At 40.6% G+C, this 144,179-nt stretch overlaps 4 protein-coding genes across 10 annotated transcripts in view; 2 read left to right on the forward strand and 2 right to left on the reverse strand.

Annotated features, from left to right (window-relative positions):
- Positions 1 to 4,293, reverse strand: part of FAXDC2 (fatty acid hydroxylase domain containing 2) — a 25,690-nt gene extending 21,397 nt beyond the window's left edge. Inside the window, exon 1 of the mRNA XM_036849140.1 lies at positions 4,167 to 4,293. The gene's annotated coding sequence lies outside the window, so the exon portion shown is untranslated. The remainder of the gene's footprint in view (positions 1 to 4,166) is intronic.
- Positions 4,294 to 10,363: 6,070 nt separating this feature from the next.
- CNOT8 (CCR4-NOT transcription complex subunit 8) lies at positions 10,364 to 25,544 on the forward strand. 2 transcript variants are annotated; one of them, XM_036849144.1, is made up of 7 exons: positions 10,364 to 10,382; positions 17,144 to 17,325; positions 18,478 to 18,671; positions 20,481 to 20,642; positions 21,372 to 21,516; positions 22,217 to 22,327; positions 24,010 to 25,544. In XM_036849144.1, exons 2-7 carry the CDS (start codon positions 17,209 to 17,211, stop codon positions 24,157 to 24,159), a joined length of 879 nt encoding a protein of 292 aa, XP_036705039.1. In that variant the 5' UTR covers positions 10,364 to 10,382; positions 17,144 to 17,208; the 3' UTR covers positions 24,160 to 25,544. The 2 variants fall into 2 exon arrangements, with proteins under 2 accessions (XP_036705039.1, XP_036705038.1); XM_036849143.1 differs by lacking the exon at positions 10,364 to 10,382 and adding an exon at positions 11,670 to 11,784 and having other exon boundaries at positions 24,010 to 24,503.
- Positions 25,545 to 26,099: 555 nt separating this feature from the next.
- Positions 26,100 to 67,789, reverse strand: GEMIN5 (gem nuclear organelle associated protein 5). 2 transcript variants are annotated; one of them, XM_036849136.1, is made up of 28 exons: positions 67,547 to 67,789; positions 66,574 to 66,734; positions 65,670 to 65,851; positions 62,681 to 62,832; positions 62,358 to 62,477; positions 60,813 to 60,945; positions 59,593 to 59,758; positions 58,494 to 58,706; positions 57,399 to 57,484; positions 53,502 to 53,584; positions 51,987 to 52,123; positions 50,667 to 50,740; positions 49,784 to 49,965; positions 45,928 to 46,067; positions 44,729 to 44,900; positions 42,301 to 42,528; positions 41,170 to 41,283; positions 40,260 to 40,382; positions 39,380 to 39,478; positions 38,816 to 38,953; positions 37,650 to 37,797; positions 34,480 to 34,599; positions 33,744 to 33,954; positions 32,425 to 32,679; positions 30,820 to 30,982; positions 29,680 to 30,184; positions 28,152 to 28,248; positions 26,100 to 27,588 (listed from the first exon to the last, which is right to left on the reverse strand). In XM_036849136.1, the coding sequence occupies exons 1-28, from the start codon at positions 67,710 to 67,712 to the stop codon at positions 27,421 to 27,423; spliced, it is 4,536 nt and encodes a 1,511-aa protein (XP_036705031.1). In that variant the 5' UTR covers positions 67,713 to 67,789; the 3' UTR covers positions 26,100 to 27,420. The 2 variants fall into 2 exon arrangements, with proteins under 2 accessions (XP_036705031.1, XP_036705033.1); XM_036849138.1 differs by having other exon boundaries at positions 39,380 to 39,475; positions 67,547 to 67,786.
- MRPL22 (mitochondrial ribosomal protein L22) lies at positions 67,388 to 107,064 on the forward strand. Of its 5 annotated transcripts, none has more exons than XM_036849147.1 (7): positions 69,201 to 69,517; positions 69,589 to 69,631; positions 92,842 to 92,959; positions 96,683 to 96,748; positions 97,549 to 97,626; positions 100,161 to 100,230; positions 106,687 to 107,064. In XM_036849147.1, the coding sequence occupies exons 1-7, from the start codon at positions 69,490 to 69,492 to the stop codon at positions 106,896 to 106,898; spliced, it is 615 nt and encodes a 204-aa protein (XP_036705042.1). In that variant the 5' UTR covers positions 69,201 to 69,489; the 3' UTR covers positions 106,899 to 107,064. The 5 variants fall into 5 exon arrangements, with proteins under 5 accessions (XP_036705044.1, XP_036705042.1, XP_036705040.1 ...); XM_036849145.1 differs by having other exon boundaries at positions 92,824 to 92,959; positions 106,687 to 106,983; XM_036849150.1 differs by lacking the exon at positions 69,201 to 69,517 and adding an exon at positions 85,716 to 85,752 and having other exon boundaries at positions 69,603 to 69,631; positions 92,824 to 92,959.
- Positions 107,065 to 144,179: the final 37,115 nt, after the last annotated feature.

Here is a 144,179-nt window from a genome sequence, read left to right on the forward strand (position 1 = left end):
GATGTTCATTGTGACATTGTTTTTAATGACTAAAAATTGGAAACACCTTGAATTCCATCAATAAAGGTTGGTTAAATAATTATAGTACATCTAGTATGAACTATTCTGTAGCCATTAAAGGAATAAGGCAGCCCTATGTGTACTTTCCAGAACTCTTAGGTGAAAAAGTGATGTGTGGAACATGTGTGTGTGTGTGTGTGTGTGCTGTTTATGTATACATAGAATATTAAACTATTGCTGGAAGAATATATAAGAAATTGGTTACAGTGGTAGCTTCTGGTGAGGTGAATTCGGTGGCTGGGGGACAAGGCAGAAGGAAGGCTATCTTTTTACCATGTGCCTTATTTTTTGCCTTTTGAATTTTGTACCATGAGTATATTTTACCTATTCAGAAAATTACAGAAATATTAAAAATTTTAAATGAATTCAGTGCTCATTCATAGGAAATATTTTATTGAAGATTCACAGAGTAATTCATTTTTACTTTACTCTTCGTCATATTAATTGCAGTTCCTTAAGGGCTTTGAGAAATCTTTGTCTCCCCTGAAATTTTATGCTGATTTTTCCATGTTCATTTTTCATATTCATAGCATTCATTAGATTATTAAAGGTAACTATGACAAGGACCAGTGCCCTGTTTATTCTTCTTCTTCTTTTTTTTTTTTTTTGGTAATGATTTTACATGGTCCAAAAGCAAAGCAATAGCAGTAAAGCACCTGGTTCTTTTCTCTACAGATCACTGCCCCCCACCCCCGACATCAAAACAGTATAAAAGGTATTTATTGAGTGCCTGATGGGTTCTAATCAGTTTTTATTTTTCTGCAGCTGTTCTACTGCATATATCCTTTTATTGGAAGCTATCTCAAACCCTTCTGAGATGGAGGCTGGATGTAAAGTATTAACTAGGTATTAAAATTAAACACCTAAGTGAGACTAGGATGGCTGTCAGTACAATAAGACCCTGGGAGGTGGCGGCTCTGTTGACTCCACAGGCAGGGTGCTGATGCCTCAGAGAAACTGTTTTGCTGAGACTGAGTGATTAGGGGCTGATACATAAGCTTAACCTTGGAACATCAGCCTTCTGGTCAAAGGGAAAGTGACTCTTTATCTTTTGGTGGTAAGAAGGCCCTTTGGCTGCAGGAGTCATAGCATTTATCTGTTGACATCTGACTTCATTAGAAGCAATGAAACATTTCCTGATATGCCATTTTTCTTTGGCTAAGCCAGTAGGCCCATATGCTATTTCCTGAGATATTTGTCTAGGTAGCTGACTCCTCTAAGCTACACAACCATATCATTCTTCTGAATATTTTATGACAAAGCAGCTTGTTTTCTGTGCCTCTCTACATCTGTAGACTTGCTTTCAGTTTTAAGTGAACAGAGTCAGTCAGAAAGGTTCCAGGGGGGACCTCAAACATGGTGGGCCGATGTGTCTTCACCCAAAGAATTTCCTTGACATTGTTTGCCAGTGGTATTGTTCAAGTTAGAAATTTTGGCAAACAAAATCAACAACAACAATTATTAAATATTTACTATGTTAAGGTACTATAATAATTACATTTTTATGGTACCTCCTCTCTTTTTCTCTACCTTTTGAAGTCTCCCATCTAAGAACTAGAAGTTGTCTTAAGCTCATCTATTCTGATGCCCCCATGTTCCATTTGAAGAAATGGAGGCATAGAAATCTTCATTATTCAGCTTCAAATTACAGTTATTTAGTGGCAGAACTTGAATTCAGTGCTCATTATACCGATTAAGTCTGCGAAAGGTATAGAATGTGCTGATGTCGGTGAATGCAGGGTGGGCATTTGGATTGTAAAAGGACACAAAGGAATGAGATCAGCCTCTGTTAGCCACAAATAATGGATTAGATATTGTGTGCGTGTGTGCGTGCTTTTTTTTTTAATACAAAAGGTAAAATAGAGCATGGTTTTTCTAAGATAATAATCATTCTTTCAAGAAATATTTATTGTGTGCCAGATACAATGCTAGTTACAGAGGATACAAACATGAATAAAACATGCTTCTTGGTCCTATTTAATAATGTAATAGTATATAACTTTGATTTTCCAAGTGAGAAAGTATGTAGGAGGAGGATATGAAATAACATTTATGATGAGAATGCATTCAGAGAGAGAAAGAAAGTAAATGCACTAAAAGTAAATATTCTAATACTTAATAACAATGAATTGATTCTCCCTTAAAGGGATTTCGATAGATATTATAAGATTATCCAAATTAGATACTTTTTAGTGCGGTTGTTTTGAAAGCAGATGATTCTGGCTGTTTTGAAAGCAATGATTTATTGCAGAATCCCCAATCTAGGTAAGTGGCACAGTGAGGCTATAGTACATGTTCACAACCTAAAAAAATCTGAAGACAGGGCAGGGGAATGGGATGAGGGTGGGAGAAGTAGACAGTTTAATTTTAATTTTTATTTTTCTGCAGCCTGATTCTTTCAGATTCTAGCTTCCTGGATATTCTGCATGGTTGAGGAAGGTTCCCATTTTATAGGTACAAGATATATTATCTTTATGTGAATGTGCATGGTTTATTCATAAATATCTCATGAAATTATCAGAAAAAAAAAAAAAAAAAAAAAGACCTGATGGACCATCTGGTCTACCCCTTCCATTTTTTATAGCTAAAGAGATAGGCTTAGATAGCAGAACTGACTTGTTCCAAACTCCACACAGTTTCTGGCAAAATCCAGGCTTCCTAACACTTTGCCTGGTGCCACATGTGTTTTCAGAATAGCATAAATTCTATTTCATACGGGAGAGGGCTACTCTCCTGAGGACTGAAACTCCCATTACTTCAGCCTCTGTTCTCAGGCTGTTTGTATTCTTGGGAAAAGCTGAACAGTCTGCCTCTAGCTTAAAGCCTCTGATGAAGAGGGTTTCGAGGAGCTGCTATGACCAAGGTCTGTACGTACATGAGACTTTTACGTGAGACTTGTACGTGAGAGGGGAAAGATATTCATTCAAGAAGGTAAAATGCATGAAGGAAAAGGTTGAATTTTGAGACAAAAATTACTCCCTTTGGACAGTTTTAGCAATGCTCCCTTCACTGCTTTTGCCTTGGGTACTTATACCCTTTATGATTTACTGCCCCACTTGACCGCATGCCCGTGAGGCTGAAAGCCTGCCTATTTTGTTTACTATGAGATCCACAGTACCAAACACAAACCTGGCATGTAGCAGATACTCAGGAAATATTTGTTGAATAAACGAAAGAAGGAGAAAAGAATTAAAAGCCTTATTTTTTGCCCTCAGAATGTGTCCAACATTTGCTCTTGAACGTTTCAGCACCTTTTCCTATGCTACACACTTACCTTCCTAAGGTCAGAAGCTAATGCTCAGAGCATTTGTTTTACCAAATTGAATTGAATCTTTATATCCCAACCAGAGAAAGTTAGTTGGAATTGCATATGAAACTGAAGCACCCTACAAGTCTCTTATCTTGTCTTGCTTGCCTTATGCCCCAAAAGACCCGTATAGCATCCTGAAAACCAGTGGCCCATTGTTCACACCCACCTACACACACTGTATTCCTCTCCCTCGGTAACCTCTGTGGGAATCCTTCCTGAGCTACTACCAGGACATCAGCAAGTCTGAAAGTGGAGCATCTGTTGATAAATCCCGGTATGTCGATCAAAGCAGCTTTGACATGGTTGTCCACCATCTAGTCCCCACATCGACCTGGGGCCTTTGCAATTTTAAGACTGTTGTAATTGGCCCCATCCCTTCCAGGTGAGCCTGGCAGGTTAGAGAGGAGAAGCAATTCAACCACAGTTGCTTCCTGGCAGTCTTTTTCCAGTAGGGTTTTCGAGTTCTGATTTGGGATTTTCTCTTTCATGTGGTTTTGAAGCCAAAGCCAGTCCGTTTGACAGAATTACCTGTCAATTGCTAGAAAAACAAGACTACGGAGGAGGTAGATTGTACAAACATGGGCAGAGGACGCAGACATTAGTGAGACAGGAAGGGACTCTGTGTACTAAGAAAACATCCCTGGACATTGTTCAGAGGCAGATCTCACCTGCCCTGTAAGTGGAGAGGACAGAGAGGTGGCAGAGGTGAGAAGGGTATGCTTTGCCTTTCTTTAAGTGAACTTGGACGCGTCCTGACCTTGGCGACCAGCTTCCCTGCCCTGCAGCTCCCGCTCACCTCTGCAGTGGGCTGTCTCCCAGCTCCTCCAAGGTCCTGGCACAGCTCAAGCCCGCTTTCTCCTCCTTCAGCCCCGACGTTGGCAGCTGCTGTCGCCGTGCTGCCGCCTCACCCTGTTATTACTCGGTAGGCTGGGAGGCTGGCCAAGGTGATCATGTTACAGAGCAGCCGACTGGCTCTGGCCGGGCACGTGACGGGAGAAAGAATTTGGGTCTGTTTTGACGAGAGACAAAAGCGCCCTTCTTGCCAAAGGACATCTACAGAAAGCTGAGAGGAAATGCGCAGTTCAAGCCAGAGCTGGAAAAAGCACATTTGGCTGACCTCTGGGCTTGTTTTTCTTCTTTTTAAAAACTTCCTGCATCTTCCTCAACTTAAGAAAATGTCGCTGTCCCCTAGGAGGCAGTTTCGATAAGAGGCATGGGTGTCAGATCGTGTTGAAGGCAGAAGATGGGCAGTTCAAGTGGATAAAAAGGTGACATGGACCACAGGGCCTCATTTTCTCATTTTTGATTGCTTCTGTTGCTGCTGAGGGCAGCCAAGGGAGGAGAGATGTATCAACTACTACTGTTCAGTCTAGATGCAGGAAAGGAACCCCTGGAGAGGTGAAGTTTACACTTTGAAACAGGTGAAATTAGAATACAGGATGACCCGTGATGTAAAAAGGTGAGACCTTTGAAAAAGAAGTGAGCTTTTATTTTTAAATTTCTAAAAATTATTTTTGAATAGGCAATATGTATGTCTAATATAAAAAACAAAAGGGTCAAAAGAGTGTACAGTAAAAAGCAAGTCTTTTTTTACTCCTTCCCAGTCCTCTACTTCTCCCAAGAGGCAACCCCTGGGATGAGTGTTTTGTATATCCATCCAGAGCTTGTCTCTATAAATAGAAACATATCTATATCTCCCCATCTTTAGAAACAGCTTACCATATATGCTGTTATGCTCCTTGCTTTTTCCACTTAGCACGCACATATGGAGATTGTTCCATAAAGTACCTTTAAGAGCTACAATGTTCTTTTTAAGGCTGAGTGCTGTCCCGTTGTCTAGATGTGTCATACTGTATTTGGCCAATAAAGGACCATATCTTAGTCATCTTTCCCTGACTAACTCCTTGCACAGCACAAAGCTCAGTAAACATTCAATGTTTGTTACAAATTTTATTTTGTACAACTTGTTCCTGTTTTTCATCGTCTCTCCTTTTAGAGGTACCAATATATTTTTCAATATTCCAGATATTTGTATAATGTATATATTCTTGGCCATCCAAGTCTGCCTTGTGCACTGATCAAACCTTTGCTACCTCACTTCCAAGGCCTGCCTTAATCTAGCTCCTCTCATATAACATTATTCCTCACTACTTCCTATTTTCCTATGCTCTAAGCATCACTGTCATGTGCAAATATTTCTTGATCGCTATGTACAGAAAAATTTTTTCTATTTTCAGTCATGCCTACCTCCAAGTAATTGCTTATACTAATTCTCCCACCTAGAATTTCCTGCCTGGTCTTGACCACTACTCTGCCTCTCGTTCTTTTTTTATATATATATAAATTTATTTATTTTATTTTTGGCTGTGTTGGGTCTTCATTGCTGCACGCGGGTTTTCTCTAGTTGCAGTGAGTGGGGGCTACTCTTCGCTGTGGTGCACAGGCTTCTCATCGCGGTGGCTTCTCTTGTTGCAGAGCACGGGCCCTAGGCATGCGGGCTTCAGTAGTTGTGGCACGTGGGCTCAGTAGTTGTGGCTCGTAGGCTCTAGAACGCAGGCTCAGTAGTTGTGGCGCACGGACTTAATTGCTCTGTGGCATGTGGGATCTTCCCGGATCAGGGCTCAAACCCATGTACCCTGCATTGGCAGGTGGATTCTTAACCACTGCACCACCAGGGAAATCACTTGTTCTTTTCTTTCTGAACTTTCTTAGCTTATGTGTTTAACACTCCCTAGAGTAGCAGGTAATTTTTTCTGTAATCAGGTCAAATAGGAGCTTTATGTATCTTCATGGCTCTAATAACTCTCACACATAGTGGGTTCTCAGTAGAGCTTGCACAAACGAGAATATCTCTCTGGTCCTCTGGGTTTTCTCTCCATTCTAATTTTGAGGACTTGCTTAGCTTTCCTGTTATTTCAAGGTTGTGTAAGATGGCCCCTCCCTTAGCTGATCTCCTTTAAAGGGAGGAGAGGCCCTGAGATCCTGGAAGAAGGTAGATCTGGGTTCAAACTGAGCACTGCCACTGACCAGCTTTGTGACCTCTGCCTCTCTGAGTCTCAGTTTCCTCACCTGTAAAATGAGCCAGTTGGATTAGAGGATCTCTGAGGCCCATTCTATTTCTAATGGAGTTGAGATTTATCACGGTGTTTACCAATTTTTCTGGAATATATCCCTTATCCCACAAACAAACACATCTGGTTAGAAACTTCAGAGATATTCTGAAGCCTTTGGGTCCCATTTCTCCTAGAAAATTACAGAATGTTACAGAAGTTCAAAACAAGATTCTCAACACTGGTCACATTAAAAAAAAAAAAAAAATCACAGGGGTCTTTTGAGATCTGGCTGTAACACCAGAGATGGGTTTGTTACATTCACGAACAGGGAGAGGAAGGAGGAGCTAGAGAAGAGATTTTCAGAAGTGACTAGAGAGTCCCAAAGTAAAAGTTTTACTCTTATCTATATTGATGTGCTTTCCTGCTCTCTTTCCATTGGCTTGTATTTCTGTTTGCCTCGCTCTGTACAGACAGAGATCAACTTTCTTCTTTATAAAGTACTGAATATTCAGTTAGCAGCCTTGATGAGTTTCACAGTAACAAAAATCAAAAGAAGTAGTGGCAAGTAACTCTTAATCAGACTCACCTAGTAAAATTACCTAAGTTTTCATCAAATATTTCCATAGGCAACATATTTATCATGCCTGGGGGAAGCTAGCTTTTTTTTCTTATCAAATTTACTGTAATTCAAATAAAAAAAAATTAAGATGTTTCTGCCTTTACTCCATTCTCTGACCCTGAGAGTCAAGGTAATCTTTATTTATTTACTTATTTAATTTTTGGCTGTGTTGGGTCTTTGTTGCTGTGCGCGGGCTTTCTCTAGTTGTGGCGAGCGGGGGCTACTCTTTGTTGTGGTGCGCGGGCTTCTAGTTGCGGTGGCTTCTTTTGTTGCAGAGCTCGGGCTCCAGGTGCGCGGACTTCACTAGTTGTGGCACACGGGCTCAGTAGTTGTGGTGCACAGGCTTAGCTGCTCCACGGCACGTGGGATCTTTCTGGACCAGGGATCGAGCCTGTGTCCCCTGCATTGGTAGGCAGATTCTCAACCACTGGGCCACCAGGGAAGTCCCTATTTATTTATTTTTTTAATGTAATCTTTAAAAACATAGATCGGGGGACTTCCCTGGCAGTCCAGTGGTTAAGACTCAGCGCTTCCAATGCAGGGGCCACGGATGGGTTCAATCCCTGGTCGGGGAATTAAGATCCCATGTGCCCCGTGGCCAAAAAATACCCAAAAAACAAAACAAAAAACAAACATGGATTGGATCAGGTCATTCCTGTAAGTAAAATCCTTCTGGGTTTCCTGATTCACTTTGAACAGAGTGCAGTTTAAAGCCTCCCAGCCTTTAGGCTCACTGAGCCTCTGCTTTCCTGTGGAGCCACTCTGCCTTCGCTCCACCTCTTGGTGGCTGCCCTGGCCTTTCACTACCTCTAACACAGAAAACTCATTTCTGATCCTTTTACTGCTCCCAACTGCTCATGCCTCTCCCTCTCTCTCTCTCGTTTCGTCCTTCTTGTCCTTCTCATCTCTGCCCAAATGCCACCTTCTCAGAGAGGTCTTCTTTAATTAATTGCCTATATCTTCCCCCAATCCAGTTACTCTCCATGACTTTTACCTCATTAGTTTCCTTCATGATGGCTATCAAAATTTTCATTATCCTTTTATTTACTTGAATGCTTGCTTACTTGTTTTATTGTCAGTCCCTGCCACCAAATGTTAAGCTCCACCAGGCCAGGAACCATGTCAGTTTCATTCACCAGTGCATCCTCCAGTGTCAAAATGCAGCCCTGCCCATAGCAAATGGACCATAAACACAACTGATTGGATGAACACCCAATCCCATACTGGACTGGAAATCAGAAGACTCAAATCCTGGTCCTATCTTTGGGAGCTGGGTAACCTAAAATTATTTAATTATTGTGAAATTAGGGAAATGTATTAGTTAGGACACCTTGATGGACCCTCTCAGCTGTGGAAATAAGTCTTATGATTACTACTGGTAGATTTTGAAATGTTGTTAGTTTAGTAGACTCGAAGGGAGAAGGAAAATCAAATGAGATACAAATAAAATGATACCTATTTCTGGATTTTAAAAAATGAACTCCGGGGCTTCCCTGTTGGTGCAGTGGTTGAGAGTCCGCCTGCCAATGCAGGGGACACGGGTTCGAGCCCTGGTCTGGGAAGATCCCACATGCCGCGGAGCAACTAGGCCTGTGAGCCACAATTACTGAGCCTGCGCGTCTGGAGCCTGTGCTCCGCAACAAGAGAGGCCGCGATAATGAGAGGCCCGCGCACCGTGATGAAGAGTGGCCCCCACTTGCCGCAACTAGAGAAAGCCCTCGCACAGAAACGAAGACCCAACACAGACATAAATAAATAAATTAATTAAAAATTAAAAAAAAAATGAACTCTGATCTCTGATCTAATCAGAGATCAGAAGGTTTTTCAGGTTGTAATCAAAAGATCAAAATAATACTCAAATGCTTAGTCATGAAACATGACCTTTGCTTTACATTTAGGGGAAGTTTGATGCTCTGCTGATAATTGTCAAGAGTCAAAAGGTTTTTCTATTATGTAGGAAAAGCAGGGACAACACACTTCAAAGGCAGGAAATTTATCCAACTATACCAAGGAAACCAGCCAGCTGGATGCATCTTCAGTTGAATGTAAAGATATATATATATATTATCTGATAAAAAAACAACATTATACAAAGTGACAGACCTTGTCTAAGCTTGGGGCAGTGGGTACTGTAATGGAATGGAATTAATCAGCTGACAGGCATCTAGGTGTGTCAGCACTCTATAAAGGTTTTTGAGATTTGGGCTCATATAGAAGTACTATATGCCTGGAGGCATTTACCTTTTTCTCCATTTTCAAAATATTTCAAACCCAAATATGTATTTTAGATTTTATCTTCCTATACATATTCCAGTTTAAGAAATTCATCTTGTTAGATTTATTTAGAATTGGTAATAACGGAAAGGCTTGGCTGGCTAAGGAAATCACCCTGTCTGGTTCTTAAGGAGACCCATTTTACAACCAATGTTCCTCGGTTTTTTAAAACCTATACTCTCCCAGCTGAGAAGATGTTTAAGCCTTACTTTCTATAGTTTGTAGTTCAGAAGCAATAGGGTTTTTTTCAAATGTGATATTATATTAATGAATATATTCTACTCCAACTACCCTCTTATTTGTTTGGGGCCTCCCTCCCATCCGGAATCAGTGATTTACACAATTGTTCTAATTTTGCAATAAGAGCAGCATAAAATCCATTGTTTGCAACAAACACTCCAAGGTCTCTGGAAACACAAGCCATCATTGTGTTTGTGTTACCCTTGTATTCAGTAACCTGAGAAATGAACAATCAGTTCTGGGTGAGGGGGCATTAGGGGGAAGGAGATGGGGTACGTTTCCTGCTTGATTGTTTCAGTGCACACCAGGCCCAGTGCTGCAGGAAAAAACAGGCTGCTCTTCATGTGACTAGCTGCTGATAGGCCTACGCTCTCCTGAATGTAATTACAGAGTGGATTACAGGATATTAGAAACTCACAGGATAGGGGGAAGGGAGTGGCTTACCTGCTTTCTCCATCACTGTATTGCTGAACAGAATGACAAGAGTGCTAAGTCTGCAGCAGAGCTAACAAACACTGAATATCTCGGGGATAACAAACTGAGACAGGCCAGAAACAATTATTTATTGAATACACTTATATATCTTCTACAGTGTGGGGTGGTTTTTCCATTTATTAACGCAAACATCCGCTGAGATAGTTATTCATATCCGTATGTTACAGATAAGGAGACAGACACTCATGTGAAGGAGAGAAGGGGAGGAGTGTTCAGAAAGTGCATTTGATGGGGGGGGAGGGCGGGTTCACGTCCCTGGAGACTAGCTTTTGGGAATCCAGGTTGGAATTGCCGCTGAAGACTTGCCCTGCCTCCAGTCTCGGAAACGGAGGTAGGGTTTTGGAGAGCCTCTTTAGGGGGAAATGGTTAAAAGTAGGAAGGTGCAGGGACTTGGGGGTGAATTTGCTATCCACTCAACAGCCCCCTTCGAGGGAAGACATCAAGGAGTATGACCACAGCCATGCTCTGGGGAGTCCGCACCTTCTCGTAGGGGCAGGGTGGAGGTCTTGCGCGACGGACTAGGAGGGCGGCCCGGAACTGATAGCCGTGTGCGGGAAGTCAGTGCCTTGTTTTCTCTCCCACCACTGGAGGACAAACGCTGCTAAGGACAGGCGTTGGCAAAGAGCTCTCTTTCCAAACAGGAGTCACAGAGAATAGTAGGGCGGGTGGGAGCTTTGAAGGAACCTCCTAAGCTAGGCCTGGACCCCACTGGTCTCGCAAGGAAGATCTGACGAGCTCGCTTAGCGCCCGCGAGGTCTCGGACCTTCTCGCGAAGCAGGAGGGCGCCAGCGCTCGCCCTGCGTCTCCCCAGCCTAGGCTGCATCTTCTTTGTAACTCGAGCGGACCCTAGCGGGCCGGTTGCTATGGTAACGCTGCTCGCTCAGCTCCCCGAGGCTCGGAGGGGGGAGGCGGGCCTTGGCTGACGTCACCCAGACTCGGTTTCGGGGTGCTGCCCCACCCCCAACCCACTGTTTGCCAGAAAGGAAGCCGTATGGTAGAGGTTTTGTAAGTGAAGGGTCCAGGGGGCCGCATTAGTACAGAAGGAAGCGGTCAGGATCTCCCCCAGCGAACCTCCTCCCAAGTCAGCTCCCGTCGATATTAATGGCCCTTCGAAGAAGGTAGACTAGGAGGTTGTAATTTGGAGGATTTGGTCAGACGGGCCACGCCCTTTCCTCGGCCTTTGGTCTAGCTAGGCCACGCCCACCACGGGGGGCTAGTTCTAGACCACGCCGCCTCTGAGCGCACAGAAGTAGAACCGAAATGGAGGAGCAGCGATCCTGGTGAATTGAACCAGCGAAACTAACTCAGCGAAGGCCGTAGGGGGCCGTATTTCACTTGCGTCGTCTGAGGTCGCCCCGCCCCGCCGTTTTCGCGGCGCCCTCTTGGTTTTGTGCCTGCGCGCCGCTCCCGCGAGCTCACAGGTTGGGCGAACACGCACGGAGTCGCCAGGGCGCGCAGAAGGGGCGGGGCAGGCAGCGTCAGGCGCGCGCCCGCCTGGAGTGACGCGAAGGGAGCAGGCGAGTCGGGAGGATCGGGTGGGTAGAGCGGTGCGGCCAGGTTGTTTGGAGGGCTGTGCGTAAGGTCGCTCTGGGCATGAGGGCGCTCATCTCACTGGGCCGCTCGGTTCTAGGAGCCGATCCGGGGCAGCGGGCGGAGAACACCGGGTCACGCCGCTCCCGGGTAGTCTGTTCGCCAGCCCGTCTGCCCGCGCTTCGCGGGCCCTGCCGGTCAGGGTAAGCGGGCTCCCGCTTATCAGAGAGGAGCGTGAGATGAGAGAGTGTGGGAGGCCATCGGGGGCCTGCGGGAGGAAGGGGAGTGGGAGCGTGCGAGAGGGACAGGGTGTGTGAAAAGAGAAAGAGGTCCATCGGATAGTAGTCATAATAACCACCACTACCACACGATATTAATGTCCTAGTGATATGTGCCAGCACCTTATATGCTTCATTCTGTTACCCCCTACAGCAGTCCTCCGAGGTGTGCACCACCAGTAGACGACCCATTTTACAAGAAGGGAAAACTGAGGCATGAGAGAGGTTAAGTAACTTACGCAAAGCCACACAGCTCGTCCGTGCCCTGGCTTCGAATTTAGGTCTCTCTGGCCCTAAGACATGAAATTTAAAAATCTTCGTTTTACAAAAAAAAAAAAAAAAGAGAAGAAAGGGAGTTAGGAGGAGGAGAGGGATGAGGGTGGTTTGAAGAGGGAGAATGATCCTGAACAGGAAGAGAAGGATGACGAGAGACGGTGTGAGTCAGAGGACCTGACTTTGGAACCTTGCGGGCTTCCCCCTTGTTGGTTCTTGCGTCCCCGCAACTTTTCCTTGCTATTCGGTGGCTTTATGAACCCGAGCTCTTGGCTCTGGAGGAGCCAGCTCACAGGCCTGGGCCACGTGGGTGGTTTGAAGAACTGGTTGAACTGCGGTTCGGTCGAGGGTGGTGTCTTGGGATACTGTGTTTGGCGGGGACGAAAGACTGCGACCCCCGCGGCCGTGGATGGAAAGAACCCTCTTCCAAGCGGCTGCCATTTCTTCTGAAGTGCTGCTACTTCCTTTTCCATCTTACCCATGCGCGGCAAAGCCTTTGTCCGGTCGTCTAGAATGGGGAAGTGATGTTTATTGTTTCCTTGCACTCTTAGCCTTAAACAAAACAAAATCAGAAAAACCAAAACATGCTTTTCTCCAGCAAGGTCTGGCACTCTGGATTGCTTGCAGAGAAAGCTTTCGGTTGCCTTTATCATTTACTTGCTCTTGAGAGCTTTCCTGGGTTAGTAAGGAGTTTTGTTTTGGAGAAGTTTACACTGTAGATCATTGGGGGGCGAACTGCACAGTTTGTTCTACAGATGAACGCAGGGCAGAGACCTCAGTAACTCCTGGGTGACCTTCTTATACAGTCTAGTACTGGGAAACAGCAGGTATCAGGGCTTGTATTTTGCTTTCATGTAGAGTAGCTCATGTGGCAGTCGAGTTTTAAAGTCAGCCTGCAAGGCAAGCAATGCATGCAACCAAAATTATCCTTAAAAATTCCTTAGGAAGGTGCGGGGTTGGAGGTGGCCATAGTGTTTCTCAGTAAATCCAGCACAGTCGTTTTTTCTTCAGTTTTGAAACTTGTTACTATTTCTTTGGTTGTAACCCAGGTAGAGTAGTTAGGTTTACCTTTAGGGGCCGTGTTGCACAAATAAACATAAGTGAATGGCATAGAGTCATTCTGCACTGTGCAGTGCTGGCTCTGAGAGGCTTAGAAGGGGGAAGACTAATAACTAAGGGGAATGGTATGTTTGTGATCCTCATTTTAGGCTCATACTGGAGCATGTGCTCACTGAGTGGAAAGTGGCAGGCAGAATTGCTAGTATTATTTTATTATTATTATTATTTCTTTTTTGGCTAGCATATCCAGTAACTTATGCTAAGTTAAATGTGTGCAATGTGATTCCTTTTCAGTGTTTGTGTGGCACTACATTTGGGGCTTGCAAGTTTTCCTAGGTAAGGGTTTGATGGAAGAATGTCTTAAATGTTTTGCCACTGGTCTGGTTTTGACTTCCTTGTTTGTCAGATATGTATAACAATGGTTAGCTTTTAAAAATAATCCAAAAAAATTTTAAAATTTAAGTATAGTTGATGTACAGTGTTACATAAGTTACAGATGTACAACATAGTGATTCACAATTTTTAAACGTTATACTCCATTTACAGTTACTATAAAATATTGGCTATATTCCCTGTGTTGCACAATATATCCTTGTAGCTTATTTTTTACATAATAGTTTGTACCTCTTAATCCCCAACCCCTATATTGTAAAAAGAATTTTCTTGGAAATGGAAGCCAGGGACACTACCTTTTAAAATTAATGTCTCTGCATTTCAGTTTTCTTATCTGTAAAATGTAGAGAAAGATAGTACTGTACAAAATTATTGTGAGTTTTCTTCACTGTTATTTTGAAGCAAACCCCACGTTTCATATCGTATCACTTATAACTATTTTTCATTATGTCTAAAAGGTAAGAACTCTTTTTTAAAAAAAACCATAACCACAGTATAACACCAGAAAGAAAAAAAAAGCAAAATAAACAAAACCCTGAAACAAAAAACCCAAATCAGGCATTGTTCAGACTTCTACTTGTCTCAAAAATGTTATAGTTTTTTTTTTTTGTTTTTTTTTTTCCTATCACTTGTTTAAAGCAGGGTTTAATTTAGGTCTGTATGTTTTGATTGACTGATAGGTCCCCTGAGAGTCTTTTACTTTTATTTCTTGTAATTTATTTGTTGAAGAAGCTGGGTTCTCTAGTTTCCTATAGAAGTTTCTGGATTTTGCTGATTGCATTTCTCTGGTGTCACTTAATATGTTTCTCTGTCTGTATTTTCTGTACATTGGTAGTTAAATCTAGAGGCTTGGTCAGATGCAAGTTAGATTTTTTTTTGGTCAAGACTATTTCGTAGTTGTGATGTGTTGTTTTGAGGCACATAATACCTGGTGGTCTCTTTTTGTGATGATTACAGCCCTAGTGATTATTTTAACAACTTTATTGAGATATAGGGTACATACTATAAAACTCACCCATTTTCATATAAAACTCAGTGATTTTTAGTAAATTTACTGAGCTGTGCAATAATCATTTTAATGGAGTTTGGGAACATTTCTGTCATCTCAGTAAGATACCTCATTCCCATTTATATAACTCTCAGTCCCATCCCACCACGTAGTCTTTTCTGCCTTTATAGAGTTGCCTTTTCTGGAAATTCCATATAAATGCCATTATGATTATTGCCCAGATCTCTAAATTCATTAGGGGTTACAAAACGGTGATAGTCTGTCATTCCCTATTTATTTTTATTTATACCACTTTTATAAAGAGAAACTTTCCTTCAACTATTTGGTTACTTGGGATTACAGTTTATATAGGAAAGACAAGATACGTATTTTTAAAAATAAGTCCATTCATTAGCATTCTCCAATGGTGGCCAATGAAATTTATTTTCTTAGTTCATTATGAACTCCTGGATTTAAATCTCTATCTGAAAAGTCGTGATGCATCGTAGTAATTATCCATAATGATGTTCATATCATATTTTATTTGACGAGAGGGAGCCTCTTCATATTGTTTCCTGAGTTCTTTTGATAAAACCTTAAGAGCTTCTTAGCTGGGGAGCCTTGTTCCTAAGGATTTAATGTAAATATCTAACTGCCCTCTTTTTAAGTCTGCTCTTTGCTGCTTGGAGGCCAAAGACATTTTTTGCTTGAGTCCCTTTAGTTGCTTTTGCTTTTATGGAAATGTTTCAATCAGTGATACCCACTTCCCCTAAAGTAGTTTATGGTTGTGTTTAAAGTGACACCAAAAAGGGAGTGCTTTGTTTCAGTTAGGGAAATAAGGAAGCGAAGTGGTACTGATTTAACATTAATGGGCATAGAAATGGTTTTATGCCCTTTTGCAGGGGAAAACCTTAAGCATGGTTTAGAATCTAAAGTTCTGAGCCCCAACATTTTCTTTGTCTTTTTGGCCTTGCTGCGTGGCTTGTGGGATCTTAGTTCCTCGACCAGGGATTGAACCTGTGGCCCCTCGCAGTGAGAGCGCTGAGTTCTAACCACTGGGCCGCCAGGGAATTCCCCCAACATTTTCTTGATTATGGTCAGAGAGTGGAATTTACTCCACGCTCAGTCTGAACTTCTGCCATTTTCTGATGTTCTTGATTTCTTCATCTGCATGCCTTTAATTCATGCCCATTGTGCATAGAACAAAAATGAGAAGAAATGGATTCTGCCTTTAAGAAGTATTCACCCGTATTTGTTAGGAAGCTACCACAGTCTACTTAAGTTTCAGAGTAATTACAGTAAGTCTACTATAATTTCAGAGAAGCATCTGTCAAAGTGTAGAGTAACTTGAATAAATGGAATCTTCAAGGGTTGGTGACAAACCAATAGATTGTTTTCTCAGAAGTGTCTCAGAGAAATGATGACACTTGAGAATGCCAATTTTGTTTTGATCCAGATTCTTATTGTTGTATCTGCCTATCTTGAAAGTAGAAAGCAAAGGTTCGTTTTACTCTTTCTAGGAATTGTCCCTTAAATATATGCGCTGGAGCCCACTCTTACATTGTGTTGAGGATCTGTGCGTGGGCTTGCGTTTTAAGTAAATCCCCTTATGATAAGCTCCTTTTCGTCTTTTTATAACTAAGCATATCATTGCTATAATAACAGCATTACCCTTAGGCTGAACCATGTTGAGTTTTATCGTGTAGAATACTGTTGCCTCCCCAGTTTCCTCCCAGAATATACACTATAAATCATTCTGCTTCTGGTTGAATTATTTATACCTGCTGTCTTCTCTATTTTTATTGTTGAATTGATACTTTGTTTCTTTATAATATTGTATGTTGAAAAGTAGACATTAATAAATTCTGATTTTCATTGTGGTTGTTCAACTTGGGATTGGTTTCTACAACTTAAATCTCTCACTTCATGATCTATTTGCCTCTAGTTGTATTTGACTTTTGGATTGTCGGGAAAAAGAATTTCCTTTTTTGGGGGAGTGGAGGGGCAAGTCCCACATCCATATTCATCATACGGTGTTAGGACTTCAGTGTGAGAGTTCAGGTCCACATTCTTTCAGGCTTTTGGAGATCCCAGTACATTTCAACTGGCTAAACTGATTCCTTTAGAAATGTTTCCATGATTTGGTCCCTGTGCAAAGTGATGTGAAAGTCATGGTAAGGGCATATTTGTGTTAACAGGGGACTATTTTAGTCTTTAGGTAGTCTGGAGAGGGCTCAAAAACTGGTTTAGGGCAATGGTTTCATTTCTGTGCTAAAGGGCAGCTTGGGCAAAAGTTTCTTCATGTTTCTTAAGTAAGTTTATTTTCTTCAGGTTAAAGAACTGAGGGAGGGAGAGTGAGTGTGTGTGTGTGTGTGTGTGTGTGTTTGTGGGTGTGTCTGTTTTGACAAAGGCAGGTTCCCTCATCATATAAAATGGAGAATAAATATAATAGTCCTAATGTTTTAGCTTAAGCTGATGAAGTGATGGTAAAATACTGTTTTGATGTCTTTGTTAATGTCTTAATGCCAGTATGTAAATTAATGTGATTTCAAAATATGTGTTTGAATGTAGATCAGATCCACCATTGACTTGCCCTCTAACATAGTCAGCTGAAAGCGACTTCACGTTTCTTCAGGATGCCTGCGGCTCTTGTGGAGAACAGCCAGGTCATCTGTGAAGTCTGGGCCAGCAATCTAGAAGAAGAGATGAGGAAGATCCGAGAAATCGTGCTCAGTTACAGTTATATTGCCATGGTAAAGAGCTCTACTCTGTTTGACTCACCTTCTGGTATGGACTTAGGGAATATTCAGTGTGAGATTTTTGAAAGAAATGATTACACTAAAGCCATGGTAAATTAAACATGATGGAAGGTTATGTTGCTTTTATGAAACATCAAGGTAGCCTGTGTGTCTGAAAAGGATGTAACCTCTAGTATCTAGTGTTTATGATGTTACTTTTGTTTGCAAGTCTGTAAACAGAAGTTGTCTCAGTCCATAGGGCACATCTATTCCACAGGTATGGTGAATTTGACTGGCAGTGTTAAAGCAGTTTTTAAAAAGTAGTTGCCAACATTTAAAAATCAAGAGACCTTACTTAAATTCCAGATTTCTGGTATCTCTGGAAGAAATGGACAGATCTGGCATTATAGGGTCTACATTCCTGCCTGACACTGAGTGGCTGGAGGGAGGCACGTATCATAGTGATATCAAGAGCCTCTTTTAGGGGAGGCATGTACCCTTTAGTTTGCTCCAGTGCCCATTACCCATAACCATTTTAACACCCTGCACACTTTACTCTGTTACGTTAGCTGCCTGGAGTTTGCAACTCCTGCTGTGGAGGGTGTAGAATTATGTCTGCAGCCTGGTATTCAGAACTCTCTATGATCTTGTTCCAGGCTTTTTACTTTAAGCCAAATGTGGCTATTTATTACTTTTGTTGAATGGCTGTTTCACTTTCCTATATTTGCATTTTTATTTATATAGCGTTTCGTTCTCAACCTAGACCGTTCCTAATTAACTGTATATGAACCTAGAATGTTCTTTTTTTTTTGGCGGGGTGGCGGGCGTGCTGCGTGGCTTGTGGGATCTTAGTTCCCCGACCAGGGATCGAACCACTGGACTGCCAGGGAATTCCCAAACCTAGAATGTTCTTAATAGACCTAGAGTTAGTCAACTACTTCTGTTCACATCCTGCTTAGGATCTCCAAGTTGTTGTGTAAAGCTTCTTGTTTCTAGTGCTCCTTCTGTATAGATCAATGAAATCAGTATTTTAAGGTGAATTTTTGTGCCTGAGCTTGGGGCTTGTCACATAACTTTTATAAATTGAGGTAAAACTTTTATTTATGAATGGTCAAGTCAGCATAAGTTTTGTGAAACCTTACGATGAGAGACTTTTTCCTTTTCTAGGACACAGAATTTCCAGGTGTTGTGGTGCGACCCATTGGTGAATTCCGTAGTTCCATAGATTACCAGTATCAGCTTTTACGGTGCAATGTTGACCTTTTAAAAATTATCCAGCTGGGCCTTACATTCACGAATGAGAAGGGAGAATATCCTTCTGGAATCAACACTTGGCAGTTCAACTTCAAATTCAACCTTACGTAAGTGTCTGAGACACTTCTCAATGTTATTCTTAGATGTGCTACATTTGTGCAGACTGATTTCTAACTGATTTTATTAATTTTAAGTTTTGTTTCCACCAAACCCAAGTAGGGGTTGGAGAGAGTAGTCAAGCAGAAGATGGAGTAAGGAATCTCAAAAAGTAAAGTCCCTCTTAAAGAACTCTTACAAGTCGACAATAAAAAGACAGCCTAATTAAAAATGGGCACAAGGACTTCCCTGGTGGCACAGTGGTTAAGAATCTGCCTACCAATGCAGGGGACATGGGCTTGAGCCCTGGTCTGGGAAGATTCCCCGTGCCGCGGAGCAACTAAGCCCGTGCGCCACAACTACTGAGCCTGTGCTCTAGAGCCTGCGAGCCACAGCTGCTGAGCCCGCGAGCCACAACTACTGAAGCTCACCTGCCTAGAGCCTGTGCTCCGCAAAGAGAAGCCACTGCAATGAGAAGCCCGCACACTGCTATGAAGAGTAGCCCCCGCTCGCTGCAACCAGAGAAAAGCCCGTGTGCAGCAACGAAGACCCAACACAGCCGTAAATAAATAAATAAATAAATTTAAAAAATGGGCACAAGATCTGAATAGACATTTCTCCAAAGAAGATTTAGAAATGGCTAATAAGCTTATGAAAAGATGGTCACCACCATTAGTCATTAGGGAAATGCAAACCAAAACCATGAGATACTACTTCATACCCACTAGGTGGCTGTGATCAAAAAGACATAATAACAAATGTTGGTGAGGGTGTGGAGAAATTAGAACTCTCATATATTGCTATTGGGAATATAAAATAATGCAGCCTCTTTGGAAAATAGGCAGCTTCTCAAAAGGTTAAAAATAGAGTTACCATATGACCCAGCAATTCCACCCAAGAGAAATGAAGACATACATCCATGTCAAACTTGTATGTGAGTGTTCATAGCAGCATTATTCATAAAGGCCCCAAATTGGAAACAGTCCAAATGTCTGTGATCTGAGGAATGGCTATATGTGGTATATCCGTGCCATGGAATGTTACTGCACAGTACAGAGAGATAAAGTACTGACATATGCTATACATGGATGAGTTTTGAAAACATTATGTTAAGGGAAAGAAGCCAGACACAAAAGATCACATTCTTAACCACTGCGCCACCAGGGAAGTCCTGCTTTTCATTAAATAATGAGAAAATGTGGATCTTTCATTATTAAGACACTTATTTTGTGGGGGAAAAATCCCGTTTTTCTTTCTGTCACAGGTAAGATTACTTTGTGTGTTTGCTAGAATACTGGAAGGAATGAATTGATTTATTCTTAAATTATGAAAGTATTTCAAGAATACTTACTCTAGGAACTTCCCTGGTGGCGCAGAGGTTAAGAATCCACCTGCCAACGCAGGGGACGTGGGTTTGAGCCCTGGTCCGGGAAGATCCCACATGCCGTGGAGCAACTAAGCCCGTGCGTCACAACTACTGAGCTTGTGCTCTAGAGCCCGCAAGCCACAACTACGGAGCCCGCGTGCTGCAACTACTGAAGCCCCCGCGCCTAGAACCTGTGCTCCACAATGAGAAGCCACCGCAATAAGAAGCCCACGCACTGCAACGAAGAGTATCCCCCGCTCGCCACAACTAGAGAAAGCCTGCATGCAGCAATGGAGACCCAACACGGCCAAAAATAAATAAATAAAATATAAAAAAAAAAATAAAAAAAAAAAAAGAATACTTATTCTATAATTTATAAGGTGATGGTAATATTGTTGCCCACTACTTCTGTTACCTTACCACCAGCTAAGAAGTAAACACCTTCTCTTTTCAGAGAGGACATGTACTCCCAGGATTCCATAGATCTCCTTGCTAACTCAGGACTGCAGTTTCAGAAGCATGAAGAGGAAGGGATTGACACATTGCACTTTGCAGAGCTGCTTATGACATCAGGAGTGGTTCTCTGTGACAATGTCAAATGGCTTTCATTTCACAGGTCAGTCTAAGAGAGTGTTTTTCTCTTCCTTTGGAAGCAAGGAATTGAATTCTTATGTTGTTTTCGCAGTCCTCTTGGCACTCTTTTGTTGCTCACTAGCAGTTACGAAGTTGAGATGGTAACATTTCAGTTTTTCAGAAAACACTTTGGAGCGCATGCTGGTTTATTTCACACAGTACTAGGCTGTATCATGGGGCTGCAGTGGGCATATGTCAGGTGGAAAGGTGGAGGGTGGGAAGCATGGAAGCACTTGGTCATCTTTTTCTTGTCATTTAAAAGGCTGGCCTGGAGTTTCCTGGGTACTCAAAAGCCAAATTCCCCTTAGGAGAAGTTATTTTACCTTTCAGTACCTTTTCTTTTTTTTTTTTGGTCGCCCCGCATGGCTTGTGGGATCTCAGTCCCCGACCAGGGATTCAGCCTGGGCCACAGCAGTGAAAGTGCCAAATCCTAACCACTAGCCCACCAGGGGACTCCATACCTTTCAGTACGTTTGAATTTTTGATGAATAAAACCCACGTTTATAAACCCTTGGGTTCTCTTATGTATCTCTCATATTAATCTGTTATGTGGTTATTTAATGGAAAGTTCAGAGTACAGGATAAACTACTTTGGAAAACTGAAAGTTCCTAACGTGAGGTAGCATCATAAGCTCTGAGCAATGAAGCAGTTGAATGCTGGGGCCTGTTAACTCCTGCTCTTTCACCTTACTGCCTCATTCTCTCCTCGCAGTGGCTATGACTTTGGCTACATGGTAAAGTTACTTACGGATTCTCGTTTGCCAGAAGAGGAACATGAATTCTTTCACATTCTGAACCTTTTCTTCCCATCCATTTATGATGTGAAATACCTGATGAAAAGTTGCAAAAATCTTAAGGTACACAATATTTTTCTTAATAGTAGTAACGACAACAAGAAGACGAAAATGCAGACTTGTCATTTTGCTTTATTGCAGTTTGTTCAGCATGTGTCCTTGAGTACCTGCTAGGTGCCAGCATGGTGCTAGACAGGGTATATATAGAGTTGACTGGCACAGGGATTTGTGTGGTAACTGTCTTTAACCTGGGCGTGAAGGGAGCGTTCTGCTACTCTCACCCTAAGGCAGGCATTCTTCACTTAGGGCCCACGAACCTAGTGAAACAGTTGGAGACATGAAGTGTATGTATGATTCGTTAGGAATGGGGTCTGCAGTGTACCAGACTCTCAGAGGGGTTCTTAGCTCTAGACAATTTAAGAACTCCCTCCTCTAATAAATTGTTGATAAAAGAGGTTTGCCATCTAGAATTGGATTGGCATTTACTATTTCCCCAACCTTGTTTTACAGCAGTGAGGACTTTCAGGGGCGGAGGTCTGACAGAATTAACAATACAGAAAAGAACGAACGGAGTGAAAAGTGGAATATAACACAGTGTATCATTTGGAGGGCTAAAAAGGGGATAGTGCTGGGGAAGACCTGTTAAGTAAATGGCCTGTTCCTACTTCCTGTCACCACAAGAAGTAAACTCAAGAATAGACATAGTTGACTCCAGTAGAGAAGTCGGGTCTGTAATATTATATTTGTTTCCTTACATCTCCAGGGAGGTCTTCAGGAAGTTGCTGATCAGTTGGATTTGCAGAGAATTGGAAGGCAGCACCAGGCAGGCTCAGACTCACTGCTAACGGGAATGGCATTCTTCAGGATGAAAGAGGTAAGGCAAAGGTTTTTTGGGCTGAGGTTTGTTGAAAATTTATAGTTTCTCTTGGAAGTTGGTGATCACTTTGAAAGCAGTGTTTTTTTTTTTTTTTGGTTTGTTTGTTATGCATATGTCCAGTATATTAGATGTGATTTGGGAGGCAAAGAAGCATTTTGAAATGGAGGTCACTCAGAAGTGTACTTGGTGTTCCTAGCACCTCTTATCCTTGCAATTATTTGCTTTTCTTCTGATTTCTATAATATGAACACATTTGTGAAACCACCCACTTATTTTATGCTAAGTTCTATTAATTATCAAATGTCCCACAGCTAACATCATATTCAGTGGTGAAAAGCTGAAAGCTTTTCCTCTAAGATCAGGAACAAGACAAGGATGCCCACTCTCTCCACTTTTATTCAACATGTTATTGGAAGTCCTAGCTGGAGCAGTTAGGCAAGAAAAAGAAATACAAGGCATCCAAATCAGAAAGGAGGAAAACTGTCACTATTTGCAGATGACATATATAGAAAACCCCAAAGACTCCACCAAAAAACTGTTAGAGCTAATAAACGAATCCAGTAAAATTGCAGGATAAAAAATTAATATAAAAAATCTGTTGTTTCTATACACTAATAGTGAACTATCAGAAAGAGAAATTACGAAAACAATCCCATTTACAATTGCATCAAAAAGAATAAAATAACCTTGGAATAAATTTTACCAAGGAGGTGAAAGACCAGTATACTGAAAACTCTAAGACACTGATGAAAGAAATTGAAGAAGACACAAATAAATGGAAGGATATTCCGGGCTCATGGATTGGAAGAATTAATATTGTTAAAATGTCCATACCACCCAAAGTAGTCTACAGATTGAATGTAATCCTGATCAAAATTCCAGTGGCATTTTCCACAGAAATAGAACAACTAATCCTAAAATTTGTATGGAACCACGAAAGACTCCAAGTAGCCGAAGCAACCTTGAGGAAGAACAACAAACCTGGCAGCATCATGCTCCCAGTTCTGCCCTCTGAGGTACCTCTGGCAATGTCTGGAGACGGTTTCGGCTGTCATAACCTGGGGGAGTAGGGTTGTGTGCTACTAGCCACGGATGCTGCTGAACATCCTACAGTGCTGCAGTACACTGGACAGCCTTCCTCACCCCCCAGCAGAGAGTCACCTGCCCAGTAGTGCCCAAAAGGGTGAGATACCTTGCTGTGTGTGTGCTTCCTGGCCATTTTCTCACTCGTAACAACCTATTGTTATATTACCCATTTTATGGATACAAAACCGTGGCTTAAGGAGCGTTCAAGTGATTTTTCTAAGATCACACAGTGAGTCAGTCTGAGTCTAGAGCTCAAGCTCTTAACCATTGCACTGCCTGTTAAAGAGAAGGGAGGAGATAGAGGCAGTTGTATTAATAAACAGCAACAGCAGCACAGGGATCCTGGCAGTAAAAACTCATGGAAAGTGGAAGTCTATTCAGAAAGGGGAGCCTATGTAGAGAGAAAGGAGCATGAAAAGACTGTGTAGGAAAGGTCTGGAGCCTTTCTTTATGAAGTTAGTTTCTAGTTGGCTAGGTGTTCAAGGCTTTAAGAGAGCTGGGAGGTGCTGATGTAGTAGTGTTGCGGCTTGGCCTGATTCTTGGCATGACTCTTGGCATGGTTCTCACCAGGGGCTCTCTGTCCTATTCTGCAGTTGTTTTTTGAGGACAGTATTGACGATGCCAAGTACTGTGGGCGGCTCTATGGCCTGGGCACGGGAGTGGCCCAGAAGCAGAACGAGGACGTGGACTCTGCCCAGGAGAAGATGAGCATCCTGGCGATCATCAGCAACATGCAGCAGTGATGGCGGCGAGGCTCTGCGGGTGGGCCTGGCCCCAGAGCGGTGCTTAATGTGCTGACTGTGTACACTTATATTCCTCCCCAAGAGAAGACGCGTCTTTTGAGCAAACTGTACCTACCACCTGCGCTGACAGAAAGACTTTTGTTTTACTGAAGACAAAAGATGTCTTTATTTTAGATCCAGAAGAAGGGAGTTTGCTCTGAATTTGTAAACACGTCTTCCCTATTCCTCATCCCTAAGCCTCTCTTCTCCAGTTGCCTCCTGCCACCAGCATCCATGGCTCATTTGACACCTTCTAAAATCCAGGACAAGTCAGAAACAAACTAGTAAAATGTATATAACTCTTACCTGTGTCATTCTTTTTCTTTTAAATTTGTTGCTAATCTCTGAGGATGAAGACTTCTTGCTGTGATTCTCAGCTGAGCTGAGGGCTTCAAGGGAAAGTGGAACCAAGTGGTGGTCTTGTGAAGTGGGTTATAGATGTTGAGCCTTTCCTTTCCTTCCTTTCTTTTCGTTTATTTTGACCCTTCTCGAGAACATTTGCTTTCCTCACACTTTGTTGGTCTTTATGTATTATTCCGTGGAAATGAATTACTCAGTGCTGAAATATGAAGACCCGATAATGAAAACTTTCCTTAAAAACAAAATTCTACTGAATCTGTCTACCCTTTATTCACAAGGAACTCCAGAATGGGTATTAAATTAACCACTTTCTTTAAGTCTGTGTTCCATTGTGCCACTGAGATTTGCTGTCACGTGTGCGTCATTTGAAATCATTTTAAGTTTTCATTTCATAAAATACCTTGGATTTGATCCCGAAGGAAATTACTAAGAGCAGGTTTTTGGATCATAAGTCTGTTACATTTTTAGTAATGTGATTTCAGATGGTCATCTGTATTCTGCTGCCTCTCTTCTCTGTTTTCCCTGCCTCTCCTTTGCAGCAAACTGAGGAGAAGTTAGGGAGATGGATTGTGGTGAGTACCAGAAATGTGAGTCTTTAAAAAGTTATAGTGGTAACATGTAAACAGGACAGTAAGGAATTTGGTTTATAGGGTTCTCTTGGAGTAATATCCCACAACTGGGGTAGGAAGCTCAGGACTGTGATTTTTTTTTTTTTTAAACTAGTCATTTAAAAAGTACACTGTATTTTTTCTGAATGACTACACTGTGGACAATTTCAAAAAAACCAAAAACTCCTTTGGAATAGTAGAAATGAAAACTGGTAGCTCACTGAAGTGGTTGAATAGTCTTACATATTAAAAGCTTATGGAAAACTCAATCTAAAATGATTCAAAAATGTCAAGTATTATAAGCTGGTATTTAAGATGCTTGTAAATATTATTTATGTTTTTAATTTTGTAAAATAAAGATTTCTTTTTAACCACTGGCATGAAGGTTTGGTCTTTCAAAGCTCTTAATTGCTGGCTTTAGAAGACGGTTGTTTGCTATCAGTGACATGGAAGCATCTTGTCTGTTTTCTAACTCTTGCCTCCATTTTCCACAAGTTGGCTTGCATACAAAATGTCTCACTTTGTAGGAAGCTTTTAATGAGCAGCTGTGTAAACGGAATTGTCTCTTTACTTCATATGCCTCGCTGATTATTGGGCCTTACTAGGAAATCAGTTTTAATTCTACTTCCTGGTGCTACTCCATTATATACGGTAGATCCACTTATTAATTAGTGGACTTCTTTTGGATAAATTGAACGTCTGATATCCTAGACTTGGTTCAGGACTTTGTTTCCAATCCTTTCTATTGGCCCAAAAATGTGGGATTGTAAGTCAGGTACAGGAGCAGATCTAGGATTTTGACTGGGATGTTCACATACTGGAAGAGATATATTTATCGTTAAGATTTGTGGTAAAGCAGCATAGGTCAGTGGTTCTCAACCAAGGTGCTTTCGCATGCTGGTGACTGAGCCCTACACATATATCCTTAACAAATTTGGATTAAAATAGGTGTTTATTTTTGCCACAGTTGACAGCAGGCTTACTGACATGTCAGGAGAAATGTTGAGATGAAGGGTTGAGGAACTCAGTGTTGAGTAGGGGTGTGCTCATTGCATGGGAGAGATAAGAAACAGCTTATTAAAGTGGTGCTAAAGAAGGGGCACAAGTGTAGTAGAACTGTAAAGAACTTTGCCTTGTATATATGTGAGTGTGTGTAGGGCTGTGTTAGTGGTCATCCTCAGAAAGGGATGGTACTGAGCAGTAACCAAGAGAATACTAACTATGGGTGTAATTCAGCCCCTCCATATACAGTAGTCTCCCCTTATCTGTGGGGGTTATGTTTCAAGACCCACAGTAGAGGCCTGAAACCCTGGGTAGTACTGAGCCCTATAATGTATGCTCTGTGTTTTTCCTATACTAATGGGCAGGTAGTGTATACAGCATGGGTATGCTGGACAAAGGGATGAGTCATGTGCTGGGTAGGACGGAGTGGGACCGCCGTGAGATTTCATCGTGCTACTCAGAATGGCCACAGTTTAAAACTTATGAGTTGTCTATTTCTGGAATTTCCCATTCAATATTTTTGGACTGCTGTTGACTGGGGGTAACTGAAACTGTGGAAAGTGAAATCGTGGCTGAGGGGGGTGCTGTTGTACTGCCAGATGTTCTTGAATTCCTGTGTTCTGCTAACGCAGTAAGGTCGACTACCAATCACAAGCCTTAGTTGTCAGCCAGTGCTGGTATCAATGAGCTCAGGTTAGAGTCCTTTAAGTCTAAGCTATTAATGAGCATTCTTTCATTTTCCCAACTTACTCAGTTTAAAGTTTCCATTATGTACCTATTAGATACTAGACACTCTTAAGTGAGTGCTAGGGGTAAAATAGTAAAGGGAAGACATAATCTCTACCCTCCAACAAGAGTGTACATGTTTATGGTCAGGCAAAGCATTTATAAAGGTAGCTTGTGTTTAAGAATGTAACACTTTGGGTGATTAAAAAAGAAGTTTCTCCTCTTTGGGTGAAACCTGCATAAGGCTTTAGAGATTATCAACAATCACTTTGCAGGTGTTAGTTCTGAGTAACTACTGCTGGCTTTTCATGATCTTTCCTCCAGTAGGAAACCACAATTGAGTCCAAAGTCAGATTTCATTGTGTTTAAGTGTAGAGTTGATTGAAACTTGACTCTCATTTGTATTATTTGGATCACTGCAGAAACATGTAGGGATCAAAGTGAATCTCTGGCGAGGTGTAAATGCAGAGCTGAAAGGTGTTGGATGTTTTGAATTTGGCACAGTTTCTTAGAGGTCCTTGAAAGTTCACATGCACAGGGTCTGGTAGTGTCGCTTGTAAACTTTAGTGCTGTCGTATTTCTGAAGGAGCTCTTGAGCCTGTTGCTGCATTTCCTGGGTCACGAAGCCAGAATATTGGGACCCGATGTGAAGCAGGATGAGGCAGCACTCCAGCACATCTGGGAAGGGCCAGGTCTGAAAGATGACACAGGGATAAACAAGGAAGCATTTGCAAAAAAAAAAGCCACAAACACCTGCACAGAAGGCATGAGTGTCTCAAATCTTATCTAATGACACTTCTCTGGCACGGTTGAGCCATTTCTCTCCTAAGACTTCATCAGTTACTCTAAGGAGAGATGAAACTCAAAACTGAGATGTCCCTCTCAAATGATACAATCTTTTCCTAGAGCCCTACTCAAATGAATTTAAAACATGATGCTTCTGTTACTACTAGGGCCACATCCAAATATACCTATCCATTTGTAAGCGATCAAATACATGGTACCAACTGTAATTTTACTTTACCTCGTAATTAGAAAATTTGTTAGATTTCTCTGAAGGCTAAGGTATAAAATTGCTTGTGGTGTCAATAATTCTACTCTCACAAAACATTTTAGCTCACCAAAGGCAACTGGATCTTCAATTTTTAAGCACATACAAATGCGTACAGATTTCAGATGACGTTAAAGAATTTGGTGTAGTCAATTGATAACATAAAAAGTAATGTTTTACCAAATGAACTGCTATATAAATCTTACCTTAATACTCTCAGGGAACTTAGCTATTCTCTCATTGGCCTCTGTAATCCTTTTGGTTAATTCAGGCAAAGAAACTGGTTCATTTTTTTCTTCTTTACTAGTGATAATAATAATAATAAAAGCACAAGTTATATGTCTTGCCCCACGTAACTTTTAAATCTATTATCCTGTAAATAAAATTACTTTGTCACCTGGGTCTTTATCTCTTATCTTTAAATACAAAGGCTAAGAGAAGGGAATTTAATGTGATGTGATATAAAATTTTCAAAATGCATTATTGTTCCTCACCACTTTCCAAATCCCCACTTCTTAGACATAGAGCTCCAATGAAAATTAAGGACCTTTAGGGGATTCAATCTGCAGCCAAATGCAAAGGGCCTGGATTTCTCTGGGGAATGGGTTAGACAGAGCCGGGGTTCCTACCCTCAGGGTGTATGGATGCACATTTTTCTGGGAAGGGTGTCTTAAGCTTCTCAAAGGGGCCCTCTGATCCAAAGGTTAAGAGCCGCTGGGTTAGAGAACTTTTTTGTGTTTTTCTTGTTACTAAAACCAAACATAAAGTGCTGCCTAGAGTGTGGTAGCTCACTAGAGAAGTAACTCAAAACTCTGACTCAAGATTTCACTCGTAGTATTTTTAGAGCAACAAATGTAATTTTAATTTTTAAAAGTTTAGTAATAATAGCTGTAAGTTTATTGACTGTGCTGGTTACTGTATTTTAGGCCCTGTGCTGGGGGGGACATAATCAAGGTAAAGGCACTCGGCATAACAACTAATCAGCAACTGTTAATCACTGCAAATGCCCATAGCGAAGTGCCCTGTGATAATGCAGAAGGGCTCTAAAGTGATTAATAATCATCTATATCTACCTGGCCCTTATTTTCAATGGAAATGATTAGGATGCTGCAGCAATCTGATCATTTGGGGTTTTGTACAGTTTAGTGTGTAATTCTGTACACTACCCTTTTTGTGTATTTTTTGGGATAGTACTGAACAATTGAAAAACAATGGTTTTGGGAATTCCCTGGCGGTCCAGTGGTTAGGACTAGGACTCTCTGCTTTCACTGCCGAGGGTGCGGGTTCAATCCCTGGTTGGGGAACTGAGATCCCATAAGCCGCGTAGCACGGCCAAAAAAAAAAAAAAAAAGAAAATCAATGGTTTTCATTAATGATGCAATAACGCAACTCCCTATTTTACATGATGGATTATTTAGGAATCTATTGCACAAAAGTAGGGTTTTATTGTACTGTTGTTATTAACAATATTTGTGATTCTGTTTAATTCTCAAAACAAGCAAGGGTGGAGTTGGTACTCCATTTATGGATGAGGGAACTAAAACTCAGAGACATTAAGACTCCTGCCTGAGGTCACTGAACAGGGCCAGGATTGGAACCCCACATGTGACTTCAAAGCCTGTGCCTTAATGACTGCATTGTGGTGCTTCCAAGTGACCTGATCAGTCTCATCAAGTACTATGTGAGAATCCAGCAGGGTATTTTAGTTCCATGTTGTATTGAATCAGTACTTACCACTGGTTCTGAGGACTAGAGAGGGACTGCTCTGCTTCCTGTTCAGGTTCATTCTTATCAGGGCCATTTGCTGTGGATTTACAAAGTTGACTCTTCTGGTGTTGGCGGATCATTTCTGCCAAGGTCTCTTGGACTTCAGCAATGGTTCTCTGTGCATTTTGGAGACCAGCGTGCTTTTCTGAAAAGAGCTCCTTACAGGCGTTCAGCATTTGCTCACCTTCTTCTGTGAGTCTCAGGTCTAGTTCTAGAGTCCTGCTTGGCTCTGGCTGGGAAGCTTTGGGGTCAGTTTCTTCAGGGCTGACATTGTCAAGCTGTTGGCTCTGCTCAACAGAGGTTGTCCTTCTGTGAGCAGCCCTTACCCAGACGCTGGATTCGGGGCAAGGCCCGGAGAGAGACCACCAGAATTCATACAGACGTCCGTAAATAAAAAAGGCCTCCAAACTTTTGAAAGCTGGTGTGGTGGGGGACTGATGGTCACCCAGTTTGTCTCTTAGGTGGTCACAGCCTAGGAGAGAAGAAGAGGATTTAGGGTTGTTCATTTCTTTATCTGTCAGAAATCTGGCTTCCTGCCCGCATGTTGTTTCCTATCACCCAAGAGGCAGATCAGATCCCAAGAAACAGAACAGCAGTGATCCCTGGGACCACATGCTTTCCACCAGAAGCCAACCAGAGCTAAACATGTCTTGGCCTAAGGCAGTGTCCTCATTGCTACAGGCCATTTAAAGCATGATAGAAAAAGAAGTATTTCATCTGTCCCACTGAAGGCTCTGGGGGTAAGATCCCACTGTGTCTCTGAAAAACCACAGTGTTTTAGGTTAGTGACTAATTGTGCAGCTCAAGGAATGTCTTCTCCATTCTTAATAACTTGTGAGCACATTGCTATTTCTCTAGAGCTGTGTGTAGGAAAGTATATAGGAGGCAGTGAGGTAGGTAGGTAGGTAGGACCAGGTAAAGGAAAACAGCTTAGTCATTCTGGCTACCTCTTAAGGAGGTTGGGTAAGAGAATTCAAACTTTCTACTAAATGACACAATGGCCCATGTCTGTCTTTCAATAACCTATGTACTCCTGGTGCCACAACACTGGCGGTGGTTATATCATCCTTTAGTGGGTGTGCTCCAGCAGAGCTGGGGGTCTTTTACCCTCCGGAAGAAAGGCTGAGTGCACTTCCTGCATGATGGTGAAGTTTCCTGAGTTGTAGCTCCGGATCACAGCCCGAAGCAGTCCTTCCACAGCTTCGTCCCAGGAGGCCACCTGCTGGCTTAGCACTGCCAAGGTCAGGTCATGGCAAATGTGAAGCAGGAGCTGCAGAGAGGAGCCAGAGTCTCAGTTAAACATCCTCTCACATCAGGCACTGGGAATGACACCAGAAATGTTCCTATTAACTGCATTTGGGAAGTACACACAGTCCACATTTAAGAAAGGTCCTCCTATCTCCACCACCCATTTTTGCTTCCTCATTGGAAACTTTCATATTTAGTTGTACAGCAACATACACTGTCTGGTGTTAAAGTCTGTTCATGCTAAGAAAATGCCTTGACATTTGCTAAATGCAAATTAAAACAAAAAATTAAAATTAAAACAAAATTTAAAAAATTAAACAAAAAGTGAGTTTCTTGAATTAAAAGCTGTAATTAAAAAAAAATCTGGAGTGTAATTAAGATTTATCAATTTTAAGTGTGCAATCTGATGAGTTTTGACAAATAAATATATATGTGTGTGTATATATATATGTATACATATATATATATACACACACACATACATATGGTGTAACTACCACCAAACTCAAGACATAGAACATTTTCATTGTAAGATACTCCTTTGTGCCCCTTTGCATTCAACTCCCCTCTCCCCATCCCCTGGCAACCACTGATCTAGTTTTTGCCAGTATAATTTTGTCTTTTCTATAATTCATATGAATGGAACAGTAGAGTATGTAGTCTTTTGTGACTTGATTCTTTGACTTACCATAATGCTTTCAAGATTCACTGATACTCTTTTTGCATTAGTAATTTGTTCCTTTTTATTGTTGCATAGTATAGTTTTCCACTATATGGATATACTGCAGTTTGTATATCCATTCACCAGCTCATGGACATTTGTGTTGTTTCTATTTGGCTATTATGAACTAAGCTGCCATGAACATTTCTGTACAAGACTGTGTAGACACCTGGGTTCACTTCTTTTAGTGAAATATCTAAGCAATGGGGTTGCTGGGTGTCATCGTGCACAGGTATGTTTAAGATTTTATAAACAACGATCACATAAGGAAGCCACAAAATAACACATGTGGTCTGATGCAGGGGCTGAAATTTTTGTGAGCTAGGGCAGGGAAATGGCACTGGGGAAGGGAACATGAGGGACTTCAACTTGATTCTTTCACCAAAAGCAAAAGAATACACAAAACAAAACCAAAAGACTCCATGAAGCAAAAATGACAAAATGTGAACATCTGTTCTAATTCTAATTGATGGGTACTTATTATTATATTAGTTTCTGTACTTTTCTTTGTTTTTAGACTTTTTTCTTTTTCTTTTAGAAGGGAATACTGATTGAAGACTAACTTTAAAGATAAAGGGCTCTAATTAATCTGAAGGGATCTTTCCAGGTTTCCTGGGCCTGGCTTAATCTTTTCTGAAATACAAACTGGCATTCTACATGTTTCCTTATTATTACTAGACATGGATTAGAGAAGTCTTAGCCTACTGAGTGATTAATATCAAAAGCTCATGCAGAAGGGGTACCTGTTTGGAGGGAGTGTTACTTGTAGCAGATGGGTACTTGATATCTTGCAGCTGCTGAAATGCTGCCTGGTACTGCTCTGGGGAGTCGAGGCTGAAGGCGCTTTTCCATACTGCAGTCACCCTCTCCACAAAGGGCCTTTCGCTGCCTGCGGGCCAAGCATTGTAAGAAGAGGAGGAGCTTTTGCCCTCTGAAAGCTGCTTTTCCTCCAGGTGCTTGGACAGTAGCTCAAGAAGGCAAAACACCAGTCTCTGGCCCTGGAACCCAATAGCAAAGGAGAGGAGGTGTTATGCAGGGAAGTGCTCCATTGTCTAGAGCTCTCCCCAGTCTCTCAGATTCCCCCCCCTTTGCATCTGCAGCAGCCTTCCCCTCCGTGTGCTGCCAGCCCAGTGAGTCTTGTGGGAGGGGGAAAAGAGGTGATCTAACAGACAGTTTTTCCAAATGCCTTTTGGGGGATTCCTACCCACAGCTCTTGGAGCTCAAGCAACCATATTTATTACTTTTTTTTTTTTTTAGCAACCATATTTGTAATATGACACCCCAGCTATAGCCCTACTCACTGAAATTTCAGCCACATGCAGGCCAGCCACTTAAGACTTGTGGCCCAGTTTGAGAAAAGATGGGCTGGACTCATCTAGTTCTTTTCTCTGCCCAAACTTCAGATTAAGGCATACAGAAGTTAAAGCATCGTGGGCAGAAGGTGCTGGAGCAGACAAGCTGTGTAGATCTGAGAGCTGGGGGAGTGGTTAGGGGCTATATCCAAGTAGGTTTAACAGAGGGAATCAGCTGGAAGAGAAGAGAGCACAGAGAAGAGGCCTAAAAAAAATCCCTACTTTTGCTGGGTTTTCAGTTGCCGTGAGATTCCTTGTGTATCCCTATAATATTTTCTCACTTAAGCTTGGGAAGGTCTCTGTTTCATACAGGCAGGATTACAGCTTATAGCTGAAGACGGCTGCTACAGGCAGAGCACCATGATTTCTGTTAAAGCCAATCCATCTTCTTCAAAGCAGACCCTCTTCCTCTTCACTTCTGTGCTGATGACATCAATGAAGCAACACAGGGGCTGAACTGACTAAAGGCTATTCGACTGCTAAGCAGTGGGAATTACTGTCAATAACCACATTATCTTTTACTCTGAATGTGGCAACTGACAAGCCACAGTACTTAAATGGGATAGTATGGCCAGGGCTTGCTGGACACTTCTAAGGATACTTAACAAATTGGTACAGCTTGTGCAACTGGGTAATTCACTTGGAATCTGACTAGAAAAGGGTTTGGGGCTCATCCCTCTTAAAAGCCGGAGAGGCAGTAACAGACTAACCTTCAGACTTTCGTGGAGCTGCAGGGCTTCCTGGGCTCCCACCCAGTTCCTGGCCAGAAGCAGTTCTTGGGCACATCTGAGAGCCAGGGTAGCAGACAACTCATTCTCTCCTACGATGGAAGCCAACTCTGCAGCCGTTCTAAGTGATGCCACATCCCCCTTTTTGGCCAAAACTTTGGCTGCATCATAAGCTGAAGTGGCTCCTAAATAGCTAAGATACAAAAGAAAACTCAAGCAAAGTGTCATAAACAGATCGCCTACTCCTGCTCCCCAGAGGGTCGAATCATTTCTTTCTGTCCACTTTGCCTTGCGTGCCTTCCTGTGGTCCCAGGTGTGTCATTACCTGTGGCTGTCCCTGTGAAGGCTGAGGCCAGTGCAGCAGAAGCTGAAGAGGCAGCATTATACAGGTTAAGGAGATAAAGGAACTTCAGCAGTTGCTGAGTTGAACCCAAGCAAAGGAATCATTCCCTCCCATTTCCCATATTTAATGATACAAGACATCCCTAAAGAAAGGAGTGATTTCCAAGTTGACGACTTGGATTTCTTGAAGTTATGGTGACTTACATAAATACCAAGTAGGTAGATCCTGATGAATCTTATGAAGCTGGCTTTAATACGTATACGCTTTTTAATTTGCTAGTTACTTCACCCCCACCTCTAAACTTCTTTCTTCCATCCTTGTCCAGCTCTTTCAGAAGCTCTTCTTTGGGTGCACTCCTGTTTCCCTCAGACTTACCATTTGGCTGCTAAGGCATAATGGCCGTCTTTTTCTAGGATGGCTCCCCAGCTGAGGTACAGGTCTTTCAGGATCGGGTCCTCTGGGCGCAGTCGGGCCTTGGCAATTGCAATAGCCTCCCTAGAGGCAAGAATAGGTAATTAGGCAATCTGAAAGAGGCCCTAGGAGGGACTGCAAGGTAGGATAAGCCATTCCCTTTGTGTTGTCTGTCTTGTTCCAACTTCCCATAAAAAAACTGTATTCCTGCATCACAGGGCAAGTTAGAACTGCATGCTGTGCTCAATTCTTCACCTATGTCAGCAGTTCTTAAAGTGTGGTTTGTGGATTCCCGGAGTTCCAAAGGCTCTTTCGGGGGTTCATGAGGTCAAGACTATTTTCACAATAATGCCAAGAGGTTATTTGCCTTTTCTCAGTGTGTTGACATTTGTACTGATTATGCGAAAGCAATGGTGGGTAAACTGCTGGCATCTGGAGCAAGAATCCAGTTAGTGGCCCTTATCGTTAAAAAAAAAAAAGGTAAATTTCCTTGAAAAGGAAAAATGATGAATTTCACAAAATCCTGCACATCCTGTTAATATTCTGTGTGACAAAATGGGAAGAACATTTTGTGTTCTTTGCTGAATTCCAAAGTACAATGGTTCTATGAAAAACTTATATGAACGAATTGCAAGCTGAACTAGTTGCTTTTATTTTGAAGGAATCTCATTGCTTCTTGAAAGAATGACTAACAAACTATAGTTATTTAGTGTTGAGTATTTGGCAGATGTTTTCTCAAAAATGAACAAAGTAAGCCTGTCATTTCACGGAAAACAACCAACAGTACTGTTGCCAATGATAAAATTTGAGCTTTCAGGTGAAAATTAGAGTTTTAGGAAACTTGTGCCTGCCACTGTGAGCTTGACGGCTTCCCCAAAGTTAAAGACTTTTCTGATGAAGTAAGGAATGTGATTTTTTTTTGATATTTTATAGTGAGATGTGTTAACATTTGGAGGATCTGTGTTAACTGACTGAACTACTATTTTCCAAATGACATACAACTTCTGAGTTGCAGCTAACATAAAGTCGTAGCTGGAATAAAAGTGTTTTAGACTAAGGTGATTTAGACACAGCAATATTTAAGAAGTACATAATTTGAGACCTCTACTTCCAGCCATGATGGAGTGACAAATAGGACCAGACGTATCCTCCTGTTGCAAAATTAAAACATTGGGGAAAATAGGTATGAAGCAACTGTTTTCAGCCATTGGGCACCAGGCAGCACAGGACTGTCATCCCGGGGAGAAGGAAACAAATGTTGTGAGCCCAATCATGGCCCTGGCTTTCTGCCTAAAACCATTTTCCCAGAAGGAATCCCAGCAGAGCTTCAGCAGTCAGGGCTGAGGGGAGACGAAGCGATTGGAATTTGTGGGGCAGGAGAGTAGGAAGGAAGAAGCTGTCCAGAGAAAGAGCTCCACAACGGTGCTTAGGGATCCTGTTGAGTCTCTGGTTTGAACACAAAGCTGTGCATATGTAGGAAAGTCCTTAAGGCTGTACAAAGAATAATCAGGGAACGATAAGCTGAATAATTCCCAGGGCTCACTCAGGGTGTGGAGACCTACGAGTTTTGACCACCCAGACATTTGAGTTCTGATTTGTTGACTTACACAAGGCATTCAGTAAAGACACCAGAAGGCAGGAGGGCAAACTAATTCTAGAGTATGGATTTCTCTGAACTTGCCCTAAGAAAGCTTAAAACAGCCAGGAAAAGATCAAGTTGATCTGCAGGTAACTTTACGGCTTGCCAAAACAGAGTCCGGCATTCTCTAAAGGAAGACAACACACCAAAATAGGATAAAAAGAAAGTCTCACCAAAGCCATCATATGAAATGGCTGAAAATCAGTGGTGGAGAAAGTCCTAAAAACAGTCAGAGAAAAAAGACATAGTTCCTGTATAACAAAGATAAGAATAAATGCAGTAGTCAAGTCAACAATGCAAGCCAAGAAAAAATGGAATGGTATCTATGAAGCACAGAATGACAGAACCTTCCAATCTAGAAGTCTACACCCACTGAAAGATCCTTTAAAATAGAGGCAAAATTAAAGACTTTTATAGACAAACAAAAGTTGATGGAATATGTCACCAGCGGGACCACACTACAAAAAAAAAGTTGAAGTTCTTCACGGGAAAGAAGGAATTAACAGCAATTGGAAACTTGGATCTACGTAAGAGAATGGAAAGTGCTGGAAATAAATATATGGGCAAATATAAGAAAATGTTTAAAAACTTAAAGGTAATTGTTTAAAGCAAGAATTCTAATACTGTAATGTGGGGTTATAACATGTATATAGTATGTGAAATATATGACAGCAATAGTGGAAGAGACAGGAAGAAAGAAAGAAGTATGATGTATGCAAGAAGTGGTACAGTATTATCTGAAGGTAAACTGATAAGTTAAAAATGCTCATCATAAACCCTAAAGTAACCATTAAAAAAAATAAATACAGCTGACATGCCAGTAGTGGAGATAAAAAAATATTTAACTAATCTGAAAGAAAGCAGGAAAAGAAGAAATGAAATAGCAAGATGGTAGATTTAAATCAGTTGCACTAATATTTACATTAAAACACTCCAATTAAAAGGCAGAGACTATCAGACTGGATAAAAAACAAGACCCAACTGTATGCTGTCTACAAGAAATATTTTGTTGCTTTTGTTTTCTGTACTTAAATATGTACTGTAGTGGAAGAATAATAACTTGAACAGAAAGGATTCACACCAGTCTCAGAAGAGTGGTTACTGCTAGAGAAGGAATGAGGACAGAATTGGGGAAAGGCAATTCAACTAAGTCTGGAATGTTATACTTCTCACTTCACAGGTGGGGCTTAAAAAAGTTCCTCTCTTAGTAATTTATTAAGCTGTTCATTTGTATCATGCTCTTTTCTTTGTTTGTATTACTTTAACAGTAAAGAAATTAAAAAAAAAATCAGTAGCAAATATTGCTGAAAGTTAACATTTGTTAAGTATAGGTGGTGGGTGCACTGATGTTTAAGCTAGTGAACATACATTTGTGTGCATTTGAGATGTTTAATTACAATAAATTTTTTATGGTGGTTATCATGAAACAGAACTGTTATGTAGATTGATTTCACATTACATCCAGCTGCTGGTTCACCTGCTGGGTCATACAGACCTGTAGAAGTGGTTTGACTTGAGCAGCTCCACAGCGTCATACACTTTGTGGATAGAAAGTAGGTGAGAGGCAGCCTTGACATACTGGTCCTGAAAACACAGCTGTTTGGCAAAAGCTTCCACGGCCCATACCCACACATGGTAACCGGCTTAAAACAAACAAACAAACAAACAAAAAAACAGCAGATTTAAGGGAAAAAAGCATGTACATTTGGGTTGAAAATGCTTGTTGTTAGTCACTGCATTAAGCAGAACATTTAGATAGTAATTCAGTTGTTGTTTCCTCTGATCATCTGTTTCATCTACCTCTCCCCATCCCTACATTTTGAGACGTAAATTGTTTCTCTGATTATGTAATACATAAAAAATAGTACAAAATTCAAATGTACATGAGTATGGGAGTCAGACAGTGCTCACCCTTGTTGGGGCGCAGGTAGACTGACGGAAAGGGAGCATGAGAGAAGCTTCTAGGGTACTGGTAATGTTATGTTTCTTGATATGGGTGCTAGTTACAAGGGTGTATTCAGTTAGTGAAATTCAGGTACACTCATGACCTGTGTACTTCCATCTCTCTCTCTCTGGCATACTTCAATAAAAAGCTAAAAAATGAGGCATGGCATAAAAAATTTCCTTGTTATCCTGGCACCCTACTACCCAAACTTGTCCAAATTCCTTTCCCTGGAGACAACCGTTATTATTAGTTTCTTTTGAAACCTTTGGCAATAATCTATGAATATATTACCACACATGTATAAGTATCAATGACAGTATTAAATACTCTATTGTGCATCTATACCTTGATTCTTTTCACTTACTAAATTTTGGAGCTCCGTTCTGTATCAGAATGTACAGAGCTGCCTCATTTTTTGGGTATCTATAGGAGTTTCTACTGTATAGATATACAAGATTTAACCAGTCTTACACTGATGGACATAGAGGTTCTTGCGACCTTTTGCTATTACAAATACCACTGCAATCCCAGTCCATATGTATCTGCCATTTTGCATGTGTAGGTGCAGTTAAATTCCTACAGTTAGAACTGCTGGGTCAAAGTGATGTGGATTTTAAATTTAATTATTAGACACGGCCAAATTGTCCTTCAAGACAATGTCTATCTTTAGTGGATGTATCCTAGAGATGCTAGGGCTTTTGTGGAAAAGAACATACCGACTGGTGCCATAGCCACAAGATTGTCTGTCAGCTCCCCTCTTTCTGCTGCAGTCTGCAGAACACCTTTTAGATCTCCTTTCCAAAGCATGAGCTGGTGAAATAATTCGGGGTGGCCGTTTTCCAAGTGACCTTTTCCTGTTTGGAGGAGAAATATTTGGAAGATGTTTCAGAAACATCTGTCTGTACTGTCTTCTAGAAAAAGAAAGGCAGGATGAACGACAGAAATAAATTCCTAGAATATGTAGTCACTGGCTCATGGGTAAGTCACTTCCCAGAGTGTTCATAATGGGGCCTGAAGCCCACTCAGTCACTTGTCCACCCACCCACCCACTTTTACTTGCACTCAGACACTCAGAATGGACACCGTATGTTTAGGGTCCTGTGACAGATGCGAGTGAGGGGTGTTTGTGAACATGCAAATAGGGGAACTCAAAACCTAGTTAGCGGACATGTAAAACTAACCATTACCATACCACAGGATGGCAGCCGTTTAAGAGGTATGTATAAAGCGTTAGGGAAGCATAAAGGTGGACAGGATTGTGTTGATTGGACTAGTCTCACCTTCAACCTCAATCATTCTGTACAGGGTAGCCCTGTCTGTGAAAAGCCCCAGGTGAAACCTTTGCTCAAGATCAGCAGACATATCCTCCTTTGGCTCTGCTAATTCAAAAAGACAAAAATTCAGATGAAGTCATTTAATAGGTTACTGTTTTCTGTCCAGTTACTTCCGAATGTATCTAACACCCATTTCAGATGCTGAGAAAAAGAGTCCTGTGCCCTTGTTTACCCTAACAGAGACCTCTGCTGGTTACAAAGATAGCAAAATATGAAAATACTTCATTAGGTTTGTTAGGTTTGTTTGTCAGGTTTGTTAGGCTCAGGTTTTATACTGTTTGAATTTCATTTTGTCATGTGCATCCCTTTTCAACACATAAAATTCAAAATTAAAAAGAAAAAAGTTGCTCAAATGTCAAAATAACACACATTAGGTGAGGGCTTTGAAAAACTGAAACCAAAAACCCTTCTATAAACAAAAACTTCCATCAAAAATTTTTAAAGGAACTGCCGTATTAAGGGTTATTTCCAATGAGCAGATGATTTTCTTTTCTACATGTACATGCTGTTTACTGGGGAAAAACAGTTGATGGAATTGATTCACTCTGAGATATTGAAGCCATCATACCAATTCCAGCACCCATATGGCTGGCAACAACTTGATTTATAATAGAAAAGCAGAGCATTATGCCTCCAAGGCACTGGAGAGTGCTGACAGCGGTCAGAGCGCGGACAGAACCTGGCAGCGGGGCGTGGGGGAGGGATGATGCAGAAACACAACAACTTTGGACATTTGTTGGCTCATTCATGTAACATATAAACAAGCACTTCTTATGTGTCAGTTCCCAGAAGACTACGGATGGGCCAAGGAAGTGTATTTCTGTACCTCTGGAGTGTTTTGCAGTGGCTAATACCAAACAGTCCTGATGAAGCTCCTCTTTGGATCTGTGGTCCAGACTTGTACTCAGTGGAAGCATGGAACGAGCTTTTCGCTTCTTGATTAAGGCTTCTGAAATGTAATAAAAGTACAGACTGTCTGAAGAAGAGTTGATCAAAAACACAAAACTGAATGCATGCCCATTGTGTGTGTAACCTACTGGAGGGATACTGCTGGGCAGAGAAAGTTCCCACTCTTATAAGGAAGCTTTCAAATTAAATTAGCTGGGGGCAGTGTTCACAACACACACAAATGTGTCCCTGTGAACACCTGTGAAGCAACATCAACAACTGCAAAATGACGGTTCCTCAAGTACTAAAAAAATGACCCCAAATTGAACCAATCAAAACACTTACAAATATTTAAAATCTAAAACAAAAGGAAAAACTGAAAACTTTTGAGTTTTCAGTTGCATGTAATATTTAAGGATACTTTAACAAAATATTTTATTTATTTATTTGTAATAGCCAAATAAATTTGTTTTTTATTCTTTTGTTAAAAATTTTTTGGCTCTGTTGGGTCTTCATTGCTGCACACAGGCTTTCTCTAGTTGTGGTGAGAGGGGGCTACTCTTTGTTGCGGTGCACGGGCTTCTCATTGCGGCAGCTTCTCTTGTTGCAGAGCACGGGCTCTAGGAGCGCAGGCTTCAGTAGTTACAGCACGCGGGCTCAGTAGTTGTGGCTCGCGGGCTCTAGAGCGCAGGCTCAGTAGTTGCGGTGCACGGACTTAGTTGCTCCGCAGCATATGGGATCTTCCTGGACCAGGGATTGAACCCGTGTCCCCTGCATTGGCAGGCGGATTCTTAACCACTGCACCACTAGGGAAGTCCCCCCAAATATTTTAATTATTAAATACCAACCTGGCTTTTCTTTAGGTGCCTCCTTTTTCAGTAAAGTGACTTTGTTATTAATGGTGACTTTTGACTTTTCAAAACCTAAGGATGCTGGAGTGCAGATAACTGGTTCTTTAGAAACTACATCATGGGGAAAAAGAAAAAAATTTGGATAAGAACAATGTAGAATCTAGTTCTTTTTAAAAATTAAGAGTATACCAGTCTTAATGGTGTGATTTTATCTATTACCCCAAATATAAGATGAAATATTTCAGATAGGAAGCATGGGTAGTCTCCCTTTCCCCATCTCACAAACTGCCTTCCAGGAATCTGTAGGTTTATTACTTAGAACTCTTGACTAATTGATCTAAGGAAAAGTTATAAAGGTTCTAGCCTCCACAGCTTTATACCATAGGTCTAGGAGTTCCCAAACTTGGCTTGGGTGACAAAGTACTAATTGCATATTTAATTACACAAACAAGGAACAACTTTACCAATAGAAATTTAAAGTGTATGGGATACAGAGTCACAATCCTGAGTGTACACACCATGAACTCAAAAAAAACACAAAAAACAAAAAACCCAAACTAAGTTGTTGATCTACAGGGGTAAAAGAACATTTTATGATAAAGAAGTATTCTGATGAATCTAAAAAATAAATCCATTAAACTTTTTAGATCTTTATTTACCCAAACTGTGGGTCCCAGTGGCCATCCCTTGGGATGGAGAGGGTCAGGGAGAACTCTGTACCATATATTTTGGCCATTTTAAATTCTGTCACATCAAAATATTCTGCTGTAGAATTAAACGAGTCAGTCCTATTTATATTGTTTGCCTGCAAGTTCCCAGAGTGGTGATAGTTTCTAGGTTAGATATTTGTAAGGGACAGTGGTTTCTTTCAGTAAACATGGCTGATGACATCATATTGTTAAAACTTTCCCCATGTAAGTTTCTATGTATACATTGCCCTAGTTTCACTTTGTCCCACAGTCTTACCCTGCTCAAGTTGATAAGAAGTTTTCTCTATAGAACTTCACTATTTCCATCCCAATCATCCATTAGATCCTCTTAACACTTCAAAGGTAGACCTGGCTTAGTTTCCTGGTCATGACTACTAAGTCCTAGAGAGTTAGTGAAACACAGGATTTGGCCACATACCTGCCGAGGTGACACCACAGGGTAGCTCTGGCTCCCGGGCTTCCTCCTCAGTCTCCTGGTCTGACACTCCGTTCTCAACAGGGCCCAAGCTCTCCTTTATGCTCTCTTCTTCATTCCCATTACACAATTCCTGCTTTACAGGCACTCTCAAGATGGGCTTTTTCTTCTTTTTGGGCTTTGGCTTAGGTTGAGAGAGCCTTTTTTTCTCTAATTCAATACTTTTCTTGCCTATAGAAATCACAATTCAGAAAAGGATAGATTAAAGTATATATTCTTGGTTAAAAGCACTCTAGGAGATAATCTCCAAAACCTTATTTCTCTTCTTTTTGATAACATTCTTACCCTTTCCCTTCCTTCCCAATGAATTCTTAGTTATATTATCAAAATGTTAACCAAACCAAACTCTTTTGGGATTTCATTAAATCATAAACACAATGCCCATTTACCCCTGAATACTTGAGTGTGTATCCTACAAACAAGGATATTCTACATCATCAGAGCACAACCATTAAAATCAGGAAATTAACGATGATACATTACTCTTGTCTACTCCCACCTCACTTAAGTTCTGCCAGTTGTACCAAGAATGTCCTTTATAGCAAAAGGAGTCAATCCAGGACTACATGTTGCACTGGCTTGTTATGTCTCTACTTTCTTTCAGCCTGAACAGGCTTAGATTTTATTTTGACTTTTATGACTGGAAACTCATGAAGATTACAGGAGAGTTACTTTGTCAAATTTCCTTCAAATTGGGTCTGCCTTATGTTTTTCATGATTAGATTTAGGTTATGCATTTCATTGCCGTAGGCAATCACTGATTTGCTGTCACTGTAGTTTAGTTTTGTCTGTTTTAGAAATTCATATGATTTATAACTACATTTCTTTTTTTTTTTTTTTAATTTATTTTATTTATTTATTTTTGGCTGCATTGGGTCTTTGTTGCTGTGCACGGGCTTTCTCTAGTTGCGGCGAGCAGGGGCTACTCTTTGTTGCGGTGCATGGGCTCTTCATTGCAGTGGCTTCTCTTGTTGGGGAGCACGGGCTCTAGGTGCGCAGGGTTCAGTAGTTGTGGCATGTGGGCTCAGAAGTTGTGGCTCGCAGGCTCTAGAGCGCAGGCTCAGTAGTTGTGGCATATGGGCTTAGTTGCTCCGCGGCATGTGGGATCTTCCCGGACCAGGGCTCGAACCCCTGTCGCCTGCATTGGCAGGCGGATTCTTAACCACTGCACCGCCAGGGAAGCCCTATAACTACATTTCATACTCTGTATTAGCTATACAGTATTTAGTCTTTGTGCCCAGCTTCTTTTGCTAGGCATAATCCTTTTTGAGATTCATCCATTTTGTTGTGTTTAAAAGTAGTTACTTGCTTTTTATTGCTGAGTAGAATTCCACTACAGGATATACCACAGTTTATTTACCACCTGATGTACATTTTTTTTTTTTTTAGATTTGATGGAGAAGAGGCAGGGTCAAGGGCTTTTTTTTTTTTAAAAAAAATATTTATTTATTTATTTATTTATTTATGGCTGTGTTGGGTCTCTGTTTCTGTGCGACGGCTTTCCTTAGTTGTGGCAAGTGGGGGCCACTCTTCATTGCGGTGTGCGGGCCTCTCACTATTGCGGGCTCTCCTGTTGCAGAGCACAGACTCCAGACGCGCAGGCTCAGCAATTGTGGCTCACGGGCCCAGCCGCTCCGCGGCAAGTGGGATCTTCCCAGACCAGGGCTCGAACCCATGTCCCCTGCATTGGCAGGCAGATTCTCAACCACTGCGCCACCAGGGAAGCCCCAGCTGATGTACATTTGGGTTGCTGTTTCCGGTTTGTGGCAATTATAGATAAAGCTATGAGCATTCTTTTATAAGTCTTTATATGGATGTATCATTTCATTTCTTCGGGTATATTTCTAGCTGTTTATATACTCTGTCTAGTTTTCTAGCTATTTCTGGTGAGTGGGCAAATCTGGTACCAGTTATTCTTTTATAGCCAGAAATGGAATTCTGTTAATTATTTCAAGTTCAGATTGTCCCAGATTTGGGTAGCCAGCCCCTTCAAGCTGGCTTCTTTGTCCTTTTGATGATCTCTATTCTTTGAGCACTTCCTTCCTTTGTGGCATATGATGTTGCAGGCTCATCTTGTATTTTTCCTGTCCTAACCTGGAATTAGCCACTTCTCCAGAAGCCCTGGTCGGTCCCTTTTAATGGAGAATGATATTTAGAAAACAAGCTCTGGGTGCTAGGTATACTTGTTACTATTTGGGTGTTGTCCTCAGGCCCCTCATGGCTGCTATCCTTGCTTGGGCTTCCAACCCTACCATCCTGTTGCTGCCGCCCTGCACGAATGTCTTCTTTGCTTGACTCCAGTCAACTCATTTACTGAGGAAAGGAGAAAGGGAATTAGGCAAGCCTTTATGGGCTCCAGGTTTTGACTGACCTTGAGGAGGTCGGGAATGTTCTTGCATGGAAGTGAGCCATTTGTACACACAGAAGTCATCTGCCCCTGAGTAGATGCAGTCTGGATCCAACGGGGACCATGCGATGCAAAGCAGTCGACCTCGATGTCCTCGGAAATTGCATAGAGGCTCTTCCTGGAGAGTATCCCACACCTAAAACCAAAAGTCACACAAGAGAATAATTTCTGGTTATTCTATTGTTTTTTGGGGGGTATACATTTTTGAAAAAATCTTAATCTGTGTACTCTTATTTCCTCTTGTGATTTGTACTTTTAGGAGTTCAGTTTCAGAAAGTGCTATTTCCTGTGGGAGGTTTATGTATTCTGGGATATAGAGGCATTCCCATGTGGATGATTTTCAGCAAGCTTTAACGGTGCCCTATGGATTTCACTGTCCTGAACCAGTATCGTATGTTATTTTTGGGCTGGGGATTCAGATACCATGAAGAGAATTCTAATTCAGAGCCCACACCTGCACATGTGATGGATGCTTAGGGTTCTAACTTCTCACAGGTGATTCTTCTGTCTGTGGGCAAATGATCAATTTCCTTGCTGTTTCTTGAATTACTCCAGTCTGCACTGCACAAAGGGTAGCCCGTCACGGCTCTCAGCGCTGTGCAGATAGCTCATTTACCACTCACTACTGAGACAGACATCCATCACAGATGATAGATCCCCAGTTCCTAAGGTCTCTTCTGGTTCTGATATCCGAAACTCACCCAATACCTCTGGTTTGGCATCTCATCTTTATTTTTGAGAACTTGGAGGTCTCAAAATTGGTAAATTGAGGTAAATTGAGTTACCAATTTATTATTAGAAATATTTTTTCATTATTTATAGTCACCATTCTGTGATAGAACAGAATGGGAGGAGTACTTTTCACATCAACTTTAGTCCATTAAACTGACAGTAGGTCAGAATGAAATCTTTAAAAACATCAGAATTTAGCTAGTTCCTATTAATATTTCCCCTTTCATCTAAGTAAAAAACACCCCAAACTTAGCCTGCCAAGGGCCCAGATATGTTTAATAAACTAAAATGCCCTCTAGAGCTCAGAAAAATCCCTTTCTATAGAAGATAATGGTGAGGGAAGGAGTCTGTACAAAACTGGGGGAAAAGAGGGGAGAGTTTAAGTTAGAGTACACAGTGAAGAACCCACTGAATCAAGGATGCACTAGTACCTGAGCTGTACCATCATAGGAAGCAGATATCAGCCTTCCATCATGATGTGGGCTCCATGCCAGACTGGTAACCTTGGCTGTGTGCCCTGAGAGGCTCCGGTAGGGCTCTGTAATGGTCACTGGAGACTCAGGGTTGCTCTCTGTAAGACAAGGGGATGATGTCACTTCTACCAGCAACAACAACAGAAAGACATAAAGGAGGGTATTAACATGGCAAGAGTCAAGATTTTGCCACGTGCTTTCTGTGTGATTTTCGATATTGTTTCTATGTGGGCAGTTGTTTAGTAGTTAAGCGTGTAGGCATATCCACAGTGCTTGGCACATGGGCTTACTGCAAGAAGTGTTAGCTATCATTCTTTCTTTCTAAAAGCCATCAAAATGAAAGTAATACATTTTGGATGTGATACCAAGAACATATCACATATATGGCACTCTAGCTAAAAATGAGTGACCTGAATCTAGTCATGAGAAAATAGGAGACCAAACCAAATTGAGGGGACATCTACAAAATAATGGGCTGGTATTCTTCAAAAAAATCAAGATGAGGGACTTCCCTGGTGGTCCCGTGGTTAAGACTCCACACTTCCAATGCAGGGGGCACGGGTTCGATCCCTGGTTGGGGAACAAGGATCCCACAGGCCACATGGTGTGGCAAAAAAAAAAAAAAAAAAAAAAAGGCTGAGAGACTGTTCTAGCTATAAAGGACAATATTGGATCAATTGACAACACTAGACTAAAGCATGGCAGATCAAACTATTGTATTAAATTAACTGAAGTTTATAATGGAATTATGGTTATGTAAGGGAATAGCCTTATTCTTACAAAATACACAAATATGAAGGGATATGGGGCATGACACATGCAACACAAACAGTTTGGAAAAATACATACATACACACACACACAGAACAAAGCAAATATGACAAAATATAAGTTGTTGAATCTGTGAAAGGGTATATGGGAGTCCTTTGTACTATTCTTGCAACTTTCCTCTAAGTCTCAATTATTTAAATATAAGAAGGTAAAAATAAAATGAAATGGATTCTGGCCATTTATTTCCTTTTTCTATTATTCAGTAGATATGAAATAAAAAACAAACTAGGGTGACAGTATTACAGTAGAAAAAGATCTGCACTGCTCTTAAGAATTAAGTTAATGCTCTTCAATAAGCGATGCTGAGAAAACTGGACAGCTACCTGTAAAAGAATGAAATTACAACATTTTCTCACACTGTATACAAAAATAAAATGGAGTAAAGACCTAAATGTAAGACCTGAAACCTTAGAACTCCTAGAAGAGAACTCTTCGACATAAATCATAGCAGTATTTTTTTTGGATCCGTCTCCTAAGGCAAAAGGAACAAAAGCAAAAATAAACAAATGGAACCTAATTAAACTTAAAAGCTTTTGCACAGCAAAGGAAACCATCGACAAAACGAAAAGACAACCTACTGAATGGGAGAAAATATTTGCAAATGACTGATAAGGGATTATTTCCAAAATACCTAAACAGCTCATAGAACTCAGTGTCAAAAAAACAAACAACCCAATTAAAAAATGGGCAGAACACCTGAATAGACATTTTTCCAAAGAAGATATGGCCAAAAGGCACATGAAAAGATGCTCAACATCGCTAATCATCGAGAAATGCAAATCAAAACCACAGTCATATCATCTCACACCTGTCAGAATGGCTATCATCAAAAAGAACACAAATAGGGACTTTCCTCGTGGCACAGTGGTTAAGAATCTGCCTGCCAATGCAGGGGACATGGGTTTGAGCCCTGGTCCGGGAAGATCCCACATGCCGCGGAGTGACTAAGCCTGTGTGCCACAACTACTGAGCCTGTGCTCTAGAGCCCGTGTGCCACAACTACTGAAGCATGCGCGCTTAGAGCCTGTGCTCTGCAACAGAGAAGCCACTGCAATGAGAAGCCCATGCACTGCAACGAAGAGTAGCCCCTGCTTGCTGCAACTAGAGAAAGCCCGCGTGCAGCATCGAAGACCCAACGCAGCCAAAAAAACAAAACAAAACAAAACACAAACACAAATAACAAATGTTGGTGAGAATGTGGAGAAAAGAGAACTCTAGTACATTATTGGCGGGAATGTAACTGGTGCAGCCACTATGGAAAACAGTATGGAGGTGCCTCAAAAAACTAAAAATAGAAGTACCATATGACCCAGCAATTCCACTCCTGGGCATATATCCAAAAAAAATGAAAACACTAATTCTAAAAGATACATGTACTCCAATGTTCATAGCAACATTATTTACAACTGCCAAGGTATGGAAGCAACCTCAATGTCCATCAACAGACGAATGGATAAAGATGTGGTATATATGTACAATGGAATATCAGTCATAAGAAAGAAGGAAGTTCTGCTGTTTGCAACAACAGAGACCTAGAGGGTATTATGCTAAGTGAAATAAGTCAGACTGAGAAAGACAAATACTATATGTTTTCACTTATATGTGGAATCTAAAAGATAAAATGAATGAATATAACAAAAAAGAAACAGACTCACAGATATAGAGAGCAAACTAGTGGTTATCAGTGGGGAGAGGGCAGAGGGGAGGGGCAAGATGGGAGTGTGGGATTAAGAGGTACAAACTTGTATATAAAATAAATAAGCAATAAGGATATATTGTATAGCACAGGGAAATATAGCCATTATTTTATAATAACGTTAAATGGATATAATCTATAAAAATACTGAATCGCTATATTGTCTACCTGAAACTAATATGATATTGTAAATCAACTATACTTCAGTTTAAAAAAATTAAGTTTATGTTCTTTGCCAAAGTAGATATTTAATTTGAAATCAGAGGACTAGGATAAGCTTTCTAACATATCATGCTTATTAGTTACAAACGGTCTACTATTTATTATTAGAAAAATCTATGTATACTTTATTAGTCTTCCTATATTCCTTTTAACTTAAGAGTCACTGCTAGAATAAAAATTTTTTTGTTATTACAAATAAAGATTCTCAGGAAATCACTGGAAATTAGTTCTAGAGAAATTTAAAATGTCAGCTTGAAATTTTCACTATGGTTGACAGTACATACTCTCCAGCACTTTGGAAACAGATTAGTGTCACATTATAATTTCTTCATATTAGAAAAAAAAGTAATTACATCTCCTTCACATTAAAAGAACAGGCGCCTCTGACCACTTATGGTTCTTCTGGGTGCTGAAGAAATTCAGAGAAGTTTAAGATTCATTAAGGAAGACATCATGAAAATATGAAAAAGATCAACGTGCCAGGCAGGGACTAGTAGTTACTAGAACACATGCAGACTCTGCAATTAGACAATCTGGGTTTGAATCTAGGCTCTGTCATATACTAGCTGTGGGACTTATGGAAGTGAGCTAACCCCTCTGAGCCTCAGTTTAATCAGGAAAATGAAGATAACAAAACCTACCTCCCAGGACTGTGAGAATTAGGTGCAGTCACACATGGAAACACTGAGGGAAGGGGATATAAACTGGCAAAATCTCTTTGGAGAGCGACAGTTTCACACAAGATGCAAAGTCATATCCCTACCCCTGGCCTGGAATAACAATAGCAATAACTATACTTTAGAAAATCTGGAGAAAACATGCAGCAAACTAATAACACTGGTTTTTACTGAGGGATGGGATTAGGGAATTTCGTCATGTTTGAAACTTTTGTTGTATTTTAAATAAGGTGAATACTAAATATTAAATACTACTTTTGAAAGCAGAAAAATAAGAAAAGTAGTATTTACTTTAATACCAAAAAGAAAGGAAAAAAGGCACAGAAATTGCAACAAGAAGTAGCGGAACACATATACCACCCCCAATATGGAACGAAACCAAAGTTACCTATGACGGTCTGCAGGTTGTGCACATAAATGACTGCATTGTTGGACCCAGAGGCCATCAGATAGCTCAGCTCTGGCTGGCTGCCATACTCATGATGCCAGCTAATAGTATTCACAAGCTTGTGATGCTGCTGGATGGTGCAGATCAGTTTCAAGTTAGGAACCTTGAATATTTCTATTGATCTGGAATAAGAAACACACCAAGACAAGAAAGATGGATGCTCAAATTACAGTCCAATGCAAACAGGTATCTCCCTCATTCCATCAGTCAAAGAAAGGTGAAACGGAATAGGATAACCCTATATAAACTGCAGAGGTTACTCTCTCACAAAGAACCAGATACAAAAAGTAGTTCTTTCAAACAGTTTTCACAAATCTCAACAATCTCTGGAAAGTTGTGTTTATCAGGCTCTTATAATAAATGGTGCAAGGGAGAAGCTAAAAGAAGAATTAATAAACCAATGGCTGAAATAGGACTATGTTACTATGATCAACATTGGAAGGGGAAAAAAAACCCCTAAAAAAAACAAAAACAAAAAGATGTTGGAAAGGGCATGGTGAAGCCTAAAAAGCATTTCTGCCTAGGTTTACTTTAAAAAAAATGAAGGGAGATTTAGGCAGTTTAATTCTGGAGATGAGGTTTCTATGAAGCACACAATAGCCAAAACACGGAGTAGGCAAACATTCTCTTTGGGCTGAAAATATTTAACTTATTTTGCAGTTCTCAAAGGTGCAGAGAGCTGAGTCATTTAAGGATATCCAGGATAAGTCAGAATATCAAATACAACTAGGTTTTCCCAACTAACATTACAGATGGCATTAGCTTGTGATCAAATATATGTGCAATTACAAAGTTTTTTTTTTTTAAAGAAACAAACACATACCCATCTTCATTGCCAAGAGCCATGATTTTGCCATCTGCTTTCCAGCTGATCTCTGTGTGTACAGGCAATTTGTACTAGAAAGCAAAACAAACCAATCTTGACTGAAAACATTGTTCTTCTTACAAATCAGTGATGACAGTGTGGGGAAAAAAAGAAAATCCCTAGTTTAAAAATGTTCTAATTGTACATCAGCCATTCTTATAAATAATCTACATAATTCGCCAAAGAGTTACTAAGAGAAGTATCTGAAATACAATTTCCTAAATGGGATAAAAAAGAGAGGCCAGTAAATACTAAATGTCTGCAGTGTCTAACCTTGTGAAATGAACTTAATTAAAATGATTTTTGTCCCACAGTAAGACATGAAACATATCCATTGGCTTTGATAACATGGGGGTGGTCGCCTTTTTAATAGAAGTCATACACACTACCCTTTTTTCTTCCTGTCTCTTCTGTTTCTTTTCCAGAATCGTTTTGGTTTTTTTTTTCTAACTTTTTTTGGTGTTCCCCAAAGCTTCCTGGGCCCTCTTCTTTTCTTACTTGTCTCTTTAGATCACCTCATACATACCCGCAGCTTCTTTAGCTACCATTCATGTGAAGGGACTCCAAATTTCTATTTCCAGCCCAAACTCCTTACATGAGCCTCTGATCCATACATTTAACTGTCACAAAACTAAAAGTTTGTTAAGAATAGGAATTTTGTCTCTTTTATTCATTGTTGAATGTTAATGTTCAGATAACATTTAAGACATGAAGGAATACAGTCAACAAAAGTAATTCAATTTATGATTAAATGTTATTTTTATGCTAGCCATACAAAATAATGAGCAACAGTAAAAAATGCTCATTTGAGAGAGTAAGGAAATCTCAACATTTATGGTTTCATTTAAAAAGACAGTTCTGGCATACAGATACATTGATAGGATGGTAAAGAAAAGTGGCTAAATGTGGAAATCTCAGTCAAGGATATAAGGAAATTATTTGTATTATTTTTGCAACTTTTGTGTAAATCTGTAATTATTTCACTAAAAAATTAAAAACAAAATGACAATTCTGTCTTGAGCAAAATACCTTATAGCCGCACTTGAATACCATATTAAAAAAATATTTTTACGAACACCTCACTCTGGAGAAAGTGGCTGGCGTGAAAAGGCTGCTTTATATTCAAGATCGGATTATAATAAATCACCATTGCAATTGAGAGAAGCTTGAAATCTGCCTGAGCATAATGGATACCTCTTATAATGGCATTTATCATGCAAGATGAGAAGCCAAGAAGATGGAGAGATCATGAGAAGACTTTAGACCACAAGAACTCACTTTGATTGAATTGGTGTCCCTGATGAGTTTGTTGATGTCAAAGGCCTCTCCACTAAGCTTCCAGGGGTTGTGTTGTAAGACAATCCCTTCCCCTCCACAGCTGTATAGAGTGAGGGAAGGTCTGTCCCCTTCTCCTCCTATATGAGATAAGAAAAGAAAGCTTATCAGTTTTGTATTTCACCAACTTAACTATTTGTTGCTATAGTATGACCATATCATACTATGAGATGTTTTAAAAGAACTGCATTAATATATTGGAATAAAGTCACTGTTCTCTGCATCTGAACACAGTTGTTGGGGGCAGAAGTAAACAGGGTATATTAATTCTACATTAATATTTATAATACAACATATTTGCTTTAAACATTCTTCTGCCACTCAAAATAGTAGGGGTGCCAAAGCTGGGATCAGAAAACATGTTTTCAAAGTTTTGGGGAATTTACCTTCTCTTACCGAAACAAGTACTCTTTGGGCATTTAAATATATGGAGCTGCAGGACTTGCTATGACTAAGTGTAAGAAGCTGTACTCAAAGCAATGATTTCTTTGGTGTTACAGCAATCATCATGTTGATTTTTAAGAAGCAAACAGTGGTTCTGGTGGGTTTCTGTAAGGGCAAGTTTTATTTTCACCACTGCTAGAACTATGCTTGGCACAAATCAAGGATCAACATTTGTTGAATGAATGAATGAATGAACTACCACTGCAATGCTGCTTGAGTTCTGATGATTTACACTGTAAACGTTTACATTATTATGGAAATTTACAGATGTTCCATTATAGATGGTGAAGAAAAGATTACCAAAGACTTTTGCTGAACACACTCATTTTTAAAATTCTGCAAGACCTACCACTGTAGGCATAAGAAAGAGAAAGATAAGGCTGAGGGGCTAGAAAAGGAAAAGGGTCAGAATACAGTCAAAGGCAACAAGAGACCATTTGAGAAATTCTAAGTTTGCTTTAACTGTAGGTGAAAACAGATGATCATTAACATTATAATTCTTTTTTAAAAAAATTTTTGTTTTTTAAATAAATTGCTTATCTTACTTTATTTATTTTTTTGGCCAAACTGCACGGCTTGCGGTATCTTAGTTCTTGGACCAGGGAATGAACCTGGGCCCTTGGCAGTAAGAGCACGGAGTCCTGACCACTGGACCTCCAGGGAATTCCCAACATTATAATTCTGATAAAATTAAAAGGTGATAGCAAATTTTACTGAAAATCATTAGACTAGGTATCAGGACCCAGCATGAGATAACTATATTCACAATGAAAAAATTCAGCTCAAAGAGACCAAATATGCTTTAGTTTGGAGTTTGGAGAGGCTTACTCTGGGTGAATGCTTTCTAATTTATCACCTGTTAGAGCTGCCCTCAAGGACCCCTGGGGACATAGCAGCTTGCTTAAGTAATCACTGCACTAGAATATTTATGACTCTTTCCAGGTTGCATATCCTAGGATTAAGTTGAAAGAAAGAGAATACTCTCACGTTTGTTACAGAATGACTCACACTTACCGAGTGTCATGGAGGGTACTGGTGGCCCCCAGGCTAAAGAGTATACAGTCTTCTTGTGATATGTGCTAGAAATCTGTGGAGGTCTGGGGGGAAGGGGGATTACAAACAGAAAGACTTAAAACAAAAAGATATAGTGGAAAACAGACCATCTTTTTCAAAAAGTTGCCTGTTATATAAACTTAGTTGCTGATATTAAAGAAAAATAATTTAACAGTACCCTTCTCCAAATAACTGACTGTAAACAAGCAAACACTTAAATAATATACCATGTAATGGTAGCTACTAACAAAATAATTAAGTCCCAAACATACTTCACCCAGTAAAAAATTGTTATTAACCTCCCCAACTGGCCAGCTTGGGATCATTTTCCCCATCTCTGTCAAATATTCTAATATTACTGTAGTTATATACCAGTGTAAAGGCTATCACAACTAGAGAAAAACAGGACAAGACAGAAAATGCAAACTGTTAAGCCCAGAACTAGGGTTACTGCTAAGCATATATTATCACCATGCAAATGTATCCACCTTATAGTCAAGTAAAAGACTAGAAGTCATTTTTGGCTTACCCTGTCGTTAACATCACATTCTTAAACTAAGACAAGATTTTATTTCATTTTATTTCTTTGGCTGTGCCTTGCGGCTTTCGGGATCTTTGTTCCCAACCAGGGATCGAACCCGTGCCCCCTGCGGTGGAAGCTCGGAGTCCTAACCACTGGACCACCAGAGAATTCCCAAGATTTTAGAGTAGATAGATTTTAAAGTTTTTTTTTCCTGGATTAATATTTTTATTCTTCACAAACATTCATTTCTTCCATCTTTTCTACCTAATAATGCATTTATTTATTTAATTAAAAATTTTAAAATTTGTTTTACAGTTTTTAAAGGTTACTTTCCATTTAATTATTACAAAATACTGGCTATGTTCCCCATGTTGTACAGTACATCCTTGAGCCTATCTTACACCCAAGAGTTTGTACCTCCCACTCCCCCACCCCTAGAGTCCACCCCACCCCAACCACTAGTTTGTTCTCTGTATCTGTGAGTCTGCTTCTTTTTTGTTATATTCACTTGTTTGTTGTATTTTTCAGATTCCACATGTAAGTGATAGCATACACTATTTGTCTTTCTCTGACTTATTTCACTTCACATAATGCCCTCCACATCAATCCATGTTGCTTCAAATGGCAAAATTTCATTATTTTTTATGGCTGAGTAGTTATTCCATTGTGTGTGTGTGTGTGTGTGTGTGTATACACACAACTTTTTTGTCCTTTCATCTGTTGATAGACACTTAGGTTGCTTCCATATCTAGGCAGTTGTAAATAATGCTGCTGTGAACACTGGGGTGCATGTATCTTTTCGAATTAGTGTTTTTGTTTTTTTTTGGATATATACCCAGGAGTGGAATTGCTGGATCATATGGTAGTTCTTTTTGAGTTTTTGATTTTTTTTTTTTTTTTTTCAAGAAACGTTGATCTTCAGGGTATTTTTGAAGGTCGCTGTGGTGATTAATGATATGTGATGTGTCAGGACAGGGCAGTGCGGTTATTACCTTTAACATATACTGTATTCTTTGTATGATTTTAGAATTCCAGTATTCTAGAACCTATGACTGAACTAACTTAGCTGTTGACTTCTTTATTTCCATGTATCTGATACATTTTTCATTATCACTCTAGACAATGAACCAGTTTTTCTTTGGCTGAAAGAAGTAGAATAAGCATTTCTGGCTGAATACTAACAATATATCTACAGCAACATCCTTCCTCCTACTACATACCTTTGCTGGTATCAGTTTGGATATTCAGCTTATAATAACCAAACGATAGTAATTTACTAGAATTAGTCAGCAGTTTTGTGATGACACAAACCTATTTAAATTGATACATAGTTTTATTAAATACTTCTTTGAAATAGTGTAGCCTTTTTTAAAAAAAGTTAGAAACGAAGAAAAATAGTTAACGCGTTTTCAGTTATACATAAGTACCTAAAAAACTGGCATATAAAAAGGTTAGCTGCACAGTATAATGAATGATTCTCACTTAGATGCAAATGATCTTTAAGCAAACTTTTTCTGTAAAGGGCCAGATAGTCAGTGCTTCAGGCTTTGTGAAACATGCAATTTCTGTCACAACTCGTCCACTCTGCTGTGGTAGCATGAAAGCAGCCTCAGACAAGAGGTAAAAAAAATGAGTGTGGGGCTTCCCAGGTGGCGCAGTGGTTAAGAATCCTCCTGCCAAGGCAGGGGACACGGGTTTGAGCCCTGGCCCAGGAAGATCCCACATGCCGCGGAACAACTAAGCCCGTGCGCCACAACTACTGAGCCTGCACTCTAGAGCCCGCGAGCCGCAACTACGGAGTCCGTGTGCCACAGCTACTGAAGCCTGTGTGCCTAGAGCCCGTGCTCCGCAACAAGAGAAGCCACCACAATGAGAAGCCCGCGCACCGCAATGAAGAGTAGCCCCCGCTCGCCGCAACTAGAGAAAGCCCATGCACAGCAACAAAGACCCAACGCAGCCAAAAAAAAAAAAAAGAAGACTGTGGCTGGGCTCCAATAAAACTTTACTTATGGACAGAGAAATCTGAATTTTATTTACTTTTCATACATTGTGAAATATTCTTTTGATTCTTTTTCATTTATTTCAAAAGATAAAACTATTCTTAACTCATGGGCCATAATTCTCTAATCCCTGGCCTAGAACAGTGCTGTCCAGTAAAGTAGCCCTTAGCCAAATATGGCCCTTGAGCATTGGAAATGTGGCTCATGCGACTAAGAACTCAATTTCGAATTTTATTTATTTTTAATTACTTTAAGTATAAATAGCCACACATGGCCATTGGCTACCAAACTGAACAGTGCAGGTCTGGAATCTAATCAAGCATCTAGACTAGCTGTGCCCAGTAGATTTATACTGTGAGCCACATCTGCAACTCAAAGCTTTCTAGTAGCCAAGTTAACAGAAGTAAAAGAAACAAGTGAAATTCAATTTTAAGAATGTATTTTATTTAGCTCAGTATATAAAAAGTATTATCTTATAAAATATAATGAAAATAAATAATTACTGAGGCATTTTACATTCTTTTCTGGGGACTAAGCCTTTGAACTCTCGAGTATGTTTCACACTCAGCACATCTCAGTAGCCACCTGTGACTAAAGACTACTGTAACGGACAGTGCAGCTCTAGACCGTTTATAGGAAATACAGGGAATACAAGGAATATAGGGAATACAGGGAATAGTGAAACGAGTTACAAGTCACCACAAAGAATTAACAAGTCCACAATGCAGAATATGCTACAAAACAACTTATCTGGAATCTTCAAATTGAAAAGGCAATGTTATGGAAAGAAGTGGAGGATTATTCTAGAGTAAGAGACTAAAGAGACATAACAAAATACAATGTGTGATCCCTGATTGAAAAAAGTTTGAAAAAAAAACCACTAGGGAAAACGTTTTTGGCTCAAATGAGGAAATTTGTATATACACTGGATATTAGCTCATATTATGGATTACTGTTAATTTTTGTTAAGTGTAGACAAATAAAGCAAGTATGGCAAAATGTTAACAACTGGTAAATCAAGATGGAAGGTACAGAGATGTTCTTTGTTCTCGGCTTTTAACATTCTTCAATGCCTGAAAACTTTTGTAAAAAAATGTTGAGGGAAAACAAAAGCAAATGGTTTATTTTAGTGGTTCCCACAGGTCAGATGGGCTGAACCACCATGACCTGAAAAAAATTTTTTAAATAAAATTCTGAGTTCTAAGCCTAGTCTCAGTATCAGAATCTTAAAGATGCTTCCCAGGCCTATTATGATATACATCCAGGTTTATGAACTCAAAATTAACTCACTGACAATTTGGTCAATGGGCTAAATAGGAATCATCTATTTCTTACTTGTTGGAGTAGGTGTCATACAATCCCACTTTTCCATCATCAGTTCCAAAAGCTAAGCAGCCTTCCTTGGTTGGGTGCCAGCACAGCTACAACAAAATGAGGAAAGGGGCAGTGTTATGGGAATCCTTAGGTTATACTTCAAGTGTTCAGTGGGAAAACTTTCTTGTTCTTTCTGTCTTCTACTTTTAAAAGTAACAAATTCTCATTATTTAAAAGAGAGAAACAAAGAAGTATTAAAAACAAAGTAAAAGTCACCTGGAATCTCACCATCCAAAACACCCCATTGCCAATTCTGTATCTTTCTAGACATTTTTTGTGGATGAACTTTATATATAATTGAAAAAACAAAAATAGGTTCAAACATTTAAATGATGTGCATGATACATTGTTGAGTGGGGAATAAAAGATTCCAGAACAATTTAGAAAATATGATTCTATTCATCATTAACAAAGCTTGGAAAGATACATCACAAACTGTCAACAGTGGTTCTCTGGATGATGGAAGTGGGAGAATGGAGTCAAGGGTGGGGTAGGAAACATTTTTTGCTTCCTACACTTCTGTACTATGGTTTTCGTTTTGAACCACAAACCTTTATTGCTTTTAGACTAAATAGCCACAACAAAAAGATATCACTTTGAAGAAAAACAAAAAAATTATACATATTGTTTTATAATCTGCATTCCATATTTTATAATTTGCATTTTTCATGAATCATTAACATCTTTCCGCATCAAAGAAAGATCTACATTATCACTTTTAATAGTTTAATACTATTCCCCATGTGGTTGTATTATAATTTAATGTATCTCCTATGAATGCACATCCAGGTTATTTCTAATTTCTTACTATTAGAAAATAGTGTGACTCAAACAAAACCTTAATTTTACAAACAAAGCCAAATTTCTGAATTAGGAGGTATGTAACGGGTTTGGTCAGAGAGAGTCCTTCTGCTGTTCCACTTTCAAATTGCATCGAAAATACCCTTGAAGAAGTCTGAATTCCCAACAGAGTTCATTTATATGAATAGGTATTCTCTAAAACAGAATTAGTTATTTGAAAAAAGTTCGTGGCAAGCTCAAAGAAAGCATCCTTACCGCTGTAACCTTGGACTTGACACCCTGCCAAAAAATTTTCACATCATAGTTGTTCTTTATGGAGAATGTATTCCATATACGGATCATGCCATCACCAGCACCTATCGCCAAACAGCCTGTGTCTACAGGAGAGAAAGCCAGACTGTAGGCAAACCCACCAAGGGAAGGCAGGGTCCAGCAGCACTCCAGGGTGGCCATGTCCCAACATTTTACCTGAAAAGATTAAGGGTTAGGGTCTTTATAAAGAAGGTCCAAGAAACAGGAAAAACAATCAACACTTCGAATAGGATGGGCTCAGAGTACATCAGGATAATGTAACTTAACTATTCCAGTAGGAATGAGAAAAAAAAAAAAATCAGTTATAAATTGTAGAGCTCAGAGGGATCTTAGAATACATTTATTCCCTAAGATGCCAAGTGAATTGAAAGCACAATAAACTAGAACCCAGGCTTCCTATTTCCCAGAGTTCAGCGGCCTTTCCACTCTACTGTATCACTGTATTACAGCATTGGTAATTTTCTCATTTGGCAAACTTAAAAAAAAAAAAGGATAAAGGTGGCCTTAGGACAGTGGAAGAATCAGAATCATTATCTTCAAAAGCAAAATATGTTATCATAGGCAGTGGAAGAGGACTGCTAAGTTTTTAATCGTCACTTGTTTAACAGTGACTTGGAAGAAAACGGTCTGTCAAACAAGCCTAGCTTATTGTAAAACAGAAAGGTGTCTCAAGTAAAGCCAATTGTCTCTTATAGAGACTGTGCCGGGAGAAGATGGCTCTGCTTCCTGAACCATAGACGAGGGTATTTGAAAGCTCAAGGTATTTGAAGGCTTGATGATCTCACACAGCCTTCCATGGACACATCTACTCTTCCTTGTTGTACCTGCTTTAACAAAAAGGCATCTTGGTGGTTCCTCAGCTTTCCCCTGCTTTTCTGCTGCTAATGTATTTAATGCCAATCAGTAACAGTAACTCTGAAATTGGAACATGGGGGCAAGGTGAGGTGTGAGAAATGATGTATGATTTGAAAAAGCCCTCTAATCCCATGCAAGTCCTCAATCACTGCTGTACAGTGCTGAATGCAAAATAAGCTGTTCTTACATCTCTGTCCATTGATGTGGAAAGCAGCAGCTGTTTGTCATCTTCAGTTTGTAGAGAACATAAATTAAACACAATTCTTGAATGATTCTGCCCTTCTGATGAAGCACTAAAGAGGGTATATTTCCGTCTCCAAGACTGAGTGAGATCCCATAGTAGCAGTTCGCCTCTGTGAAGGAAAAATAAGTATTAGTTCTCTTTCATGAGCAATCTGAAAACAAGTGATTTTGGGCCAGAGAGTGTGGGCCCTCAGCTGCAAAATAATTTCTGTTCATTGTTCCTTTAAGGAAATAAAAATTACATATTCTGAAATAGGCACAAAATATCTCTGGAAAAACACACACAAAAACAAAAAAAGTCACTGCCTATGGGGAGGGGAACCAAGTAGCGAAGACAGAGGTGGAGAGGGAGCTTTGGAGTTCCCTGGTGGTCTAGTCGTTAGGACTTGGTGCTTTCACTGCGGCGGCACAGGTTCAGTCCCTGGTTGGGAAACTGAGATCCCGCAAGCTGTGTGGTGTGGCCGAAATATTAAAAAAAACAAAAAGGGAGCTTTACTATATCCTTTCATTCTTTCTGAATCATACAAATGTACGGGACTACCTTTTGAACAGATTTTCCTAACAGCTTTAATTATAAAATGCCACCATAATTTGCAGAGCCACAAAGGCTTTAAGACATAGTATGTCTTTTTTGGAGCAGTGGGGGTAGTTGGGTTGTGACTAACACTTTGGGGTATTTCTATATGCTTTGCCTGTATTACCTCATTTAAAAGCAGGGAACTTGTCTGTTAAATTCACTTATCATCTCAAGCAACTAGAAGCTGGTGCTCAATAAATTTTGCTTAATGAATGGCCATAATCATCCTAAGAGAGAGGAAACACTTACATCCTCCCCTTTTTTCATGTGAAGTCACTGAAGCTCAGAAAAGTGAAGGGTCTTGCTTATGAACAGCCGGTAAGTAACAGACTGATTCTGAAATTCAGTTCCGCCTGACTTCAGAGTCCACACTTAACCACCAGGCCGTACTTATTTGATCTTTTCACAACTCTTATTAGACAGCACAGGTATTAGTTCCATGATTTTTCCATTACAAATGGCCCATTATAATATAAACCTTAGTCATTGCTTTCTCCGTCTTCTGTGTCTAGAAAGAGAAGCCCAGGAATTCCTGAGGCTAGAGAGGAGAACAAAATATGTCAGAGAGCATGACCAAAAAGACTTACCCAAAACAGCTGGATACCAGCTGTGTTGGCTGACCCTTGGGCCAATGGAGTGTCAACCAAAGGCGCTCTTTAACAGTTGGGTCTATACCCCCTCCTCTTCTCTTCAGAAAGGGCAATTTCAAAGTCATCACCCCTGCAGATTAAAAGAAGGTCCATGGACAGTCAAGACAATGAAAGTACATGCATGAAGCCACCAGCAGTTCACAATACAGTTCATGTTTAAAAGTTTGTTAGTTTGGTTGCTTAGAATTCAGACCTCATTTTCTCATGGAAATTTACACATATAGTGGTTAATACCAGTCTAGCAAATTTTGGTCAAACAAGCTCTTACAGGCTGTCTTGGCAACTTAAACATTAAGAATATGGTGTATCTGGGAAAATAAGGTTCCAACTGGGATTGAGAACCCAGGTGGTAACACAACCCAAGATTCTTCAAAGTTGGAAGGACAGAGAGTAGGAAGGACAGAGAGTAGGACTCCATCTTCTAGTTGGCAAGAAATCCAACAAAGGGGACAAATTTGGCAGTTGCGGTGGTAAATGCTCCACTCCTGACATGCTACTGACCAGATGTTCTTAGTCCCTGCTGTGTATGAGAACTACCACTGGTGCTTCTAAAAATACATATGCCAGGGCTCTACCCCTAGAGATTCTGATTCAGCAGATTCGAGGTGGGGTGCAGGCACCTCCAGCTGATTCTGCTGCATGACCAGAATTGAATACCATTGTATTAGACATCTGTAAGTTCAGAGATTACCCTTTTGGAGGGATTCCTAGCCGGATGTTGTCCCCACTAGGGAGTATCAGCCCAAGTGTGTCCAAAAGCAGTCCACAAACCTTAAAAAATTCTGCTTTCCAAAATTATACTACTAGTTACCACTGACTGAACCCTAACTATGTGCCAAGCACTGTGCTACTTGCTTTACGTGTACTAATGCATTTGGACAAAGATGAAAAAACTTCCATGGTTTTACATAAATTGGAGAAAGAAGACTGCTATAAAGAGAAAAGCTAGATTTTTACTGTAAAGGTAGAATTCATTCTGCCTGGAGTTCCTCTCAATCTATTCAATATAAACTTAAGGTAAAAGTTCTGTTCGAAGAGAAGCTTGGGAAAGCTAGATGACTGAGGGTCTCTGTAATTTGGGTAAAGTGAGCTTTTACATTTAAACAGGTACTTCTATATTAGGTATACATTATTAATTCTGCATTTGTGCATTAAAAGCTCTAGCTCTAGAGATCTTTTCCATTCCTTTGATCCAGGCCTTGCCAAGTTTAGATATTCCCATTCTCATAACAAACATCTTGCCCTCCAGGCCAAACAGTGATCTTTCTGTGAATGCAATAGAAAACCTCATTGCCAAAACCAAAGCCAGATGTTCAGAGTGCAGAGAGTTCTAGCCCAGGCTAAAACTTTCTGGATAGAAAAGTAAAGAACTGCTTTCTGACAGATGACACACACTGAGGATAACAAGAAATAATAAGCTTCTACTTCTACTGGATTGATAATAGGTTATATCACAAAGGAAACGTTAAATGTCAGTCTTACCTCGGCCTCTAGAGCAGCTCCAGATACGAATGGTCTGATCTTTGCTTCCAGTGGCTAAGTAGCAGCCTTTTTTTACTGGAGTCTGTGCTATAACTTTCCCATTGGGGATTTCAAGTTCTTCTAGGGTAGAGATGGTAATTTTGTTTTTAATTTGCATTAAACATGCACTTACCAAAGAAAAATTAGTTTGCAAGGGTTCCTGAAACTTAGTTACTGTTTTCATAGATTTGATCTGTAAAATCTAGTTTTAAACATAATTCAAATTATACTATTCTACCCACTTTGTTCTTTAGGTCTAAAGAACCCTCTTAAATCATCTCTACCTGAATTTTCCCCTTGATTTATGGATAAACAATCTTCACCAGGCAGGGGGCACCAGGCTATGGAGTGGATCTCATCATCGTGGCCTCGAAGCCTGTGTATAACTTCTCCTTTCTTGCTGATGTCAATTATAACCACTATGCCATCCTTGTAGCTAAAAAACAAGAGTTAGAAATACTACTGAAAAATGAAGACAGACTGTCTTTCTAGGAAACATTTTGGCTTAGGAGTTATTGTGCATTTCTAAAAGTTAAGTGCATTTGGGGTGGGGGGAAGGAAAAAGAGCAAGAAATAATCTTGTTCTGTCCTTATTCCAAAGTACTTATTTCATGTTTTCTGGTTTTTAAAAAAACCCTCCCCCATGCCAAACTCCTGGCATTAAGTTATACTATACACATTGCTTGGCACGAAGGTCAAACAGTGGACCATGCCTGTGCTCAGGGGGAACTTACAGAAGAATAGTTCTGACAGGGGCCCAGCAATTTCCCTAATTGGAAATGAATTTGTCCTAATAAACTAAAAATATATCCTTAGTTTTACAAATGATCTTACTTTTCTAACAAAAGCTGCAGAATTCTAACTTCTAGATCTGGATATTCCAAGGCTGTCATTTTTTGAATTCAGAAGAAACTTAGAAATTGTAATAGTGTTTTTTTTTTAGTGATGAAGTATTTCAGACACAAGAAATATCTACTCTCTAGCTTAAGAAAAAAAATATTACCAATACAGTTGAAGTCCTCTGTACATCCCGCCCCAATCAAACCTCTCTCCCTTTCTTCCCCAGAGGTAAACTGCTATTCCTAAATTTTGTGTTACATTAGTCCTAGCCCTTCTTTGTATATATTCCTAAATAAGATACAGAATTACTTTGTATATTTAGAGACTTCATATAAATGGTATCATGTTGTCTGTTTTTCTGTAGCTTGCTTTTTTCACTCATTCTTTTTGTGAGTCATTCATGTTGACACGTGTAACTCTAGTTCCTGGTCAGTCGTTTATACTATTGCATAGTACTCCACCGTATGAATATACCACAAGTTTAGTTACTCATTTTCCTCTTGAAGGGCTTCCATTTGGTTTTTACTATCACAAGCAAAAAATGCTATTAATAATTTTATACACACTTAAGCCAGTTTCAGGTTTGATGCCTAGTAATAGAATGTTAAGATATACATATTTTTGCTTTACTAGAAAGTGCAAAATTGCTCTCCAAAGTGGACATACCTGTTTACATTTCCTATACACTAGACAGTCCTACAGGGAAAAATACCATTACAGCTTTATTTATTTTTCTCCTTTTATTAAAAAAAATTTTTCCCCATTACAGCTTTACTTAAAAAAAATGAAATCATAGAATATATCAAATCTCTGAAGACACAGACTTTGAAAAACCATCAAGATATATAACCTAATAGTCATGTGATCAACCTGTTTTGCAATTTCAGTCAAGACGTCAGGGACTGTTTTGAAGAACCTCTAAAAACAAATTCTGATTCAATCCTGTTTGATTGTCTTCCACCTGAAAGACTCTTCTCTTCTTCTGAATTCCTGCTCATCTTTCAAGGTCAGTTTGATTCACCCTTCTCTGACCCCTGCCTACCACCCTTTCTGCTCCCTCTCTTGTACTCCCACCAAGACAATGCTCCCATTTCATGGAGACCTCCAATCACAGACCCCTTCCATTTTCACTGTTAACTCACCCACACCTGTCTTCCTGTCCTTCTCCCCATGCAGTGCAGATTTCATGATCCATCATTATAATCACTCCTTAAAAAACACCCTTATCTCCTTTGTTCCCCCTTTCTCTCAGGGGTATTTACTCCACAAAACCCCAAACCTGGTTGAATCCAACCATATCCTTTCTCAACCAGTTTGAGTAGTTTACTTAAAATTCATGACCACGATCCTTGGCTTGGCACTCAGCCAGGACCACAGGACCTGCAGTTTCTCTCAGTAAGTTCATTTTCCTCTTCTCTGAGATGACTGTTTTCATACCTTCTTCCTGCATCCAGCTCCTTCCCCACCCTGAACTTGACTCCACCTCTGACTTCTTCTCCACCTCCTTCTGCCTCACTAAGAAAATCAGCAGCCATCAGAATGAAACGCCCTCCTCTTCCAACAAGGTCTGTGAACCTACTTGCACCTATTTCCACATTCTCAGCTGTTCTTTCTACTTGTGGTCTGGATCCAGTTCCCTATTGACCTCCCATTATCACTCATGTATTCTTCACTGTTCACCCCTGCCACAGGCTCCCCCTTTTCTGCCTCAGCATCAGCATAAAAACATGCCTTTGTTATCTTCCATTTAATACTCCCTTGACCCCCATACACCTCCTCTGGCTTCACGTCTATATGCACGGTGTCACAACAAACTGTGGAAAAGTTGTCTCCATGTGTATCTACCTCACCTCCCAGTCTCTTGAATCCACTCCAGTTGAACTTTCTCCTCCTACATTCTTGTGCTTATGTCTAGTCTTCAAACTAGAGAGAATGAACATCTTTGGGAGAGAAGTAAATGGAGTGGTGAAGGAGTGGGGATTGCGCTCTCAGGCAGCTCGTGTGAAACAACCTTGGTGATCACTGGGGAGACAGATCCCAATGCCAGATCGCTTTCCCAATTGAGTGGGAGAGCTGAGAACCAGAGACAGAGCTGAGTCGTTTGACACTGTGAGAGTAAATGTTATAACCAAGGGTAAGTATGGAGGGAAAAAAGATGAAAGAGGACATTTCTGACATTTGGAGGTTGACTGAAGAAATCAGATATGAAGAATGAGTAAAGTACAGTATCATGGAAACCAAGGAAATAAAAATAGAATGGGAGAGACAGTGAGGACCCAGAGGTCACAAGAATAAATGATACCAGGGGTGAAGGGAGAGTGGTTAATACCTGTAAATGGTTTTCTCTGAGGAATAAAGCGACAGGAGAAGGCAAAGAAAATGCAAAATAAGATCATAAAAATAGATCATCAATGCAGATGGCATAGTACTTACCCAATGGCTACTAAATCTTCATGATGAGGTGAGCAAGTAAGACAGAAAATTGTCCTGGGTTCTATAAAGAGGTGCTGGCTGTCATTTCTGTTAAGCCAGTAACAGAAAACTACTCCTTTTTCATCTCCAGATACTAGTAAATCCTTTACTAGAGGAGACCAATGCAATGCTGATATTGTATGCTTTAAAACAAAACAAAGATATCTTTGCTTTTCATTTGTCAATGCTGAATTTTTTTTACTTAGTTTTTAACCTGTATAATGCTAGGCACATTATAGGTACTTAATAAATACTGTCAGGACCACTTGTAGAGCAAGACTACATTATAACCAAATGATAGGAGAATTTAGGCTACTGGGGATCAAGGAGCCATTTAAAAAATTTCTTTCTTTGACAGATTAAAGCAAAGTTCTTACTAAGATTAACTGAGTCCTTTCCTACATTCTCTAGGCAGGTATATCAATTAAACATCTAGTTTGGAAACAAGTTTCATTCACTTACAGTTTATATCAGGAGTCTTTTTCATGGTAAAGTGCCAGAGAGTAAATATTTCAGATTATGTGGGCCATATTGTCTCTGTTGTAACTACTCAACTCTGCCACGGTACTGTGCAAGCAGCCAATACTTAAAATTGTAGACAGTACTTAAATGAATGACTGTGATTGTATTCCAATGAAAGAATTCACAAAAGCAGGCAGCAGTGCAGTTTGCTGACCTCTGATTTATATGCATCTCCTTCCAAAAAAGTTTTGAGGTACCTTACAATATAGAGCTTCTAATCTAATCAACAAACACAATTATAAAAGTTACCTTGAGCAGATGAGCTAGCAAAACTATACTTGAAGGAAGAGAACTCTGGCACAGATAAATAATAATGGTCTGAGAAACCAGCAAGTCATGGTACCTGATGGAGCGCATGTTCCGTCACAACTGTTTTTGTCTCTACATCCCAGATTTTCACAGTCCCGTCATCGGAGCTGGTGGCGCAGAGGTTGTATTGACCCGGGTGATGACAAAACGTGAAGCCAGACACCCTTTCGGTGTGTCCCACCAACTCCCCTATGACTTCAAGCAAAACCAGACTCCAGATTAAAGTGCTACCAAGGATTCCTGGCAGAATCCTTCTGTTGTTAGATGGTGATTGGGGCCTCACTTATCCCATGGAATAACAAAAATTTCCAGGGACTCACAATCAGAAACCCCAAGTGCTGGTATTGGCTCTGCCACCTGACTTCAGACAAGTTTTTTTATCTTCTTGGGCCTCAGTCTTCTCAACTGTAAAATACCATTCATATCACTTGATATGCCTAATTCTTAGGCTGAGGAGCAGCTCAAGTGAAGAATGTAAAAGGGATTCCTATTTAGATCTGGCCAGAAGTCATTTGGAAAAGAATAAATATCTGGCATGCCATATCCCAAGGCATAATCAAAACGTAGTTTGGAGCCTGAAAGCATCCAGCTCAAGTCATTCATCTTACAGAAATGAGTATCATATATTTGTAGGATCTCTCTTAGGACCTGGAGCTGTAGGCAGCACCCAACCCCAGGAAGGCTCTCAGGGGTCCCGCACGCACTGGGTTGGGGAGGAAGGCCTAGGTGTTATAAATGCCTGGCGAGACACATGGATAACTTTTCAGTAAGCCAGCGGATCCACGTGAGAGCGCCAGGAGGCGGGATCACTCAGCCACAGCGTGGTGAACAGCCAACCTTGGAGACCGGGACACGACTCAGTTTAGATGACCGTGAGCAGACCCTTCTCCCTGCCCGAGTCTCAGTTTCCCTATCTATAGAGAGGGGGGTGGCAGGACACGCCCACTCGGCGCCCCTGGGGAACGCAATTAGTGCAGGCAGGCGGGGGCCAAGAAGTGGGGAATTACCTCGAAATGGGGACGTCCCTGGGATCACGTCCGCTCCCGGGCCCACGCGGACAAGGAAGACAGAGGTCCGCGCCGCGAAGCCGAAGAGGCCCCCGGGCACGGCATCGCTGCATCGGGAGCAGTACCAGTTAGGGGAGGGCGGCAGCATGCGCGGTTCCTGTCCCATGATCACGAGCAACCAGGGATGAGGGAAGCAGGCTCTGAGGCAGACAGTTCGTAGCCCTACGCCGGAGCCGGGAAGGGGGCGGTGTTAATTTAGAGCCCCGCCTCTTGGGGCCCGCCGCTACGGCGCGCGCGGAGGTCCAGGTCTCACTGCGCGCGCCGCTCCTGCGGCCTCGGGGCTGGGAAAGGCTGGGCTCCGCGGGCGGCTCTTTGCCCCACCAATGCCGCCTGCGGCTGGAGGGTCTGGTGCTGCTGGTTAGGTATTGTCACTTGCTACAGCAAGGAAGGTTAATTAAGAGGTTAGACTGATGGAGTCACCTCCCCGCACTGCTGGTTTATTCTCTGGACCTGTTCAACCCTATCCCATCAAATATTTTTTTAAAGCTATGTGCCGGGGCACCTTGGTAGCTCTGGAGATGCTTTAAACGTATCTACAAGAAGCCAATTAACAAAAAGATAAAAGTTCGAATCAGAAATCAAAAACAAGGGTTTCTGCAACTGGGTGGAAATTCTGGCTCTGGTTTTTGATACTCAAGAAGCAGCAGAATAGAGTGACTCTCTTTTGATCTGATTAAGTGCCAACTCTATGAAGGGACTGTATGTGTTAAGTGCTGTGGAGGAAAAAGAACCAAAGTTTCCTTCCAACTCAAACATCCTAAAATGCTCAGTTTCTGCGCTTACACTCTTCTACTCCGTATTGCTTGTTTGCATTGGATACCTGGAACTCTTGCATATGTAGCAAACGAAACCTGAGCTGTCTATGCTAATGAAGATATATATATATATATATATATATACACATATATATGTGTATATATATATATATATATATATATATATATATATATATATATATACATATATATATATACATTTACTTATTCGGATGTGGGTAGGAGCACTAACTTTGGAGGCACCCAACCCTAGATTGACCACTGTTTTTGCCAGTTATTATCTGAGAGATTTTAACCTATCCTAAATCTTTTTTTTCAATTGAAGACCTGATAATACAGGTCTAATTGGATTGCTGTGAGGAATACATGAGATTTAGTGAAATGCCTGCTGGCCATATATGGTAACAAGTGCCTGCTGATTATTAACTCTTATCTCTTGGAGGTCAACCTGGAGATTAGCATCATACTTTGTATTTGAACTGTTCGTTCTTTATTTTTATTTATTTATTGAAGTATAGTTGATTTGCAATATTAGTTTCAGGTGTATAACATAGTGATTCACAATATTTAAAGATTATACTCCATTTAAAGTTATTATAAAATATTGGCTATATTTCCTGTGTTGTACAAAATATCCTTGTAGCTTATTTATTTTATACATAGTAGTTTGTATGTTTGTTCTTTAAAAGAGCTTTCACACAATCTCTAGTGATCTTCACAAGCCTGTGCCGTAGGGATACTTAGTTCTTTTGAGAAAACTGAAGCCCTCCCAGGTTAGTTGGCTTGGTTCACTGTCTCTGTTTTCCTAATCCTTTCAGACCATTTGTGAGGTGAGGCTTCGCAGTTTTTCTGGATCCCGACGAATTTTCGGAAACTCGCTAGTCTTTGACCTTTGCTAAGTAATTCATTCCCAAGCAAGGCTGGTCTGACCACACCGGCGCTGGTCTGACCAAGCGCCGGCTGCGTGTTCACGGTCTCCATGACAACACCTTGGGTGTCGGTGCAGCTCGGTCTCGCGATAAGAGGGGTTTAAATCCGGAGAATTGCGCATGCGTTTTGCCCACACGGCATCTGAACTCGGAGGCTTCCGTAGAGGGAGGGAGCAAGATGGCGGCGGCAATACTGGATCGTTTGGGTAAGGATTTCTTGGGTGGAGGAAGGGAGTGAGGTGGGAGTCTGAATTGACGGCGTGTGTTGATATTGCAGGTGCGTTATGGATGCAGAATCTGAGGGGGAAGCTGGCCTTGGGGTAAGTCTTTCGCCTCGGAGTTAGGGAAGGGTCCAAACCTCAGTCTTACTAGTCTCAGTTACTTAGAGCCTAAGTGCCAGGCTCTGCTTTAGGCTCTGAGGCTAGCGAACGAGACAGCCAGAGTCTCTGCTTTGCCACCCTGTGTTTTCACCGCCGTATTGCATAGCCCTGCGGGTATCAGGATTATCTATGACCGAAGGGACGTTGTAAATGTCTTCTCTGAACACTCTTTTCTGATCTTTTTGGATATGGTTAGATTCTCCCACCCAAATTGGGAGCGTACTTTTCTAGTTATCTCTGTAATTATTTGCTTATATGGGCAGGGGCTGTATTGTAGACAGATGCGGTTTACATCGTGCCTGACATTGTGTTAAAATCTTTGTACGCCTTATCTCTTTCTCAGAGCATCCTACGTAGTGTAGGTACTGCTATACCCATTTTTTCAGACAAGGAAATTGAAGCCCGCAAAGTAAAGTAAGTTGCCCAAGGTCCCTCAGTTACAGGACTTTTGAAGGTTTATACTGTATTTTTAGAGCATTCTTTGACCTCAGGACAAAGCGTTCTTTAAGGTTAGGGAACGCAGCTGAAGTCAGTACTGGCAAGAGGCTTTCTCTGCTCCCTTCTCATTGTTCTTCTTCTGTAGTACAGCTGTGGCTCTTTGAAGGTTGATAATCTGATTGTAAATTTTCTGATCGATGTATTTGTTAACATTAATTTTGGTTTAGTCCATAGACTTTGGAGACAGATAAGTTGAGTGTGAGTCCACATTTTAACTGCGATTTTGGAAAAGTTACTTATTCTTCCTAAGCTTCAGTTATCTTCTATGATATGAGAGGAAAATTACTACTACCTCATAGATTTTTAATCAGGATTAAATGAGATAAGGCTTATGAAGTGTTTTGTTCAGTGCATGGTGTATAATAATCCCGCCCTAAATCTTAGCTGCCATTAGTGTTTTTATCATTATAAACTACTATTGAGTTCCCCTTATATCTAGCTTTGTCTTAGATTCTCGGCTCGAGGGAGGAAGAGGTGGGCTAAAGAAGAAAGTAGGAAGTACTGGCACTTAGGATTTGTCTTCACTGCTTTCGTAGATTATCTTCTATCACTCTACCCCCAGCCATGCTAATTTACTTACTTTTTCTGAGTATGCTGTGCCTTTACTTGTTTCTTGGTTTTTCATGCTTTTCCCTCACTTTCTGTCAATAACAGCAGTTCTCATTATTCAGACTCCTCTTTAACTGTTTCCCCTTCATGATCTCACTAAAAATGAAAGAAATCAATTTCTCCTTTCCTTTAGTATGTGTTCCTTAAATAATGGCCTCATATATATGTGTCTGTGTCCTCTGCTACCTTGTGTATCCTGGACAGTTAGGGGCACTTCTTGTTTCTTTTTGTAGCTCCAGTATAGGGTCTTGCACAAAGTGAATATTTTGTTGATTTTTGTTGATTTAAATTGTCCCACACTGACTTATATTGGGAAGCTCTGAGCAAGTAACTAAAGCAGTTTGGCTTCAGTCTTGTCATCTGTGTAATACAAGAGGGTTGGATTTTGCTAGGTAGTCTTGGAGGCTCTTTCTAATTTTGAAGTTATATGATTTTACAAGTCCCCATTCTGAACTTTCTAGTGGGGAAATGACCACATGAAAGCTAAGTAGAAAAGGCATAACTAATGCTTATGATGACCGTGTAAAATTTTAGAGATATCTAATTCAGTGGTTGGAAATGTAATTACATACCAATTGCCAGACAGGTAATAGAAATGAATGAACTAGGAGAAGTGGTCTTTGTAAAAAGAGAGTGGTAGGGCCTGTGACAGTCATAGAGTGCATTTCTCCTCTAAAGGCATTGAATTGGATTAAAAAAATGCTGCTTACCAAATAAAACTTTTCTGCAGGCTATATTTGGTAGCAGACTGACAATTTCCAACCTTTGAATTTCAAGTCTCCCATTTTACTGATGCAAGCATTTGGGAATTTTTGTGACTTACTGAAGGTTACATGGCAAACCTAGGATCTAAACAGAAAATTCTCTGGCTTAAAATAGTGCTGTATCACATCATGGGAGGGACTGAGTGATGAGCCCTGAAGGGGTTTGTCGGGGGAGTCTTTCTGGAAGAGGTGAGTTTAAGTTTAAAGAGTGAAGAGTATATTTTGGTGGTTTAAAAGTTTGAAGGCACTGGTTACTAAGGTGTACATAGGTTAAAATTCTCCATAAGAAAAACCAAGTTGGAAATGTCATGAATCAGCAGTTTGGTGGATAAATGATGAGAACAGTGTGATATATTTGAATAAACACTGGGCTTCAGGTGATAGAGCTGGATTTCAGGTCTCTGTCAGGTACAAGTATTGTGGTCTTGGGCCATTTGCTTAACTTCTGTGGGGCTCAGTTTCCTCATATCACGAAATGAGGATAATATTTAACTTCAAGGATGGTTGTGAGAACTAAGAGACTAATACGTTAAATGTCTATTTTAGCGCCTGGCACTGTGGAGGTGTTTTGACTGGGGATGATATTGCTGTGAAGTTGTTTGAGAGGAATCAGATTTAATGCTGGAACCAATCAGTAGCTACTTAACACTCTTAGATGAGATTACATATTTCATCTATCAGCCCTACTTTTGTAGAACAATTGGCAGAAAGATAAGAAACTGAAATATACATTAGCCTGGTCAGTTGAGTCACTCTTAAGAGACTTTTCCAGTGTAAGGGGTAGAAATTATCTCTTGTTTTTATGCATCCATGCTTTCAGTGTTCTGATTGTCATGGCCGGCAGATTTGACAGACCCGCTGATTTGTGCTCTCTTAAATAAATCTTACCCTATGATCTGAGGGCTTGTGATTCCTTGCCCTTTAGGACAGTGGTTCTTAAATTTGAGTCACAGACCTCTTTGAGAGTATGACGAAAGCCACAAGAAATGTTCCCAGAAAAATGCATATCACATTCATAGTTTGGCTTGTAATTTCATAATCCTTAGTATAGGAATCTTTGCACTGGGACATCATAACTAAACAAAAGGACAATAATGATACACAATAATAAACGTAACTACACAGTAATGATTAGTGGTGTAAAGTATGTTGGAAAGTGTGTCAGGCAGTGACCCTTGTGTTAATGGGTGAAATATTTTCCTCAATATACTTTGAAAAATTTCAGTCCTACAGGAAAGTTGAAAGATTACAATGTCCTTCAGCTGGATTCATCAGTTGTAAACATAACTCTATAAATATACATGCTTTTTTCCTTGAATCATTTGAAAGTGAATTGTACACGTTATGGTACTTTACTCCTAATCACTTCAGGTTGTATTTCCTAAAAGTGACAACAGTCCCCAAGAACCACAAACCATGATCAAAATGGTATAATTTAATGATCTTTTATTTTAATGTTTTAGTTAAAAGGATTTAAATAGAAATCAAGTGTATGCTGACATTTACTTTTTTTTTTTGAGGGGGGTGGGCTGCGCTGTGTGGCTTGTGGGTTCTTAGTTCCCCGACCAGGAACTGAACCTGTGCTCCCTGCCGTGGAAGCATGGAGTCCTAAGCACTGTACCGCCAAGGAATTCCCTGACATTTACTTTTTTTTTTTTTTTAGTTTAATTTTGGCTGCACTGGGTCTTCGTTGCTGTGCCCGGGCTTTCTCTAGTTGTGGCAAGCAGGGGCTACTCTTTGTTGCGGTACGCGGGCTTCTCATTGCGGTGGCTTCTCTTGTTGTGGAGCACGGGCTCTAGGCGTGTGGACTTCAGTAGTTGTGGCATGTGGGCTCAGTAGTTGTGGCTCGTGGGCTCTAGAGCACGGGCTCAGTAGTTGTGGCACACGGGCTTAGTTGCTCTGTGGCTTGTGGGATCTTCCTGGACCAGGGATCGAACCTGTGTCCCCTGCATTGGCAGGCAAATTTTTAACCACTGCACCACCAGGCAAATTCCCTGATATTTACTTTTGAAAAAAGAAAAATTGACCAGTATTGAGGCTTGACAATAAGCCCTAAAATGGCCATGCGCTAAAACAAGGAGACCTTATAGATGGACATTTTCAATTCCATAATATTTATGTTTGTTTAGTGAGTCTCTTGTTTATGTGACACTTTATTCCTTTGAAAGCACTCTCAAGACTCTTCTTTCAATTAGAGTTTGTATCTCCTTCAAGTCTAAATCATGGATCTGAAAGGTTTCTGTATTAGTTTCTTAGGGCTGCTGTAAGAAATTACCCCAAACTGGGTGACTTAAAACAAATGAAATTTATTCTCCCACAGTTCTGGAGGCCAGAAATCCAAAATCAAGGTGTCAGTAGGGCTGTACTCCCTCTGGAGGCTATAGGGGAGAATCCATTCCTTGCCTCTTCCGGCTTCTCTCTGTCTTCACCTCACCTTTCCCTCCTTTTTTCTGCTTCAAAACTTTCTCTGCATCTTTCTCATTAAGAAAAACAGACTTACATTTAGGGCCGAACAAGATAATCCAGGATAAGCTCCTCCTCTCAAGATCCCTAACTTAATTACCTCCTTTTCTGTAGAATGTATTATTCACAGATTCTGGGAGTAAGGATGTGCACATATCTTTGGGGCCACCATTCAGCCCACTGTATTCTGAGGGCTGTTGTATCATCTTCAGGTCTTTTTTTTTCAGAAAGATGCCCTGTAAATCACACCTTTACTTTTGCTATGCCTTTAACCTGGAGTGCTCTTTTCCCAGGTTTCTGCATGTGGAAGTCCATACTTTGTTCAACACTCAGCTCAGACCCCAACTCCTCAAAGCCATCCTGATTACCCCAGCCCTCCTGTGACTTCTGACATTTTAATGCCTGTTGCACATTATGGTTAATCCTTTATCTCTCTAACTGAATTTTAAATCACTTGAGGGCTGGAAATAGGTTTTATGTCTCTTTGCATTCCCATCACCTAGAATAGTACCTGTAGTACCCTATCCTTATTACTTGGTCAGTAAGTGTAAGTTGAACCATCAGTCAGCCTGAACCGATGCAAGTTGTAGTCTGAGAGATTGCCAGAAATTGAGATTCAGGTTTTTCCACTCCAGTGCCAAGAAGGAATCCTAATGGCAAATTAAGTATAGGTACAGATTTCCAGCTTTATGTAATAGAATAGTTTATGCTGATTATACAAATTCTTTTAAGTATTCCTTAGGACAAAATGAGGGCTTTAGAAGCTTTATATACCCATGCAGTTAGTTACTCACTAGAATATGACTGTTATTACTCTGAATGATACAGTAGTGATCTGAAAGGTTTAATGCCTTATTTTCACATGATTATTGACACCAGAGGCTTCCACTAGCTTTTCTGAGGGAAGGTGTTAGATCTGTGAACTAGGAGGTTGAACAATAATATATTTATAAACTTTTTGATTTATTCTCAGATTCTTTTTAAAAATTGTTCTGCTGAGAATTGTGACTTTTTAAATTTGTTCTCATCCCCTCTATAGTGGGCCAAACTCCCCAGAGTATATAAGTATAAATAAAAATAAAAATAAATGAATAAATATGTGCTATATCATGAAAAAGAAGAGTAACATGGAGGCAGGGAAGAATGAAACATTTTAAATAGCCACTTTGGGGCTGTGCTATCTTACCCCGAGAGGTTACAGATTGGAGATCTGTCTGATGAATCAAGCCTACAGATATGCTTTGTCTGTATGTTATATTGTATTTAAAACCTTCTTTTTCAATCAGTGTTTAAAAAGTAGTAGCTTTCTCATAAAAATCTAGGTTTCTAGATTCTATTATACATTGCAAAGCATGGCAACAATTTTCTAGAGCAGAAGAGTGTACCACTCTTTAGATGGGATGTATATTCTTCAGTTTTCCTCATTTTCCAGCCAAGTGTGAAATTTTTACATAGGTACCTATACCCAGCCCTCTTATTTATATTACTTGGCTGTCCCCTGTATTCTCGAATTCATTCTACAAATATGTATGTAGTGTCTGCTGTGTGCCAGGCTATTCTAGCACTAGGAATTTTGTAGTGAACAAAGAACATAATCATTGCTCTCATGGAGTGTACAATCTAGTGAGGGAGGCAAACAATAAGTAAAATACAGAGTATATTAGATAGTGACAACTGCTTAGGAGAAAATGAGAGCAGAGAATGGGAATAGGAAGTGTGTGTATACAAGAGGGAGGTTGCAGTTTTAGATAGGAAAGGCCTCATTAAGATAGCATTTGCGTAAAGATCTGAAAGAAACCAGGGAGCAGGCTGTCAAGGCATGCCAACATCTGGGTGAACACCATTCTAGAGAGATGGAACATAAGTGCAAAGGCCCTGAGGAGGGAACATACCTAGTATGGTCAAGAGCAGTGAGTGAGGAGGGGAGATGGTAGTAGGAGATGAGGTCAGAAGAAGGAATAGGAGATCATGTAGAGCCTTATGGATCATTGTAAGTACTTTGGTTTTTATTCTTAGTGAGATGGAAAACCATTGGTGGGTTTTCAGTATAAGAGTGATATGATCGCACTTATGTTTATGGGTGGTGGCTCTTTCTGTGTTCAGAACAGACCAGAGTGGGGATGAGGAGCAAGGATAGAAGTAGAGACCATTGGATATTTCAAGTTTGAGATTATGGTGGCTTGGATTAGGGGGGCTGTGAAGGTGGGTGAATGGTTGGATTCTGGCAGTGCATTAACAACAGCTGACAGGACCTGTTGATGAATTGGATGTGGGGTGTGAGAAAGAAGGGTGACACCAGGGTTTACGACCTGAGCAGATGGAAGTGTGGAGTTACCATTTGCTGAGGTAGGAAGACTTCCAGAGGAGCAAGTTTTGGGAGACTATCAGGAGCTCAGTTTGGGGCTTGTTAAGTGTGAGATCGCCGGTAAGCATACAAGTAGAGATGTGAGGAGGCAATTGGATATATGAGTTGGGAGTTCATAGAAGGCCTGCAGATTTGGGAGTCATCAGTGTATGAACAGTATTTAAAGCCATGAGTCTGGTTGACTTCACTATGAGAGTAGATAGAAAGCACAAGAGTCCAAGGATTGATTCCTACCTGAGGCAGCCAACATTTACAGATCAGGTTGAGGACAAAACAGAGGAGACTAGGGAAGTGTCTAGAGAGGTGAGAGGAAAACCCAGAGTGTGTAGTGTCCTGGAACTCAAGTAAAGAAAGTGCCTCAAGGAAGAGCAGGTGACCAGATGTGACATTATGATTTATGACAAATAGGCCACAATATATTTCTCATGTATATTTTGTCTTTGTCCATGGTTCTGGCTCACAGCTCCCAAAACCCTTGGAATTTCCTGAGCCATAGGGTTATGGGAGCTTCTTTTGTCATCATATTTGTTCTCTTGTCCTCAGTTTATGACTTCAGAGCCATAAAGTGAAATGGGTGTCTTGTTATTCCTGACATGGCCCCTTTCCACCACAACTGGGTTTATGTTAATGAGGTGAATTTGGGGAAGCACCTAAGGATAGGGGTTGGTTGCTAGGGGAACCAACCATGAACAGAGGGGTGGAACTTTTAGTCCCACAACCTCCTGGTTTCCAGGGAGGGGAGAAGGACTGCAGGTTGAATCAGTTACCAAAGGCCAGTGAGTTAGTTAATCCTGCCTATGTAATGAAGCCTCCATAGAAAGCCAGAAGGAGGGGGTTCAGAGAGCTTCTGAGTGGGGAGCCAGAATGCTTCTATGTGCCACTCTGCTGGGCCCCACGTTTCACGAAGACGGAAGCTCCTTTGTTTGGGACTTTGCCCTGTGTGTCTCCTCATTTGGCTTTTGATTCATATCTTTTACTATCTTTCATAAAAAATCAGTAATCTAGTGAGTAAATGGGTTTCCTGAATTTTGTGAGCTGGTCTAGCAAATTAATCAAACCCAAGAAGGGCATCATGAGAACCTCTTGGTTTATAGCCAGTTGGTCAGAAGCACAGGTAACAACCTGAGCTTGTAATTGGCATCTGAAGTGGAGGGTGGTCTTGTGGGACAGAGCCCTTAATGTGATGCTGTCCCCAGGTAGAGAGTGTCAGAATTGAATTTAATTGTAGGACACCCAGCTGGTGTCAGAGCATTACTTAGTGGTGGTGTGAGGAACCACCCTCCAACACTGGAATTGTTGGGTAGTCAGAGAGCCCTTTTACCAGGGATACTTAGATCATTCTCAGATGAGGACTGAGAATTGTCCACTGGATTTTACAACACAGATATCTTTGATGACCTTGATAAAGCAGTTTTGGTGGAATGATGGGAGAGGGTTAAGGATGAATGGGAGGGCTGGGATTAGAGACAGGGAGTTTAGGTAACTCAATCAAGGAGTTTTGCAGCAGTAGCTAGAGGGAGGTGGTCAGGGGACAGTTAAGTTGGGAGATATTAGAGTATATTTGTTTGCTGATGGTAGTGTTCCAGTAGAGAAGAAAAATTGACGATTTAAAGGGGGAAGAAAGAATTGCCGAAGCAGTGCCCTTGAGTGGATGGGAAGAAATGGGATCTAGGGAGCAAGGGGCGAGATTGGTCCTGATTAGGGCACAGACTTGCATTCATAGTAACACGTGAAGATAGTAAGTGTGTATGGCTATGGATGCCGGTGGGTGTGTAGATTAGGTGGTGGGAGCTTGTGGAAGTTCTCTTCTTTTTTTTTTTAAAGCAACAATTAATTAATTAATTAATTAAATGTATTTAGTTGCTCTGGGTCTTAGTTGCAGCAGGCGGGCTTCTTAGTTGTGGCTCGCCTGCTTCTTAGTTGCGGCCGGCAGGCTCCTTAGTTGCAGCTCACCGGCTCCTTAGTAGCAGCTTGCCGGCTTCTTAGTTGTGGCACGCATGTGGGATCTAGTTCTCTGACCAGGAATTGAACCCCGGCCCCCTGCATTGGGAGCTCAGAGTCTTAACTGAGGGAAGTCCCCTGGAAGTTCTCTTTTGATTGTTCAATTTTCTCAGGGAATAAGCACAATTATCAGCTGAGACTGAGGATGAGGGAGGAGATATGGGAGGTTTAACTAGCAAGGAGGAGGTATGAAGTTTGTCTACAGGGGCTAGGAGAGTAAATGGACTAGAGAAATACAGTAGGAATGCCAGGCAGCCTTAAGGGCCCACTTATTCTTATGAATAAGAATGTAAAATTTAGTCATTTAGTCATTATTGCTTTACAGAGTGAGAAAATCTGACTTACTAACCATCCACATGTGTATGGCGTGATAACTGGAACCTTTTGGAACAGAGAAGTCATGCTCCCTAGTCTGCAAAAACTAGCACTGTCGTTTTGTTTTTGTTTGTTTGTTTTAATGCTGCTTTAGCTAATAGTGACTTCCAATTGGGAGCAGTTTTGCCTCTCACCTCCCCCCAGGAGACATTTGGCAACATCTGGAGGCGCTGCAAGATTGTCACAAGGCAGGGGGTGCTGCTGGCATCTAGTGGGTAGAGGTGAGGGATGCCACTAAGCATCCTTATGACAGAGGCACAGGAGAGCCCTCACAACAAAGAATGACCTGCTTAAAATGTCAATAATGCCGAGGTCGGAAAAACTCTGAGCTTATCATGGTCCATGGTTGCTGGGCTTTCACTTTTTTTGTTTGCTAAATTCTTGTTTCCTTGTTTGATTGTCCTTGACTTTCACAAAGTACTAAAATTATACTGAGTTATGAGAATATACATATCACTTCAGCTTTTTATTTTAGATTTTAATGGAGGCAAGAGGGAGGATGTTCTTTTATTCAGCCTCAAGTGTGGGATTAATGTTATCTGAAGTAAATTTGGAACAAAGAACTTTTTACCTTGATGCATCTAATAACATGAGTTTCTTAAGATTGAGCCTGAGGCCAGTATTATCTTCACTTGGGACTTGAGTATACCTTGTACTAAATTTCAAAGTAAACTTTGAGGAACAAAGAGGAAGTATTCTGTCAAACTGTGACTTTAGGAAGTTTCAGATACTCTGTCTTACCTGAGTTAACTCTTAATCCTAAAATTTGGCTTGTATCTGCTACTCTTCAATGCCTAATGACTATGGGCAGGATTTGAAACATGGTACTTAAACTTAATCCTCAAGTATTGGTAGATAGAAAACACCAGAATAATGAGAGAAGGGAAATTCATATGCTAGTTCCAGCATACCATTCACTTTCTGCTTGAGCTCAGGCAATCTCACTGTACTGTGGGAACCTGTGTGTGTTTCGTGTACAAGCGCTCTGGAGTGGTGGTTCATGCCTACCTTCCTTCACCCAATTTACAGAGATGCAGTGAAGCTAAAGGGATTTGGGTTTCCTAGTAAATGAAAGGGTATAGTAAATACCAGTAGTGATATTTGAGTTTCAAAATGATAAAAGTTGATCCTGGTTGCCTTTTGGTTTTTTTTTTTTTTCGTTTTTGTTGTTTGTTTTAAGATTTTAACTTATTTTCATTCTTTAGAATGCTAACAGTAAGCTAGAGCTCTAGGCAGAGTTAAAATCTAATATTTGTTGGAAGAAATTTTACAGAAGGAAATGGATTCTAGCAATAACCCATGCTATCATTTGTTAATTCCTTTTCTTTATAAATTTATTTATTTATTTATGGCCGCATTGGGTCTTCGTTGCTGCCCACGGGCTTTCTCTAGTTGCGGGGAGCAGGGGCTACTCTTCGTTGCAGTGCGCGGGCTTCTCATTGCGGTGGCTTCTCTTGCGGAGCGTGGGCTCTAGGTGTGTGGGCTTCAGTAGTTGTGGCACATGGGCTGAGTAGTTGTGGCTCATGGGCTCTAGAGCACATTCCCTAGTAGTTGTGGTGCACGGGCTCCATGGCATGTGGGATCTTCCCAGACCAGGGCTCGAACTCGTGTCCCCTGCTTTGGCAGGCGGATTCTTTTTTTAAAAAATTAATTAATTAATTAATTAAACATCTTTATTGGAGTATTAATTGCTTTACAATGTTGTGTTACTTTCCGCTGTATAACAAAGTGAATCAGCTATACGTATACATATATCCCCATATCTCCTCCCTCTTGCATCTCCCTCCCACCTTCCCTATGCCCACCCCTCTAGGTGGACACAAAGCACTGAGCTGATCTCCCTGTGCTATGTGGCTGCTTCCCACTAGCTATCTGTTTTACATTTGGTAGTGTATATATGTCCATGCCACTCTCTCACTTTGTCCCAGCTTACCCTTCCCCATCGTCGTGTCCTCATGTCCATTCTCTACGTCTGCATCTTTATTCCTGCCCTGCCCCTAGGTTCTTCAGAACCATTTTTTTTTTTTTAAGATTCCATATATATGTGTTAGCATACGGTATTTGTTTTTCTCTTTCTGACTTACTTCACTCTATATGACAGACTCTAGGTCCATCCACCTCACTACAAATAACTCAATTTCGTTTCTTTTTATGGCTGAGTAACATTCCATTGTATATATGTGCCACATCTTCTTTATCCATTCATCTGTTGATGGACACTTAGATTGCTTCCATGTCCTGGCTATTGTAAATAGAGCTGCAGTGAACATTGTGGTACATGACTCTTTTTGAATTATGGTTTTCTCAGGGTATATGCCCAGTAATGGGATTGCTGGGTTGTACAGTAGTTCTATTTTTAGTTTTTTAAGGAACTTCCATACTGTTCTCCATAGTGGCTGTATCAGTTTACATTCCCACCAACAGTGCAAGAGGGTTCCCTTTTCTCCACACCCTCTCCAGCATTTATTGTTTGTAGATTTTTTGATGATGGGGCAGGCGGATTCTTAACCACTGTGTCACCAGGGAAGTCCCCCAACTTCCTTTTCTTGAATTTGTTTTCTTTAGTGACTCTTCACAGGCTTTCTTACATAAAATGGTCTCATAAAAGCCTTAAGTTTTGGGAATTCCCGGGCGGTCCAGTGGTTAGGACTCAGTGATTTCGCTGCTGTGGCCTGGGTTCAATCCCTGGTCGGGGAGCTAAGATCCTGCAAGACGAGTGGCATGGCAAAAAAAAAAAAAAAAAGCCTTAAATTTTGAATTAATTTTATTTTCAATTGTACCTTATGAGCACTTCATTTCCTGCTTTAACTTAGTGTTATTCCAATAGTTGGCCAGGAGAGGGCGCATAAAACTTATTGATTTAGTACACTTCTGATTTAAAGACCCCGTTTGTAATCATATTTTACTTTAATTTGATTACAGTTGTTTAGTATTTGCTTGATAATTCATTTTATGAAGCATTTGAGCCCTGAAAGTATTGTAGGCATTCAGAAAGCTTTGTCATTATTAATTCATCATGTGTTTAATTTATTAGCCATTGTATTTAATTCACTGAATGTGTATTGAGGATTTGAGGAGTATAAAACACTATGCTAGATATGGGGGATATAGAAGGCATGGGCCTCACGCTCAAGCAGTCTTTCAGACTGTTTCGTATAGTAGTGGTTTCATTGAAGAGTTAAAGAGAAGCCAAGGCATTCATATTTCTGTAATCCTGCTGTCATCCATGAGATGAAAGAAGAATTAAGGTTTGGAGAGACCCTGGAGATGAAGTACGCCAATTCCTCTTCTCATAGATAAAGAAATTGACAAACTTAGTGCACCCACGAATTACAACTTCATAGAAACAAATGATCATGCTTATAAACATGAGAAGAAGGTTTGAAATTGTATAATATGAAGTTTACGCAATTCAAACAGTTCAAACTGTTTATTTTTTTTTGAGAACAGGAGAGATGAACTGTTCAGAGGCCCTAATTTAAAGTTAATACTAGCTACCAGTGTTTATCTTGTGCTAGCCTTTGTAGGGTGTTGTATGTTAATTATTTATATACCACCAACAGAATGAAGTAGGTATTCTTCTCATTCTAAAAGTAATACTCTCAAATTTATTGAGCCCTATTATGTGTCAGGTTAAGTATTTTACTTAAAGTATCTCATTTGAGCTCCTTAAGAAGCCTATGTGGGGGGCTTCCCTGGTAGTCCAGTGGTTAAGACTGCGCTTCTACTGCAGGGGGCGTGGGTTCTATCCCTGGTTGGGGAACTAAGATACCGCATGCCTTGCGGGTGTGGCCAAAAAAAAAAGAAGCCTATGAGGTGGGCTTCCCTGGTGGCGCAGTGGTTGAGAATCTGCCTGCTAATGCAGGGGACACAGGTTCAAGCCCTGGTCTGGGAAGATCCCACATGCCGTGGAGCAACTAGGCCCGTGAGCCACAACTACTGAGCCTGCGCATCTGGAGCCTGTGCTCCGCAACAAGAGAGGCCACGATAGTGAGAGGCCCGCACACTGCGATGAAGAGTGGCCCCCGCTTGCCACAACTAGAGAAAGCCCTCGCACAGAAATGAAGACCCAACACAGCCAAAAATAAATAAATAAATAAATTAATAAAAATATCCGTTTAAAAAAAAAAAAAAAAAGAAGCCTATGAGGTAATTACTATTATTACTCCATTTACTGATGAGAAAACTGAGGTCTAGAAAGTTATGTGACTTCCCCAAGGCCATTCATCTAGTATTAGAGTTAGGATTTAGACCCAGGTCTTGTTGACTCTGTAGTCTCTGCCCTCATCACCTGGCTTATAGTTTTATTAGAAAATTCTGTCCTCTTACATCATATGTTCTGGTTTTGTGCTTTTCAGTTAAAATAGTGCAAGCTAAATGTGGATGGCAAAAGTACAGATTTTGTTAGGTATTTTGATGGCACTGATCAGTGAACTTGAGGTAGAGTAGGAGAAGTGAGCCACTAGAAGAATAGATTTTTAAAATTCTTTAGCCTGAATGGTTTGAGGACTAAAAAAAAAGACTTTGCCAAGTATATAATCTAATTGCATATATTGTGTGAGAATCTGCCAATATACAACAACTTTGAATATTTAAGTCTGGGTTAAATATTTACTCATTATGTATGTGCCAGATATTGTCTTTGGTGCTAAAATACAAAGGATGTCATGCTTGCCCTCCAAATGCTCAAATCGATACACTTACTACAGGAACTCATTCTTCTGCAGCCACCTTACAGTTCAGGAGTAGTACAACTCATTGCTATATGGCTGGCAAGAACAAAGTACTAAGGCAATAGGGGGATTGGTTGTCTTGGAGAAGGGATCAGGTTCACATTGAAGTGACACTTGAGCTGGGACTTAAAACAGGACAAGCGTTTCATTCAGGAGATAATAAGGGAGGAGAAAACAACATGAGCAAAAGTGTAAAGATATGAAAGAATGTGGCTTGTTCAGGGAACAGTGAATGTTTGTGTGGTTAGGCTTTAAGGTGAATAAGCTGAGATGGCCAGGCTGGTGTTAGATTATGAAAGGCCTTCTGTGTCTTGTTAAGGAGTTTAGACTATATTCTGAGCAGTAGGGAAACACCAAAGTTTGTTGTTATTTGGCCATATCCATATGTAAACAAAAGTAGACAATATGATGAACCCTTATGAACCCATCACCCAACTCCAACAATTATTAACTCATGGCCTATCTTGTTTTCTTGTTTTATCTAGAGCCCCTGCTCTTCCCCATCATATTTTGAAACAAATCCCAGATAGTATATTATTTCATCCATAAATATTTCACCATGTATCTTATTAAAAAATATCAAATGTCCAGTTAATGTTCAAATTTCCAATGGTTAAATAACTTTTGTACTTTTAAGATTATAGTAGTCCACACTTAAAGAAGTCTTTTTAACATTTCTTATTTCTTGTAAGGTCAGTTTAGTGGTGAGGAACCCTTTTAAGCTTTTGCTTGTCTGGAAGACTCTCTTTCTCCTTCAATTCTGAATAACTTTGCCAGGTAGAGTATTCTTGGTTGAAAGTTTTTTTTCTTTCAGCCATTTGAATGTTTTATGCCACTCCCTTCTGGCCTGCAAAATTTGTGCTGAAAAATCTGTGGATAGGCTTATGGGGGTTCCCTTGTATGTAACAAGACTTTTTGTTTGGTTTTTTTTGCTGCTTTTAATATTCTTTGTCTAACTTTTGACATTTTAATTATAATGTGTCTTGGTGTGGGTCTCTTTGGGTTCATCTTACTTGGAGATTTCTGGGCTTCCTAGATCTGAATGTCTGTTTCCTTCCCCAAGGTTTCGGCCATTATTTCTTTCTCTCTCTTTTTTTTTTTTTTTAGGAGGAGTTTTTTTTTTTTAATTCAAATTTTTTTTAAAAATTAATTAATTAATTAATTTTGGCTGTGTTGGGTCTTCGTTTCTGTGTAAGGGCTTTCTCCAGTTGCGGCGAGCGGGGGCCACTCTTCATCGCGGTGCACGGGCCTCTCACTGTCGCGGCCTCTCCCGTTGCGGAGCACAGGCTCCAGACGCGCAGGCTCAGTAATTGTGGCTCACGAGCCTAGCCGCTCCGTGGCATGTGGGATCTTCCCAGACCGGGGCACGAACCCGTGTCCCCTGCATTGGCAGGCGGATTCCTAACCACTGCGCCACCAGGGAAGCCCTGTTTTTTTTTAAAAATAGGTCTTTATTAGAGTATAATTGCCTCACAATACTGTGTTAGTTTCTGTTGTACACCAAAGTGAATCAGCCATATGCATACACATGTCCCCATATCCCCTCCCTCTTGAGCCTCCCTCCCACCCTCCCTATCCCACCCCTCTAGGTCATCCGCAGAGCACTGACCTGATCTCACTGTGCTTTGCTGCTGCTTCCCACTAGCTAACTATTTTACATTTGGTAGTGTATATATGTCCATGCTACTCTCACTTCGCCCCAGCTTCCCCCTCCCACCCCATGTCCTCAAGTCCATTCTTAAGAGGAGTTTTAATGGTAGAGTAGAGGGATAGTAATTTATTTATTTACATATTTATTTATTTTGGCCATGCGGGATCTTAGTTCCCTGACCAGGGATCGAACTCTGGCCCTTGGCAGTGATAGCCCGGAGTCCCAACCACTGGACCTCCAGGGAATTCCCTAGCCATTATTTCTTCAAGTAAGATTTCTGCCCTTTTCTTTCTGTTTCTGGAAGCCCTATAATGCAAATGTTAGTCTGTTTGATATTGCCCCATAAGTCTCTTAAGCTATAGTCAAATTTTTTCATTCTTTTTCTTTTTGCTGCTCTGCTTGGGTGAGTTCCACTGCCTTTTCTTCAAGTTGACTGATTCTTTCTTCTGCTTTATCCAGTCTGCTGTTGAACACTTCTAGTGTATTTTTCAGTTCAGTTATTATATTCTTAAGCTCTGTGACTTCTGTTTGGTATTTTCTTATACTTTCCATCTCTTTGTTGAAGATTTCGCCAGTGTTCATCCATTTGTCTTCCCAGTTCGGTGAGCATCTTTATGACCATTACTTTGAACTCTTTATCAGGTAAATTACTTATCTCTGTTTCATTAAGATATTTTTCTGAGGTTTTATCTTGTTAACTGACTTGGAACATATTCCTCTGTTTCTTTATTTTGCTTGACTCTCTGTGTTGGTTTCTGTACAGTAGAAGAAACGACTACTTCTCCCAGTCTTGAAGGAGTGGCCTCATGTAAGAGATAAAAGTTTTTATTCAGCCCTGCCCCAGCTTTTGGTCATCTCTCAAACTTTTGTGCTTGTCCAAGCATCCTGTTACGTTATTAGTAGCTCCCAGTAGTTGAGGATGTGCCAAGAATAGACAGTGTCCCAAAGAGGAGGGTTTCAGCACCTAGATTCAGTTGGACTGGAAGCTAGACCCTCAGGCAGCAGCTTTATAAGTATGCAGATATATTCAGTTCTGGGAGGCCACAAATGTAAGCCCTGCTGGCCCCCAGAGCCACCTGATCTGTCCCCTGGGCAGCAGTTGCAGAAATCAGGATACACTGTCCAGATGAGTGTATAAACTTTTTTGGGAGATACTGGTGAGCTGGAGCAAGGCAGAGAAAGAGCACCAAGATGGTGTCTACAGCCTGCATTGTTGAGAGCAGCTCCATAGGCCACCAAACGTGTGCCAGGCTTGAGGCCTGCCACTCAGTCGAAAGCTCCAGGACAGGTAGAGTGGCCTCCTTCACAGAAAGAATGGGGAGTGTGTCTTGGTCTGCTGTCTGCACAGTCTCCTGAGGATGGTAGCCTGCCAAGAACCATCCCTCCCCAATTGCCACAGTCCCATGAGACCCCAGAACACAAGCCCCTTTGGCCATCAGGGCCAGGTGATGGGCATCCTCTGGATGTCAGCTGCAGAAACTGCACCAGCCGTGTGTAAAGGATTACAGTCAGCCCCTCCATATGCTGTTTAATTAGAAGCCTGCCCCCAGGCCACAGTCACAGTGATGATTAGCTAATAGGTCTCCTTCACAAAAAGACAGACCTCAAAGGTCTATTGCCTCTTGCTGTGCCCTGGGGGTGGCAGCTGTTTAGGAACACTTTCTCTGTTGGTTACAGTGCTGGGGGGCCCACAGGCATAAGCCCTACTGGTCACCAGAGTCAGGCGATGTAGATGTGTCCCCTAGCAGCAGTCATAAAAATCATGGTGCCAAACAGGGTTATGAGCTCCTTTCTGGGTGACACCTATTATTACAGTCCCATGTGACCAGGAGCGCAAGCTCCCCTGACCTCCAGAGCCAGGCAATCAAGAGTTATCTCCTGGGGACTTCTTCCCTGGTGGCTCAGTGGCTAAGAATCTGCCTGCCAATGCAGGGGACACGGCAAAGGGAGAGGGCAAAGATGGTGCCCACTAGTCTCCATCCCCATAGAGTGAGTGTTCCAGCAGGCTCCTAAATGGGTGTGTTAAATTGGATGCCTGATCCACAGGCTGAGGTGTTTTTTTTTGTTTGTTTGTTTGCTTTGGGCTGTGCCACATGGCTTGTGGGATCTTAGTTCCCCGACCAGGGATTGAACCTGGGCCCTCAGCAGTGAGAGTGTGGAGTCCTAACCACTGGACTGCCAGGGAAGTCCCCAGGCTGAGGTTTTTTTTTTTTAATATTTATTTATTTATTTGGTTTCACAGGGTCTTAGTTGTGGCAGGAGGGCTCTTTAGTTGCTCCTTGTGGGGTCCTTAGTTGTGGCTCACCAGCTCCTTAGTTGCAGCACGTGGGCTCCTTAGTTGTGGCTGGTGGGCTCCTTAATTGCAGCTCCAGGGCTCCTTAGTTGCGACTTGCCAGCTCCTTAGTTGTGGTGCACGGGTTCCTTAGTTGTGGCATGTGAACTCGTAGTTGCGGCACGCATGTGGGATCTAGTTCCCTGACCAGGTATCGAACCCAGGCCCCCTGCACTGGGAGCGTGGAGTCTTATCCACTGTGCCACCAGGGAAGTCCCCCTAGCCTGAGGTTTTACTGTAAGCAGGTGAGCCTCCTTTACTTTACGTATGGGTGCAATCAGCTGCCCCTGAGCTGGGCATTGGGGCAGGTGAATTTCTGAGCGTGACTCTTTAAGAGGTGTTTCTCTGATTGTCTCCATCTTGTGGGTCTCAGGCCATGAGCTCAATTGGTTTTCAAAATTAGGTGTTTTGGGGGTTCATCTCAAGTGCGTGTCTTAAAAGTTACAGTTCCTGATGTGGGGTTTGAACCCTTTGTTTCTCAGGGAGAAGCTCTGGGTTTTGAGTTCACTCCCAGTTGTGGGTTGCCATACTGGGGGTGGGGTTTATGACAGGATTGTGAGCCAACCTTTCCTACCTGCTTTGATGTCGTTTTCTTCTTGTTTGCCTGATATGTAGTTGTCACCCAGCCAGCCTTTAGTTTTTTTTAAGAGGAAGTTGTTCCACATGTAGCTGTAGACTCAGTGTGTCTATAGGAGGATGTGAGTTCAGGAGATTAAACAATATGCTACTGAATAACCAGTGGGTCAAAGAAGAAATAAAAAAATACCTTGAGGAAAATGAAAATGGAAATGTAACATAGCAGAATTTATTCAGTGCAGCAAAAGCAGTTCTAAGAGGGAAGTTCACAGCAATAAATGTCTATCTCAAGAAATAAGAAAAGTCTGAAGAAAAAGCCTAACTCTACACCTCAAGGAACTAGAAGAAGAAATGAAGTCCAAGGTTAGTAGAAGGAAGGAAATAACAAAGGTTAGAGCAGAAATAAATGAACTAGAGACTAAAAAGACAATAGAAAAGATCAATAAAACTAAGAGCTGATTCTTTGAAAAGATTAAAAAAAAAAAAGAAACCCCAAACCTGACAAACCTTTAGCTAGACTCAACAAGAAAAAAAGAGAGAGGACTTTAATAAATAAAATCAGAAATGAAAGAGGAGTGTGACAGTGATACCGCAGAAATACAAAGGATCTTAAGAGACTGCTATGAATAATTATATGCCAACAGATTGGACAACCTAGAAGAAATTGAGAAATTCCTAGAAACATATAACCTACTAAGACTGAATCATGATGTAATAGGAAATCTGAGCAGACTGATTACTAGCAAGGAGATTGAATGAGTAATCAAAAGCCATCCAACAAACAAAAGTCCAGGACCAGATGGCTTCCCTGGTGAATTCTACCAAACATTAAAAGAAGAATTAAAATCAGTCTTTCTCAAACTCTCCCAAAAGATAGAAGAGGGCAGAATTCTTCCAAACATATTTTATGAGGCCAGCATTTTCCTGATACCAAAACCGGACAAGGGTGCCACACACAAAAAGTTACAGGCAGTATCCCCGATGAGCATGTATGCAAAATCCTCAACAAATTCTTAGCAAACTGAATTCACCAATACATTAAAAGGATCATACATCGTGATCAAGTGGGATGTATTCCAAAAATGTAAGGATGGTTCAACATCTGCAAACCAGTCAGTGCAATTCACCACGTTAACACAATGAAGGATAAAAATCATACGACCGTTTCAATATTGACATGCAGGAAAAGCATTTGACAAAATTCAGCATCCATTTTTGATAAAAACTCTCAACAAAGCAGGTATTGAGTGAACATACCTCAACATAATAAAGGCCATATATGACAAGTCCACAGCTAACATCATACTCAATGGTGAAAGGCTGAAAACGTTTCCTCTAAGGTCAGGAACAAAGACGACGATGTACACTCTCGCCACTTTTATTCAACATGGTATTGGAAGTTCTAGCTGCAGAAATTAGACAAGAAAAAGAGATAAAAGGTATCCAGATTGGAAAGGAAGAAGTAAAACTATCACTATTTACAGATGACATGATAAGAAAACCCTAAAGACTCCAAAAAACTATTAAAACTAATAAACAAATTCAGTAAAGTTGCGAGATACAAAATCAAACAAAAATTTTTTGTTTCTTTATACTAATAAAGAACTATCAGAAAGATAAATTAATCAAATAACCCATTTACAATTGCATCAAAAAGAATAGAATACCTAGAAATAAATTTAACCAAGGAGATGAAAGACTTGTATATTAAAAACTACAAGACATTAATGAAAGAAATTGAAGAAGATAGAAATAAATGCAAAGATATTTTGTGTTCATGGATTGGAAGAATTAGTATTGTTAAAATGACCATATCACTCAAAGCAATCTATAGATTCAGTGCAATTCCTATCAAAATTTCAATGGCATTTTTCACAGAAATGGAACAAACAGTGTTTTGTTTTGTTTTTTTAAAATTTTATTTATTTATTTATTTATTGGCTGTGTTGGGTCTTCATTGCAGTGCGCAGGCTTCTCATTACAGTGGCTTCTCTTATTGCGGAGCACAGGCTCTAGGCGCACGGGCTTCAGTATTTGTTGCACACCGGCTCAGTAGTTGTGGCGCACAGGCTTAGTTGCCCTGCAGCATGTGGGATCTTACCAGACCAGGGCTTGAACCCATGTCCCCTGCACTGGCAGGCGGATTCATAACCACTGTGCCACCAGGGAAGCCTGAACAAACAGTCTTAAAAGTTGTGTGGAACCTCCAAAGACCCCAATAGCCAAAGCAATCTTAAAGAAAAACAAAGCTGGAGGCATCATGCTACCTGATTTCAAACTATATTACGAAGGTATAGTAATTAAAACAGTATGATATTGGTATAAAAACAGACACATAGATCAATGGAACAGAATATAGAGCCCAGAAATAATCCCACACATATGTTGTCAATTAACTTATGACAGTAGAGCAAGAATACACATTGGGGAAAGGGCAGTCTCTTTAACAGATGGTATTTGGGAAATTGGACAGCCTCACGCCAAAGAATGAAATTTGATCCTATCCTACCCCATACTCCAGAATTAACTCAAAATAGGTTAAAGACTTGAATGTAAGACCTGAAACCATAAAACTCCTAGAAGAAAGCAGGCAGTAAGCTCCTTGACATAGGTCTTGGCAGTGATTTTTTGAATCTGACACCAAAAGCAAAAGCAAAAGTAAACAAGTAGAACCTAATTAAACTAAAAGTCTTCTGCATAGCACAGGAAACCATCAACAAAGTGAAAAGGCAGCCTACTGAATGGGAGAAAATAATTGTAAGTCATATATCTGATAAAGGGCTAATGTCCAAAATATACAACAAACTCATACAACTGAATAGCAAAAAACCCGCAAACAATCAAATTAAAAAATGAGAAGATCTGAATAGCTATTTTGCCAAGAAGACATGCCATTGACCAATAGGTACATGAAAAGATACTCCATATCATTAATCATCAGAGAAATGCAAATCCAGACCACAATGAGATACCACCTCACACCTGTTAGAATGGCTATTATCAAAAAATAGGAAATAAGAAGTGTTGGCAGGGACGTGCAGAAAAGGGACTGTTGTGCAGTGTTGGTGGGAATGTAAATTGGTGCAGCCACTGTGGAAAACAGTACGGAGGTTCCTCAAAAAACTAAAAATGAACTACCATGTGATCTAGCAATTCCACTTCTGAAGAGAACAAAAACACTAATTTGGAAAGATATCTACACACTCACGTCCATTGCTACATTACAATAGCCAAGGTATGGAAACAAGCTAAGTTTCCATCAGTGGATGAGTAGTTAAAGAAATTGTGATATATGTAAATATATAAACACACACACACACTCACACAAACACAGAGGAATATTAATCAGCCGTAAAAGAGAATGAAATCTTGCCATTTGTGACAATAAGGATGGACCTAGAGGGTATTATGTTAACTGAAATAAGTCAGGCAGAGAAAGACTAATACCATTTGATATTTCTTATATGTGGAATCTAAAAAATCAAAACAAAACAAAAACCAAACCGGGCTCATCGGTACAGAGAACAGATTGGTGGTTGCAAGAGGCAGCGGGTTGGGGGTGAGAGAAATGGGTGAATTGGGTTTTTTTGTTTGTTTGTTTTGTTTTTTTAGTTTAAATACATTGAATAAAATTTTTTTAAAAAGTCCACCCATTAACTGACTTTTTTCTTAATTCTCGTAATCTGTAGGTCCTTTATTCAGCTCTTTTTTTTTTCTCCTTGTAATTTATTTGTTGAAGAAAATGGGCTGTTCGTCTTGTAGAGTTTTGTACAGCTTGGATTTTGCTGAGCGCATCCCCTTCATGTTTAACAGGTTTCCCTGTCTCTGTATTTTCTGTATTGAATCTAGAGGCTGATTAATTCAAGTTTGTTTTTGCAGAAGGACTACTTCATGGATGGTGGGTGGTGTCTTTTTACATTAGGAGGCGAATGAAGCCACCTTTATGCATTAATTTCTTAGGGATTAGAAAGTGATGTTATTTGTCTTGATTATTCAACAAAGTTGAGGAATTCCACAGATCATGTCAGAGATCCTCTGTGTCTTTAAGTCTATTTTAGGACTGAGGTGACTTACAGTAGAGAATCAATAGTCATTGGCCACCATAGAAAGGAATGAAATTCTGCCATTTGCAACATCGTGGATGGACTTGGGTTGGTATTCTGCTTAGTGAAATAAGTCAGACGGAGAAAGACAAATACTGTATGATATCACTTATATGTAGAATCTAAAGTATAAAATAAACTAGTGAACATAACAAAAAAGAAACAGAAATATAGAAAACAAGCTGATGGTTACCAGTGAGAAGAGGGAAGGGGTGAGGGGCAAAACAAGGGTAGGAGGTTAAGAGGTACAAACTACTATGTATAAAATACATAAGCTCCAAGGATATACTGTACAACACAGGGAACATAGCCAAACTTTTATAATAACTGTGAATGGAATGTAACCTTTAAAAATTGTGACTCGCTATGCTGTACACCTGAAACTTACATAATGTTGTACACCAGCTATACCTCAATTAAAATCTTGGGTTAATATCTGTTTATTATTTGACTTACATGAGTTACTGACTTTTCACTCTTCTTAGCCTTCAGTAAACTACTAGCTGTTTGTGGTATTTTATGTAATCCCGATTCTTTGTTAACAAATATGTCTAGAATGTTTCCACTTGTGATCCTTAAATAGTTTCCATCAAAATGGAGCTGATGTGGTTCAGAAGATAGATAAGCTTTGGAAAAGATTCTAAATGTCTGTTGCTTTACAGGCTTTTTTCATCTCACAGCGTTTTACCCCAATCACATATTCACACAAGTGCTTCTCTTGAAATATCTCGAAAATGGGAGAAGAAGAATAAAATTGTTTATCCTCCACAACTGCCTGGAGAACCTCGGAGGCCAGCTGTAAGTTTGTGGGTAGAACTAATCTCTTGATTTTGGTAAAGCGCTCTTGCTCTTGTGTGGCTAGCAGCGATTTATTATTCCATGTTAAGAAAAGAAAAAAATTATACAGGAATTTGCTTGATCCTTTAATTGGTACAGAAAACGTTCCAGATCTGTCTTTTTTGTAGTTAAAATGATTGTCTTTGTTTTACTTATTTGCCTTGACTTAACCTCCTGGATAGGAACCTTAACTCTAAAACTGAGCTAATAGCTTGAGACGTTTCGACTGATTTTTGACTCCAAGAGGCTTGATAATGGAGCACGAGGGGTTGGCAAGAATGGCTTAAGCCATTGGCCAATATTTAAATCATATGTATGATTTTGCAATGTTTTATACTTGAGTATAGACACACTTGGTTGTGAGGTTTTTCTTCCTTTTTTTTTTTTTTTGTAATTTACAAACCTTTGAACCTAAGGTTTGAGTTTAATCATTGGATTCCTTCCAGGGATACCTTATTCCTTCCAGACTTTAACTTACCTTTAGTTGCTCAGAATCCTTTTGCCCTCTCCAAATTGCTAGAGATTGCTCTAGTCTGAAATAAAAGACAAATTTCTAGCTTAATATGAATTTTCTGTGGGATACATACGCATCTGTTAAAAAGTTTAAGTAAGTAATAATAGCATAAACAAGGTGGGAACATTTGAATCCTTAAGAAAATGAACTGTGATAAGTACTTTAGAAATAGAATTACTGTGTTAATTAAAAATCATTCAGTTTAGCAAACATCTTTTAAGGTCCTTTGGGATTTAAGGCTACTGGATAATCAATATAATCTAAGTAATGTCATTTGCTTAGTTTTTATATGAACTTGACAGCGTGCATTTTATTAAAATTCAGTTGCTATCTAGATATTAGTCTGAATTAGTACAGTTTTATGGGTTATTTTTTTCTCATTTAGGGGAGTTAATTTATTGATTTAAAGACCTCCTACCTGATTGGGAACTGAGAAGAAAAAGAGATCTTAATAGCTTAAACAAATGAGTTTTTAACTTTCATATTTTATTATGCCATCAGAGCTTAAAAGTTTGATTTGTCATAGAATCTGTGCTATTAAGCATTGACTCCATTTTGTAATCAACCAAAATTTACAAAAATTTACACATTTGTACAAATATCATAAATAAAATATTTTCTAGGGGCTTCCCTGGTGGCACAGTGGTTAAGAATCCGCCTGCCAATGCAGGGGAGATGGGTTCAAGCCCTGGTCTGGGAAGATCCCACATGCCGTGGAGGAACTAATCCCATGCGCCACAACTACTGAGCCCGCGTGCCTAGAGCCTGTGCTCTGCAACAAGAGAAGCCACCGCAATGAGAAGCCCGCGCACCGCAACGAAGAGTAGCCCCCTCTCGCCGCAACTAGGGAAAGCCCACGCACAGCAACAAAGACCCAATGCAACCAAAAGTAAAGTAAAAATTTAAAAAAATATATAATGTCTATAATTAATGAGCTTTCTTTACTTCTTACTTGAGCTCTGTGGACTTGGCTTTAACTGGAAATAAAGAAATCATAATAGTATTTGTCAGGTCCAGAATCTAAAGCAAAATTTTGTATTTTGTAAGTACCAGTCTTTTTGGATGTTAAACACACTTCAGGATACATCCTAAATAGCACAATTCAAATAGTTAATAGTAGATCATCTACCTGACTCTAGTAAATGAAGAACACTGTCAGTTAAATCATTTGTTATATATTGTAATTTACTGAAACTATTTTGATTAACTTTTGCATCATATATACTCCTTCTGTAAGAGCCTGTGTGAAGACATTTGGTTAGATTTTATATAGGCACTTTGGAGAAACCTAATTCAATTCTCTATTTTGCACAAATTTTGTTTGAGGGAGTAATCCTTTTTTGGGACAAATTAAGACTTTTGGAAAATGCCTTAACATTTTCTGATTTTAAATAGTATTTGGTAAATTGATTTTGGTGTAACAGTTATACCTGTTATGAGTAAATTATTAATGCTGTTTATAAACACCTTGCTTATTAACAGGGAATAATTTGCTCACCTAGCCACATAGTTGATACACTGTGCCGTTATTTGCAGTGTCCCTTAGGCTTTCCAATCTGCTACCTGCAAACATTTTAAAAATTAGTTTTATCTCTTGTTTAGAAGAAGACCAGATAATATTTACTATTCTATCTCATTCTGATCTTCAGCATTTGGAATATGTAGTTAAATAATAGTAGATGGGGCAATGAGTAAATCCTAAGGCATTTGTAAACTTCTAGCAGGAGTCAGAATGTTAGAAAGTTTTGAGGTTTCTCTGCTTTTATTTGCCTTGAAAAATGTTTTCTAATTTTTTTTTAAGTGGCATTATGGTATAATAGTAGGAAGAATGTGGGTTTTAGAGTCATGAGGGGAACTTTAAAGATACACCTGCCAGACATTGTATTAAGCCCTTCACATACTTCCCTGGGTGGCACTAGCTTACAAACTTTGCGATCTTGGACAAGTCACTTGATTTCTCTGATTTTCATTTTGTAAAAGTTTTTTAAAATGTTTTTTCTCCCAACTCATAGAGTTAGAGCATATGAAATAATGGACTTGAAAAGTGCTTTGTGAACTATAAATTGTTTAATGGATGATTGATTAAAAAATTCAGTAGGCTATACCTACCACTATAAATAAAAGATAATAAAAGCTAACATTTACTAAGATCTTACCATGTGCTAGACACTGTAAAGTACTTACTTTATATAGGTTACTTTATTTAATTCTTATTATAGTCTTATGTGTTAGGTACTATTATCTTCATTTTAAAGAAGAAGAAACTTAAGCAGAGAGAAGTTAAGTAGCTTGGGTTCTGTAGCTGGTAAATGGTAGAGCTGGGATTCAAACCCAGGGAGTCTGATTCTAGAACCTGTGCTCTTGACTGAACACTTACAATATTGGTTTTCTTATGAAAATAGTTACTTTATCCATTTTGCCATTGTTCTCCTCACTAACAAGAAACCTTTTTGTACCTTTTCTTTTTGTTCTTTTAGCCAGCTAAATGTTTTCAAAATACTTTAGTTTAAGTCTTTTACTATTCCTCTGTATAGAAGCGTTGCAAATTTTGTCACAAACTAGCCATTTTACAGTTTGTTTTTCCCTTAGTAATCTTTATAACATAGTGAGAATTTGGAAAAATATAACTTTGTATAGGGAAAAAGGGTCCCCAAATTCTTTCTTTTAAAAAAAAAATTTTATTTATTTATTTATTTATTTTTGGCTACCCTTGGCTCTTCGTTGCTGCGCGTGGGCTTTCTCTAGTTGCAGTGAGCGGGGGCTACTCTTCCATGTGGTGTGCAGGCTTCTCATTGCAGTGGCTTCTCTTGTTGTGGAGCACGGGCTCTAGGTGCGTGGACTTCTCACTGCAGTGGCTTCTCTTGTTGCAGAGCACGGGCTCTAGGCGCATGGGCTTCAGTAGTTGTGGCACACGGGCTCAGTAGTTGTGGCTCACGGGCTTAGTTGCTCCACGGCATGTGGGATCTTCCTGGACCGGGGCTCGAACCCGTGTCTCCTGCATTGGCAGGCGGATTCTTAACCACTGCGCCACAGGGAAGTCTTCCAAATTCTTAATAATGTTTTTATTTCTTATGGCAGCCTTATCATTAAGCACAGAAAGTAAAAACTTTATTAACAGTGTTTTACTGTCATTTTGATAAACTTGCTTAATTTTTTTTCCTGTTTGTAAGGAAATCTACCATTGTCGAAGACAAATAAAGTACAGCAAAGACAAGATGTGGTATTTGGCAAAATTGGTAAGCAAAAATGACTATTACCGTGTAATACATAGGGAAAGAAGCTACAAATTTTACCCCAGGATTTGAAAAAAGCAAAAAAACTTGCCCTGTTTTTTCCAAAAAGTGAGGAATATAATTACATTTTTAGACATTTCGTAGGTAATCCAAAAATGATAGTTCAGAGATTGGTGATTTTGCTTAATTTTTACCTGACAAACTAAATCATGTTGGATACATAGATACTTTAGAAGAAGGGTGTCAAGAACCTGGCTATAGTTAGAGAATCCAGGAAGCAAACTTATGTATCTGTAAAAGTTGATTCAACCTATTTCAAAACTGTTGCCTTTTTAAGTTTTTACCTCGAAAATGAAATTTATATATGAGAGAAGACAAAAGCAGCAAATACACATGTAATACATTTCTTCTGTAGGAGAAGGAGATGCCTTTAGTGCCTACTGTGATCCTTGCCAACCTGTGATCTTTCTCTGTCATGTCTGCTCTCTTTTTTTATTATTGAAACCATTATAATCCAGGTTTAGTGGTTAAAAATTTTAAGTTTGATTTTGACCTACAGAGGGTGGTGGCATCCTTTCTCAAACTTGTTTTCTTCTCTTTTGCCTGCGTTTAGTTAGCTATTTTTATTCTTAATGAAAAATGTTTTTCCCCACTTTTATTGAGATGTAATTAACATGTAACTAGTTAGCTAATTTTAGAAGTTATTTGGATTATGTAAGACTTTTACTTTTCACTGAAAAGGGAATGCTGACTTTGTAAACTAATTTGTTTATTTTCTCTTGTCTGTTACCCTTTAATTCTAGATACGAGGAATGTCCATTGACCAGGCTCTGGCTCAGTTGGAATTCAGTGACAAAAAAGGGGCCCAGATAATTAAAGAGGTAAACTAAGTTTGATGGGGAGGGAGCGAATAGTTGGCTTGCAGGTGTTAGTAAGCTTTGCCTAAATCCTGAATTCGCTAGTGTAAATGCACAGTTTATATAATACAGATTTAGGGGAGGGGACTCAGTTTTATTAGTGTCCTTATACCTTAGGAATGTTCTGTGCTTTAAGTATTTTTTTTTCCTGAGATGCTTTTACTTGCACCAGATAGTGATTTATATTTTATGGTCTGTCTGTGAAGTGAAGTGATACATCTTATTTTTAATGATTGGGGGATTGATAAATTTTTTAAAAGATTTTTTTTTGTCAGTTCCACAACTGAGAGCTTGGGATTTTATAACTAGTTGAGTGGAAAGAGCACTGGACTGGGACTCAGGGGACTGGGAGTCTTTTTTTTTTTTTTTTTTTTTTAAACATCTTTATTGAAGTATAATTGCCTTACAATAGTGTGTTAGCTTCTGCTTTATAACAAAGTGAATCAGTTATACATATACAATATGTTCCCATTTCTCTTCCCTCTTGCATCTCCCTCCCTCCCACCCTCCCCATCCCACCCCTCTAGGTGGTCACAAAGCACCGAGCTGATCTCCCTGTGCTATGCGGCTGCTTCCCACTAGCTATCTGTTTTACATTTGGTAGTGTATATATGTCCATGACACTCTCTTACCCTGTCACATCTCACCCCACCCCCTCCCCATATCCTCAAGTCCATTCTCTAGTAGGTCTGTGTCTTTATTCCCGTCTTGCCACTAGGTTCTTCATGGCCTTTTTTTTTTTTTTCCTTAGATTCTGTATATATGTGTTAGCATACTGTATTTGTTTTTCTCTTTCTGACTTAATTCACTCTGTATGACAGACTCTAACTCCATCCACCTCATTACAAATACCTCCATTTCATTTCTTTTTATGGCTGAGTAATATTCCATTGTATATATGTGCCACATCTTCTTTATCCATTCATCTGTCGATGGACATTTAGGTTGCTTCCAGGTCCTGGCTATTGTAAATAGAGCTGCAATGAACATTGTGGTACATGACACTTTTTGACCTATGGTTTTCTCAGGGTATATGCCCAGTAGTGGGATTGCTGGGTCGTATGGTAGTTCTATTTGTAGTTTTTTAAGGAACCTCCATACTGTTCTCCATAGTGGCTGTATCAATTTACATTCCCACCAACAGTGCAAGAGTGTTCCCTTTCCTCCACACCCTCTCCAGCATTTATTGTTTCTAGATTTTTTGATGATGGCCATTCTGACCGGTGTGAGATGATATCTCATTGCAGTTTTGATTTGCATTTCTCTAATGATTAATGATGTTGAGCATTCTTTCATGTGTCTGTAGGCCATCTGTATATCTTCTTTGGAGAAATGTCTATTTAGGTCTTCTGCCCATTTTTGGATTGGCTTGTTCGTTTTTTTGTTATTGAGCTGCATGAGCTGCTTGTAAATCTTGGAGATTAATCCTTTGTCAGTTGCTTCATTTGCAAATATTTTCTCCCATTCTGATGGTTGTCTTTTGGTCTTGTTTATGGTTTCCTTTGCTGTGCAAAAGCTTTTAAGTTGGGAGTCTTATCTTTTCTCTGACAGTTTCTGTTGTGACTTTGGGCAAGACACTTGTCTGGTTCCATTTTTCTCATTTGTAAACTAGGTGGGGTTGGATTGGATGATCTCTAAAGACACTTCTAGCTCTAAATGTAGCTGATTCACTAGGTGCACGTGACTGTTGGTATTTGTGCTGACTCATTCTAGGCACATGAGTGTTTTTTTTTTTTTAATTTTTTAATTTATTATTTATTTATTATTTTTATTTTTGGCTGTATTGGGTCTTCGTTTCTGTGTGAGGGCTTTCTCCAGTTGCGGCGAGTGGGGGCCACTCCTCTTCGCGGTGCGCGGGCCTCTCACTATCGCGGCCTCTCTTGTTGCGGAGCAGAGGCTCCAGACGCTCAGGCTCAGTAGTTGTGGCTCATGGGCCCAGTTGCTCCGCGGCATGTGGGATCTTCCCAGACCAGGGCTCGAACCCGTGTCCCCTGCATTGGCAGGCAGACTATCAACCACTGCGCCACCAGGGAAGTCCCAAATTTAATAATTCTTAAAGGAAATTTTCAAGTATGATTTTCTCCACTTGTCTGATGTTGTTAATGGTTATTTTGGATCTAAAGTTTAAGAATTTTCAATAAGATTTAGCCCTTGAGCTTCTTGAACTTCTTGGCAAGTCTATGACTCAAAGCCATAATGCCCATTACCAAGGGTACTGTTGCAAGTGTTGCTATCTCCTCCTTTACAGCTTACACATTCCATTTAAAACTTAGCAGGATGAACTGTGTTCTTTGCATTTGCAGTTCTTGTCTGAGGAAGGAAAGCTCACTGTATCCCTTTTCCTTAGTACTGTTATAATTTGATATTCTCTTTTTAAAATTGACTGCAATAGGAAGGCATGTGATTAGCAGTCATAGAGATAACAATAAGAAATGAGAAATTTAGTTCTGTTTTAGTTCAGGTCAGCCAAATGAATGCCTTTCTTTTCCTTATTTAAGGTTCTCTTAGAAGCACAAGATATGGCAGTAAGAGACCACAATGTGGAATTCAGATCCAATTTATATATAGGTAAGATCTTTAATATTCTTAGCTTTGGAAAATGGCTTCCAACAGTGATGCCAAGTTCTTCATCTAATAACAGTCTTTGATATCTAAATACTTCGGACTGTGTTTGCCAGTGAAAATTGCTGGTAATCGCTTGTTCTTCAGCCTTCAGCATGCTAATGTTAGTCAGTTGTAAATGGTCCTAACTTTACTGCTTTATTGTTACCTGTTCCGTAATGAGACTGAGATCATGAAACCTATTGCTGGTAATTATTAAATAATGGATATCGAGATGATACATAGAGTGGTCCTTTAATCATAATGAAACTATGGAAGAATGTAACTGATTTTTAAAAAAATTAATTCTTTGTCAACCCAAAGGAGATATATAAAGGATCACAGGTGGACTTAAAAAAATCTTTATTTATAATGTGCCAAGCCAGGTGCCTAATCCATAAAGGTATCCTATAAGTTAGTCTTCCAATTACCAGAATGGAAAATCTGTTGAATTATAAAAGCCAAGGGGCCTTCGAAGGCTCAGATGACCCAGATGTGTTGGTTCCCCTTTGTTATTACATCCTGAAGCATTATCTTGGTTTTGTATGCTTGTTCCACATCAAATTAAATTAATGTATGTGAAAATGTTTTGGGAAGCCTGGTACACTGTACAAATGTAAGGGATATTTTGGTAGCATACCTTCTTACTGCTCTAGAAAGAGATCAATGGTTATTACAAAGCTCTCCCCTCGCTCCCCTAACACCACAGTAAAGTAGAGCAGTGGCTGGAGTTACTGCAGCAATTACTGCTAACCTTAGCAGTTTTGTAATCAAACAGAGATGTTGATGTCAAAGCAAAATTTTCTCAATCTGCCAAGCCTGCATATAAGAAGGACTGTTTTACCTAAAGATATTTTAAACTCAAGATATGGGAACTGCTACTCTCCAAATGGAGGGTAAAAGGCTGAATCATTCTGGGGGAAGTTAGCCGTGCCTTATAGTTTTTTAACAATCAGAATTTTAAAAAAACATCTAAATTGTACTTTGTCATATAACCTCTGCTCTACTGGAGATATTTATTCTGATTTAGTTAATATCTTAACTCAACTCACCTGGAATTGATGCCGGCAACCACACCTACTTCTGAAATTCAAATGAATTATGATTTGCAACTGAAATACCTTCTTTTTTTTTTTAATTAATTAATTTATTTATTTATTTTTGGCTGTGTTGGATCTTCGTTTCTGTGCGAGGGCTTTCTCCAATTGCGACGAGCGGGGGTCACTCTTCATCGCGGTGCGCGGGCCTCTCACTATCGTGGCCTCTCTTGTTGCGGAGCACAGGCTCCAGACGCACAGGCTCAGTAGTTGTGGCTCACGGGCCCAGTTGCCCCGCGGCATGTGGGATCTTCCCAGACCAGGGCTCGAACCCGTGTCCCCTGCATTGGCAGGCGGATTCTCAACCACTGCACCACCAGGGAAGCCCATGAAATATCTTATTTTAAAGCTGAATCTTGTATAACTAATTATATTCTTATACAGAGGGGAATCAAATGGCAACTCAGAAGATGCAGTCCACAGTAATTAATCATAAGCATTTTCTTCTGGGAGCAGCATGAATAAATAATGCTAGAAGGACCCAGAATCATTGGAAGAGATGAAATGAAGAGCAAGACCGTTTGCTTAAAACCTCTTGGTGACCTTTCCTGCCCCATGACTGAATATCAAATCAAATTTATTTAATTTTATTCAATTTTAGAGGAATATTGGCTTCTTAGCTGATAGGCAACATTTCATAATGGAAATTAGATGCAAGTGAAATGGAATTTGTGTTAAATCTGTTTCAACAGTTGTAGTACTATAGAGAGAGAGGGTGAGGAGCTTAATCCTGTCTTCCCAAATGAAGGAGCAAAGTCCAATTTTGCCTTTAAGCAAAAATCAACTTAACCAGTCACATGTGAATGGTCCTTTAATGCACTGGTCTCTTTAGGCACATTTCTGCTGAAAAACCTCTGCCCCTCCTACACCTTCCTTTCATCTAGTTCTGGGTCAAAATCTCTTTTCTTAAGTAGGGCTAATAAGTTTGGATTTGTCTTTTGATTTTAAAAACTCATTTGCTAAGTATTTTGTTGCCTAATTCCATTATGAAGGGAAGAGAGATGAGTACCCCCAGGAAGATGAAGTATCTGACCACGACACATCAGGCATTTTATCCCTGTATTTGCTAAACTTCCCTGATAAGAATCGTCTGAGGTTCTTATTAAAGATACAGATTCCCAGGCCTCACCACAGACTTACTGAATCTGAAACCCCAGGGGAGAGGCCTGGGTAAGTTCTATTCATTCTTACCTATAAAATGTGGGAAATGGAATTATCTTCTTACATTCTTTGAAAAGGCCTAGACATTTTATTCCATAGACTTCTTTTAGAGCTTTGAAAGACTAGTTACTTGTTGGCTACTGTTTCGGCTCAGCAATAGCTCTTTCAGTCCCCTGAAATAAGTAAGTACAGGCATTTTAAGGGACTTGCTTTTTTGGTAGCATATGTTCTCGTTATGTAGTAATTCCCTCAAATGCTTGTCATCAGTCTAAAGCTAATACCCGGTGTTGCATGACTACAGACTTTGAAAGTTCATTTCCTTTTCAAACTTAAAATGATGACTAATGACACTGTGAACAGGCCTTAACAAGTGGACATGGACTAATAAAATGTCACTGCTTCATGATTCATGGCATCTAAAGTAGTTCACTTCAGGGAAAGTGAACGACTGACTTTGTAAATCAGTTTTCTGGGCTAAGAATGATGAAGGAGGAAGGGGGAGAGTTTCTAAAGTTAAAATGTCAAGATTTGTATTTACCTAAATACAAGTAATAGGAAATATTGACAATATTTTAAATAGATGGTACTTGCTGGGCATTATCTTTAGAAGAGCATTATCTTGGGCATTATCTTTAGAAGGTCGTTTCTACTTTTGAGATGTCTTTATGTTTTTTCTTTCGTTCAAAAAGTATTTGAGTGCCTTCAGTGGGTATACCATGCACACAGTTAGGTGACGGTATATCTTTTCTAGCAATTTAAAACATTTAGCACAAGTAGTTTTGTTCTTTGACAGTAATAGTCCTTTGGAAGAATACATAAATTGTTCTCCCTAGTTGGAACAAAACCATGTACACTATTAGTATTGTATGTACTTGGAAAACTTTGAAATTTATTTTAGAATTTGAGCAAATTTACCAGAGACATCTGTATTGAAAAAATGATATTAATTAGCAGAAGATGTGTTTCAAAATCATTTCTGTTCCTTATGGGGCATGAACTTTGGGGACAATACAAGAGGAGTGTAAGTTTTGTTGAGGAAGTAACTTTTACAGGTGAAACATGAACACTTACACAAAGTAGCATATGGTTTGGGACCAAAAAGAGTAACAGGTAAATGGTATTGTTGGAATAGAGAAGGTCAGTATAGGTTAAAATAGTCATGGATTTTCTAGAAAATTTTGGTTTTTAAAGATACGCTTTTGGGGATCTGAAGGAGTGTCCAAGAGGAAAAATTTTCAAAGTGAGGTAACCACTTAAGCAAAGGCACATAGGTTGGGATGAGCAGTAAGTGTGTGGTACAGTGAGTAGAACAGTGCAGAGGAAGTAGAGGCTTAACCTAGAGGAGATGAAATTGAAAAGGTGAACATGACCTAGATTCCAGAGGGCTGAACATGGCAAGCTGTGGCATTTGGTTAAAACAGTATTGAAGCGGAACCACAGGAAGTTTTTGGGTAAGAGATTTATGTTATTAAGGCAGTGTCTTAAGACTATTAACTCTAAGCATTGGTTTTGAAATTGTGCTCTGAGGCCTCCAAGGGTGGGGCCTGGGACAAGCAGAAAGGCTTCTTGATATCTTGGTCACTGCTGTATCCTTAGAGCCCAGGATGGAGCTTCACAGCCAGCAGGAACTTGAAATTTCTATATGTTGGGTGAATGAATGGCAGCAGTTTTGGATCTGTCCTCACCCATGTTTCATTCTTAACAGATTCACATGAAAGTAGTCGTCTACATATTGTTTCATTTAATTGAAATGGTTCCGTACTAAAGCAGTTTGAAACGACTCCATGCTTCCAATTCATGGGCCACGGCTTCGATCCCTGGTCAGGGAACTAAGATCCCGCATGCGGTGCGGTGGGGCCAAAAAAAAAAAAAAACGAATTTGGAATTTATACTCTAAGCCCTGATTTCATTCAGATCTCCGAGTGGCTGTGTTGGGTATTCATTCCCATTCCAGAGTGTTAAAGAATCCTGGTGTTTCAGAAGAATTAATGTTTTTGTTTTGACATAAAAAAGGGATGGCATTATATGCATAAAGGTAAGCAGATATTTTATGGCTTAAGGAGGAAATCATAACTGGCATTTAGCAGGTTTTGAGTGTCTTTTCTTATGTATTTTGGGAGAGATGGAAGGAAAATGGTAGTTAACGTAGACCCTGATAGGGTTGAGCATTGTGTTTTGATAGATTATGTAGTCCTGCACAGTTAGCTAATTTTGATACTTCCTTCACTGGAGTAGTATTCCTTATTCTCAGGGTATTTGGAAATTGGTGCTCAAATTGGGTAGAGTAGCAGTTTTGGATAAAATTAGCTATTGTGTTTGTAAAATCTGTTTAGGAGTTTCTGCACTCTTCCCAGTGTCACTGTTTTTGTTTGTAGGATTCCTCCTGACAAGTGGATTCAGGGCACCTGGTAGTACTTTATTATAAAGTGATTTGTGTAATGCTGCTTTCTCTTTGGAAAAATTAAGATTTTTTTTTTTTTATTGAGGTATAATTGACGTATAACATTATATTACTTTCAGGTGTACAACTGAATGATTCAATATTGCAAAGTGATTACAAGTCTAGTTAACATCTGTCACCATACATAGTTACAGAATTTTTTTTCTTGTGATGAGAACTTTTAAGATCTATTCTCTTAACAACTTTTAAATATGCAATATGGTATTATTGACTATAGTCACCATGCTGTACATTACATCCCCATGGCTTATTTATTTTATCACTGGAAGTTTGTACCTTTTGACTCCCTTCACCCATTTCACCCACCTGACCCCCACCCCTATCTTTGGAAGTTCTTAAATTCATTTCTTTAGTGCCAGTAGATGAAGTTGATAAAAGGGTGGTAGTTCTCTCCTTATCTCACTGAGACCCTAGGCAGTTTTCTTAATCACTTTCAGCCTTAGCTTTCTCTTTGGCAAAGCTAGGGTGCTTCTGCTGAAACCATTTCATGAGAGGTTTGTAGTTAGAGGGTTGTGGAGCACATACCTTGATATGGTCCCTGCAATATAAAGTTCTGTCACAGTAAAAGAATGGTGAGTATTGAAGTGAATTAATTTGCTACATATGCTATAGATTTTACCTTTTTAAAAGGCTTATTAAATTAACTAAAAATGTAAGACTAAGTAAATTCAGAAGGTAGTAGAAGGTAATTACTACCCTGATTTACTGTGGGTGAACAGGTGAACACATTTCTTCTTGTACTGTTTAAAAGGTTTCTTCAAATTTTGCAGGGTCAAACTTTGACATGTTGAATGGGGGAGGGGAGATGAGGGGACAGATGTGATACAGGAGTTCCTAAACCTGGCTGTGAATCAGAATTGCTTGGGGTGGGGGGAGTGTTGTTTGCTCAGGATTTAATTTTCAAAGCCCACTTCAAATACAGAGTATCTAGAGATGGGATCTCAGCATCAGCATTTTAAATATGTTCCCTAAGTTAGTTTGATGTAGTAGCCTGAGGACAGCATTTGGGAATCATTGGTTCCAAAGGAACAGTTAGAATATAATACAGTTAGAATAAAATCAGAATGTCTTCCCTCAGCCTCCAGGGCTCTGTGTAATCTTGCCTTCACCTCTGATCTCTTCCCCTTGTTTGTGTCACTCTTTCTCTTGCTTACTATGCTTCAGCAGGTTCTGTTCCTAAACCAAGCCAAGCATGTTCCTACCATTGGGCCTTTGCACTTGCTGTTCCCTCTTCTTGGAACACCTTGCCTCTAGATATTTGCATGAATGATTCATTCTGGTCTTGGATCAAATGTCTCTTCGTCAAGGATGCCTCTTGACACCCCCCAGTCTGAAGTTGCCTCCCAACACCCCATCAGTCTCTGTCACATCACTGTTTTTCTTTTATTCATAGCACTTGCCACTAACTAAAATGATCGTGTTTATTTTCTCTCTTTCTCCTCTCTTTCTGTGCGCACTGCACAGAGCCAGGGCCCTTGCTATTCTTGTTCACTCCTATTTCTCCAGCATCTGGAGTAGAGCCTGGTCCTTAGTAAGGAAAGACTCAGGAGATACTTGTCTTGAGACAAGCCTGCTCTAGCCAGCCAGTGAGCTCATGTAGTCTTAGAATCCAGTTGAGGAGAGGGCAGAAATTGCTCAGCTGATCAAGCTGTAATCTTGTGGATACAGTTGTTTCCTCTAATTTTCTTTTTCTTCTCTGTCTAGCTCAGTCCACCTCAGGGCGAGGCCAATACCTGAAACGCATCCGATACCATGGCAGAGGTCGCTTTGGGATTATGGAGAAGGTTTTTTGCCATTATTTTGTGAAGTTGGTGGAAGGCCCTCCACCTCCACCTGAGGCACCAAAGACAGCAATCGCCCACGCCAAAGAGTATATCCAGGAGCTTCGCAACCGGACCATCATTCACACTCTATGATGGGGGTATTAAGACTCCACAGTGTATATATTTTACCATTTATTTCCTAAAACCAACAAAAATTAAAGACAGATGCTTTTTATGATTTGTCATTGAATTATTGAAATATGAAGTTCAACTGCTAGTTTTACATGAATATTTATAAAGCTCTGCCTATCTCTCTTGAGCCTCTGGGTATATTTTATGTATTTGCAACTAGGAAGGAGAAATCAGCTTTAAACATAGTGACAGACTATATAATTCAGAAGGCTTTTTTGAGTGATGTTTGAAGGCAATGTTAGCTTTCTAGCTTGTGCCCTGCAGGTGGTAGTTTTGATACTGGACTTGAGTAGAAAGTTATAGGATAAGAAAACTTGTCCTTATTATTTCACTTGATTTTTCTCCTGGAACTGGGGGAGGGGGTGGTGGACGGGAGCATCCCTGCACATTGTGTCAGTGCAGTATTTTAGGGCATTCTGTAGTTCAGTTTTTCCTTTCACTGTTGGCATAGGCCAGTGGATGAGGGATTATATTTTCCTTTACTGTTTTAGCAGTAACTTGAAATTACAGGAGTTTATTAGATATATTAATCTAAAACTCCAAAAACCATTTAACTTAGAAAGTTTTATTTTACTTAAATAATGACTATTTTTATGTCTCCTACCAACAATGCTTTTTATTGCTTGGCTATCTTGTTTAGGATTGATTCATTTTTCAGAGTGAATTCAATTATGGAGAGAAGAATTGAACCAGTCTCAGCCTTGCATTCTAAAATAATGGATATTTTCAGGACATTCCACCTGAAAGCGGAAGAATACACTTTCTTTTCAAGTGCACATGGAACATTCTCCAGAATAGATCACATCTTGGGTCACAAATCAAGCCTTGGAAAATTTAAGAAAATTGAAATCGTATCAAGCATCTTTTCTGACCACAACACTGTGAGATTAGAAATCAGGTACAGGAAAAAAACAGTAAAAAACACAAATACGTGGAGGCTAAACAGTGCACTGCTAAATAACCAAGAGATCACTGAAGAAATCAAAGAGGAAATCAAAAAATACCTAGAAACAAATGACAACAAAAACACAACGATCCAAAACCTATGGGACACAGCAAAAGCAATGCTAAGAGGGAAGTTCATAGCAATTCAAGCTCACCTCAAGAAACAAGAAAAATCTCAAACAATGTAACCTTACACCTAAAGCAACTAGAAAAAGAAGAACAAAGAAAACCCAAAGTTAGTAGAAGGAAAGAAATCAAAGATCAGAGCAGAAATAAATGAAATAGAAACAGAAAACAGTAGCAAAGATCAATAAAACTAAAAGCTGGTTATTTGAGAAGATAAACAAAATGAATAAACCTTTAGCCAGACTCGTCAAGAAAAAAAGGGAGAGGATGCAAATCAATAAAATTAGAAATGAAAAAGGAGAAGTTACAACAGACACCGCAGAAATACAAAGCATCCTAAGAGACTACTACAAGCAACTGTATGCCAATAAAATGGACAACCTGGAAGAAATGGACAAATTCTTGGAAAAGTACAACCTTCCAAGATTGAACCAGGAAGAATTAGAAAATATAAACAGACCAATCACAGGTAATGAAATTGAAACTTCAATTAAAAATCTTCCAACAAAAGTCCAGGACCAGATGGCTTCACAGGCGAATTCTGTCAAACATTTAGAGAAGAGTTAACACCTGTCCTTCTCAAACTCTTCCAAAAATTTGCAGAGGGAGGAACACTCCCAAAGTTGTTCTACAAGGCCACCATCACCCTGATACCCAAACCAGACAAAGATATCACAAAAAAGAAAATTATAGACCAATATCACTGATGAATATAGGCTCAAAAATCCTCAACAAAATACTAGCAAACAGAATCCAACAACACATTAAAAGGATCATACACTGTGATCAAGTGGGATCTATCCCAGGGATGCAAGGATTCTTCAGTATATGCAAAACAATCAGTGTGATACACCATATTAACAAACTGAAGAATAAAAACCATATGATCACCTCAGTAGATGCAGAAAAAGCATTTAACAAAATTCAACACCCATTTATGATAAAAACTCTCCAGAAAGTGGACATAGAGGGAACCTACCTCAACATGATAAAAGCCATATACGACAAACCCACAGCAAACATCATTCTCAGTGGTGAAAAACAAAGCATTTCCTCTAAGATCAGGAACAAGACAAGGATGTCCACTCTTGCCACTATTATTCAAAATAGTATTGGAAGTCCTAGCCACAGCAGTCAGAGAAGAAAAAGAAATAAAAGGAATACAAATTGGAAAAGAAGTAGTAAAACTGTCACTGTTTGCCCATGACATGATACTATATATAGAAAATCCTAAAGATGCCACCAGAAAACTACTAGAACTAATCAATGAATTGGTAAGTTTGCAGGATACAAAATTAATGCACAGGACTTCCCTGGTGGCACAGTGGTTAAGAATCGGCCTGCCAGTGCAGGGGACACGGGTTTGAGCCCTGGTCCGGGAAGATCGCATAGGCTGCGGAGCAGCTAAGCCCATGCACCACAACTACTGAGCCTGCGCTCTAGATTCCGTGAGCCACAACTACTGAGCCTGCATGCCACAACTGCAGAAGCTCGCGTGCCTGGAGCCTGTACTCTGCAACAAGAGAAGCCACCGCAATGAGAAGCCCGCGCACTGCAACGAAGAGTAGCCACTGCTCACCGCAACTAGAGAAAGCCCACGCGCAGCAATGAAGACCCAGTGCAGCCAAAAATAAATAAAATAATGATAATAAATAAACAAATAAATAAATAAAAATAAGGCAGTAGGTGGCACTCACTTCCCTCTTGTTAGCAGAAAATTGTTAGTGTTCAGCACTACCTGGTTCTCATTGATACATGTGTTTTCATTGACAAGAGGCACTCTGTCCACAGCCCTAGTCCGTTGTTTCTCAAACGTTTGTATGTAGAGGAAGAACTTGGGGTGCTTGCTTATTAATGCAGACTTCTTCTGGGTTTCGCCTCAGAGATTCTGATTCACTAGAAATCTGTTTTAAACAAGCACTTCCAGGTGATTCTGTTGTAGGGGACTGTACTTTGAGAATATCCCTCTAGTCAAATGAAGAATGTAGCTTTAGTGCCATGTTTTAAGATGGCATTAATTATAGATACTATTTACTGGGACCTCATTATTTGACATGCTCCGTGCTATATTTTACAAATAACTGTCTCAGGGTCACACAGTTTGTGAATATTGGAGCTTTGATTTAAACTCTAGGTTTAAGTACCTGGTTCTGCATACCTAATGAATGTACAGGTATGTTTCTGGGCCTCTGCAGTTACCTTAATGTGTGGGTAAAAAGGTAAAGAGCTCAGTGGAATAAGCCACTGAGATTTAGGGCAGATTCATTCTGGGTCCTAAGCTATTATAGCATGGAATCATGGAAATAACACTGGCGTGGTGGAAAGCGAACTTCATTCTAGTCCTGGCATACTCATTAACCAGAAGAAGACTTTGGGCAGGTCTCCTCCCTGGCCTCCATTTCATTCATCTAGAAGATAAGAGGCTCCGTGTTGTCTGTAGACCACCTTCTTCAGAATCACTTGACGGACTTGTTTAAAGATCCATATCCCTGGGCCCTACTCTCAGACTTAGTGAGTCAGGATCTGGTGTGGGAGACCAGGGGGTTTGCACTTGTAATGAATGCCCTAGTGATGTGCAGCTAGAGAATCACTGGACCAGAGGGTCTCTGGGCTCTCTTTCAGTGCAGATGCTCCACGAGTTTTAGCCTTGAGTTTTGACTTCCTCGGGTGTGACTAAAACACGCCAGGTGGTGATGTGGACTCTGTAACTATAAATTATGTAAATGAGGTTGCTGCTTCATCAGGCTATTAAAGCTGTTTTGAAAGAGTTTTGAAAGAGTTAAGGACAAAACAGATCTTGGATTCTAATGAAGAAAGTTTGCTTGTGATCTAAGATTCAGCCTTTATTTGGAACTGCTTCTGGTTTGTTAAAGTGTACTAATTGCTAACATGCGGCACTGGGTACCTAGCACTGTGTTAAGCACTGTATATATACATTTTCTCAATGAATCTCTCCCATTGTGACTGTTGCTAAGTACATCTGGTTAGTTTCCATGGCTGAGAGTGCACTTTCTAACATAAGTGAACATTTTGGTCCCCACTTAAACTTAACTTTACATGGTTCAGAAACTAATGTCTTAATTATTCTTTAATGGCAATATCTGAATGCTTGTGATTTCCTTCTTTCTTTGTCAGAGAATTATGATAGATTTAAACTTTTTTAGTGGTGTGTAGCACATTCAGGAAGTACACTGATCATAAGTTTAGCTCAATTGATCAAGTGGTGAACGTGCCCAGGTAAACAGGTGAAGAAATAGAATGTGATAGCAACTCTGAGTCCCCTTCATACCCCCTCCCAGTCACTACCCACCTGTCTTCCCCAGAGGTAACCATCACCCCGACTGCTACCATATGATAGATTTTTAAAAAAAAAAAGTTTAGCTTTTGTTTTCTTTAACTCAACATAATTTATTGGGCAACCATTATATGCCTGGTGCTGAGGATACAGGTAGTGAAAGAGGAATCAGCCCTTGCTCCTGGAGCTCACACTCTGCTGGGAAAGGCAGAGTAATTCAGTAAATCACTAACTACAAGTCTTCACTGTGCTGTTACGAAAGCAGAGGGACGTGGGCCTATGGGAGCAGACATCAGGGTGACCTGGAAACAGTCATTGGATTTTTGGGAAAGTTTATTTTCTTAAAGATACAGTGAGGGGAAAGGGTAAAATGACAAATGTCATATGGATCAGTAAAGGGTTATGTTGTCAGAATGCCGACTTGGGCTTTGTTTTCAACTCTGTAAATGTTAGGACCACTTCATCCTTCCAGAAGTAAGATGTGGGATGTGTGATGCGGTTGGGGAATATACTGTCTTTGGAGCTGACTCAGAGTTACCAAACTTTATGAGGCTCCAGCTAACCCTGAGGGAAAAGGCATGCGAAGTGAGTATACTGCAAACATTGCAAAATAAAAGGGATGTGTTTTTCTATGTGATGAAAACGATTAGATTTTTTCCATGCATTTCATTTTAGTGCAGAGGTTGTAATTACAATTTGAGTTGATTAAGAAGAGCTCAGTCACATGTGTGGGTTTAAAACAGGATATGTTTTGGCGTAGGTGAGCTTCCAGAAAGATTCTACAGCAGGACAAAACTACATAGATGACATTATTAACACTTCTAGGAATAGGCATCTCTTCTTAACCCAGTGTCTCTGATATAACTGTCTAGGGTCAGATCTCTATATGAGAGAGGTTCTAGCCTTTATTCTTAAGCAAACCAGCCTACTCTGAGTTATGTTAGTACATAACTTAGGATTTATCTGTATGGAATCACAAATACATTGGATCAAAGAGAGAAAATATTGGGAAATGAACCATACTTGTGCAGTCAAGTAAAATATTTTTTATTTTTGTCCAATAGGGACTTGAATGAATTTTTATTTTCACTTACGGCCCAAGGAGACTCATAAAAATTCCACTCTGGAAAGTAAGGGATGGCAATATCACACAAAGTGGAATTTAAGGAAAAGGCATAAATGAACCTAAAAGTGTTGTTTAATGCACATATGGAGGAATACATTCTGCAGTCAATGTGAAACCATTTCTAAACCTCCTGAAGGTCATTGAAAAGTTCCAAGTTTCCATAGTGGACCCCAGCATAAGAAATGATTTAATTTCATTTTCTCTGGCCACAGTTCTTGACTCTTTCTATATCCATGCCCTTTGCAGTGTGACTTTGCAGCGCCTCTTATTATGAGGTGGAGTCTGTCCGACCTCTCGAATTTGGGCTTGCTTTGTAATAGAATGTGGCAGAAGTGACAGTTCACAGGTTTCCAGCCTTGGCCCTGTTTGCTTCCTCTTTCTTTCTTGGACCTCTGCTTCTCCATGTAAACAAGCCCGGGCTGATCTGCTCAAGGAGGAGAGACCACGTGGAAGAGATGTGGGCCCCAGCTTACAGCCAGCCAACCACGAAACATGAGAGAGCCCAGCAGACATCAGCACAGCCGCAGATGCAGCAAAAACTGATGACAGAAGCATGAATGAGCCCAGGTGAGAATAGGTAAATCACCCCAAACTGACAGACTCATGAAGAAATTAGTAAGTTCTTATTGTTTAAGCCACTGAAATTTGAGGTAGTTTGCTACATAGTAGCAGCTGTGATAAATATTTCATCAAACTTTGTACTCTTAAGAATACCTATCCTTTTCAAATGTCCGTAACAATTTGTATAATTGATTCTACAAATTTTAGATTCTACAGTTGCAGACTCTAAATTGATTCTACAATTGTAAAATTGATTTACAAAGAAGGCCTCACATTCTCTCAAATAAGAATTATATAGACCACTTTTTAAAAAAATTTATTTTTGTTTATTTTTGGCTGCATTGGGTCTTCGTTGCTGTGCATGGGCTTTCTCTAGTGATGAGCGGAGGTTACTCTTTGTTGCGATGTGCGGGCTTCTTATCGTGGTGGCTTCTTTTGTTGCAAAGCACGGGCTCTGGGTGCACGGGCTTCAGTAGTTGTGGCATGTGGGCTCAGTAGTTGTGGCTCGCGGGCTCTAGAGCACAGGCTCAGTAGTTGTGGCGCATGGGCTTAGTTGCTCCGCGGCATGTGGGATCTTCCTTGGCCAGGGCTCGAACCCATGTACCCTGCATTGGCAGGCGGATTCTTAACCACTGCGCCACCAGGGAAGCTCTAGATCACTTTTTAAAATCATAGTGCCCTAAAACCAGAAATTTGTTCTTAAAAAAAAGTTTAAGCATAATCTACTTGATAATAAAACACTCCTAATTCTTGGTTCTTTGGGGGAAAGAATCATTGAAATGGACAGATCTTGTAAGTCCAATAAGAAATACAAATGATACAAATAGCCAAGACACAGAAGTGACCTAAATATCTGTCAATAGGTGAATGGATAAAGAAGATGTGGTATATATATACAATGGAATACTACTCAGCCATAAAAAAGAATGAAATAATGCCATTTGCAGCAATATGGATGGACCTAGAGATTATCATAGTAAAGTAAGTCAGAAAGAGAAAGACAAATACCATATGGTATCACTTTTATGTGGAATCTAAAATATGACACAAATGATTTACAAAACAGAAACAGACTCACAGATGTAGAAAACAAACTTAGGGTTACCAAAGGGGAAAGGGGGTGGGGGAGGGATAAATTAGGAGTTTGGGATTAGCATATACAATCTACTATATATAGAATAGGTAAATAACAAGGTCTTACTGTATAGCACAGGGAACTATATGCAGTATCTTGTAATTATAATGGGAAAAATATGAAAAAGAGTATATGTGTGTGTGTATATATATGTACGTATCTGAATCACTTTGCTGTATACCAGAAACTAACACAACATTGTAAATCAACTATACTTCAATTTAAAAAAAATACAAATGAAAAAATACGTATGAGACAAGGGTATAAAACATACAGAAAAAATTTAAAATTCTTTGTAAGAATGAGCTGGATCATTCTATTTCACTGTACGGTTCTGGATTAGAATTGATCAAAAGATGAACTTGAGTCATAATTGGGAGTTAGAATTGATTCTCTCACAATCATTTTGGCATCTTGATACCTATCACAGTGGTGCCTCAGTCTAAGACACCACACTAAGGTAGCAAGTGTCCCATTCCAACATATTGTTAGACTAATTTAAGCATGGGTATCAGTGACTGGCAGAAATGTCAAAGGACTGAACCTTAGCTATAAAGGAGTATAGAAATGTACTTTCTAGTTTTTTAGCCTCTTAAAACATGTCAGTGTCCTCCAGCCAGAAACCACCATGATCACAATTATAGTTGAACAAGTCAGGTTTATTACTTGTTGCAGCAAGGGAGAACACACACCGTGGGGAACCATGGGGAATCCTCAGCAAGAGGATATTAGGATTTGGGCTTTGGTTGAGTGACTTCATAGGATTTGGGCTTTGGTTGATTGAGTTGTGGAGAGTCTAAGGAAGCTAAGGTTTGCTCTGGATTGGATGCCATCAGAAAGCGTGTGTGGGGGGAATTCTATGATTATCTCAAATTTTATACATAGGGAGGGCAGACTAGGGTGAGGAAACAGGTGTAATTAATTGATAAAGAATTAATAGTCACTCATTTTAGCAAAAAGAGGGTGATGTTTGGTATTATGTGGATGGCACAGCAACCTTATTTTTGTCTGTGCTTAGACAAAATTATGTTGTGGACTTGCTTTATCTGATTTAATCATGTTCTCAGAATGACCTTGTCTGAGTTGGTATTCTGTGAGATACCTGGTTTACGTCCAAAAAGAGAATAACTGCGTTGAGTGCCTGGCCAGCTTCTGAATGTCAGGGGCTGTTCTTTTCTCTTCTTTTTCAAGTACAGGCTGGAAGGGAATTTGAGCGACTGTTCAGTAAGCGAATTTGTTGTATCTGCCTCAGGTTTCATCATACTTAATGATGAAGCTCTGGAGTTTCCCACCAAAGTCAGGTACAAGTCAAGTATGCCCACTATACATGGTTATTTAATATTTCCCAAAAGTTTAGTCAAAGCAGTAAGATGGAATAAGAGAAAAATCTTTGGAAAGGAAGAGACAAATTATTACTTGCGTGTAATTGCCTCCCTAGGAACCGAAGAAAACCAACTGAAAAATGATTAGAAGTAAGGAGAGTTCAGTAAGGCAGCTGGTTAAAAAATCAGTATACAAAAGTCAGTGCTTATGCTTTAAATCAACAGTCATCAGAATATACAATTTTAAGAAGGCATTAAAATAGAGACTAAGATAGAAAATATCTAGGAATAAACTTGACATAAGAAAAGTATGCAGGGCCCATATAAATAAAACTGTAAAACTTTCCTGGGAGACTTGAAGACTTAAATAAATGGTAGGGCATACCACATTCTTGGATGGCGTAACTCAATACTTCAGCCTTTTCAATTCTAATAAAAATGTCAAAAGTATTTTTCTTTTTAACTAGACAATATAATCCTAAGGTCACCTGGGAATCTTAATAAAAGGCTGAAGAATTTTTAGAGGATTGAGGTGACTTACACTGCTAGAAAGAAAGATTTATTATAAAAGTAGCATGATTCTTGTGTAAGAATAAAAATAGCCCGCCGAACAAGCTCAAGTATATACATATGGTTTAGGATAAAGGTGGAATTGAAATGTTCTTATATTTCTGCTTAAGATACAGAAAGCTGCTCAGCACATCGCTTCTGTCCTAATAATGGGAAAATGACAGATAAACTACAAAATCGTTCCTTTTGTTGAGCTCATGAGAAAGATGAGGTTGTGAGGCAGCTAAGTAACCTCATTCAGAAGAGAGACAAGCCCCTCCGAGGAGAAATGGGCTTCACAACTGTCTCCACTCTGGCAGAGCGTGGGGAAGAGAGGCACAGCCACTATCCACGTGGGGAGAAGAAATCAGCTAAATTGTAACACAAAATCCATGTGTGGGTGAGTGTGTAAATCTGGGAAAGCTGAGGTAGAAGAGTTCTCACTCAGCTACAAACTCTCTTCCACTGGGTGCTCACAAGAAATATTGGGGGCAGGGCAGGAGGCTGGCCCTCTTGAGCCCACCTCTGAGGTCCAGGCAGAGGGAGGCAATCAATGGATGTTGGGGACACAAAATGCCATTGGCTTCCCTGAATTTTCCTCCTTTAGGGGTCAAAAGCTCTAAGCTACTGGGGGTAGGGCAGCAAACTCAGTTACCCACAGGGTTCAAAGTGATCAGTGGATGTGAGGCCCAAGGCCCTGCCTACTAACCTGGACAGTTTTCCCTGGACAGTAGACTACAACCTCAAGTGTCTGGAGTGGCAGAGTCTGTTACTCCCAGGGCAGACAGACCAAGATACGTTGCTTAATAGCTGCATGAAAAGCACTTGATAACATTGAACATCCATTTATGATGAAAACTCAGCAAACTAGAACTTCCTCAATCTGATAAAGGACATCTACAAAAACCCTATGGCTACCATCATACTTAATGCTGGAAGATTGAATCTGTAAATTGTGGTACGTCCCTACAATACTTCTCATCAATAAGATGGATGAACTACTGATACAAGCAGCGGCTTGGATGAATTTCAAAAGCATTACGGTAAGTGAAAAAGCCAGACTCAAAAGGCTGGAAAAAACATTGGGAAAAAAATAAAAGCTATACATTGTATAATTATATTCGGTTGACATTCAGGAAAAGGCAAAGCTGTATGGACAGAGAACAGATCAGTGGTTTCCAGGGGCTGGCAGGTGGGGATGGGGGATTGACTACAAAAGGGCACAAGCAAACTTTTTGGGATGATGGAAATACTCCATCTGTATGTCTTTTTTTTTTTTTTTTTTTTTTTTTTATTTTTATTTTTATTTTTTTTTTATTTTATTTATGGCTGTGTTGGGTCTTCATTTCTGTGCGAGGGCTTTCTCTAGTTGTGGCAAGCGGGGGCCACTCTTCATCGCGGTGCGCGGGCCTCTCACTATCGCGGCCTCTCTTGTTGCGGAGCACAGGCTCCAGACGCGCAGGCTCAGTAATCGTGGCTCACGGGCCCAGTTGCTCTGCGGCATGTGGGATCTTCCCAGACCAGGGCTCGAACCCGTGTCCCCTGCATTGGCAGGCAGATTCTCAACCACTGCGCCACCAGGGAAGCCCCATCTGTATGTCTTGATTGTTGTGACTATGCATTATGTATTAAAGTTCATGGCATTATAATCTTAAAGAGAATGAATTACATCTTGAGAGATCTGACTTTAAAAAACTGATTCAGGAAGAAAATATTATGCTAAACAGTACTGAAAAAATTGATAAACCATTTGTGGAAAATTAACTTTTGATTCCTCACATCATATGATAAGATAAATTCCAAATGGATTATAAATAAGAGTGAAAAAAAATCAAACCATTAGAAACTTAAAAATATGCAGAGAAGATAGGTGATGAATACATACGAGAGCAAAGCATAAAGTAAAACAAGGAAGTGAAGACTCCAACAGTCAGGATAGTGATTATCAAGAGATAAAAGGAGTGTGTCCTTGAGAAAGAACCCATTGTAGGAATCTCTGTCTTCTCTCTGTCTCCCTCCGTCCCTCCTTCCCTCCCTCCACTCTCCCTTCCGCCTCCTCCTCCCATCCTCTTTTCCTCTCTCTCCCTCCCTCCCTCTCCCTCACTCTCCATCTCAGTAATATGGATAGCAGTTACATGAACATTTGTTTTATGATTGTTCATCACACTGTGTGGCCCTCTGTATATGTACCATATTTTATAATTTTAAAAAAGGTAAAACTTGGGTTCCAAATGTAATTTCCTATATTTTACACACAGAGGATTTAGGCACAGAGGATCCAAGTTCATTGGTGAAGATAATCCTCCCATTTCCTCATCCAATTCCCCATTCCCTGTCCAATGCTCTACCAGCCAAAGCAGCCACATGGTTCAGCACAGGTTAAAAGACTCTGAACCTTATAAACCAAACCCAGTTTAAAAGAACCTAGGTTGCAGTTATGAGGTGTACAATAAAAAATTAAACAAATATGGGTGAAATCAATCTGACTTGGAATGGAGAAAGCCTTTTTAAATATCAAAGTAAAGGCAGAAGACATAAGGAGAAGATCGATAGATTTGATTACTCCCAAGTTAAAAATGTACAAATTTTAAAACATCAAAGCAAAAATTGGAAGACAATGTACAGTTGGGGAAAATGTTTTAAAAATATATGGCAGGGGACTTCCCTGGTGGCGCAGTGGTTAAGAATCTGCCTGCCAATGCAGGGGACACGGGTTCGAGCCCTGGTCCGAGAAGATCCCACATGCCGCGGAGCAACTAAGCCCGTGCACCACAACTACTGAGCCTGTGCTCTAGAGCCCGTGAGCCACAACTACTGAGCCCGCGTGCCACAAATACTGAAGCCCGTGTGCCTAGAGCCTGTGCTCCGCAGCAAGAGAAGCCACCGTAATGAGGAGCCCGCGCACTGCAACAAAGAGTAGACCCTGCTCACCTCAACTAGAGAAAGCCCGCGTGCCGCAGTGAAGACCCAATGCAGCCAAAAATAAATAAATTAAAAATATATATATATATATGGCAGATAAAGGGTTAACATTCTTGAAATGCAAAGAGCCCCTACAATCAATGAGACCAATACTGCAATAGAAAAACAGGCAAGAAATATGGATAGAGCATTTTTAAGGGAAGAAATACATATTACTCATAAACATTTAAAAATATTCATTCTCCCTAGTAATCAAATAGTTACACATTAAAAGTGTGTACCTGTCACGTATATAATTGTCCAGGATTAAAAAGAAGGGAAGCATCCAGAATTGGAAAGTTGTAGAGAAAAGAACACTCTGAAACACTTGGTAGGAGAGCAGTCCAGCAACATTAACAAGAGCCTCAAAAATTGTATATTCTTTGATTTAACAAGATATGTACAAAGATATTCATAGTAAAGATAACTGGAAATGACCTAAAACATTCCAATGATGGGGAACTGGCTAGGTTATGTTCCCTTTGTGTACCTGGGCATTTTCTAGCTAAAATGTGCACCATTGTGTGACTAAGAAAAAAGGCTCCTCTTATTCCAGGGGGACCCCACCCCATGCCAGGCCTACCAGCTTGTGCAGGCAACAACTTCGACAGTGGAGATCATGGCTCTGATACACACAATGTGATGGTGTGCTACGGAGTCATTAAAACACATTTTTGAATGACATAGGGATAGGTTCACAATATGCTATTAATGACATAAAACGTGAAGTGTTAAGACTAGTTACTAATTATTTAAAACGTAAGTTTTTCAGTGTGTACAACATGAGTCCAGTTTTCAAAAGAGCGAGTAATATGCATAGAAAACTAGGAAAAAAAAACAAACCTAGAAGGATGTATACCAGTATTTTTAAGCGTATTATATCTGGTTGATAAGGTTATAGGTAATTTTTATTTTTCCTTTTTGCTTTTCTATATTTTTGATATTTTCTAGGTGGAATGTATATTACTTAGGTAATTAGAAAATAAAACAGTAAAATCAAAAATAAATCTCATTTAGAGTACTGAGCAGAACCAGGTGAAAAATGCAGTTTAGCCAGGAGAAATGTGTGCTTTTGGCTACTTTCATTACCTTGAGTTTCACCTAAATGCTTAAGCGTTATAGATGGAGAGAAAAATCAGTAGAGAGTGGCTATTTAAAATGACATTCAGCGACAGTGGTGAAAACGTGAGCACATTAGAACACTGAAACGAGATGAGGTTATGTGACACAGGCCATTCTTGATGTGCAGGTTGAACCTGAGCAAAATGCTTCTGACCCAGCCCTGCTCATCACAGATGTTAAGGGGCCAGAGGAAGCTTGGCACGGGTTAGGGGACAGATGGAGAAGGCAGTGGGAAGCCTTGGTTAAGTCATAGAAGCACAGGAAGCTCCTGTACCCTCCACCCAGTGATTCAAGTGGGAGATAAAGGCAGAGCAGTCTTTCTGGAGTTTGTGCTTAAGCCTAACTTTATTACGTGGCTAGTTACTTCTTTATATCCGAGTTCCCTGTTCTGATAAGGTGTTTGCTGCAAAGTGAGAGTGTTAAATGTGGCGTTTCCGTTAATGGTTTGTTTTCCCTGAAGCCAGTGGTGTTAATTATCTGTGTTGATGGAGAGGAGAAAGCCCATGACAGAGTGAAATATACAGATGTCTTTGCCCTCTCTCTCTTCTTCTCTAATATTTCCCTCCACTGCTTACAACCCTCCAGTGATTCCTCACAGGCTTCAGGACAAAGTGTAAACTCTTCATCTTGGCATAAAAGATCTGCTTTTCATTCTAGTACCTTCGCTCGGCACCACATACTCCAACCACACCAAAGTAGCTTTAGCCCTCTAAAAACATGTGGCATGTTATCTCATGTGTGGGGACATTTATCGTCTTGCTAATATTATGCACTGCCTACTATGTGCCAGGCATTGTGCTAAATGTATTATCTTCTGCCTCGTAACAATCCTATCTTGTAGGCTTGATTGAATATTGTCTCCATTTTATAAATGAGAAGCCTGAGGTTCAAAGAAATTAAATAACTTTCCTAACTAACCCAGTGAGTTAGTAGCACAGTCAGAATTTGAACCCAGGTTTTTTTTTTTTCTTCAGTGCTTTATTGAGGTATGATTGACATACAAAAAGCTATAGGTATTTAATGTATATAACTTGAGGTGCTTGGAGATAAGTATACACCTGTGAAACTATCATTACTGTCAGATCCATAAACTTACCCATCTCCTCCTCCCAGCCCTTGAACCCAGGTTTGACTCGAAAGCTTGAATACTTTTTTTTTTAATTGAGGTATAATATATGCAACACAAAACTTACCATTTTAACTATTTTAAGTGTACATTTTTATGGCATTAGGTACACTTACATTGTTGTGCAACCATCACCACCATCCATCTCCAGAACTGTTTATCTTCTCCAATTGAAACTCTATATCCATTAAACACGAACTCCCCATTTCTTCCTCCTCCCAGCCCCTGGCAACCACTATGCTACTTTCTGTCTCTGTGAATCTGCCCACTCTAATAAGCACCTCATATATCATACATTATTGTATAATGTATATAATCATACATTATTTGTCCTTTTGTGACTGACTTATTTAACGTAACGTAATGTCTTCAAGGTTCATCCATGCTATAGCATGTTTCAGAATTTCTTTCCTTTTCCAGGCTGAACAATATTCCATTGTATGAATATATCGGATTTTGTTTATTCATTCACCCTTCAGTGGAGGCTTGTGTTGCTTCCACCTTTTGGCTACTGTGAATATTGGTGCTATGAACACGAGTGTACAAATATCTGTTCAAGTCCCTACTTTCACTTCTCTTGAGTATTTATACAGAATTGGAATTGCTGGATCATATGGTAATCCTATGTTTTGTGACATGGATATGGTTGAAGATCGTAGGCCAGTCATTTTGTAGAATCTCCTTCAGTTTGGTCTTGACCAGTTTCTTCATGGTTAGACTCAGGTTATGTGTTTTGACTGGAATGCCAAAGATGCTTTTTTTTTCGTTTAATCACACCCCACAGGGTGGCACACGATGTCTATTTGGTTATTGGTATGTTTTTTTTTAAGTTACTATCGTTTTTAAAAAAATTATTTATTTTTGGCTGCATCGGGTCTTAGTTGCAGCACACAGGATCTTTCGTTGCAGCACACAGGCTCCTTTGTTGCAACACACGGGCTTCTCTCTAGTTGTGGTGCACAGGCTCCAGAGTGCGTGGGCTCTGTACTTGTGGCACACGGGCTGTCTAGTTGTGGCATGTGGGCTCAGTAGTTGCAGTGCACGGGCTTAATTGCCCCGCGACATGTGGGATCTTAGTTCCCCGACCAGGGATCAAACCTGCATCCCCCGCATTGGAAGGCAGATTCTTAACCAGTGGACCACCAGAGGAGTCCCTGGTTATTGGTATTTTTAACTTTGATTCACTTATTGTGCTGCTGTCTGCCAGGTGTCTCTACTGTAAAATTATTGTAAAGTCTCTTTGTAATTAATAAGTATCTTGTGAGGAGATACTTTGAGACTATGTAAGTATCTCTTTCCTCATCAATCTCTCACCCACTAGAGTTTAGCATCCTTTGATGTTTCTTGACTAAATTAAACATTACTATGATGGTTAGTAAATGGTGATTTTCTAATAACCATCATTTCTTTTGCATTTATTAGTTGTTTACTATAAAGAAGAGCTTTCTTTTCTAATTTATTTATTCATTTATTTCTATCAGTATAGCTTCATGAGTACTTACTTTATTCACTGTATACTAATTTGTTGCTATCAGTATTTCTTTTCATGCTCAAAATGTCCCAGATTTGGCCAGTGGGAGCCATTGCAAGTTGCTTCCTGTGTCCTTTTGACATTTCTTCATCATTGTTTGAGGACTTTCTTACTTTATGACACAAAAAGATGTTCCAGGCTCATCTTATTATTTCCCTGGATTCAGTGATTTGAGGAGAGCATATTCATCTGTAGAAATAAAGCCACCGCTAAGTGTCAAAAATGCAAAAACAGGGTGTTACCAGGTGGCTTCACATGCATCCACCACCAGCAAGCCCCATGGGTTTGGGATTTCACCCCTGGTTTGTTACCGGATTCGTGAGTCCAAAAGAAGACATGTGCATTTCATGGCCAATTAAATATCAGCTGTAAACTTGAGCATCCCTGAGGGGGGCGCAGAAAGAAACTGGCACCGATCTGTGCTGCAGGATTGTTTGCTTTCCTCCTCTAGGATACTCCAGGGCCTGCTGGCATGGGAGCTCTGTTTAGAGAGAAAACTGTTTTTACATATTTCTCTCTAATGGTAATAGAAGTGAAACTATTGTTGTGAAAAGACACTAAGTTTAGACTACACCATATGGCAGTGAGAGGCGTTCATCACTACAGCGTCTAACGGCTGAACTGAAAATAGCCCATATTTCTGCATTTTTGGAGAATTAACCCCTGACTGCCAGGAAACACCCATTGTAGCAGCTCTTCAGCCATGTAATTTAAAATAATTACTAATTAAATGCGAATAAAATAGAGTCCATAATAATAATCATCATCACTGTAACCCAGGTTACTGTTTGTTGGAGCATTACCTAGGGGAAGATGCTTGCCAAAGGGAGGAAGAATGGCCGGGGAGCCTCCGGCTTCATCATTACTGCTGAGGTAAGGAATCGGGACCTTTCTGGGGTGCTTGGCAGCTACATACCTAATTTTATATTCCATCAATATTGCCGATCTCATGTTGTTTCAAGGAATTTGCTCACTAATACAGCAGGCAGCATGCCATTGAGAACTGAGTATGGGAACAGCTGTGTGGCGCTTGTCAGTGGATTTGTATCACTGCAGGAAACAACTCAAGCAATTACCTTGTCTTCGACAGGTATCACTCTCATCCCCATCTCAGGAAAAGCAAGGCCCCTTTGCAAGGGTGCCGTTGGGTGTGAATGTCCAGTGCCAGTCGTTATGAGCAGGTATGTGGGATAGTGGAGGTGGGACGTGTTTCACGTTACTGTACAAAGGCCTGTCTGGGTGTCTAAGAAAGTAGAAGGTGGGGGCTGTTTGGGTTAAAGGCAGGGTTTCTGCTTCCCGTTGTTTGGGTGATTTAAAAGAACATGCATTCCTTTGTTTATTCACTCATCAACAAATGCATACCTACTATGTGCCAGACATTGCAATAAGTGCTGGGACTGTGGATCAAGGCAGACTTGGGCGCTGACCTCAGGCATCTGACCGTCTCCTGGGTAGTGAGGGATATACAAATAGAGGCATGCAGAAAGTGCCAGGGGGCTAAGAGAGCACTTGACAGGAGAGCAGAGGCATTCTTTTTGCAATGTGGCAGCTGTGAAACACCCTTGAGGAAGTTCCATTTATGCTGAGACCTAAAGTCTAAGGAGTGTTTGGCCTGCAAAGGATGAGGGGAGAATGTTCCAGGCAAAGGCCCTGCATGGGGATGGAACCTGGTTAGTTTGAGGAACTAATGGAAGTACAGAGTGTGAGGAGAAGCACAGAAGTACAGAGTGAGGGAGGATGTGGCACAAGAATTTGGCAAGGTCACCTGGCTTCAGAGTGAGGAGTCCACATTGGATTCTGAGTGCAAGGGGAAGCTCGAAGCCGAAGGGTAGCAGGACCCGGTTTAGGTCTGTAAAAGCCCAGTCTGGCTGCTAGTGGAGAAATGCCTGGAGGGCTCGGGGCTTGAGTGTGGAGGTACCGGGACTGGCTCCCAGCTCTCTGGCTGGAGCCCCTGAGTGAATGGATGCACTGTATGCTCAGGTGGGAAATATCAGAGGGCAACTATATCTGGGCGTTACAATACTCGGATTTTTCTTATCGTGGTAATATATGTCTTACCACAATAAGAAAAATCCGAGTATTGGCAGCCATCATTCTACTTTCTGTCACCATGAATTTGACTGCTCTAGGTACCTCATATAATCATATAGTATTTGTCCTTTGGTTACTGGCTTATTCTACTTGCACAATGTCTTCCAGGTTCATCCATGCTGTAGGCTATGTCAGAACTTCCCTTTTAAGGCTGAATAATATTCCATTGTATGTATATGCCACATTTTATTTATTCTTCCGCTTTATTGATGGGCATTTGGGTTGCTTCCACCTTTCAGCTCTTGCTTATTGCTTGTTATTTAATGCTGTTATGAACATGGGTGTACAAATATCTGTTCAAGCCCCTGCTTTCGCTTCTTTTGGGTTTATACCTGGAAGTGGAATTGCTGGATCGTATGGCAGTTCTATTTTAAGTTTCTTGAGGAACCACCAAACTGTTTTCCCCGGTGGCTGCACCATTTCACATCCAAAGTACACAAGGGTTCCGGTTTCTCCACTTCCTTGCCAACACTTGTTGTTTATTAACTTTTTGGATATCCTCCATCCTAACGGGTATGAAGTGGTGTCTTATTGTGGCAAAACATTCAGATTTTTGGATGTTATATTTGAGATGCCTGAGAGATATTTACATGGCACTGTCACGTAAATGGTTGGCTATACCAAGTGAGATTTCAAAGAGAGGTCTTCTGGCCCACAGATCAGTTTAAATTCCACTGACCAAGGTGTGCAGCAGGCTCTTGTAAATGCCTCACCATGGTGAACCTTGTGTATTTGTTCTAAGGCATCTGACCCCTGCCACCGTGCCTGCTATTTCAGGATGTGAGCTTTTGGGCATTTGGGTTCATTTCTGGTGAACGAATGACATTTTGTACCTGGTTCTCCCCTTTCTGATCCATATTGCAGCTCCAGTGGAAATTAACCAAGAATTACTAACTATGATCAGCAAATAGAAGCAGTAGAAAGCTTCAGAATGAGGGAATTTATTGTTTTGGTCCTGGAAGGGATATCTAGCTGAAGTCAAATAGGTTGGTGATACTTTAGAGTGAATGGAAGGCATTTTCGTTTCTCCCTTTTCTTGATAACAAGGAAAATACAGCTTTGAAGTGTTCTTCAATTTCTCAGCTCCCTTTCATTCTCTGATTTCTTTACTCTTAATGGGATAATATAAACCAGTTTTCTGTCTGTTATTCATCAAAGCTGTCGATTTATCCTGAACAGAACGAAGGCAAGGATGTTATTAAAATAAAACAACTTCTGATTGAGCTGCTAATAAATGCTGAAATGCATCCACATGTCTCCTATTGATTATCTCCTGCCGACAAAAGCAGACACAAGTTTGTACTGCACGCTGCCCGTGGAAATGAAAGATTTAATTAGATGAAAACCGAGTGAGCTGGAAGATCTACAGTGCTCAGCCATCAGACGATTGTTATTCATAATTGGATGTTTGAAATGTCCCTGCTTCTTGAGGCTTTTTCACTTAAAAAATTCCCTACAGTGCATTAAGATGAACACAGTCGTTAGTAAATTTTCCTCCGTGCATTTGACAAGCTCAAGGTTGTGGGCTAGGATGAGCTCTGTCAGACCATAAATCCGGTGTAATAGAACATCTTGAAATTGAGAATTAACAGGCGAGAGCAGGGAGATGGCAATGTCTTTTCCATTTCAGGCCCATCTCCAAATGCTGAAGGTGGAAGAGGAGATGCTGGTGGGGAGGATGTATGAAGAGGCCCATAAACTCTGAAGGTGGAATTCTTTAGAACTCACTGACTCTGTAATCATGTGCATGTAAAGTTTAATATCTGGCAAATGTACGGATATTTAGCAATGAGAGTGTATTGAAAAGTGGGTATTCACTTTGCCAGGAATGTTTCAAGCACCCACCAGGTGGCCTGCTTTTTAAGACAGTGGGGAAGAGAAAGATGGATGTGAATCATTGCCTGTGGCAGCCACGTGGCACTTAACCTGTGCAGGTTTTTTTTCCTGGAACCCCCAGCAAGTTATTAAGATTTAAAAGCTTTGGTTTCCTCATTTGCACAATGGGGGCGTTAATCATACCTATTTCGTCGATTTGTCATGAGGATTGAATGAGATAATGTAGACAAAGTGTTTAGCACAGTGACAAGGCACACGGCACACAGTAAATGAATGTCAGCTACTAGCAGTAATATTTCACCTTCCACATCTAAAGGCCCTGAAGGGAAGGCATCATTTCTTCTATTATATTTCCCATTGCATCTTGCTTTGTACCTGACACTCTGCTCTCAATAATTTTCGACTGAATTAAAAAGAAGTGTCAATCTCTCAATCATCAGGTTCTTGCAAATTCAGATGAGAGCTGACAATCAGTCAACAAGTGTGTATGTACTATCTTAAATTGTTTTTAAAATATTTTGCTTTTCTGGTTACAAAACAAGAAGCAGCTGCTCCTGGGCAGAGGCAGTAGTGGTTAAGAGGGCAGGTGCCGGAGCCAGATTGCCCGGGTGTGTGTTCCTGCTCCCCCTGCCCACAGAATGATTGGACTGTGTGAGGATTAGATGAGTTGAGACACAAACCACGTGCAGCAGGGTCTAGCACATAATATGTGCTCAATAAAGCATAATTCAAATGAGGTACAGTAAAAACCAACCAAGAGATCATTCATTCTCTTGACCCTGAGATAACTGCTAATAAATGCTTATTGAAAATGTGTTCTGGGGTTAACAGTGCAAGGCATAGTAGGGCATCATGAATAGCCCAGTTATTGAACCCTTGCTGCCACCAGGCACCGTACCCAGTGCTTTGCACAAAATATCTTGTTTAATTCACACAACAGTCTTATGGGGTAGGCAATATTATTCCCCTTTTGTGAGATGAGAAAACAATATCAGTGAGGTTAGGTAACTTCCCAGGGTCACGTAAGTGGTAAGTGATGGAGCTGAGATTCCAATGTAGCTCTCTTTGGTTCCAAAGTTAACCATTTTGCCACCTTATCTTGAGAAGCCTGATATTGAATCAAGACCAGACAGCCAGTATGAAAGAGATATGCATGATCTAAGTGAGGTGGGAGAGCTGGAGGAGGATCAGAACACAAGTACTTATGATGTACTATGTTCCATGCTATGACTGTAACTTCTGATTAGGCCTCAGACTCTTTCTTAACACAGTGATTTAGATGTTGGAACAAAGTTGGCACATGAAATGAAACCCAGCGTGCACAATGCTGCATATTAAGCAGGGACTCAAGCCCGGATGGGTTTTTCCAGGAAGGCTTTCTTGCTCTCCTGCATGTTTGGGCCAGATTCTTTGTGTCATATCTCACTGAGTTTATGCTGCAGTAGAATCTCAGGCTAGATGTTTTCTCTTTAATATCTGGCCCCCTGTAGTCACCACTGCTGTATAAAAACACCGTGATGTGATAGTTCTTGTTTCTCAAGTGTAATTTGGAGTCAAGTGGAACAGATAAACAATGTCAATGAGAATATCTTCTGCAGACTGATGGGACTTACCTATCTTGAAATGAGGAGATAAAGGATGCATGAATGTTTACTTTTTCTTTGCATCTTAATGTAACCACTGAACACCCTTGGTCCCCAAGCAAATTAATCGTCATGAAATGAGAGTAAATGACACGCAAGTCTGTACTGAGCTGCTGTCTGTTGGATCAGCTACCCCTCGGCACAGTATCACACAAGAGGCAGGCCTCTCCAGCAGAGTTGTATGAACAGCTGTGCTGGATTAAGTGTATTAGAAGCTTCCTTAGAAAACTCAGGGCACTCATCTAGCTTGAGGTTGGTTCTTGGCATGTTTGTGGAGTGAAGTTTCCCTCTCCCTGTAGAAAAGGTCCAGAGCAAGTCCTGATGTGAGGCTGGCTTCCCCACACATCCCTTACTGTGTGACTTTTACAAGTCACAGCCTCTCTGAGCTTTATTGGCTTTATGTACAAAATAGAGTTGTGGCTAATAGTTTTATATATATACCCATATATAAGTTTAATTTCTGGTTGTGGTGAAGTACACATAACATAAAATTTACCATCTTAGCCATTTTTAAGTGTACAGTTCAGGAGGCTAATTATTATATTTCAATATAATTATAATGTTACCAATGTTGTAATTTTATTTTATTGCATTGTATTATTATTTTTTATTGAATGAAAGATTCTTTAAATTCTATACTGCTTTACAATTTTCAAGTTTCAAACACATGATTTCATGTAGTCCCATAGTAACCTTTTTTTTCCCCCACCCCTATATTGCCCCTCCCCGCTTCCCTCTCCCAACTGGTAACCACTAGTTTGTTTTCTATATCTGTGAGTCTGCTTCTTTTTTGTTTTATTCACTTGTTTGTTGTATTTTTTTAGATTCCACATATAAGTGATATCATGCAATATTTGTCTCATGTATTTCACTTAGCATAATGCTCTCCAAGTCCAACCATGTTGCTGCAAATGGCAAAATTTAAATTCTTTTTTATGGTTGAGTAATATTCCATTGTATTTATATACCACATCTTCTTTATCGATTCATCTGTTGATGGACACTTAGGTTGCTTCCATACTTTGGCAATTGTAAATAATACAATGTTATTAATATTACTGCCACTTGCCCAGTAGAATTGTTGTGAGCATCAAGTGAGAAATAAGGAAGTGAAGATGCTTCCAAAACTAAAAAGTGCTTTGCAGATATTACTTGCTACTGTTAGTGTGACCCCATCATCTCTCTGGGCTCTGTTTCCCCATCGGGGACTTGAACTTCAGATGCCTTTGGCTCTAACATTCTGTGCAAACATTACCTCTACCCAGCAGAGGTTTCTATGTCAATAGGGAGTCAAACCTTACACTAAAAGGTGAGTTTTCTTTAACAAAACATCAGCATTATCATGCACATGGAGGTTTTGTCATTTTTCTTGTCACCCTGTGCTGGAAGCCATTGGTAAAATCTGCTTGGCTTGTTTGTGACCCTGATATGTCTAGATTTATATCTAGATCTATATCTACATCTATATATCTGTATTCATATCTATCTTCTATTTGTTTGTTTATTCAGAAATATTTATCCAGTACCTCCTCATCGCCTGGGCACTGTCTGAGGTGCTGGGTGTAAAGCAGTGAATAAGAGAGACAAATTCCCTGCCCTCAGGGAGCCTACCTTTCAGTGGGGAAGGCAGACGATAACCCAGTAGATATATAATATCAATAGGAAGAGATAGGTGCTGTAAAGTTCAAGGCAGGAATGGAGGGTGACAGGGCCTTCTCCTTTAGATGGAGTGGCCAGGGGAGGTATCTCTAAAGAGGTGACATTGGAGCAGAGACCAGCCATCTGAAGGTGTGGGGAGCAGTGGATGGGCGTGGAGGGGAGAACTTGCCATGGAGACCCGGAGGTTCCTCCCCGGTCTGGGCGTCTGTGACTGTGGCTGAGCTAGCTGATGGTGACACCCGTGCAGAAGGACTCTGAGCTGCTTCTCTTTTCCCTGGGTTTCCAGAGATGAGAGTATTTCCAGAGCTCAGAGCTGTGTGTCAGGGAACTCCGGAACTTCTCCAGGCAGCTGGCAATCAATGCTGGGAGAACTGAAAATCTTACTGGTCCCTTTGCCTAATTTTACCCTATGAATAAGCTTCACCTTGGGCCCCTCTCCTCAGAGGCCAAGAGGGTGCACAGCTTCTGCTGGCTGCTGAATTCCTGCAGCCCCGCTTTGAAACAGTCTGCGCTTGCAAGAGCTGCTGATAAAGCATGAAGATGCCAAATTCCTTCAAAATAGGGCTGTGAAATTTGGTAAAGAGGGGACAATGCTGTTAGTGAGGAGAAGAGGAAATAAACATTTATTGAGGCTTTCTGATGATCTAGCAGGCACACGAATTACCATAATTCATTCATAATTTTGCATTTGTTCTGATATTGATTTAGCTGCTTTAATGGAGAACAAAATAACAGAGGCTTTAATGAAGCAGAAGGTAGTTTTTCTCTCATGTACAAGTCTGAGGTAGCAGGTGGATCTGGAGAGCAGAGCAGCACTGTTTCATCATATCAGCCCGGGGCCTGGACTCCTGGTCTACAGGGTCAAAGATGACTCACACCCCCTCTACGATTGTGTTTCAGCCAACAAGGAGGGGAAAAGAAAGTGAGGACATGTCCCCTAGTTTTAAGGGTGTGACCTTGGAGTTGTGGACATTACTTTCTCTTATATTCTGTTGGCCATAGAGTTGCCAGATTTAGGAAACAAAAATATAGGACACCCAGTTAAATTTGAATGTCAGATAAACAACCAATACTTTTTTTGTCCTAATGGGGCATACTTATACTAAAACAATTATTGGACTTTTAATTTGGGGCATACTTGTAGTAAAAAATTATTGGTTGTTAATCTGACATTCAAATTTAACTAGACATCCTGTATTTTATCTGGCAACCCTAATTGGCTAGAACTTAGTGACATAGACACACCTAGCTGCAAGGGAGTCTGGGAAACATAGTTTTTAGGTGAGTGGTAATGTGTTGAACTACAGCTTGGGGTTTTGATTACTTAAAGGAAGAGGGGAGAATGGATATTGGAGACAGCTAGCAGTCTTTGCCAAAACTTATGTGGTCTCATTCATTCATTCATTATACTAATATTTATTACGCACCTACTGTTTGACAAGGATAAACGACGTAGACAAGACTCCTTTTGTCATGGAGCTCATATTTTAGTGGAAGAGACCAATCAGAACAATTTATACTCATGTAAAATTTTAAGTAGTGTTAAATGTTCTGAAAAACATGAGGCAAAGAAGTTTTTAGAGTTTGCTAGGGAAGCTGCAATTGGGGAGGCGAGGGAAAGCTTCTCCGGAGAAGGGACATTTTTTTTTTTAATTTTTATTTTTTTATTTATTCATTTATTTATTTTTGGCTGTGTTGGGTCTTCGTTGCTGCGCACGGGCTTTCTCTAGTTGCGATGAGCGGGGCTACTCTTCGTTGTGGTGCGCGGGCTTCTCATTGCGGTGGCTTCTCTTGTTGTGGAGCACGGGCTGTAGGCGTGCGGGCTTCAGTAGCTGTGGCTCGTGCGGGCTCTAGAGCGCAGGCTCAGTAGTTGTGGCGCATGGGCTTAGTTGCTCCACAGCATTTGGGATCCTCCGGGACCAGGGCTTGAACCCAGTCCCCTGCATTGGCAGGCAGATTCTTAACCACTGCGCCACCAGGGAAGTCCTGAGAAGGGACATTTGAGTAGACACCCAGATGAAGTGAGGAAGGAAGCGTGTGAAACTCGGGAAGAGAATGCCAGCCAGAAGGACCAGCTAGTGCAGACAGATATGACTTGGCAGTTTCAGGAACTATCCATAGAAAGCGCCCACGTGGCTGGCTTGGAGGGATCAAGGCGGAGAGTGTAAGGGAAGCAGGCAGGAGTGGGCTTTGGAGACCACGACATAGAGTATTTTGTTTTATTTTATTATTTTATTTTATCTTATTTTTTATTTTATTTGGCTGAGCCACGTGGCATGCAGGATCCTAGTTCCCTGGTCACCTGTACCTGCTGCAGTGGAAGCGCGGAGCCCTAACCACAGGACTGTACATTCTCTACTTTTTCTCATGGAGGAGGAGACAAGACTTTGTTCTAATGAAGCGATTAACGAATAAGACTACCTCAGATCCGGAGTCTCAGACAGAATCAACACTTGGAAAGAGTGGTCATCTTCATTCTCCACTCTCCTGCAGTGGAAGTGCGGAGCCCTAACCACGGGACCGCCAGGGAATTCCCCCACGACAAAGTGTTTTTTAAATTCTAGACATGATGAGATTCCACTGGAGGGTTTTGATCAAGACAGTTACGTGACTTAATTTACATTTTAAAAAGATCGCTGTGTCTGCTGGGTAGACAGCGTGGCTATAGGGAGCAAGAGTGAAAGGCAAGAGATAAATTAGGTGGCTATTGCAGGGGATTGGGGTTGGATAGGGCCTTAGGGATTGGTGGAGTGAGAAGCTGTGGGATTCAGGATGTATATAGCAGTGTCATCCTCAGCGTACAGATGAGGGAGGCTCAGGGAGCCAGGACGCGAGCGTAGGTTTGCACAGCGTGCGACTTCTGCTGGGAGCGGGTGGGGAGTGTAGCTTAGGGGTGTAAAATCTTGTTGTTTCGAGAGGTTTCAGCAATCCTTTAGTCCTTGATTTTGACATTGCCGCAGGAGCCAGAGGGAGGAGAACGGAGAATGAAGATGACCACTTTCTTGACAAGCGTTGATTCTGTCTGAGACTCTGGATCTGAGGTAATCTTATCTGTTAATCACTTCATTAAAACAAAATCTTGTCTCTTCCTCCATGAGAAAAAGTAGAGAATATACTCTTGGAAGTTGGCAGCTGTGACACCCACCAATAGCAGTGTAAACTGCAAAACAGGGACTGTTTTATTCTTTGTGGTCCCTGGGGGCTCCAGGATTGTAGAAGAAAGAGGCCACACCTGGTCCTGAATCTCATTTACTAGCTGAGCCTTGGTTTTGTCATCTGCAAAGTGGGACCATACACAGCAGCCTCTCAATTGCTGAGAGCTTTACAAGAGAAGATATGCCTGAAACCAGTAGCATCCAATAAATGTGATTCATCTTATGATTTTGTGATCATTTTGGGTCCAGCTCCTCTTAGAGATGTTCTTTATGCTTCCACCAGCTCCTTTACTGCCCCTAATCTTTTAGTTATTCCCCATCCCCTTCCCTTGCTTGCTTCTCTCCTGTGGTGATGTTTAGAGCCCCACATATGTGGCCTAGTTGGAAAGTGGAATGAAAAGCAGAGGAAAAATGCCAGGAGGAGGGGGTCAGGAAATGTGGAATTGGAACATGAACTTTCATTTAAGTCAAGTGAAAGACTCTGCGTACTTGATGGTTCTTGCTTAGCTCCAGAAGCACACAGCTGATGAGAAACAAATTAGAAATCCAAGTTTTTTGGTTTTTTTGTTTTTTCCAAGTGCTGTAAAGATGTGTGTTGCTGGTGGAGCTGGTCTGTCCCTGTGGGTCAGTTAGGCTCTCCCTGAAGTGTATGTGCAGATGGAGATGATTCCTGCTTCTGATGAGGCTGTCAGAACCCGGTATTGGAATTTGGAAAAGTTATTTGCAGTCCTGTTTATTTGAATCATGCGTAAACACACTCTGCAAGATGTCTGGCTGCTGGGGAGGGGAGGGGAGGGGAGGGGGTCAGGGAGCAGACCTTTCTGCAGTGGATTTTAAAAGTGGATCAGCTGGCCAGAGTGGTTGTTTACCCTGTGTGAAAAGACTCAAAGAGCTCTGGACTCATAGCGGGAAGAGCCCTTAGAAAACTAGGGGAACTGATCTTTTTTACAGATAGGGCTACTGAAGCCCCAGAGAGGGGTGCTTACTTGCCCCAAATCACACAGCTTGGTGTGAAAAATAAAGCATGGAAGAAATTTGGTGGGCTTTGGGGTCAGAGAGAGTTGGGTTCAAATCCTGGATCGATCACTATATTCCTTGGGTAAGTTACTTAATTTTCTAAAGCTCCAATTTCTTCATTTTTCAGATGGGACTAATAATAGTTCCTACTTCACAGAGTCAATTTGAGGATTAACAAGAAAATCCACGTAAAATAGCACAACGCTTGGCACTTGGTAAGTGCTAAATAAATACTGCTGTTTTGTAGTGTCAATGATGATATATTTTTGAGGTCCAAGGAAATGATAATAGGAACTCTTTCTACTGTTAACATGCCACAGGCCTCTGGTTTGGTCCTTATTAGAGGGTGTGGGGGTTTGAATTATGTTACCCCAAAAGGTCTTCAGGTATTAACTCCCTGAACCTGTGAATGTGACCTTATTTGGAAATAGGGTCTTTGCAAGTTAAGATGAGCTTGTGCTGGATTACGGTGGGCCCTTGTCCAATGACTAGTGTCTTTATAAGAAGAGGGAAATGTGTACACAGGCACACAGGGAGAACAGCATGTGAAGATAGAGGCAGAGATTGCAGCGATGCTGCCACAAACCAAGGAACGGCAAGGGTTACTAATAACCATCAGAAACCAGAAGAGGCCAAGAAGGATTCTTCCCTAGAGATTTTGGAGGGAGCATGGACCTGTCAATACCTTGATTTTGGACTTCTAGCCTCTAGAACTATGAGACAATAAGTTTATGTCGTTTTAAGCCTCCCAGTTTGTGGTAATTTGTTGTGGCAGCCCTAGGAAACAGGGTGTCAGTGGAGGGGGCAGTGTTCTGTGCTCCCAGTTAAGCCTCTAGGGTTAGGATTGTTAGCTACAGAACACTCATTTCTGTATTTTCAATCCATTGAATGGTAACCTCCCAAAGAGATCCTGGGTATTTGCCTACAGACTTAGTGATACTGGAGGGGTGTGTGTGTGTGTGTGTGTGTGTGTGTGTGTGTGTTGGGGGTGGGTGATGCTGGTGGGCGTGACACGAGTTCTACGATTAATGAGAGCGAGGAGCCTTCATGATCCTGACTGGACATTCAGGTTCACAGAATGCCACTCAGAAAAAGCAGGAGGGGACACAGTAGGACCAAGGACAAGGGCTGCTGTGTCTCATCTGTCCCAGTTCTCCTGTTAAGTCTCCCTCCTTCCCCTTCTCTGTCATGTGAATATAGGTAGTTCTCTTGTTGGGCTGAGATGCAGAGAATTTGGAACTGACCTAGGAACTTGTTGGAATTTATAAGTCCTTAGTGAATACCTTTTTCTTCATGTCAGGTGCAGACCAGGAGAGAAATTCCAGGGGAATGCTGTGTGCCTGTATAATTTGCCAGAGACAGCCAGGTGGTCTCTGTCTGAATTCATGTTTCCACAGGATGGTCCTGAAAGATGTAGAAGTCCTTTTCCAGCACAGAATCCCTCCATCCCCTGTTGGCCTCATTGGTCCTGCCTTCCCATCAGTCAGACCTTCTCTGCCTCTCCTACTCTGTACTCTGGCAGTCTCATTTTGAGTAACTCTGAAGTTCTCCTCTACCTTCTCCAACCTTCTCCATTCACAGACAGGAATGATGAACCAGGCTCACTGCTCACTGCTATAGCTACTGCAGGAAGACTTGAATTCGTCTTGAAAGAAGAGATAACACATTATAAGAATGTATACAGTGTTCAGAGCTCCTATGCCAAGGGTGAAGGCTAGCATGGGTGGAGGTGGAAATGACACTGGAATTGTGTGCTAATTGACTGAGGACTCCTGTAGGAGCCCAGGCTATTTGGACTGCTGAACTTCTGACATAATCAGTGCCATTTTGGTCTTTTTTTTTTTTTTTTTTTAACTTTTGAATTTAATTTATTTTTTTATACAGCAGGTTCTTATTAGTTATCCATTTTTTACATATTAGTGTATATATGTCAATCCCAATCTCCCAATTCATCCCACCACCACCACCACCGCCCCCCCCCCTCCATTTTCCCCCCTTGGTGTCCATACGTTTGTTCTCTACATCTGTGTCTCTATTTCTGCCCTGCAAGCCGGTTCATCTGTACCATTTTTCTAGGCTCCACATATATGCGTTAATATACGATATTTGTTTTTCTCTTTCTGACTTACTTCACTCTGTATGACGGTCTCTAGATCCATCCACGTCTCTACAAATGACCCAATTTCGTTCGTTTTTATGGCTGAGTAATATTCCATTGTATATATGTACCGTATCTTCTTTATCCATTCGTCTGTCGATGGGCATTTAGGTTGATTCCATGACCTGGCTATTGTAAATAGTGCTGCAGCGAACATTGGGGTGCATGTGTCTTTTTGAATTATGGTGTTCTCTGGGTATATGCCCAGTAGTGGGATTGCTGGGTCATATGGTAATTCTACTTTTAGTTTTTTAAGGAACCTCCATACTGTTTCTCCATCAAGAGAAAGAGGGAGAGGACTCAAATCAATAAAATTAGAAATGAAAAAGGAGAAGTTACAACAGATACCGCAGAAATACAAAGCATCCTAAGAGACTAGTACACGCAACTCTATGCCAATAAAATGGACAACCTGGAAGAAATGGACAAATTCTTAGAAAGGTATAACCTTCCAAGACTGAACCAGGAAGAAATAGAAAATATGAGTGGACCAATCACAAGTAATGAAATTGAAACTGTGATTAAAACTCTGTCATTTTGGCCTTGACCTTCTTGAGCCAGGAGAAGAAGGGTTGAATCATTAGATTTCCTAGTCATCGGCTCATTGGTTGGGAAAGTTTTTTTTTTTTTAGAGTGAATGTATCAGGGAGGTAGGGAGAGGGGGTGGATGCTCAGCCCAGTGGCAAAGTAGGAGGTCAGGGTAGGCAGCGAGAGGAGAATTCTTTCTACCCTGTGCTTTGAGGACTGCTTCCCTATCTACAGAATGAATGAGTTGTGAGCTACTATCACCCATGAGAAATCTACAGGTAATTGCATTCATATGAAATATTCAGAAAAGGTAAACCCATAGAGACAGAAAGCAGATGAGTGCTTGCCAGAGGCTGGGGGCAGGGGGGATGGGGAATGACTGCATAATAAGGTATGCTTCCGGGGTGATAAAAATGTTCTGGAACTAGATAGGGGTGATTGCACACATTGTGGATGTACTAAATGCCACTGAATTGTACAACTAAAATGGTGAGTTTTATGTTATATGAATTTTACCGCAAAAAACAGAAGCCCAAAATAAATAACACCCCACCCCCCACCCCCGCAGTTCCCTTTAAACCACACTGATCCTGTGGAGGTGGCCTCGGGAAAGATGAAGGCTCTGCTGGGGCTCTGAGCCTGGTGCAGTTCCCTGGCCTGAGTGTTGAGGGAGTATGGGGGTCCTTCCTCCTTTGCCCGACCCTGTCCTGACCCCTCCTCAGAGGAACCCATTGGGCTGCCAGGAGGTTAAGAGCATGGGCTTTTAGCATGGGCTTTAATCTAAGTGTGGATCCTAGCCTGGCCACTGCTGCCGGTGTGAATCTGGGTGTTACGGGACCTCTCTGAGCTGTGGCTTCCTCACTTGTAAAATGGAGGTGACTACCTGCCTCATAGGGTGTTTGTTAGCCTGAACTAAGTGTGTAAAGCATCTAACACAATGCAGGGTGCATGATTACCACTCAAGAAACAGGAGTGGCTGTTATAAATAATAGTAAATTCTATTATCTGTGGTATCTGTCGGAGCATAGTACTGATTGCCAAGATCCACAGGTAGCAAGACGTTTTACCTTCAGCTAAGTCCTCTAAACAGAATCCCAAATCCCAACAGCCTGCTTGCGGGATGAGGACAGAAGAAATTCAGCAACAGTGGAGGATATTGTTGTCTTAGTTGTAGTTTTGAAGGGGTTGGATAAATAGCATCCTTCTTCTTTGCTTGAACCTATGGAAAAATTAGAGAAAAACTAAGGAGATAGGTGACCAAATATCACCTTTATCCCAATCAGACAGATTTTGGAGATTAAAGGGAATTTGTATTGCTGGACAACAGAATGAGACTGACTGCTCACCCTGTTACAGACAAAGCTGGATCACTGCAGAGCTGCCCAAACTGGGGCCTGACCTGCTAAAAACAAGCAGGAAGGAACAGAGGGCTGTGCTGGTCCTCAGTGAAAGGGGCTCCTTCCCAAGCTCACCGATCAGGGCAGACACTCCATCTCGAGGTGGAGAGAGGCCAGGAGTGCTGCTTGTGGCGCCCCATCCAAATGGAAGAAGTACGAGAGGGACAGAGGTGGCTTAACATTGGATTGATGTAGGGACCCAGGAGTTGTCTCCATGGCAAGGCGGAGGCTGCCCCGTGTCCAGAAGGCGCTCCGCCTCTTTCCCCATGAGGTCTGACATCATGATAGGCACTCCAGGACCAGTGCCTCCTTCCTTTACATTCAGCAAGGTGGCTTCTTTTATAAAAGGAAATAGAATAGCAAAAACAAAACAGAACAAAAAGCCCAAGAAAATAAACAACCAAAAACAAAACCTGGACACAACCTCATTTTGCCCAACATTTGGGGAATGATAAAGTAAATTATAGAATATTCATTCAACAGAATGTTAAGAAGTCGTTAAAAAAGGCTGTTTACAAAGGGTTTATAATGATGTGGGAACGATATGATGTCAAGTGAAAAAAAAGTATGATACAAAATTGCACATACAGTATGAACTCAGCTGTATGAAAATCTCCCTAAGATTATGCATAGAAGAATAAAAAAATTGCGTGGAAACTTCAGAAATATTAACAGTGGTTGTCTTTCTGTTTAGTTTTTTTTTTCTATAGTTTACAAGTTTCTGTAATAAGCATCTTTTTCTTTTGTAATGGAAAAAATCAACTTTATTTTTAAAACTATATTTAGAATGGTGCAGGTTACACATTATCAGTCAAACCAACAATTTAGAATTTCATAGAGTCATAAGATTTCAGAATGCGAATGCTGCAAAGAGACCTTAAAGATTTTCCTAGTTTAAGGATTTAAAATATTTTGGGGGGGGTCACAGATTCCTTTGAAGATCTCCTGAAAACTGTGGCTTCTCTCCTTAGAGCATTTCACAGGTAAACATAATACTATCATTTAAGTTGCTTTTTTTATAAATAAATTTATTTATTTATTTTTGGCTGTGTTGGGTCTTCGTTTCTGTGAGAGGGCTTTCTCTAGTTGTGGCGAGCGGGGGCCACCCTTCATCACGGTGCGCGGGCCTCTCACTATCGTGGCCTCTCTTGTTGCGGAGCACAGGTTCCAGACGCGCAGGCTCAGTAGTTGTGGCTCACGGGCCCAGCTGCTCCGTGGCATGTGGGATCTTCCCAGACCAGGGCTCGAACCCGTGTCCCCTGCATCGGCAGGCAGACTCTCAACAACTGCGCCACCAGGGAAGCCCAAGTTGCTTTTAATTTCAAGGTACAGAAGAAGCCCTATTCAGAGCAGCTTAAATGGTGGAGGAAATTTACTGGTTTATGTAATTAAAAACTTTAGGGGTATCAGGTGAAACTTGATCCAGCACTTCAACAGTTTCGCCAAGACTCATTTCTTCTGTCTCTCTGCTCTGCCTCCTACAATGTCAGCTTTATCCCAAGGCTGGCTCCCCTGTGGGTTCTATGATGGCTGGTAGAAGCTCCTGGCACTTCATTCTTAATAGTATATGTCTAGCAGGAAAGAATGTCTCTGTTTTAGCATTCCCAATAAAAGTCACAAGATTTGATCTGGTTGTAAGTTTTAGGCACATGCTCGTCTCCCAACCAGTACCTTTGCCAGGGAATAGAGAGCACTGATTGCTTTAGCTAGATCACTTGCTCTGCTGTGGTGCTGGTATGACCACATTATTCCCCCAGATAGAAACTGGGGACACGAATGTTCCTTACACACATGACCTACTTCATATAATTTAGGCTTATCCTTAAATCCCCCAGAGCTTGCCCATGTATCCCAGGTTAAGAATTCCTGGTCTAATCCAATCCTCTTAATGTAGAGGTGGGGATTCAGAGACCCAGGAAGAGGTCACAGATGCTCCAAACCATACAGTTGCCTCACTGTCAGTCTGCTGCTTGTCTCCCCCGCAAATTCCCTCCAACTTCACATGCAGTCATAAGTCAGAGAAGAAGAGGTAATAAGTAGGACCCTTGTCAAATCCCTAAGCTCCTCTAGGACCCAGGACGGATGTGTTTTGATAAAGACATAGGGAGGACCCCTAAGTTGAAGAGGCAAAGGGGTCCAGAGTGGGAAAGGTGAGTGCATTGAGCCACTGGCTAGAAGCCTCCCATCTAAGACAGCCTGGAAGGGAAACAATAACAATGAGGAGAGAGGAGGAATAATTACATTATTCATGCCTGTATCTGGAAGATCATCATTGTAATTTCCCTTCTAAAAATCCTGCTTGCTCAGAGAAACAACTGTATTCTAATAAGTACTTGCTTATGAAACACACAGTAATTGGATTGGAATGTGAGTTATTAAACTGTATGTGGGGTGGCACTTCTTGCCAGGTGTTTAATGATTATGTTCAAATGTGTAGGGCTGTTCTGTTGTCTGGGAAGATAATACTCCCAGGAAGAAAATTGTTCTCTAGGTCAGGACTTGAGTGGCTTTCACAGACATCTAAAAGAGCTGGGCTGAAGAGGACCTTACAAATTGCTTAGTTCAGTTGCCTCATTTTAGAGATGGGGAAACAGACTCAGTGTGTGAAAGCACTTGTTGAAAGCTGTACAGTGATCACACTGACAATTAGTTGCTCTTTTACCTAGTTTGTCATCGTATTCATATATCCCTTGTGGAAGAAGCCATGCCTTGGCATTCTCAATTGCCATTTCCTCTTCCTTCTACCTGGAGAGATTGGAAAGGTAACTCATCTTTCTTGCAGCTAGGATTCCAGATGCAAGATAAGTTCCCCCAATTCATTGCCCTTGCATGAGATCTCTCTGCAGCCATGGCCATTGAGAATCAAGGTGGTGGAAATGTGTTAAGAGGCCGCCGTGGTGACTCACTCAGCATCCCAATGCCTAGCCACCAGCCTCCAGGGGCTTTAGGGGCAGGGGTGGCAGCAGGTGGGATTGCAGCTACGGTAGCATGTCACTGATCTCCCCAGTCCCTTGGAGACCCCCTGACTTCTACCCCTTTTAGCCTTCCAGTGCTCTTTTTTTTTCTTTTATAGTAATTAATTCCCTGTATTAAATCTCCTTCTGCTTGACACATAGAGTGACTTCGGTTTCCTGCACTGAACTCTGACACACCCCTCTGTGTTAGCACAAATCACACTTATGGGAGGTAATAATCTTTCTCCCATGGATCCTGATCTTATGTTTCCTATGTCCTATAGAATATAGCTCCATTCATGTCATCCTAGAATCTTCAGCTCAAGAAATCCAAAACCAACCTCATTACTTTCCCTCCCAAACTTACTCTTCCTATAGACTTCCCTTTGTCCATTCTCGTCCCTACTTCCTCCCAATAACTTCGGTTTGGAGGTAGCTTTGTCTTTCCTTTTCCTGCTGTCGTGTACTTGTCAAATCTTATTGATTCTATTTTCTTTATTAGTTGGGACTGTTGGTTTTAAGTTATCCAATTATGTTGGATTAATGAACAGAGAGAATGTAATAACCTGAATAACTGGTTTTTTTGGACAATTTTTTAAACAGCTTTATTAAGATACAATTCACATAACATACAATTTCCCCATTTTAAGTGTACAGATGAACATATCTACAAAATGGACTCAGATATAGAGAACAGAGAGAGGTGTGGTTGCCAGAGGGGAGGGGGTCTGGGGGAGGGACGGATTGGGAGTTTGGGGTTAGCAGATGTAAGCTATTATGTATAGAATGGATAAACAACAAGGTCCTACTGTATAGCATGGGGAACTATATTCCATATCCTATGATAAACCATAATGGAAAAGAATATGAAAAAGAATATATATATGTATAACTGAGGCACTTTGCTGTACAGCAGAAATTAACACAACATTGTAAATCAACTATACCTCAATAAAATTAGAAAAAATAAAAATAAAGTGTACAGAGTCTCAGTGAGACCTCTGTAGTCAAATTGGTCTCTTGGTTCTCCCCAAACATATATGGTCTTCTATCATTCCATTTCCTTAACCATTCATTAAAAAATCATAATTGAGCACTTAACTCTATGCCAAGCATTCCTACTTGGAATGATGTTTCTTTTTCACTTCTACAGACTTAACCCCTACTTCAGTTAAGTCTAATAACTAATAACTTCTTACACCAATTTGTACCAGAAGTTCCTTGATTGTGACTTACGCCAAGTAATTATGAAGATTTTTTTTTTTCTTCTGAGTATTGCATGAAGGCTACCAAGTTGGAACAGGCAAGTACTGGATGTGAAAGCTTTCATTTATCTACCTCATTCATGTGTTATTTTTGTAGCTATAGCCTCTGTTTTCTTATTTGATGACCGCTGAAGTGTTCCTAGACCCAGTTGTAAACCTGAGTTGATGTATTGATGGGAGCAGCTGGAAGTTCAAGATGTTGTTGTGATTCTTTTTTTCTTAATCCCCCTTTTGTATATGTGATATTAAGCAGACGATGAAGCGTTACTCTTGAGGATTTAACAAGGAAGGAGAAAGAAAGACCCACATTTCTGGGTGAAGTCTTTGCCCTTCTGTTTGGAAAAGTGGATTGCGACTGTTCTCAAGTCTGTCTCTCGGTCATTGCACCTGACTTTAGGATCCAAAAAAAATTTGTTTTGCCAAGTTGTGCCTTTCCTTCTGGAATTGTAAGTGAACACAATAATAGTACCTGTTTACACTGTGAAGTAGATATTATTACAGAAAATACACCAGAGGCTTTCTCACTTGTTAAGGTAATAATGCCTTGTGAATGTATGATCTACGGAGAAACCGCTGTAGTTTTTACCTGCTGATGCTGTCTGTTGGAGAATAAATTTTGGATGGTTCTTTTTTTCACCAAAAAAAAAAAAAAAAAAAAAAAGGTGTTTTTTTTTTGAATTACAAAGCTACTTTTAATACTTTGGGGTGAGCTCCACAGGAATAAAAAACACTGGGAAGGGGTAACCCCCTCACCCCCAGGAGTGGCCCAGGGGGAGAGAGGCTACCTGAGGGGAAGGAAGCACAAAAGGGACTCGCTGCAGACTCAGGGCAAAGGGAATGCCATCGGTGCTGGGACCTGTGAGACTACAGGAGAAAACGCGAGCGTGGTGGGACTGGCTCCAGGCACACAGGCGAAGGGCGAGAGGGTTGGACACGAAGCCACAAAGCTACTTGGCTTCCTCCTTCTTCTCATTTGCCTTTTTCTGTTTCTGCTACATGATCTCCGAGTCCCTCTGCTTGCGGGCGGCAGCAGAAAGCCCGTCATCTCGGCGCTTTCCCTTAACCGAGTCGCTCTGCTTTTTCATATTCTTCTGGCAGGTGAGCTCGTGCTGGTTACCACGGGTCATGGTGATGGCAGCAGCTCCGGCCTGCTCCGTTCTTTTTTTTTTCTGTTGAGGAAAACCAGCATCAGGCGTGGGTGGATCCAGGGGCTCAGAGAAAGCCATCAGGACTTGTTCTATCTCTCCCTCTTCAGGCTCTGCTTTCTGCCAGTCTCTTTCCAGTGGTGGGCTGGTGGGGCCCTGACCACTCTGTGTTAACGTAATCTTTACATCAAGCCTTGTGGGGTTTATTTTTTTTAATTAAAAAAAATTATTTATTTTTGGCTGCATTGGGTCTTCGTTGTTGCACGTGGGCTTTCTCTAGTTGCAGTGAGCGGGGGCTACTCTTCGTTGTGGTGCGCGGGCTTCTCACTGTGGTGGCTTCTCTTGTTGTGGAGCACGGGCTCTAGGCGTGTGGGCTTCAGTAGTTGTGGCACATGGGCTCAGTAGTTGTGGCTCATGGGCTCAGTAGTTGTGGCTCACGGGCTCTAGAGCACAGGGTCAGTAGTTGTGGCACATAGGCTTAGTTGCTCCGCGGCATGTGGGATCTTCCTGGACCAGGGATCGAACCCTTGTCCCCTGCATTGGCAGGCAGATTCTCAACCACTGTGCCATCAGGGAAGCCCCAAGCCTTGTGGGG

The sequence above is a fragment of the Balaenoptera musculus genome, chromosome 3 (assembly GCF_009873245.2).
Source record: "Balaenoptera musculus isolate JJ_BM4_2016_0621 chromosome 3, mBalMus1.pri.v3, whole genome shotgun sequence".
In the NCBI taxonomy this organism is placed as follows: Eukaryota; Metazoa; Chordata; class Mammalia; order Artiodactyla; family Balaenopteridae; genus Balaenoptera; species Balaenoptera musculus.

Coding starts and splice junctions, on each gene's coding strand:
- CNOT8 (XM_036849144.1), top strand. CDS start 17,209: ATGCCTGCGGCTCTTGTGGAGAACAGCCAGGTCATCTGTGAAGTCTGG. Junction 17,326..18,477: donor GTTACAGTTATATTGCCATG/GTAAAGAGCTCT, acceptor TTCCTTTTCTAG/GACACAGAATTTCCAGGTGT. Junction 21,517..22,216: donor AAAGTTGCAAAAATCTTAAG/GTACACAATATT, acceptor TTACATCTCCAG/GGAGGTCTTCAGGAAGTTGC.
- MRPL22 (XM_036849145.1), top strand. CDS start 69,490: ATGGCGGCGGCAATACTGGATCGTTTGG. Junction 69,518..69,588: donor GGCAATACTGGATCGTTTGG/GTAAGGATTTCT, acceptor TTGATATTGCAG/GTGCGTTATGGATGCAGAAT. Junction 97,627..100,160: donor GGGCCCAGATAATTAAAGAG/GTAAACTAAGTT, acceptor TCCTTATTTAAG/GTTCTCTTAGAAGCACAAGA.
- GEMIN5 (XM_036849136.1), bottom strand. CDS start 67,712: ATGGGACAGGAACCGCGCATGCTGCCGCCCTCCCCTAACTGGTACTGC. Junction 37,798..38,815: donor TGTGGCTATGGCACCAGTCG/GTATGTTCTTTT, acceptor GTTTGTTTTAAG/CCGGTTACCATGTGTGGGTA. Junction 28,249..29,679: donor TCTAGTCCTCAGAACCAGTG/GTAAGTACTGAT, acceptor TATTATCACTAG/TAAAGAAGAAAAAAATGAAC.